The sequence below is a fragment of the Lacerta agilis genome, chromosome 5 (genome assembly GCF_009819535.1).
Source record: "Lacerta agilis isolate rLacAgi1 chromosome 5, rLacAgi1.pri, whole genome shotgun sequence".
NCBI classification, from domain to species: domain Eukaryota; kingdom Metazoa; phylum Chordata; class Lepidosauria; order Squamata; family Lacertidae; genus Lacerta; species Lacerta agilis.
The window spans coordinates 2,543,138-2,686,978 of NC_046316.1; the positions used below are offsets into that span (position 1 = coordinate 2,543,138).

The 143,841-nt window shown below is 43.6% G+C and overlaps 4 protein-coding genes across 12 annotated transcripts; 1 reads left to right on the top strand and 3 right to left on the bottom strand.

Moving 5' to 3' along the window:
• Positions 1 to 4,499: 4,499 nt before the first annotated feature.
• LOC117046443 lies at positions 4,500 to 14,336 on the bottom strand. The gene is made up of 5 exons (XM_033148279.1): positions 14,245 to 14,336; positions 11,742 to 11,897; positions 9,178 to 9,415; positions 7,538 to 7,617; positions 4,500 to 5,441 (listed from the first exon to the last, which is right to left on the bottom strand). The coding sequence occupies exons 1-5, from the start codon at positions 14,324 to 14,326 to the stop codon at positions 5,305 to 5,307; spliced, it is 693 nt and encodes a 230-aa protein (XP_033004170.1). The 5' UTR covers positions 14,327 to 14,336; the 3' UTR covers positions 4,500 to 5,304.
• A 6,481-nt stretch (positions 14,337 to 20,817) lies between these two features.
• On the bottom strand, positions 20,818 to 31,452 carry UPK3A (uroplakin 3A). Its single transcript, XM_033148077.1, has 6 exons — positions 31,213 to 31,452; positions 27,758 to 27,916; positions 27,145 to 27,424; positions 23,175 to 23,257; positions 22,160 to 22,292; positions 20,818 to 21,035 (listed from the first exon to the last, which is right to left on the bottom strand). Exons 1-6 carry the CDS (start codon positions 31,265 to 31,267, stop codon positions 20,921 to 20,923), a joined length of 825 nt encoding a protein of 274 aa, XP_033003968.1. The 5' UTR covers positions 31,268 to 31,452; the 3' UTR covers positions 20,818 to 20,920.
• A 17,900-nt stretch (positions 31,453 to 49,352) lies between these two features.
• KIAA0930 (KIAA0930 ortholog) lies at positions 49,353 to 106,428 on the top strand. Of its 4 annotated transcripts, XM_033148280.1 has the most exons (10): positions 49,355 to 49,562; positions 86,925 to 87,073; positions 91,981 to 92,088; positions 96,414 to 96,491; positions 96,589 to 96,690; positions 98,832 to 98,972; positions 101,061 to 101,255; positions 101,830 to 101,992; positions 103,183 to 103,338; positions 105,907 to 106,428. In XM_033148280.1, exons 1-10 carry the CDS (start codon positions 49,415 to 49,417, stop codon positions 105,945 to 105,947), a joined length of 1,281 nt encoding a protein of 426 aa, XP_033004171.1. In that variant the 5' UTR covers positions 49,355 to 49,414; the 3' UTR covers positions 105,948 to 106,428. The 4 variants fall into 4 exon arrangements, with proteins under 4 accessions (XP_033004175.1, XP_033004172.1, XP_033004174.1 ...); XM_033148284.1 differs by lacking the exon at positions 101,061 to 101,255 and having other exon boundaries at positions 49,353 to 49,562; XM_033148281.1 differs by lacking the exon at positions 96,589 to 96,690 and having other exon boundaries at positions 49,353 to 49,562.
• Positions 106,429 to 118,964: 12,536 nt separating this feature from the next.
• On the bottom strand, positions 118,965 to 134,889 carry NUP50 (nucleoporin 50). Of its 6 annotated transcripts, none has more exons than XM_033148285.1 (10): positions 134,827 to 134,889; positions 133,315 to 133,389; positions 132,549 to 132,742; positions 130,587 to 130,667; positions 127,310 to 127,393; positions 125,154 to 125,343; positions 123,034 to 123,684; positions 120,877 to 120,955; positions 120,028 to 120,146; positions 118,965 to 119,347 (listed from the first exon to the last, which is right to left on the bottom strand). In XM_033148285.1, exons 4-10 carry the CDS (start codon positions 130,653 to 130,655, stop codon positions 119,145 to 119,147), a joined length of 1,395 nt encoding a protein of 464 aa, XP_033004176.1. In that variant the 5' UTR covers positions 130,656 to 130,667; positions 132,549 to 132,742; positions 133,315 to 133,389; positions 134,827 to 134,889; the 3' UTR covers positions 118,965 to 119,144. The 6 variants fall into 6 exon arrangements, with proteins under 6 accessions (XP_033004176.1, XP_033004177.1, XP_033004181.1 ...); XM_033148286.1 differs by having other exon boundaries at positions 132,539 to 132,742; XM_033148290.1 differs by having other exon boundaries at positions 123,613 to 123,684; positions 134,827 to 134,888.
• Positions 134,890 to 143,841: the final 8,952 nt, after the last annotated feature.

Here is a 143,841-nt window from a genome sequence, read left to right on the forward strand (position 1 = left end):
ACAGTAGTTAGGCCATCCCTGTCCAGATAGGGGCGTAGCTGGGCCACCAGCCAAAGCTGATGGAAGGCACTCTGGGCCACTGAGGCCACCTGAGCCTCAAGCGACAGCAAAGGATCCAGATGTACCCCCAAGGTGTGAACCTGCTCCTTCGAAGGAAGTGTAACCCCATCAAGAGTGGTCCAGGGAACCACCCAGTGTCTCAAGTCTTATCTGGATTGAGCTTCAGTTTGTTGGCTCTTATCCAGTCCATAACTGAGGCAAGATATTGTTGTGTATTTTGGGGGGACCCCCTAAACCTAGACATTAATAAATGGTAGGATTTTGATTATTTGGGATATGAAGGGAGAAAACAAGCTGCAGAGGAATTCCTGGGTGAGCCTATGCAAAATGACCTGGCCAAGCTAGGGCCATTGAGAGAACCTTCCTTGCCCTAAGGTGTGAACAGAGACTGGAGATTTGGAAGGTTGCCAGGGTCACTGGGTGTGAGGTGACAGAAGGAGAGGCTTAGAATCATAGAATTGTGGAGGTGGAAGGGACCCAAGGGTCATCTAGTCCAACCCCCTGCAATGCAGAAATCTCAGCTAAAGCATCCATGACAGATGGCCATCCAACCTCTGCTTAAAAACCTCCAAGGAAGGAGAGTTAACAACCTCCCGAGGGGGAGACAAGATCCACTGTCAAACAGCTCTTACTGTCAGAAAGTTTTTCTGTATGTTTAGTCAGAATCTCCTTTGGTTCCGTATGTTTAGTCAGAAGCCATGGGTTCAAGTCCTACCCTCTAGAGCAGGAGAAAACAAGCATGTACCCCCTTCCCACGTGACAGCCCTTAAGGTGTTTGGAGATGGTTGTCGTATCTCCTCTCAGTCTCCTCTTTTCCAGGCTAAACATACCCAGCTCCTTCAACCGTTCCTTATAAGGCTTGGTTTCCACAGCAAGTGTTGCTAGGAAGAAGAAGTGGGAAGAAAGACTGGGATCTAGACTCCCTCCATACAGACTGAAGGTGTAAACAGGTGAAGAAACCGTATTTCTTAAAGCTACGACATTGTCCTGAACACACCATTAACATGTTTTATAATGAAGAATGTTCAGTAAAAGGACAACTGGGGGGGGGGGGCTTTACTTTGTGATATATTCTACTTACATTCGTGCCAGACTGAAGCCCAGACCTACTGAGAAAGCCACTCCCCTTCCCCGGGGTGATGGAGTTGTGGGCAGGCATCCGGGACCTCACTGTGACTTGGCAGGGGGCGGAGGGATTAGGACTCCCAGCCACATCACGCCCCCTGGCTGACCAATCGGGTTAGCAGGGGGGCGTGGTCAATGCTGTTTAAACTGTGGTGCAGCTGGGGGGGATGTGTGACCTCCATTCACCTTCTTGTCGCCCGCCCGCCCTCTTCTTTATGTGTTGCTTGACTACGGCCTTGCTATGACTAATATCGGTTGCCTGGTTGTGGGGGCCAGGTAGGAATTTTTCCACTTGGCAAATTGGCACCAGCCATTTGGTTTTTGCCTGCCTTTTAGCAATCGTCACAACTTTGTAAGGCTAGGCGTTGGGTAAGCCTTGTCATGGGAGGGGCGGTTGTTGTCTCCAGCTGCCCCTCCACATTAAGGGTATCCCATTAAAGGGATCTGGGGGGGGGGTGGATCCTGTCCGAAGCCTGGGCATGGGCTAGGGCCATGCCATGAATCCATCGGTGACCCTGGGGGTGCTCTTAATTGATTAATATCATAGGATTCCCCCTATCGGTGGTTGACCCTTCAGAGACTTCCTGCAGACGGGCAGGAGAGTCAGGATATAGTCTGGCTTCATCCAAATGCCTAAGCCAAACCGCTCACATCTGTAACCAATAATGTTGTAGCCTAATTTATCCCAATTAACCCAATATATTTGTGTCTGTGTGTTTATTTCGGAGGGAACTGTGGGGCCCGGGGCCTCGCTACACAACCAAACAACAAAGAAAGGGAAAGAAGAAAACAAACAAAGAAAAGGTGAGTCGGTAGGAAGAGAAAGTGGAGGGAAGAAAACAGAATTGTTGGACGGTTCATAACCTTTGCCATTGAAACAAATCAACAAATGTCTTTCAAATTGAAGTCTTGTGTTTCAGGAGTCTCTCTTCAGTATATAAACACTTTTCCTCACACAGTGAGCTCTGCTATGACTTTACTTGAGGGGTTCTCAACTTTCTATACGAGGACCCACTTGAGTTGAGGCAGCTGAAAATTACTAAAAAAAAAAAAATCCTTCCAGTACTGACACCCACCCCAGCCATAAAATAGGGGCACACTTCAGCATAATTGGCCGGCAGTTAAAAGACATCATTTTCTGTCTCTTCAGAATTAAGTCCCCTTGAGTGCAATAGAACTTAATTTTTCTGGTAAATGGCTGTAGCAGAGGGTCAGCTTTTTTGAGTCCATGGCTCCCTTGACCAACTATATTCTTTCTGTGACACCCCTGTGGGCATCAGGAGCCCAGTTAGGCCACCTTTCCTGTAATAGAGCCCTGGGGTGTTTTGGGAAAGCAATAGAATTGGCAGCTGTAACTGTACTTGCCTTCTCCGCTTTCCTCGCCTCCATCTATGATCTGTAGTCCATGTTGTTGTTGTTCAGTCGTTCAGTCGTGTCCGACTCTTTGTGACACCATGGACCAGAGCACGCCAGGCACGCCTATCCTCCACTGCCTCTCGCAGCTTGGCCAAACTCATGCCAGTCGCTTCGAGAACACTGTCCAACCATCTCATCCTCTGTCGTCCCCTTCTCCTTGTGCCCAACATCAGGGTCTTTTCTAGGGAGTCTTCTCTTCTCATGAGGTGGCCAAAGTACTGGAGCCTCAACTTCAGGATCTGTCCTTCCAGTGAGCACTCAGGGCTGATTTCTTTGAGAATGGATAACTTTGATCTTTTTGCAGTCCATGGGTCTCTCAAGAGTCTCCTCCAGCACCATAATGCAAAAGCATCAATTCTTTGGCGATCAGCCTTCTTTATGGTCCAGCTCTCACTTCCGTACATTACTACTGGGAAAACCATAGCTTTAACTATACGGACCTTTGTTGGCAAGGTAATGTCTTTGCTTTTTAAGATGCTGTCTAGGTTTGTCATTGCTGTAGTCCATAGCACAAAGCAAAACAAAATGTATTTCCCTGCCGCTACTTATTTTTGCCACATTATTTGTCCATATTTTGGGCTTACTCTAGGTGGCGCTATCTGCCAGTTTCCCGCTTTGCTTATACAGTAATTACCGGTAATAACAGGAATGGCACCACAATCATAAAGGGGAAAAGGTTTTTTTTAACCTTAACCAAACAAAATTTTCACTGCTGCTATTACTGTATTTATTTCTCCCATATTCCAAGTACAGTGGTAGCTTGGTTCTCAAACTTAATCCGCTCCAGAAGTCCGTTCAACTTCCAAAGCATTCTAAGACCAAGGCGCGCTTTCCCATAGAAAAGTTACAGGTAGGTAGCCGTGTTGGTCTGCCACAGTCAAAACAAAATAAAATAAAATAAAAAATCCTTCCAGTAGCACCTTAGAGACCAACTAAGTTTGTTCTTGGTATGAGCTTTCGTGTGCATGCACACTTCTGGAAGGATTTCTTTTATTTTTCCCATAGAAAGTAATGCAAAATGGATTAATCCGTTCAAGACTTTTAAAAAGTACAAGCAGTGTCAGGAGGAGATCAGATCTCCCTATTCTTAAAAAAAAAAAAAACCCTTCAATAGCAGTCAAGGACCAAGGGGCAAATAAAGTGGGACAGTGCTTCTGGGGGAGAAGTTTAATCATTTCTAGTGCCATGTTCCCAATTAAAATCGCACCATCAGGTTGTTTGCCCTATAGCGGAAAACACACATGCATAAATAAATGATTCTATGAAATAGCAGCTTGGGGGGTGACATAGTGATCTGACCTCCCCCCCCTCCACAGTTCTGCTTCCATTTTGTTTAAAAATGCAGATCCCCAATGTCACACTGAGTTTGGCTTTTAGCTGTAGAATCTCCTCCTTATTCTAGCTGCCTGTCTAGCTGCAGTGAGCTGCACTTGGTGATGAGATAATACTAAGGACGATACCTTATGTCTTGAGAGGAACAATGGAAATATCATCACCTGATTTTGCTCAATATGGTCCTTCTTTTGGGAGGCCAGAAGCATTTTGTATACAATGTGAGTGAACAATCAAGAAGTAAGGTGCACTCTCCTGTCTTGCTACATCACAATAAGTTGTTCACATGTTTAAGGGATTAGAAAAGGAGGGGTTCAAACATCTGGGAGCAGATCAGTAGGGTCTAAATAGGGCTGTCACCCCAATCGCCCAAACTACACTTAGCCAGTAGGATGACTCAAACTGCAATCCTAAACTGTACCTATTTGGCTTGGAATAAGCCTGATTGGGCTCCATAGGGCTTACTTCTGAATGGATATGCATAGATTTTGCAATATAAACCCTGCAGTTTTTTTTCTCACGGTGTTACAGGTTTAAGTCGTTTGTTTGTTTGTTTGTTTGTTTGTTTGTTTGTTTGTTTGAAACCAGCATGCATTGTAGCATACAATCACAAACTAAAAGACAAAGAAGACACAAAGATTAACAATTTATCATTTCTTCAATTTGGACACAAAAGTCTTTTTGTGTGTGTCATTTTGTATTACATGACATTGGAGCATTTAGGACTGTACAACGTTTGATCATTTTTATTTTATAGTAACAGAGCACAGAAAGTAGACCAAGCCCACCCAAAAGCCGTCTATCAGCCTTTGGGTTTTGCAGGTGTTTTCCTTTTTTTAGGCAGGCAGGAATAATGAAGAACAAAGCATTAAAATTTGCATATGCACCTTTGTAGAAGTTGGTCCAGTTAAAGGTGGCACTTTAAGAGTTTTCCCTCCTCTTAATTCTCTGGAACTTCCATTCCCCACACTAAAGACATTGAAATTGTTATTATGATTCAGACTCATGTAAGCAGCATTTCATACATTGTGCAGCAACAACAACAAAGGTTTGTCACCGATGAACATACAGGGAACCACAATCTCATTTTCAGATATACAGACTTTAAAAACATACTGTGGGAAGAGGCCACATAAACAGCATAAATTCTGTAGTCATTGTAGGATAAATTCTACAAAAAAAGAAAAAAGAAACACCCCAAAACATTTTTAGGATACTCTCGTTCTTCAGAATGCTTGTTTTTTTGACTGAAAACTTGTTACTAAAGTACCGGAACATTCTTTGATTCTCTGGAAAAATCCTGCAGTTGATTCATATCTGTTGTTGCCGCTGTTCCAGAAGAAAGGAAGTGCTGAGTTTGCCTGACTCTCGCTATTTCTTATTTGAAAGAGCTACTGCTACAATTAAGGCAACCACCAGCACAGCCCCGCCAACCGAGACCAGAATGGTGATTACTATCATTCCTCCAGCTCGCTCAAACATCACATCAGCAGTTTCATAGTTTGACACTGGAATGCAAAAGGAAAACAGGTTCAAGAATTAAAGCAGAGGTCAGTAAAAAAAATTCAGCAGGGGGCCGGTCCACTGTCCCTCAGATCTTGTGGGGGGGCAGACTATATATATATGTATATATTTGGGGGGGGGGGGGAATAAGGAACGAATTCCTATGCCCCACAAAGAACCCAGAGATGCATTTTAAATAAAAGGACACATTCATAGAATCATAGAATCAGAGTTGGAAGAGACCACAAGGGCCATCCAGTCCAACCCCCTGCCAAGCAGGAAACACCATCCAAGCATTCCTGACAGATGACTGTCAAGCCTCCGCTTAAAGCCCTCCAAAGAAGGAGACTCCACCACACTCCTTGGCAGCAAATCCCACTGTCGGACAGCTCTTACTGTTAGGAAGTTCTTCCTAATGTTTAGGTGGAATCTTCTTTCTTGTAGTTTGAATCCATTGCTCCGTGTCCGCTTCTCCAGAGCAGCATAAAACAACCTTTCTCCCTCCTCTATATGACATCCTTTGATATATTTGAACATGGCTATCATATCACCCCTTAACCTTCTCTTCTCCAGGCTAAACATACCCAGCTCCCTAAGCCGTTCCTCATAAGGCATCGTTTCCAAGCCTTTGACCATTTTGGTTGCCCTCTTCTGGACACGTTCCAGCTTGTCAGTATCCTTCTTGAACTGTGGTGCCCAGAACTGGACACAGTATTCCAGGTGAGGTCTGACCAGAGCAGAATATAGTGGTACTATTACCTCCCTTGATCTAGACGCTATACTCCTATTGATGCAGCCCAGAATTGCATTGGCTTTTTTAGCTGCTGCATCACACTGTTGACTCATGTCAAGTTTGTGGTCTACCAAGACTCCTAGATCCTTTTCACATGTACTGCTCTCAAGCCAGGTGTCACCCATCCTGTATTTGTGCCTTTCATTTTTTTTGCCCAAGTGTAGTACTTTACATTTCTCCTTGTTAAAATTCATCTTGTTTGCTTTGGCCCAGTTGTCTAATCTGTTAAGGTCATTTTGAAGTGTGATCCTGTCCTCTGGGGTATTAGCCACCCCTCCCAATTTGGTGTCATCTGCAAACTGGATAAGGATGCCCTCAAGCCCATCATCCAAGTCATTGATGAAGATGTTGAATAAGACTGGGCCCAAGACAGAACCCTGTGGCACCCCACTAGTCACTTCTTTCCAGGATTCTACTCGTGTAAAAACGTGCTGATTCCCGGACCGTCTGAGGGCCAGATTTAAAAGGCGATTGGGCCAGATCGGGCCCCCAGGCCTTAGTTTGCCTACCCATGAATTAAAGCAATCAAGACAAATTTGCAAAAGGGCAAAGTCCATTTTATATCCCTACTAAGGAAGTACTTTATACTTACGGTATGTAAAACAACTAAAAATATTGCACTGAGGTATTCAGGCAGGACTTGTATAACATGAGTATACACAATAGAAAATTCTTTCCAGTAGCACCTTAGAGACCAACTGAGTTTGTTCTTGGTATGAGCTTTCGTGTGCATGCACACTTCTTCAGACACAACATGTTCCTATTGTATCAAGGTGGCAGACTGTCAGTGTGGTCCCACATAACTAACTGAACACTCCTTCCTTACAGAAAGAACATTCCTTCCACGTAGAGAACTGAAGGTCAGGAGGAGGAATACCAACTTCTCCATATCAGAAAAAAACTAACCACAGCGAAGTTGTTCCTGTGTTAGTTTCTTGGGGGGTGGGGGTGGGGGAAGCAAAGTGTATTGTGGCATAGACTAACACTTTTTATTCTGGCCTACGTGTGCACCTGTGAAGTGGACTCTAGTGTATGGAACCTAATGTCATAATGAAAGTGGTTGGGCTTTAAGGTTCCGCTTCTTCGCAACTCACAAGTGTATCTATTTTTATTTTCACACAGTGGGTGGCATCCGTACATCCATGGCCACTTAGGTTATGCAGCAGTGGAAAACCCAGATTCAAAATATTTCACATACCAAGCAGGTGAATATTTTCTGCTGCCATGTCTGTCCTTAACTGCACAGTTATCTTTTAACTGGGCAATGTGTTACATTCTAAGATTTGTCTGTTAATTTCGGAAACTCACCATTTTTGGTCTGTATTGCTGTTGACCAATCTGTATGAGCTCTTATTGTGGACTTGCCATCCAAGAAAAAGAAGTTCACCCTAGAAAATAGAGATTAAGAGGCCAGGGAAAATTCATACACACTTTAAAATATCAAGCATGAAAATAGAACTGGAGACAATCTCACTGTAGTCTTTGTCCCATGTTTTAACATGTTAAATAGGAACGCTTGACCCACCATCCTGAATCCATAGTCTTAGCTTCTATTACTAAAATTTGATGGGGTTTTTTTTTTAAAAGAATACTGGTACTATGTACTTTTGCTTTTATCTTGGAAAATAAATGCAGGTGGTGTGCAAATAATGGCAATAATTAAAAGTGTGCAAACATAATTAAGTTATTGATAATAACCAAAATCACTTACCTGGTTCAACCTGTCTCTTCTACTATTTTATACTGAAAAAAACTTACTTTTTTATATAAAACTCTCTCAAGATCCATTGTAAATGTTATATTTTGTTCTGTTTTGTTGGTATGTAACAAAACGTTTTGTAATTGATTCCGCACGTTTTGGATAATCAGAAAACCAATAAAAATTTAATACTGAAAGAATAATAATATAGTAATTTTCTTTTTTTAAAAAAAATGCCCCAAAAAGGATACTGGAGGAAACAGGACAATGCCACTCCTCTGAGGTCTATTGCCAGAGGCAGTGGCTTCAAGTTTGGGTTTGCTAAACCAACACTGATGCATTGCCAGCCACATTCATACATAATAGGACAAAATTATCATTTGTATGATGCTAAAGGTAAAGGGACCATTAGGTCCAGTCGCGGACGACTCTGGGGTTGTGGCGCTCATCTTGCTTTACTGGCCGAGGGAGCTGGTGTACAGCTTCCGGGTCATGTGGCCAGCATGACTAAGCTGCTTCTGGCGAACCAGAGCAGTGCACGGAAACGCCGTTTATCTTCCCACCTAGCTAAACCCAAAAATCTATTATTAATAGGTAAACAAAGGATGAGGAGTTTCTCCTACTCCACAAGCATTCTAATGGAACAATAAAGCTTTTTACACCATTCCTGGAAACCCTGGTAGAAGGCAGCCTAATTTTATTTAAGTGGTCAACCTGTGTTGGACTATGCCACTCCAGATTGTACTAAAATTCTCCATAAAAAAAAGATTTATTCCATATATATATATATATATATATATATATATATATATATATATAACTAGATACCAGGGGAGCCTAGCTTTTGTCCCATCTTCATGCTAATTCTCCATGTGTATATATGAAGGAGAATTCAGACATATGGACCCCCCTCCGTATTCTCAAATGGTACGGATCCCATTCACTGAGAACTAGAATATCGTGTGCCTGTCCTGAGAGCATTCCAAAGGCATTCCATGTGACCGGTTTTTCTCCTGTTGATTGTAAACTATTTTAAACACAAGCTTGATGTTTGCAGTGTCCTATTTTCCATTTAAGAATGCTACAACCTCAGTTCCTCCCCTGCCTAGATGCAGCCCAGCGTACACCAGCAACCATCTGAAAAGTACAAATGTTCAGCCTCTAAAATTAGTGCATAGTCTGTAAATAAAATATACATTATTTTTAAAAAGTCAGAGGTGCATGTATTTCAATCAGTGTCCATAGTTACCTATAAAATGTGGATGGCTTAAGGGCTTGATTGCAGAAGGGGCCTTTAGTTTGACGGCAAAATTCTGATCCCACCTGGTAGCCTACGATAGTCATGAGCTGATATTGGCTGTCATCTAAATCCAGAACCACAAGGTCCCTGGCTGCTTCACAGGAGACACTCTTGAATTCACCGGCAAAATAAAGAGTGGCTTGAGGTGTTTTGCGGAGATTTTCAATCTGTTCAGTATCTGTCACACCTTCAAAAGATGAAGAATAGCCCATAATATGATAATCACAGATATATTTCATCAGTACAGCACAAAGAGTCATTTCAGCATGTAGAAACAGAAAACGTTACAGCTCTTCTGAGATGGCACCTGTTCAGATGGCAGGTGAGGGATTGCATCTTGGATATGCGACCAAGAATAAACTTTCTATGCATGCATAAAAAGCTAGTCCAGCCTCCTTCTTGACATGCTGGATTTCTCTATTTGAGGGGCCTCTCTCTTTCCTTTTTCAAAAATGGATCATTGAAAAATGAGACTCCTTCTCCTTGGAAGTCTGCATTGGTAGAAATGAGAAAGAATACCACCCTCCAAATTTTTGTTCCCAAAATTGGGACATCAGGAGGGACGCGCCTTCTTCTGTTCCAGCACTCTGGCACTTGTTAGCAGGATCACAGCAGAGGTGGCACAACCCTGCTGACTTGCACCAAAGTGAGCATCTTTTGGTCCAGCACTCTGGACTCACACCAGATGAAAAAAACAGGACCTTCCGGGATCCAAACAGAAGCTGGGATTGGCTTCTGTGATCTGGTATGTCCCGCTTAAAATGGGACACTTGAGGGACAGGCACTAGCAATCATGAGCTCCAAATTCTTGTCATCCAAAGTAGTGTCAGGTAAAGACATTTCAAGGATTATATAAAGACAAGAAAGTAGAGAGAAGACTAGACTCATCATTCTGCTAAATTCTTCAGCTTAATGGAGGGGAGGGGGAATGATTGTGTGCACATCTCTGTGTCCATATATATATGTAAATCCAAGCAAACAGAACAAAATGGCCCAAGAGTTTTGTTGTTGTTCAGTCGTTCAGTCGTGTCCAGCTTTCGTGACCCCATGCACCAGAGCACGCCAGGCACCCCTATCCTTCACTGCCTCCCGCAGTTTGGTCAAACTCATGCTAGTCGCTTCGAGAACACTGTCCAACCATCTCATCCTCTGTCGTCCCCTTCTCCTTGTGCCCTCCATCTTTCCCAACATCAGGGTCTTTTCCAGGGAGTCTTCTCTTCTCATGAGGTGGCCAAAGTACTGGAGCCTCAACTTCAGGATCTGAATTCTTCTCCCAAGAGTTTAGGGGGACTAAAACATGATCCAGAACCTATTCATTTTCCTGAATATGTGACCACCTTTCTTTATATTACAGGCCAGTCCTATTTGTTGTGCTCCCCACCCTCCCAGTTTGTACTGATATGCTGGTTTCCGCTTTGGGTGCCTTTGGGTCAAAACACAAAATAAGCCATAGCAAAACATAACATCCTTGGGGAGCCCCATCCAGTAGCAAAGAGCCCATCATTTCCCCAGTTTCCATTGCTCAAACTCGGCTAAATGACAAAATTGCATTCTCATTTACAGTTTTAATATTGTGAGATCGACAGATAAGGAACCATAAAAATATTTTGTATTTTTCTTTCCTCAAGCACTCTTATATTGCATATCCAGATAAGGAAAAGAAGAAAAGATTACAGCACTCAGTCGCTAATTCTCTACGTTATGAAGGAGTCCCTGAAAAATGGTCCAAATATTCTTTTGTCCATTTCAAAGCAAGAGGGATTGGGACTGGAAAGTCCAGCTGAGGTGTACATTAATGGAAATGGAATGAAGCATAACGTGGAACAGAAATGCTGTAGTTTTTATCTTCAGTTCTTGATCAGCAAGTTTTGCTTGTCTGTGTGGTGCCACCAGACTGATGTACGGAGGATAAGGAAAACATCGGGGGGGGCCTCTCCCCAGGTCACATCTGCTGGTGACTCTTGTTATTTTAACCTTTCTCAGGCTGGATTGCAGTTTTAAAACCTGGTTTTGAAAATCGTATCCTGAGCACTTGGGATATAAATGGATATGAATGTTAATGTTTTCCCCCTATGTTTCAGGCACTCGGCATTTAAATGCCCTTCAGGAGGGTTTCATGGGAGCTATGTGGAAATAAGTTTTTAAAATTCACACAGCCGCAGGTTCATCACTTCTGGAAGACAGCCACAACAGACCATCCCCTCAGCTACTGACTTCTGCTCAAAGTAGAATGCTGAGGTTTGTCCTCTGGAGAAACTTGTGAGACTTTTAATAGAAGGAAAACAATTATTAGACCAAGGGTGGCTACCCTTTGGCCTTCCAAATGTTGTTGAACTATAATGCCCATCATTCCTGCCTACTGGGACTGATAGGAAGTGGAGCCCAACAAGTTCTAGAGGGCCACAGTTTCTCCACATCTGGATTAGAGTAACGAAATCTCTCAGACAGGATCCTGCTCATTCCTGCACTGCTGCATCAAATGTTACATGCACACACATACATAAATCCCATACCTGGCAAAGTGGACGAGTCAGGAAGTTGAGCTACAGCTACTCTCACTGTGGCTGGAGAAAACTTTGCGGCAGTAACACACTTTGGGACATTGACAAGGAAGTAGGTGCTCATGTAGCTTGTTAAAAGCATGCTGTTGTTAGGGAAAAAATCCAATGCTGAAAAACAAAATGAAAAGTAACATCATGGTATTGTTCCATGGGATGGCTAATTTCTCACAAACTCTGTCAATTGAATAAAGTGCACTTTTCAAAGTGCCTTTGCTTCAATCACAGCCCCAAACTTGCAGATAGCCATCGCTAAGGGCAAAGACATAAACAGACATTTATTGTTATGTTCATAGCAGCATCCTACTTTTCAACCAGCTCCATCCCCACCCAGTCAGAAGGGGGGCAAGAATTATTGTGAAACTTTCTGTGGTACTGCTTCTGAAAGTCCAAAGTTCACAGCACTGACATAGGCTGCTCCTATTCAGAAGCTGTTGTGCAAAAAGCTTGATGGCAGCTGCTGCAGAATGCCACACCATGTGCCAAATTTTCTCCACACACACCCAACAATATTCAATAGCTGAATGTGTTGTGCTGTTTCAAATCGCAGGCGCAGGCCCAGTGAGATGCTGAAATGGGCTGGTTCATGCATGCAGGCCCATCGCTTCATGAGCACAGCCCTGAATCATGACAGCTGTGTGTGAATGAACCATCGGCCAGGTTTCAGCTTCTTTCAAATGCAGGGCTTTTTGGTAGAACCAGCTCAGTTTAGCTGCCATTCTCAATTGATGAGAAACTGCACACACATGGTTCTAAGTAATAAAAGAAGACTAATTCCTTCAGCTGAGTTGCCTTCTCTAAGTGGTTTTAATTTTTTTCTCTATGAAAGAATTATGCTCCCTAGTGAAAAAGAACTCATTTAATACTCAAAGAGAGCTAGAAGGATTATACCCTCCAAAAAGATAGATAGATAGATAGATAGATAGATAGATAGATAGATAGATAGATAGAGAGATAGAAGCACAAATGGGGATGGAGTTTCAAAGAACTGGAAGTCTTCAGTGTATGTTTTTCCGCCAGAGGCCACATTCTCTTCCAGAGAGGCTTCTGGAGGCCACATGCTGATGGTAGGCAGGGCCAGGGGCAAAAGTGACCACTGAATGTGAATGTTGCCATACTCCAAGGAGACCTTCCAGGCAGGCAAAAACACTGAAGCAGAGTTTGAAGCAGAGTCATTGAGGGGTGAGGCCTTGTGAGAGAGGGGGTGGCTGAGGAGGGATACAAGCCAGGGAGAGTCCCACGGGCCAGAGAGACAGAGCTGAGGTGCTGGCGTAAGGCAAAGAAACATCAAACTTTAGTCTGCACAGGTGGAGAGCCAGTCAAAAAGGCAGTAACCCTACTTTGGACACAGAGAAGAAGGAAGCAGAACTGCTTTTCACCCTATCAGTTTATCATAATAATCCATCTCTATTCAAAAGTGTTTTTTAATCTCAGCAAACAACCTAAAAACAATAACCTGAAAAACTCATTAGCTGCCCATCAGCATGTTTGCCCTTTACCTATCAGGCACACCCACTGCTTCCTTTCTGAAGGGATCATTACAGCAGCGTAACATGTTTTGCATACAGCATTGCAAGAATAATGGGAATATGATGATGTTAACATTGCAGATTCTCTGATGTAGTTCTACAAACAGCGGCAGGGAACATAAAGCTTATTTGGTTTCTTCTCTAGCAGCTTCATATGAAATGTATTTTATGTTGCTCTATTTATATCTCTGAATATATATCACAAACAAAATTATTTCTCCAATATCGTTTTAACATACGGATGTCCTTTCTAGCTTTCTACTCGTGTCAAGAGGCTTTCTAGTCATTTGTCATTTCTCGGCGAGAATCAGCCTTGAAGGTTTCATTTCTTTCTCAGACATATACAATGCAACTCCACTGAATTATTAGTTGTGATTCTTTGTTTTCTGAAGTGCCACTTGGAACTGTACATAAAAGTAAATTTCCTTATGACAAGGATTGATTTATTGTAAGGTTCCCAAGAAAATTTTTTGAAGCAATGTTATTATGCTTTTAACATCTGCGTGAGAAGCAGGAATTCAGCTCTTTGGGGGCATCCAGTTGTAATAATGGGGAAAGCTTAAGTATCTGAATGGTTTACTTGTCGCACAGCTTTTAAAGGTACAAGGGAAGAAAAAAACATTAACTAGCAACCTTAATTTCTTGCAGTGGAAGAGAAAGTCTGAAAGTATCAGCAGAATCAGGTCATGATGAGAAAAAGATTATGGATTAAATATTTTGCCAGCAAATCATATGCGTAGAACACAAATTGTTATTTAATATGAACAGTTATTTGCCATAAAACATCATCCAAACATATGGAACTTCATCAATATTAAATTTATGTGCTGAGATGACAGTGGGCTTTATGTTCCTGTCCATCCAGACCAAGCTCTACACTTCAACGCTTTGGCAACCTATTCCTGCTCAAGCAAGAAGGTAATACTTACTGATTTTTTCCAGGTCTTCCAGTAGAACAGCCCATCCAGATCCCAAACTGCCAAGCAAACACAAGAGCAAACTCAGCTTCATGTTGTACAGCTAGCACCCAAGACTTAACTAAGTGGGCAACTGAAAGGACAGTTGATCCAACTGCAAGTTTTCTGCTTTGGCTGGGGGGTGGTGGTGGTGTGGATGGGCAGCCCATTCTTTTGCAAGCATGAAATGGGCCAGAAAAACAAGGAAAACAAGATAATCAGGTGCTGCACAAGCAAGACAGGGGAGCGAGGTGTGCTGGGCACTTATGCAACAACACAGTCCTTAAGGTATTGGGAACGGCATACTGGCTTATAAAAGGACTTACAGGAATGTAAAAAAAAAAGAATTAATTAAAAAAAATACGAGAACTGGGCTGAAACAATATAGTTTTCTTTTTATATTCCTAATAGACAGCAGTCATGAAATTAGAAGACGCCTGCTTCTTGGGAGAAAAGCAATGACAAACCTAGACAGCATCTTAAAAAGCAAAGACATCACCTTGCCGACAAAGGTCCGTATACCGGTAGTTAAACTACATTAAAGTAGTAATGTATGGAAGTGAGAGCTGGACCATAAAGAAGGCTGATCGCCGGAGAATTGATGCTTTTGAATTATGGTGCTGGAGGAGACTCTTGAGAGTCCCATGGACTGCAAGAAGATCAAACCTGTCCATTCTCAAAGAAATCAGCCCTGAGTGCTCACTAGAAGGACAGATCCTGAAGTTGAGGCTCCAGTACTTTGGCCACCTCATGAGAAGAGAAGACTCCCTAGAAAAGACCCTGATGTTGGGAAAGATGGAGGCCACAAGGAGAAGGGGACGACAGAGGATGAGATGGTTGGACAGTGTTCTCGAAGTGACTGGCATGAGTTTGGCCAAACTGCGGGAGGCAGTGAAGGATAGGGGTGCCTGGTGTGCTCTGGTCCATGGGGTCACGAAGAGTCGGACACGACTGAACGACTGAACAACAACAACAATGGAGTCCATTCTTTCAGAAGAATATCAGAAGCATACCCATGGTAATATTTAACATTTACATACAGCTTCAGAGATTTTTTTAAAAAACTTGTTAGCGTGCGAGATGTTCCAAAGTCATCTGTCTGTGCCCGGAGTTAATGTTGTTAATGTGGGGTAGACTGTGGAAAATAAATAACATATGCATTATGTGATCAAGGTAACTTGAGAGACCACCTTACATAAGAAGCCTGCGCTACAGCAACTCAGAGGAGGGCTGTGGCTGCCCCTGTTTTTTGGGGCATCATAATTTTGAGATACAACAGGCACCCACTATTTGTAGTTTATGGAAACAACTGAAGACATTTTTGTTTCAATGAAACAAAACCAAATCACCACAAACTGGCTAATAGATACAAAAGGGGATTTACTAGAAAATAACTGATTAAAGTTTGACTCATAATCTTTCAAACAAGCAAAAACATATGACAAGGGCATGGGCAAAACAATATTAGTGCTGTCAAGACCATGGAATAAATTATATGCACAAGGAACGTAACCATGTCTGAATAACTGTGGCTAAGTATGGAACAATATTCTGGTGCCAACAAGGTGCAAAACAGTTTGTAAATGAACCAAGCGGGGAGTTCTTTAGTGGGTCCGAGGTAAACACCACCCTGATGAAGTGAACGTGGATGGAAAAAGGACGGAATAAGATGGACTGCTCTCCAGTAGGTCCTTATGTAGACACCCTCATGACGGAATAAAACCAGGTGGGCCTGTGAATACCCTAGTTTCTTATTTTGTGTTAACTATTCTGTCTGATTAGCCTTGAACTGATGAAGCTTTGTGGTGACACCTGTTGCAAATCCGGAGGACAGGTCTTTGGTTATTTGCCCACCCTCCATCTTATTCCGTCCTTTTCCCATCCATACTTCCATCCATATTGTTCCATACTTAGCCACGTGTTGAATGGTTCAGTTATTCAGACATTGTTAAGTTCCTTGTGCATATAATTTATTCCATGGTCTTGACAGTACTAATATTGTTTTGCACATGGCCTTGTAATATGTTTTTGCTTGTTTGAATGATTATGAGTCAATATTTATTTAGTTATTTTCTAGTAAATCCCCTTTTGTATCCACTAGCCAGTTTGTGGTGATTTGGTTTTGTTTCGTTGTTATATCATTATCACCACTGTGATACTTTGCATAGTTTGTCGACATTTTTGTTTCAACAAGCTTTTCCAGCTGGATGGAAAACTCACCTACGTACTCATCTCCGCCTTCGGTGTTCATTTTCTATTGTTTTAAAACTGATCCTTCGTTTTCTCTGTATTTCTTTTGTTTTTGTTTTTTTAAAGAAAATTTATTGGATTTTCCAAATTAAACCAATTGCAAATACCCACACCCCCCACAAATCAACACAATACACCCAATTACACACAAAACAACACAATTACTTAAAATCCTTCTCATCTTTAGAATCCTAAACTTGGGACTTCCTCACGTCCTCTCTTATGCGTTCATTTCTGTTCTTCTTCAATAACTTTGTAACCTTGTTAAATCTAATTTCTTACAACTAATCTTACTCTTATAATTATAATCAACATATCTTAAATCATACAACTTATTCTAGTCAAATAAAACATCACATTTCAAATCTTAACTTCTTATAACCTTTCTTCTCTTAACTCAGTATAACTGTTGCTCTTATTACTTCTGATTCCAACATCAAAAAATGTCTCTGTATTTCTTTTGAACCTATTTTAGTTATTTTTGTTGTAAATCACTTTGAGACTTATGTAAAAAGCAATTAATAAACTAATAAAATTATTATCATCATTTCCATTTTTTTAAAAAAAGTTTCTTTAAACTTTCTACTGTAAATGTACCCTTCCATGCAAAAACAGCATATGTGGTAGTCTTTGGGAATTGGGTAGATCTGCAGGTATGTATTTTTTCAGTTGTATGTGGGCCCGTCCTCACTTCCACTTGTCCTGTGCCTAGAAAGCATGGGGCTGAGCAGTTTTCTCCTTGCCCTGCTCCCAGGGGTGAAGTGTGGGGGAGCCAGGGGGGCAGTGACCCCGGGCACACAATATGGGGGGCGCAAACCAGCCCCCCCTGAGATCCCCGTAGCGCCCTGCCTGGCTGGGGCAGAGAGGGTTGGGTGAGCTCAGAGGAGGTACTTCACCCTCTATGCCCCACGACTGCCTGCCTGTCAGAGGTGAGGGCTGGATGAGTGCGGAGGCTGAAGAACACCCTTTGCGCCCCACCCCTGACCTGGAAAACCAACTATTCTCAGGGGGAACCCACTGTTTAGCTCTAAATTGGAAGAAACCGCAACCCACAGAAAACCCAACAAGCCATTTGCTTCGACTGAGTGCTAAAGAGCAATTTTTCCCGGGGGGGGGGGAGAGGAAGTGTGGCTAAGCCCCTGGCTCAACAATAGTGATAATGGGTTCTTCCAAATAGTAGCAACTCCTCCCAAGAACAAAGCATGGCTCTCATAGAAGTACTGCTCTTTGTTGCAGATGGGTTAGAACTTGTCCCCAGTTTTGCCACAGCAGTAACTTGTCGCATCTCTACTAGGCACCTAAGAATGCCATGTGTCCTAGTATGACCTAGTTATTTATACCCCTCTCGGCTTCACAGCCTTCTCCAACCTGGAAATGGTTCGGGGAGCCTAGGATTCTGAGTCGGAACCCATCTGTTTTAAATGTGCTTGAAATGTAGATTCTTTTGCTCTGGTTTCTGGCAGCGGAAAGGTCAGTCTTGTCCCTTCACCACTGTCCCTGCCTTTCATTCTGTTTTCAAAGTTGATGACCTCTACAAACAGGTTCAGCTACATGCTTTGGTGACCTATAATCTTTAACTACATCATGTTTGATTACAAGGTGGTTCTTGCCCATGTTCCGGAGCATTCTCATCTCAATGGCATGAGGAGCATGCAAACTGGCTGGAGAAAGCTAGTGGTAATCAAATAAAGAGAAACTTGTTTACCATGGGGGGGCGGGTTCCGTTTGGGCTCAGTGTGGGCCAGATCCTTATCTGTTCCCACCTTGTGAGCCAACGTTGACAGGTGGGGGGACAACCCACCTGGCTAGTCAACTGACATGATTATAACACCCTCCCCCCATGTAAAATAAGGCCACACCTTCTCTAGAGCCCGTTTCGAGGCAATGCCTTCAGCAGTGCTGTATGGCAAATTTATGAAGGTCCCAATGCATGCGCATCTCTGCCCCTGCATGTCTAACAAGGTAGAATCCGTTACTCACATCCTTTTATTTTGCGAATTCCATAGCGAAGAACGTGCTCAATTTATTTTACCCCTTTTAACAAGGTTTTACCCCTTTTAACAAAGTTTACACCCTTGCAACACTATTTGGAATTCTTCCCCAAAATTTTACGAAAATATCTTCTGGAGGATTCTTCAAGTCCAGTATCATATGATGTGGCTTTAGCTAAATTCTGCACTTTAGCTATTGAGAAGCGTAAATCTCTTTTATTGAACAACACATTGTAAAGTTCCTTTGTGTAATTGTTTTATCTCTGGTGATGTTGTTGTCGATTTTTCTCTGTTTGGATTTGTGATTTTCTGTGCTGCTGGCTTTTGCCATAATAAAACTGACTGACTGACAATAAGGCCACAACCATCTAGCAAGAGTTCAAGCCTAGCCCTTCCCTTGTCCTGCTGTGTTAGTTTTCAGTTTTCAACATGCCTTTGTCATGCAGTCCTCAACCTGCCGTCCGAATAGCAAGGTCCTTTCCACAGCCCCCTGGGCAGGACCCAGGATAATATCAAAATGGCCACAAGGGGGGAAAGCTCTGTGAATGGCAAACACAGCTGAGAGGAGAAGAGGGACCCATTGCAGCATGCAGAGTTTTTGACTTCTTCAAGGCAAGTTGTGGGCAGGAAACACAGCGCGTTCCTCTAGATTGTTTATTCTCAAAAAATTACACACATTTCTGTTCATTTAACTCAGAAGGGTAACATACCACAAAGAACCAAGTTACATTTCTTCTCATAATGAACAACATAGGATCGAATACTTAACCAGAGCTATAGGCTGCACACCTGAAAGGAGGAAATGTAAAGCTTCCCGTTTTAAACTGTTCACAGTTCCCCATGACACCTGACGGCTGTGGGTTGCTTAAACTATGGTTAATGTGAACAAGCCCAAAGATCCCAGCATGTTTATTAAGCCAGAGTTTCCTGCAATGGTGAACCATGTGAGTCTAAGTCTAACTTATAATGGGAAAGACAGATACTGTACATCTGAAATAGGCTATTGGGCAGGTATAAGTGCAAATGGCTTCATCTGCAGTCTGAAACAAGACACAAGGAAGAAAAGTGACGGGGGACTGGGCAAGTTACAACTAAGGAACGCCGTCAAACTCAGTTCAAGATGCGTTTTACCCATTCTTCAGCTCCCGGCTTCATAGCTTGTATCCTCGTGCTCCAGAACTTCAAAGTACCTTTCAGTTTTTACCACAACACTCTTGAATCATGTAGTCAGCCAACATCATTTTTTAAAAAAAAGCTTAAGCTTAAGGTATCTGGATTGAGATTTTTAGTTACATTATCACTTTACAAATAAAGAGATCAATAACCCTACACCAGCTGTTGGCTGCACCACCTGGGACTGGTGGGAGCTGGAATCCAGGTAGAGATGGAGGCCACAAGCTCCCCATCCCTCAGCCAAGCCAACAAAAAACTTTTTGGGGGTGCCCTTCATCAGGTCTGATGTAGATTAGACTGACAACAGGGCCAGCAAAAATCATAAACAGCAACTCTTGCTGCGTGAAAACACCACAGATTGTGTTATCAGAGGAGTATCGCGTCAGAACAAGGTCAAGAATGGTTCCTCCAAGGCCCTATTGTTCCAAGCGCACGACGATTTTCAGTAATGTCATGATGTACGTTAAATGAGCATTCTGGAATGTGGTTTCCCATGCAATTCTATGTACAAATGTTGCTCAGTTTCACCCAAAGACAGAGCTTAAGCAGCCACAACAATTTTCAGATTTGTAACCCGTTTCCTCTGCCATTCCCCTCCCTGCCCCCGGCCACAATTACTCGAATATTCTCTTCTTTTAAATTGGAACTTAAATACAGCATCAATTATGATATTTCAGAAGTTAAATTTGTACTGTACTACAATCAATTTTCACAAATCAAATGATTGCTTTATAAAAACCACACATGCTAAATAGCCCAGACTATATCACTTAAATCAGAGTAGCCAGTATGGGGGGGGGGGTCTTCCAGATATTTAGAACTACAACTCCCATAATCCCTGGCCATGTTGGCTGGGGCTGATGGGAGTTGTAGTCAGAAATACTGGAAAACATCATATGGGCTACCCCCAACTTCAGTAACAGGACTGGTAGCCCATTGCTCAAAGTTAAGAAGTCATTCAAGCAATTAATGTTAGAATATTATTTTGGACTATCCACCCAGAAAAGGTCCCTTTTTAAACTTAAAAAAGTCATATATTTAAGTTCATCGCTGCTTGAGAGTTGGAGATAAGTTCATGAATATTCCTGTTCTATGCATGGGACTAGTCACATGGGGTCACAGTCTTTTTTTTAAAGATGTGCAGTTTTGTAACCAGACTTCGTATCCAAGCATCTGGGAGCATTGAAAGGACACCCACAGCTGGTTGGCCACCTTTTCTGACTTGAAGACTTTATTTAGTGGGTGGAAGAAGCTTCTAGTTCTGACTCAGAAGTTTCTAGCACTCTTGGAGCAGTCTGTTGGGTTGTTTGGGATTCATATCTCATCTCAGTGGGAGTCTCTTCCGATGCCCTGGGGAAGAGAGAGAGAGAGAAGGGAGGAGGGGTTCACGCCATGCAACCCCTTGACCACTAGCTCACTTACATTTTAAACCAACTTCACTGAAAAGCATAATGTGAAGCAAGATGAACACTGCAGTCATTTAATGCATGTGCAAACCAGCCCTATTTACCCTAACTGATTAGGACAAGTTCATGATAGCTCAAGTGGACACTTAAGCAACTGAAGCAGAAAGCCAGCCCAGTCACCTTCCAGAGCTGCTCTCTTAATGGTGCTATAAGCAGGGGCGTAGCGAGGGGGCGGGCCGCCCCGGGTTCCATAATGGAGGGGGTGACAAATTATCAATGAACAATTTTTTGGGAAAAAAATTTTTTTGAATTTTTTTTTGAAAATTTGTTTGAATTTTTTTTTGAATTTTTTTTTAAATGCCTGCTCCGAAGGTTTTATCTTACTATACTAGGGATTATATAGCTATATATGAAATTTCTTGCATATCGGTTAATATCTTGACCCTCCTCCACCAAAATAGCTGTTCACACTTGGCTGTTTTCCTATGTCACGAAGGCTGAAATTTCAGTTCAGAGAACACTTACTGTTCCCAACCCTAACCTTGTGGAAAGCCATCTAATTGGACTTTAATTTGATTTTGAGATGTTTTTAGGAGGTAATTTAATTATTGTTTGATTTTATACCAATGTTATGTATCTGATGTTAGCCACCCTGAGCCCGACTTTGGCCGGAGAGGGTGGGATATAAATAAAAGTTTTTTATTATTATTACTTGTTATTATTCCTTTGTAAGAAAATATGAAATAACGTAAAACCATTTTTGCGGGGGGGGGGATCAATGGGGGGGGGTTTGACACGAATTTTTCCGCACCGGGTACCACCTGACCTTCCCATGCCTGGGGGGGGGGGTCACAATTTTTTTTTTGCCCCCGGGTACCAATTTACCTTGCTACGCCCCTGGAAGCCTACATCTAGGGCACTATTTTTCTGCAGCAAAAGCCCTCATGCCCACCTTATGGGTTTCCTTCCCATGTGCATGAAGCTCTGAAGGGGTTCTGTTGGGAGATGTTGATTAGATCTGAACCTTAATAATGGGTAGAGACAAAGCAGAGCACAAAAGAAACTCACGTCACAGTCAGAAGAGCAGCAGCAAGAAATCCAGCCACTAGGGTGAACGTCAGCACACTCAGGATGGAAGTTATGACTATCATTCCACCACTTCTGCGACCTGGCCAGGTATCAATGGTAGAGGACGGTTTCACTAGGAGAGGAAATGGAGTGTTGTCAGCCTCCTGCACAACCTAGCTATTTAGATGGGACCATGAAGTAGGGTTGCCATATTTCAAACAGTGAGAATCCAGACAGAAGTTGTTGATTTTCCCGGACATTTAGCCGATTTCTGCCTGGAAGCTGCTTCTGACTTCAGTATTCCAGGCATGTCCACGAAATTGCAGGCGTATGGCAACCCTACAATGAAAGAGCACTTGGGCAAGCAGTAGTTTGTTGCTTTCAACAGGAGGATTCAGTATAACAACCCTGGACGGCCAAACAAGAAATGCCACTCCCATGAAACATACTGTTGCACGCCACCCCAATCTCTGAGCAGTGCCAGATTCCAGGGGTTGCAGGTGCTTACCCAGGGTTCGTGTTTCCATTTGGAATGAGGGACAGAAGAGACTGTGGAGTCTTTATGATGTATGGTTTATTTACACATATGTACAACCTGAACCTACGATTGAGGGGTTCACAGCATCACCACCCCAGAAGGGTCTTGTTTCTTCCTTAGCTACAGCCTTGGATTCAAACAGAAATCAGGCATTGCTTTCAAGTTTTGTTCTGACTCTTTCTCTAGCTTGCTGCTTTACTTCTAGATCACATTTCTGCCAAACTGTGCTCTCAACTCTGGCTTTTGTCCTTCTCACTTTCTGTGAGTTCCATTTGCCATCTCCCACAGAGCCCCTTCCTTTGTTCCCCTGAATGGCTCATCACCCAGGCTATCACCTCAGCAGGAAGCTGGCCTGCCTATCCCAAGAATTAGAAGCCTTGGTTAAAGTTTAATACTCACTGGATCCAGGGATTAGAGGGGTCTCAGCATACAGCTTGCTCCCGCCCCCCCAACCCCCCTCCTCATATTAATACTTACACTTTCTGGTTTTGATTGGTTGCGACCAGAGAGTTTGGTCTTTCATGACACCTGCTGTACTGTCTACAAGGACGTATTTAAACCTGGTAGCGAGAATGCGGAAAAGGCTTTACTGTTCCGATAACAGAAGACAACATCTTAATGCACCAAAACCCTGGCCTCTTACCTGCAGAATCCTCAGCGGAGGTTACAGTTCAGGCATAAGCAATAACCTATTAAGGCACTTGGCGAGCTGCTAGACTTATTATTAAGGCCTGGCTTGAGAATCTGGATCTCTGCTTGAAAGAGATCTTGAGATGGTTCCTCCCAGGCTTTCTTGCCTTCCCCACCCCCTGCCACCCTCCTTGCCCCAGCCACCTTCGCCCAGAAAACACACCTGAGTCCCTGCTGAGCAAAGGGAGCAAGTGGAGAAGACAGCCTAGGCATCCTTCCTCCTGTCTTCTGCTTTAGAGCAATGCCCTTCCATGACTGCTTTGCAGGAGTTTGTGGCAGAGACACAAATTCCGACACTTTGGTCTCTGCTGAATATTTAATCTAGGGATTAGTATACTAAGCATGTGGACAGTGGAAGAGGGAAGTCTCCTGAACCCGCTTCCTGAGTGCAACTCCATTTTTTAAAAAAAGGCTTCTAAAAGCAGAGCGTTTCTGCTGGGTGCCGTAGCCCTCCCTACGTTTTGCAAGGAGTATTCTGAATGAAGCCAACCTATGTACAAAATCTGCTTTGGAGTCTTGGCCTCTACACATGTTTTGGTGATCTACCTCAGGCTATCGCAGGTGACTCAGAGGGCTGCCAAGGGACGGCAGTGAGTGAGGCTCCAGAGTCGTTGGGAAGAGACTCGCTGCAGTCACGGCTAAATGCAGGTCAGCTGGCTCATTTAAAATTTCTACACTGTGGACTTCCGGCTGGCGACGCCATAGCGGGTGGTCGGGGCTGCTTCGGCTGCGAGGCGCCCGATCCATCCCGGGGGTTAGGAGCCCCGCAACCGCAAAGCGGGGCTCCGGTTGGGGTGCGGGAAGAGCGTCCCGCACCCTGGGCTCCCCGGCTGCGCCCACGGAGGCTCCGAACCCTTCCCTTGCCCCCCCTGTAAAGGGGGAGTGGGGGTGAAGGGACAACGGAGCCGGGCTTACGGGGATATGCCCCAACCGGGATGCAAATGCGGCGACAAAGCCCGCGGTGAGCGTCTTAGTTCTACCTTTGAAGAATGGAGCCAAAGGAACCCGGTGGTCGTGAGTAATTAATTTGACCAGAAACTGAGCTTTTGGAACGATCCGGGGGGAAGGAGAAAGGCAGCCTGCCTTCTTCCCTTCGAGTTAAAGAAGCTAACCAATTTGAGTAACTGCTGCTACAGAACTGTTTCAATGTACTTAAAATTGATACATGAGACTGGCAAACTTTTTTCTTGGGAAGTAAATTAGTGGAAAATATCTCCATTTAAAGTTGCGGTATCTGCGCTCCAGTTTAGGAAAATGGCGACGAACAGAGAGGCAGGAGTAGAAATCTGATACCCACTTCCTCCCCCTCTACCAGTATGCTGGGCTTCGTCCTTGAACTGGTACTGAACTCTGGACTAACGGACGAACAGAGGCTCACTGCTTTGAAGGTGGAACTGCTGTACAGGAAAGTCAAAGTCTTGTGTGGGGGTCTGAAAGAGAACCAATTGCCCACAGAGGAGGCTTTTAAAACTTTTAACACTTTGGAAGAAAGTCTTGCCAAAGAGCTGAGAGGATGTCTGGAAAGATGGAGAGAAATGAGTGAGCTACTTCGGAGAAGAAACTCGCCTTTTGGGGGTGGCAGTCCCAAGGCGACGGTAAGATTTGTTATATCCAGTCCCCGAGGTGTGAGCTCGGGGGCTAGGGACAGAGAATTATGGTTTTTACAAGAAGAAAAGGAATGCTACAAAGAACCGGAGAAGCTGAGAGACGACGAGATGGACATCCTGGAGCTCGTGGCAAGGAGAGTTTTGGACTGTGCCTGGATCTGTGGACGCTTGGAGAGGGAAGCTACAGGGAAATTCAGTGTTGATGCCACCAGGAGAAGAATAATGGACAGAGGGGGTGTGGGGTGAAACACTAAGTAAAACTTGAAGTAGCCTGTCATGGAATTTTGAAATAGGAGGGTGAATACTGTCAACAATCTTTCTGTTTTATTTTTTGTTTGAATATGAAAGGAGATATTTTGAGTTACTATGTTATTAGCAGCAGTTTAAAGGATAGAAGAGATAGATATGATATAAATGATTGGTGAAGATTTTAATGGAAGAAGAATTATGATGAGATATTACTACGATGATGCATTGTTAGTTAAATGTTGAATATATAATTGTGTGTAACTATATAATTGAATTTGAATTTCAGGAGAAATGGTTATAAAATAGATTAAGGATATGAACTCGAAGGAGAAAGGGCAGGGGAAGTCAATGGTCAAGATATGGAAATAGAAATTTTCTTTTTAAAGAAAAGATGCAACAAGAAAACTTGACACTGTTTGTATTTGTTTTATCAGTGTATTTGTTTTGTATTTGTTTAATTGTAGGTGTGGGTGTGGGTATATGCTGTTATAAGAAAAAGGTCAATAAATTCCTATATAAAATTTCTACACTGTTTTGAGTATTTAAAAGCAGCTTCGAAACCAAATAGAAAATTCTTTCCAGTAGCACCTTAGAGACCAACTGAGTTTGTTCTTGGTATGAGCTTTCGTGTGCATGCACACTTCTTCAGATGCACAGAAACGGAAGTCACCAGATCCTTAAATATAGTGAGGGAGTGGGGAGGGGTATTACTCAGAAGGGTGGTGGGAATGGGTGATCAGGAATCACAAGACAGAGAAACCAGTAGGAGAACACTTCAATCTCCCAGGACATTCTATGAAAGATTTCAAAGTAGCTGTCTTAATACAAAGAAATTTCAGAAATAGACTGGAAAGAAAAGTGGCTGAATTGCAACTAATCACCAAACTTAAAACCATGGAGAAACCTGGTCTGAACAAAGACATTGGATTCTTATCTCATTATACATAACAAAGCCATCTTTAGCCATCTCACCCCTTGCCTTTCCCTGCAAGACTAATTGCAGCCGTTAAGAGTCGTCAACAGGTTTTCCACACCTATCAGCTGATCACCCATTCCCACCACCCTTCTGAGTAATACCCCTCCCCACTCCCCCACTATATTTAAGGATCTGGTGACTTCTGTTTCAGTGTATCTGAAGAAGTGTGCATGCACACGAAAGCTCATACCAAGAACAAACTCAGTTGGTCTCTAAGGTGCTACTGGAAAGAATTTTCTATTTTGTTTTGACTATGGCAGACCAACACGGCTACCCACCTGTAACTAAAAGCAGCTTGTACAAACAAAGCAGCAGCAGGGACAATACTGCTGACTTGGGTGCAAAAGAGGTTTGCAAAGGAGAGGGGGGGCCTTTTTTGTGGTGGTGCCCCAGCTTTGGAATTCCCTCCCCAGGGAGGCACCGATGTTCCTCAATCTTTTCAGCATTAGGCCAAGACATTGGTTTTATGACCTCTGTTTTGCTTGTTCATTACCTTGTTTATACTGCTGCACTTAATAGATTAGATATATTGAATTTTTACTGATACAAACTGCCCTGGAATCTCTTGAGTGAAGGGTGATTTAGAATACCGTACTTTAAAAAAAAAACCAAATTAAAAGAAGCAGAAGCGAGACAATTAAGAATAAAAGCCACCAAAAGTCTCAGCAAATGTGTTCTAATTGGCTTCCTGAAAAAGCTCATTTTCCAAGCTGGGCACTACACTGAGGGGTCTCAACCTCCCCCTCCAACCATCAACCACCCAATTTCACTTTGTGGGAATACCTGGAAGAGGACTTGGATGCTGATCTTAATTCCAGGAAGACTTATAATTATGCCACCATTCAATTGGATAGAGGTTGTTCTGTCCCTTTCAGATTAGCCTGAGCACTTATGTTTTAAAAACTTTCTTGGGAGAAATCCATACCTGTAGGCTGTATCTTGGGAGAGAGGTGGATTACAAGCGTCTAGAAAATTTGGGTCATACAAACAAGTGGCATCATCGCCAACTCTGACCAGATACTGAGTCATGATGGCAGGTGCTTTGGTGGCGTCCACAACATCAGGCAGCTTGGGAAGCGACGCACAGTTTGGAACATTAAACACCGCAGCTTTGTAAGGCCCCCTTTGTCCTCCACTGCTTTGTTGGAAAGTAGCATCGAGAGGTTTACTGCTATTGTCCATCACAAAGGAACCTGAAGTACTTGCTGCGGCAGAAATGGGCACATGCAAAAAGTTTACATGACAGTTTGTACATGGCACTCACAAGCACTATCTGCTTATTTAAGTAACTGCTAGGCAGTGTTTTTTCTTGTGTCGCTGCAGGAGAGTGGCCAGTGGCCATTTGCCAAAATGACTGTCTACCCATCCCCGCTCCCCATTCCAAACTTTGCCATCCAAGTGGAAATTGATATCTGTAATTGCTTCCGTACAGGAGCCTGTGACAGGGACAGGTTTACTCCAGTTCCAAACAATATAATATCTGCTTTTGGGGACCCCCCCCCCTTAAACAAGGAGAGACACAATAAGCACTCACTTACCGGAGTCCATCATGACATACAGGTATACTTCATAGGCTGCTCCTTTCAGCATGGAGCCATCAAAGACACAGAAGGGCTTCTCCAAAGCAACTGTTGTGAGGGTGGGATTGTTTGTGGCAAATTTGGGGTTTGCAATTTGTGGTCCCAGAGTCTGGCCTTCTAGAGTAAGAAGAAAAATTACTTGCTATTATCTTTGCAACAGTCAATCAAAATTCACTCAGCCTCCCAGGTTCAAGCAAGAAGCTATTGTCCTCTTTGAACTTAGGGAGAGGGGTTCATATACAGTCTCGTAATGTTGGCATGTGTCTGTCTTGAAGCTTTCTGTTCCATTCTTTAGCTCAAGCATGCACCCCACTTCTACTTTAAAACCATATATTTTTATGGTGGCAGTGCTGCTATGGCAACCCACATCAGAACAGACAGTGACTCAGCAGTAGGTCCTGACCCACCAGTTGAAGACCCATGCCATAGGCACCAGTATTCACATGTTGTTGTTGTTCAGTCGTATCTGACTCTTTGTGACCCCATGGACCAGAACACGCCAGGCACGCCTATCCTTCACTGCCTCCCGCAGTTTGGCCAAACTCATGCTAGTCGCTTCAAGAACACTGTCCAACCATCTTGTCCTCTGTCGTCCCCTTCTCCTTGTGCCCTCCATCTTTTCCAACATCAGGGTCTTTTCTAGGGAGTCTTCTCTTCTCATGAGGTGGCCAAAGTACTGGAGCCTCAACTTCAGGATCTGTCCTTCTAGTGAGCACTCAGGGCTGATTTCTTTGAGAATGGATAAGTTTGATCTTCTTGCAGTCCATGGGACTCTCAAGAGTCTCCTCCAGCACCATAATTCAAAAGCATCCATTCTTCGGCGATCAGCCTTCTTTATGGTCCAGCTCTCACTTCCGTACATTACTACTGGGAAAACCATAGCTTTAACTATACGGACCTTTGTCGGCAAGGTGATGTCTCTGCTTTTTAAGTATTCACATAGCCTGATGCTATCAAGACTAAGGGAATGACACCATGAGGATGCATTTTACCACAGCCTAAGTAGCACAGGGGCTCAGTTAGAAGCAAGGAGATTCTTCACTCAGGTCTTACCTCTATAGGAACTTCTCAGTTTCTACCTGTTGCTGGTGCCCTGTTTGTGGAATGCTCTCCCAAGAGACGCACACCTGCGCACTCACTCACCATGGTCTTTTGAGGAACCAGGTGAAGACCTTTATTTTTTCACAGGCTGTTTAATTTACAATGGATGTGGTTATTTGCTTGCTTTCTTAGACTCTTAGACTAGCTGGTTTTATGTCATTTAAAAATTATGTTTTGCTGGTTTACTAGTTTTGTTTTTTCTTTATAATACTAATCTGCTTTAAAGGATTTATGTAAGGATTACAAAACGTATGTGAAGTGATTTGTATATTCACAGGCACTATCATCTGTGCTAAGTTTCTTTCTGCCCTTAACACAGAAAAGTGTGGTTCTCCTTTCCACTTCCACAAACAGCAAGCTAACTACATCCTACAGGTGAAACTCGAAAAATTAGAGTATCGTGGAAAGGTTAATTTCTTTCAGTCATTTAACTTAGAAGGTCAAACTAATATATGAGATAGTAGTCTTGGTAAGCTCAAAAGGTACTAAAGTAGATACAATATACTTGGGTAAGCCAATATCTGTTTAAATTTCATTACTCTTCCTTCCGCATGGTTTATTAATTAACACATAGATGTTAAAAGAGTCATTTTTCATGGCTGTGTGTTGCTGACAATTGAAGTCTTGCATCACTAATGATATTTGCCCGTGGCTTCAAACGATGTAACACCAACTCTCAAACATCTGTGGATGGCAACAACTAAAGAGCTTTCTCCCCTGCTCCCTCCCAAACACGTTGCTGGGGGGAAATATTTGAAGGGGAGTGAAAAATGAGGCACAGATTTTTGTGTGAAATGGCTTGTGAGTTTGGGTCCTGGGACCACTTGCAAATCCCTAGGCTCAATCTGTTTGTTATGCTCACCTATTTGGTGGACCTTGGAATTCTAATAAAATCAAAGTAGATCCTACAAATCTAAAGCCTGCCCACCTCTGCAATAAAAACATAGATAGGGCTTGTGTGCCGGTCATTATTATAGGCAAAATCTTTAGGATGAGCAGACCCTGTCAATGTTCTACACCAGGGGTGGCCAACTTCTAAGAGACTGCGATCTACTCAAACAGTTAAAAACTGGCAGTGATCTACCCCTGTTTTGGGGGTTCAGATCCCAGTTCTTGAGTTTCTTTAGGGAAGAGGAAAGCGACAGTGAGCTTTTTCTAGGAAGGAAAGCCCTGTTTTTGGTGGTTCAGGTCATTTTAGGGGTGCAGGGCAAAGATGTTGAGGTTTTTTTAGGGGAGACAAAGTTATTTAGCTTCTTTGGGGGAGCCACTGATCTACCAGTGATCTACCACAGATGCCAAGTGATCTACTGGTAGATCACGATCTACCTGTTGGACATGCCTGTACTATAAAATACAGCACTGTCATTGGATATGTAATAATTGCACTCACCTGCAGGGGGTGTCCTATTGGCTTGGCTTCAACTAGGGCCAGGGCCTTCTCAGTACTGGTCCCGACTTGGTGGAACGGTCTGTCACAAGAGACCTGGGCCCTGCGGGATTTGGCATCTTTCCGCCGGGCCTGCAAGACGGAGCTGTTCCACCGGGCCTTTAGGTTGGTTTCAGTTTAACCCTGATGTTTCATTCTTTTGGTGTGATTGGTGGGCTACTTAAAAATGATGCTGCACTCTAAATTAAATTTTAAATTGTATTTTAATCTGTATTTTAATGAATTGTTTTATGTTTTTGTTGTGATTTTATTGGTGTTAGCTGCCCTGAGCCCGGTTTGGCAGGGAAGGGCGGGGTATAAAATTATTATTATTATTATTATTATTATTATTATTATTATTATTATTATTATTATTATTATTATTGAAGGAAATAATAAATAGAGTGAGAAAAGGAGGAGAACAAACTCCTAAGAAATGGGGGCCGAAGACATACAGCAGCACTAAACACATACAGTGCAGCAGAGAGATTAACACTGACTAAGTTGCCCTATTATGGCCCCCCTTTAAGGCGCCTGATGGTCTGGGACCCTTGTAGTGAGGAGCAATCAAGGTACCTGGGTTACTTCTTTACACAAAGGGGAAATTGTCCGTTCCAGACATGCACACTTGAAAGCAAGTTCCATTGAACTGAATGGGCTTGCTTCCAGTGCAGTATATACTTAAGATTACATTAGAGTGTCGTGTCTGAAAAGTATTTCCTAAAAATAAAGAAGGAATAGTCTTCCACTTTGAATCCCAGAAAAAGAAAATTTCTCCCGCAGGGAAGAGTTTCCATGAAGAACCTATCAGCCCAGTTGTGTAGCATAAATAGTATTAGGGAACAGGTTAAAGCAAGCAGCAGCACTCCTGATACGAATGACTTACCTATGCACAGCTGCCACAAACAGCAAGAAATCAGCCGCAACCAGAAGGCCCACATAATAAGACAGTAGAGGAAGCCCCTGCTACCTGCAGCCCCAACTCACAAATGCCAGCTCCACAGCTCGCAGCACTAAATATATCAATGGTTCTACACCTTCCACTAATTGCTCTATTCCACCAATCAGCGGCTCACATTCTGCTCCCTTTCAAGCTCGCTTGCAGGCACCCTTTCTCATCCCTGCCCCAAACACACATTTATCATCTGCATCTAATATGTTGGGGGGGGGGGGGAGAGAGAGAGCGGTGCCTGCCTCACACAGTAAACGCAGACTGGAACTTGCTCGTAGTTTTCTCACAGGAAGCAGCAGCTTATTCTGAAGTTAAAGGTAAAACGTCTTTCATAGGATGTTTTGCAATAAGAAAGGAAAGTATGTGTGTCTTTAATGTATTGCATGCCTGAATTCCACCTGTAATAACAATAGCACATTGTTAGAAACTTTATTAGAGTGGCCAAGAGACTGAGCGTTGGATTAGCACTGGCCTTCCCCAACCTGGTGCTCTCCGGCCCACGGCAACCATGACCACCAGCCGTGTTGGCAGGGGCTGATGATGGCAGCTGCAGTCCAAAAACACCCTGGAGCTCACCAGATTGATTGAGGAAGGCTGAATTAGAAAGGCACAAGTTATCTTTGGTCAAATCTCTAGCCCTCATCCTCCCACCCTAATGTGAGGTTGAAAATCCTGACCTACCCTAGAGGCTTGTTGAAGGGATAGCGGCAATAGAGTATATGTTCAGCACTTGAAGCATTCTGAAGCTCAATATAAACGCTAAATATTTTTTATGACCACACTACTGCTAGTACTGGAGAAATGCTTTCACAGGTGCCTGGCAGGCATGAATTTAGTAGGTTAGGCTTGCTTCTCTCATTCCAGTATCTCTGTGCTGGGAATTTCTTGTTCTGTTCCTAGTTGGTCATGGATTTTATTTGCTTGCTTGTTTTTATTCCATTGATTACAATGTTGATAGTGCAGAAGTTGGATTTTTGAAATGTTTGCTGTACAGGGACTAGATGTTTGAATCAGTGGGAGCCTTGCTTGAAGTAATAGAAAAGTGCACTTCCTGGCTGCAAGAATCACCGGCATACCAAAATCTAGATACACTGAGGGCTCAGCTACACTGGCAAAGAAAAAGTGCTTTATATGCGTTGTTTATGCATTCTAACACTGTGACACCAGATGGCACTGTGGAGTTCTGTTTTTGCCAACCCGAGTTCTCATACAAAGTTTAAAACTTGTTTAACTGAAACGCTTCTTTGTTGTGTCTAGATCCAGCCTGAGTAAGAGTTGTGTGTGTCTCCCCCCCCCTTCCTTATTTACACTTGAGCAGCATGATGTGGAATGAAAAAAGATTAAGTAGGCTATGGGAGCTGAAAGATTTAATTTTATTTTGAGCACGTCAGTTGAGACCAAATAAGAAACCAAAATACTTCTATGTAATTCAAGGCATGCGCCTCCAAGGCAAGCTTATTCCTTATTTTATAATTTCTTAGAAGAAAATAATGACTCCAGATTAGTGTTGCCTAGTAGGTGACATGGATTTGAAAGATCCCGATTCAAATTTCTCCTTTGCTATTCAGCTTAGCAGAAGTGGATGGTTGCTCTATTGCAGCCCCTCTGTGCAATAATTGGGATAATAACACTAGGACCTGCCACGCAGGGTTGTTGTAAGAAAACAAATATTGCAGAGATTAGATAACCTTTATGTTTTTAAATGTAGGAAACACAGGCCTGATTCTTAGATGGTATAACATGGCACATCGTACAAATTTGTACAAATAAGATTATTAATTTAGGAATCCCTTGTTGTTGCTAACCTGCTATGACAAGAATCCTGATTGGGGGAGACTGCTAAACATGTTCAAACTAGTATGTTTAGTCATTCACACTGAAAGTCCAGGGACATTTGGGGCAGCCTTTCCTGTGAGCCCCCCTCCCCACTGAATATCTCATGTAATCTCACATATATGTCAACTCACACATATGAGTTGTGAGCAGTTCAGTGCTGAGTAATCAAGTAATGTGTGTGCATATGTCAATGTCCCCTTAGGAAACGAGAATGCCATTCATGCTGTGGTGTAGTGGTTAAGAGCGGTAGACTCGTAATCTGGGGAACCGGGTTCGTGTCTCCACTCCTCCACATGCAGCTGCTGGGTGACCTTGGGCTAGTCACACTTCTCTGAAGTCTCTCAGCCCCACTCACCTCACAGAGTGTTTGTTGTGGGAGAGGAAGGGAAAGGAGAATGTGAGCCGCTTTGAGACTCCTTTGGGTAGTGAAAAGCGGGATATCAAATCCAAACTCTTCTTCTTCTCTTCTTCTGTGCACACTGCTTTTGTGAGGAGAGGATCATAGGAAGTGGGCTCTGGCCCATTAAAAATATGCCACAGTAAACTGACACTCTTCTTCCTTCATACTGTGTTGCTGTGTTTACTGTGTTGTTCTATTAATTTGTGGCATCATTTTCTCTATTAACCTTGTGAGCATCAGCAGAGAAAGGCATATTGAGACATGGCGCTAAGGGATAAACTGACTGGGAAACTACATAAATGAAGAACAAAGAGATGTGGGCTTGACTTTGTTGCATATGCTATTGACCACCGGTGACTCATGGCAAATTATGGACAGATACTTTTATTTTACATCTCTTAGTAAAAAGGTAAAGGACCCCTGACAGTTAATTCCAGTTGCGAACGACTCTGGGGTTGCGGCGCTCATCTCACTTTATTGGCCGAGGGAGCCAACATTTGTCCGCAGACAGTTTTTCCGGGTCATGTGGCCAGCATGACTAAGCCACTTCTGGTGAAACCAGAGCAGCACACAGAAACGCCATTTACCTTCCCGCCAGAGTGGTACCTATATATCTACTTGCACTTTGACGTGCTTTCAAACTGCTAGGTTGGCAGGAGCAGGGACCGAGCAACGGGAGCTCACCCCGTCGTGGGGATTCGAACCGCCAACCTTCTGATCAGCAAGCCCTAGGCTCTGTGGTTTAGACCACAGCGACACCCACATCCCACTTCTCTTAGTAGAGAAGTTAAATAAAACATTTCTCGGTTTAACTTTAAAACTATAGTTTTTCCTATAATTCTTGTATGAATTTGTTCTTCCATGGGTGTAAGGGTGTGGCAGGAGAGTTTGTTGAAGGGTATTGTTCTGTATAATATCTGTAAAAGATAAATGAACAGTTTCGTTTTTTAAAAAACAAACAAAGGCAACTGTTTGCCAAATAAATACCCCTATTATTAGAATTTGTGGTTAGTGTTTAATCAGAAAAGCAATCCTGGGCATACAGTACATGAAACTGGAATGCCACTAATCATGTTCTGAACTATTTGAAAATCTCCATTAATAGCTTGAGAACATTGCAGTTCAGATTCAGTTTTTGATACCAACCTGTCTTCTTGGCTGGCATCAATTCACAGCAGTTTCTCATAAATGTGTTGTACTCTGGAAAGCGAGGCTTTGCATCCTCTAGCGATAAACTTGCAAGATAAGCAGGGTGTGTGGGGGGATCTGGTGACTTTCAGGTACATTATCTAGCACAAATCACATTTACTTTGCAGTCTGACACAATACAGCTGTCATTGTTAATGTCCCACAGGACTTGCTCCTTTGGCAGGTTCTCTGCCTTTATTGGATACTTATATCACACACACTCATGAAAGGAACACCTTCCCTGAATGTGAGAGAACACACAGTATTTATACAGACATTCCAGGGGGCTGAGTCCTTAACATTTTTCTTTCCTTTTTTAAAACTTGTCCTCCACAGTTCCAGTTCTACCAGTTAAGCAAGAGTGGGGGGGGGGGGGGAGAAAGACCCTTGCATTATTTCTTACTTTGCATTCTAAAGATGTTTTCTCACACTCACACAAACCACGGTTGAGACCAAGCTTCCCCACCACTTATGTCCATGCCAGGATAACCTTCACCTTATGAGTTTCAGAATACCAGCCTGTGATTTTAAGCAAAAGTGTTTTCCTCTCAAAAGCTGGATGTGTATCTTGAAATCTCCAAATGTGCCTGGATGATAGCAGGTGTGGCTTCTCCCAGCCATTCCTGTCCCCTACACAGAATTTAGGGGAATGGCAAGAGTTGAGGAAGGAACTTGTTGCTGATGTGCAATTTGGTGACAGTACATGGACTGCTTTAAGATTCATTTCCCATTGCTGTTAGATTACTAACCCACGGGTGGCGCTGTGGTCTAAACCACTGAGCCTCTTGGGCTTGCCGGTCGGAAGGTTGGCAGTTCGAATCCCCGTGACAGGGTGAGCTCCCGTTGCTCCATCCCAGCTCCTGCCAACCTAGCAGTTCAAAAGCATACCACTGCAAGTAGATAAATAGGTACCGCTGCGGCAGGAAGGTAAACGGCATTTCCGTGTGCTCTGGCACTCACCACAGTCTTCCGTGAACCAGTAGTCATGCTGGCGACATGACCCAGAAAGCTGTCTGTGGACAAACTCTGGCTCCCTTGGCCTGAAATGAGATGAGCGCTACAACCCCATAGTCGCCTTTGACTGGACTTAACCATCCAGGGGTACTTTACATTTTACTGTTTCATATACAGTCGTACCTCGGTTTAAGTAACCCTCTGGTTACGTAAACTTTGGGATGCGCACACGGCAAACCCGGAAGTATTTCACTGGGTTTCGCCACTCACGCAGGTTCAGAAGCAGTCCTCAGGTTGCGGAAACCTCGGGATCCGACCAGACCTCTGGAACGGATCCCATCCGCAACCAGAGGTACCACTGTACTGTAGTACCAACAATCCCTGCCCCAAGGCACCGATCCCAGCAACTCTTCCCAGTAGGTCTTGCCCCAATGTTGCAGTTGCGAGGAGTGACTGAAGGCCCCCGCCTTCCCACTGCTCCCTAAGACTCCTCCCCTGGTTCCTTCCCCAGCAGCCTAAGGCTCCTTTGGTCTGCCCTCTTCATTTCTTTGCATGTTCTCGGGGGGGGGGGGGAGCAGGTTGCAGCAGGAGGCAGAGGCTCCCTGGCTTCCTCAGCAGCCTGCCTTATCACCCCACTCTGCTTCTGTGTTTGAGTCTCTTCCTGCTCCCTAAACCTTGTTGCCCCTTCTGACACCTCCTCCTCCCAGTTTGCTGCCTCTTCTCCCTCTCACCACTCACTGTCACCCCACCAATCCCCTGGCTCTGAGCCCTCTTCCCCTGGGGGTTTCCTAGGGGTTTCCCACCTGGTGCCTCCCACCACTCCTCTGTATCCAGCCCATCCAAGACAATGAGGTACTGGGGGGCTTATGAAACGGTGGGATTTGAATAGGTAGCATGAGGAAGGTGTTCTGGAAAGCAGCCTGAGGCATAAGGGGCATTATGGTTAGGCAGTCAAGATGTACAAAGTTCACTAGAATAACTGGGGGGGGGGCTTTGTGCATAGGCACTATTCCGTGGCCCCGTTTTAATATATGATAATCGAATTTAACCTACTTGGTTTGTTCTATACATGCTGAATACACACACACACACAAATTCAAATCCAGATTTTGGATCTTTTTGGACACTTAGTAACTATGGTTGTAGAAAGACAAATGAAGTATCAAAGCATATAATATACAGATTTATTCAAAACTGGTGATTTAGTCAACCCCCTGACAAAATAAGGCAACTTTGTCAGAAGAAAGGTGTGGAGGAACCGAGGAGGCCAGTGACTATGGTTGTTATAGGTGAATGACTGGCTGGTTGAACTGGCTCAGCATCTGAGGTGTTCTGCGATGTTTATGCACATTTCAGATCCTCAGAAGTGAAATAATCTTCAGCACATAAGTCCTGGGGACAGGAGAGGCTGGGCCAGTAAGTTGTTAGGTGGCACATGTACTGTAAATAGTGTGTGTTTTTATGAGAGTGGCCTGTATAAGTATTGTGGGTATACATTAGAATTTTGTATGATAGGTATGAGAATGGGGAAACACACAACACATACCAGTCTGCAAATGTACACAGTTCTCCATACTATTATTATTCTCCATTAGATTATTTAATTTCTATGACACTTCATACATTAAAAAGATCTCTAAGCAGTGTACAGAAAACTGAAGCAGCAGACAACTTAAACAAAATATTACAAAAATACAGTTATATATAAAACTTCCTTCTAACACACACCCTCCAGGTTCTCACCTGGGGGCCAAACAAACTCTCAGCTCACCCACAAGAGTGGCTGGTCCTTCCTGGGGCTGTTCACATCTGTGTCCCATTCAGCTGTACTCGCCACACAAAGTTCCAGGTGTGGCAGCTGGTTTGTTGAGTTTCTAAGGTGGTCCAGAAGATGTGAAAATAGCCCCCCTCCACTCATAGCTCTTTCTTCACCCTCTGCCCTCTCCCCCTCCTCCAGCTGGAAGGTGATATGGACCAACCAATTACCTCCACAATGGACAATTTAGGGACAGTTTGCATAATAATCAGGACCAATGTTTCCATGGTCTGTACCACATCACATCACACAGTGAGAGATTGCCCCTTTTACATTTCACACGCAAGCTTTCTCACTCAGTTCTAAAAACTGGACTTTTGAAATTAAACCTGATTTTTTGTGTGTTGGTTATTGCCCAGTTTAATATTTTTGATGTGAGTGTTTTTTTCCTGTTTTTCATCCTAATAAGCAGAGTAATAATTATTGATATATTGTATGCCTGGCTAAAGACTGCTGGAATTAGTTCATTGGTTTAATTACCGGTATGTTTTACAAGCACTTTATGCAAGTATTTAATTGCATTCCTGCAAATATGCTGTTAATTATATTCAGCTTCTTAATGTGATGATGAAATTTGTTGATGCCATAATGAACTTTATTAAATCCCATGGCATACATGTGCCACAGTTAACTGTAGCCAGTTCCTCTACGAAAAATAGCTGTAAACTGAATTATATTGGTTTCCTGAGCCTGTTAATGGATCCTTCCCTGCCCTCCTCTCTGATGAATGGCCAGGTTGTTCGCTTAGTTACCTGCATTTATGAAGAGACAGGAGCTCCCTTGCCCCATTTATTATAGCTAAGGTATGAAATGTCCTTTCTTATACACAAAATTATGAGTTCATATATTGAGGAGCAGCCTTCTAATCCACAGTACCTCCTATTATTCTGTATCCCCATTTCTCTTGGGTTTTTATGTCCCAAAAGGGATGTAGTGGGGGAGGAGAAGGAAGAAAACCCATTCCAAGCTTAAACCAAGTGTGGGAGTGGCCGGGGGGGGGGATATAAAGAAATGGCATTTGTGGGCAGTGATTATTTCATATCAAAGATGAGGAGATTATTTGATGTGTTCCCCATTGCTGCTTCCTTTGACATTAGAGTTGTTCTTTCCCCTCAAGAATTCACTTATATTCTTGCTTACAATGTCAACAAGCATTTCTCCTGGCTTCGGAAATATTCGGGAGCAGCTGGTTTTAGGTAAGAGAAGTGCTCTTTGTTCTGATTTTGGCATTAGGAAGCGAGAAGTGCTATGTTGAATGAAAATTGCAAGTCAGTGGTGCCCTCTAGTGAAATCCACATGAATCCATATGCAACTGATAGAATCAAGCTTCCACTGAATGAATGATTATGAGAAAGAGCTTTGGATTTATCTGGTGAAATTGATATTCATATGATACATTTCAGGAGCGAGGACTTAAAAAGTTTGTACAAATCTGGTTACAGGTAGGTAGCCGTGTTGGTCTGCCATAGTCAAAACAAAATAAAAAATAAAATAAATTCCTTCCAGTAGCACCTTAGAGACCAAATAAGTTTGTTCTTGGTATGAGCTTTCGTGTGCATGCACATGAAAGCTTATACCAAGAACAAACTTAGTTGGTCTCTAAGGTGCTACTGGAAGGAATTTTTAAATTATTTTTTATTTTGTTTGTACAGATCTGGACTTTGTTTTGGGTCCTGCTCCAGTTAGTGTTCTTGAGCTTCAGGGTTGCCATATTTTGAAGAGCAAAAAAGAAGACACATTTGCCAACTTCTGCTTTTAACTACGGATCGCTATGACGACTCAATGGTACAAGGCACCATCCAGCCATCTTAGGGACTCCACTCCAGATTTGTGTAGAGTATATTCTTTAGCCTTTTCTTCTCTCAAAGACATCCCGAAGGCAGTGGAGATTTTGGGTCCGTTTTCCAGGTGGATGAGCCCCACCTGCCCCTCACTTCCCTCTACAGCATGGGCAGAAATCACGTTCTTGACCACTGGACCCACTATGGCTCTTGTCTGCTTAATTCGCCAGAGTCTGTCTTCACTAACACTTTAGAATCATTCCTTCATTATATTGGTGTCCCTACATTTCTTCCAACAATCACAACTCATAGCCAGGGTGTTACCGCATTATATTCTCACGATAGGAGAGCATACCTTAGCATACCTCACAGTCCTATCGTTTCAAATATGTCATGTATAATGGGATAAGAATCTAATGTCTCTATTCAGACCACGTCTCTCCATGGTTTTAAGTTTGGTTGCAATTCAGCAACTTCTCTTTCCAGTCTATTTCTGAAATTCTTTTGTAATAAGACAGCTACTTTGAGATCTTTGAGAGACCTGGTCTGAATAGAGACATTGGATTCTTATCTCATTATACATGATAAAGCTATTCTTAGCTATCTCGCCCCTTGCTTTTTCCTGTAAGACCAATAGCAGTCGTTAACAGTCGTCAACAGGTTTTCCACACCTATCAGCCAATCACCCATTCCCACCACCCTTCTGAGTAATACCCCTCTCCACTCTCTCACTATATACTGTATAAGGGTCTGGTGACTTCTGTTTCAGTGTATCTGAAGAAGTGTGCATGCACACGAATGCTCATACCAAGAACAAACTTGGTTGGTCTCTAAGGTGCTACTGGAAGGATTTTATTTTTTTTAAGATAAAGAAGAGTTCTTACCAAGTCTTTTATTCAATATTCACAGAGAGCGGCTTTGAAATGTGTCTCTCTTGCAGTAATGGCGTTGCTCTAAGTAAAGCCCCCACCCCCTCCGTCTCTGTATTGTACACCATCCCTGTGTTGGCTGATCTGTGCTTTCTGCCTCTGAGCTTTCTGTTCTCCTACTTTCAATGCCCGCCGGGTTCTGGGAGAGGGGGGATCTGGAATGCTTTCCAAAGACACTGAGTCTGTCAGCTGTCTCTCCCCTGGTGCTCCTCTCCCAGCTTCTCCCCTCTGCAGTCTCTGAGCTATGACCTTCTGCAAACCACTGCTGTAAATCGATACTGTTTCCCTCTTCCCTGACAATGTGTGATGCTGCTGTTTAAATCTCCTTAGCCACACGCCCGATGTTAGGATATTCGTACAGACCGAGCTGCAAAAGCAGCAGCAAGGGTGGTATGACGTGTGCTTTTCCCATGAGAAAGCCAGCTGTCTTATCTGCTTTCTCAACCATGTGATGTTACTGTATATCTTTACTTTCACTTTCACTTCTGGCTCAAGAGAGAGATGTTGAACATGTTTTAATGCACAGCTCTGCCTTACTGAGCTGGCAAGCAGAGACATACTCTGCATCTAACTACAATAAATAATTTAGCCTCATCAATGGCTTGTGTGTGTTGTTCTTCCTGCTGGGGAACAATCACATATGAATGTGCCACCGGACTCTTGTAGCCGGGAATGTGGACAAAGGTTGTGTTCCTGTTTCGGGCAGTCTCGCAACTTGTCCCGGGCAGGACATATCCTAACACCCACAAGGCTTCCCTTGTGGTACATACTGGGCCTGTATGATTGTGTTACAAGTGATCACACACTTGCATGGCAGCAAATGATTAGATTTTGCCTAATTTACTTGTTTCACCAAAGCACTGGAAGATTCCACTTGAAGTTGAAAGGGGTTGTTTGGAATTCAGGATAAAGGGCACTATAGAAGCTTGATTTATAATTCATGTTCTTTGGGCTTTGCTCTCACTTTTGGAGTTTACCAAATTCATGTGCTTGCACCATGGTGTCTCTGGCAGTGCTTCTGGGGTGTAGGTTGTTTAAAAATCAAGGATTTGTTATGAGAATGCTAAATGAAAGGGTTTTCCAAAATAGCAAAATGATTCCTCCCTTTGTTTTGTTACATATTCAGATATGGCCTTAGTGCGTCCTATTTAACTACCGGTAATCATGATACCATAGAAGTATAATTGTGTGATTCTGTCTCTCATGCCACAGCAACCGGTTAGTGCTGATACTCCAGAACAAGAAGTTCTTCTATCACAGCAAGATCTGAGCCTGGGCTTAAGGAGAATTAAGGAGGGTTGGAAGAAAAGTGCCTGAAGCCACAGAGGATAAAAAACTTGTTGTTGTTGTTCAGTCGTTCAGTCGTGTCCGACTCTTCGTGACCCCATGGACCAGAGCACGCCAGGCACGCCTATCCTTCAATGCCTCTCGCAGTTTGGCCAAACTCATGTTAGTAGCTTCGAGAACACTGTCCAACCATCTCATCCTCTGTCGTCCCCTTCTCCTTGTGCCCTCCATCTTTCCCAACATCAGGGTCTTTTCTAGGGAGTCTTCTCATGAGGTGGCCAAAGTACTGGAGCCTCAACTTCAGGATCTGTCCTTCCAGTGAGCACTCAGGGCTGATTTCCTTCAGAATGGATAGGTTTGATCTTCTTGCAGTCCATGGGACTCTCAAGAGTCTCCTCCAGCACCATAATTCAAAAGCATCAATTCTTCGGCGATCAGCCTTCTTTATGGTGCAGCTCTCACTTCCGTACATAGCTTTAACTATACGGGAAAACCATAGCTTTAACTATACGGACCTTTGTCGGCAAGGTGATGTCTTTGCTTTTTAAGATGCTGTCTAGGTTTGTCATTGCTTTTCTCCCAAGAAGCATAAAAAACTTAGGGAAGTTTTTAATGTTTGGTGTTTTATTGTGTTTTTAATGTTCTGTTGGGAGCCACCCAGAGTGGCTGGGGAAACCCAGCCAAATGGGCAGGGTATGTATAAATTAATATAAGAATAAACCATGCCGTGTGGTTTGCCTCTCCTTTAGATGTAAAAATTAACCTCTTCGTCCCTTGTAGATACTCCCATCACATCTGTGTGGGCACACAGGACTCATGTGTTCTAGGATTCTTTTGTAACGGGACAAATTAATTTGGCTTCTGGTTTGCTGGAGAATAGAGTGACTCCTGCAAATACCAAGGTTTGCCCTCCCTCCTCCTATAGAGTTCACAAAACCGTCTCAGTCACCATTAAGTACCGGTAATCATTCTGAAATGTCCCAGTACTTGTAGCAATGGCTCCACTGAGCTCTTGGAGATCTCTTTTCTTTAGGAGCCAACTAATTCCTTGGCAACCTTATTCTATAAAGAGTTCAAAATTGAATGAGTGCCTCTATGAACAGATTTCACTGTACCTTAGCTCCTAAAGGCTGGCAATTCAGAGAGCCATCCTTCTGTTCACTCTCTTGCAGCCCTTATTAATATTCAACAGCATTCTGTGCCACCCTATTGAATAATTCACTTCCTTGCTTCTAAGCCATCGCAGTGTTAATTTCTCTACAATTACTTAAAACAGATATGGCTGGATTTCAGCTATGGAAAAATGGTTCCTTTATAAGACTGGTGGCTGGAGGCATCCGTACCATATCTGCCATTTTTCAGGAAACCAAGCCTTATGAGGAATGGTTGAAGGAGCTGGCTGCATATGTTTAGCCTGCAAAAGAGCAGACTGAGACAAGATATGATAGCCAACTTCATATATCTCAAGGGCTGTCACGTGGAAGATGGAGCAAGCTAGTTTTCTCCTGCTCTGGAGGGTAGGACTCAAACCCATGGCTTCAAGTTATAAGAAATGAGATTCTGGCTAAACATCAGGAAAAACTATCTGAAAGTAAGAGCTGTTCAACAGTGGAACGGTCTCCCTCGGGAGGTTGTGGACTCTCCTTCCTTGGAGGTTTTAAAACAGAGGCTGGATGATGGCCATCTGTCAGGGATGCTTTAGATGAGATTCCTGCATTGCAGAGGGTTGGACTAGATGACCCTTGGGGGTCTCTTCCAGCTCTGCAATTCTATGATTTGTTGAAAGCCACTTTCCCACTCCCTCCCCATTTTGGAAGCCCAGAGGTAGAGATGGTTGTATGTGCCCCTTCACACAGGACATTTGTTACATGCACACCTGAGATGCTTTAAGGGTACCTCTAAAAATGTAACATGTGGATGTGGCCAATGTACCTTTTCTATATTTACCCTTCTCAGAATTGGCTGTGGTTACACTGAATGTGCATTCTGCAGCAAACCCAGATTTGCATTGTGGCAGAAATAGACCCAAGGCTGCTCTGAGCTATCCGTTCCCAAAACAAAATCACCTTCCCAGAATGCTTTTTGGTGAATAGGGACTCAAAGGAATTGTGAAGAACTGATAAATATGGTTGTGTGTTTACTCTTTCGCAGAAATTATACAGAAGGGTCTGCACAGAAACGGATTAAGAAGCCAAGATAACTGCTGAAATGGGCAGGTGCCTCAGCCACATTCTTGGGTTAAGGTAAATGGCCCAGGAAGGATCTCTCCCATCCCCAAGTCAAGGATAAGGGACAATCCAGGGGCTTGTCCACCCTAGACTTTACTGTGAGTTGAAGCTGCTTGAGTCCATTTGATGTTGCCCTCAAGCAATGGATTCTAATTTCCCCAAAAAGAAACATCCAAACCCAATTCGCTGTTGCCAGGCTACCAGGAGCACTGCTGTGGTTTGCATTCTCTTCCCTAATTAAAATACTGCTCCTCATCCATGCTGCCTGCCTCTTCTGGCTCTTTCTTTCAGTTAAGGTGGAACCAGAAAAATATATGTGATCTGTGGAAGGTTTGGCGGAATTCAGAGTTTGCTTGTTTGTAAAGTAGGAGAAGGAGGACCTTCTGTCTCCTGAATGGTTGTGTTTGGGAGAAACATTTTCTGGGGGGAGCTGCAGGATTCCCAAGCTTGAGTTTTTCTACCTGTTGCTCACTCAACACCCCAGTGTGGTGTAGTGGTTAAGAGCGGTAGACTCATAATCTGGTGAACCGGGTTCGCATCTCCACTCCTCCACATGCAGCTGCTGGGTGACCTTGGGGCTAGTCACACTTCTCTGAAGTCTCTCAGCCCCACTCACCTCACAGAGTGTTTGTTGTGGGGGAGGAAGGGAAAGGAGAATGTTAGCCGCTTTGAGACTCCTTCGGGTAGTGATAAAGCAGGATATCAAATCCAAACTCTTCTTCTTCTTTCTCTAGAATTTTCCACCCAGTGAGGACTGTGGAAGGACCCACAGAGAAGACTGAAGCTTCTCGATCCCTTAGTCTGCTGCGCTCATTATTGTCTTTTCTGACCAGTACCAGCTGTCTAAGGTCTCAGACAGATGCCTTTCCTAACCCACAACCCAAAATCATTTGAGAAGGATGCCAGATGACTGATGCTACGACCTTATGCATGCAAAGCATTAACTCTGCTATGGGCCCTACAGAGCCACTGTTGTGCCTTGGCAAAGAAATGGGAGTTGTGAACCTGGAATTCCCTGCTTATGATCTTCTTCTCACCCCTCTTCCATGAACTCAATTAAGGGGCTTTGACAGGCCACCTCTGCTGCACAGCAATGATGACATTCCCCAGAGAGCTGCTCCAAAAAGTGGACATGAAGTGCTTGGTCATTCTAAACTCCTATATACAATTATTAGACTCCAACATTCTGCACAGAAATATTAGCAGTTCCAGACAGGAAATTAATTTCTTCTTTTCATTTCCCGCAATAAAGTAGCCAGATGCACTAGGCGTGCTTTGGCATACGTAAGTCTGACATTTTCTTCTAAACAATGGTGGGGATGAAATAAAAGGCTGAGAAACATCTTCCCCATTACTTGCTAGACAAGCTCATTGGGTGTAAGTTAGCCAGCTCCATTATAATCAATGGGAATTTCCCCATTGACTTTAATGGGAGACAGATTGTTTCATCCATATTTCTGATTTGCAATTACTTTCAGAGATTTTCCAGAGGAGAAAATAAATAATTGTATCAAACTGGGTTAGTGACATTATAACATGGATGAAAAAGTCACGCGCCTTGACTCTTGGAAAGTTTCCAGCAAAGTTTCCAATTGTTAAGAAACTCCAAACATCACAGAACGCCTATTGCCAAAACAGGTCAGCTTAGGATAGGACATTTGAAATTACATGTATTCAAAACTGATAGTTCATAGAGATTTGGATCCTTCCTAATTTTTGTAAATAATTTCTTTAATTATACACCCGGCTTTCCAATCCCTACTTTTTGTCGTTAGAATGACAAATTCTGCTTACAAATTATATGTTTTCATTTTAAATATAGTATACCCTTCTGCCCATACATGCCATGTTTCTTATTTAATCTGATTCACTGGCTCATTATTCTAAAATAATAGAGGAGTCTCCTTCCCATACAAGAAACCACAAGGATGATGGAGGACTGTTTCCCTCTGCGCTGAACAGTCCTCTCTCCACACCTGAGGCACATCCATCCTACAATCATCAGAACTGGTTTAACAGACAGCCCCTTTCCCTGTGAACTCTGGGAGGGAAAGTAGTTCTGTAAGGAAAGGGATGCTACAAATCTACAACAGAATGTAACTTATGGCTACAACCCTGTGCAGAAATGTTTGAGAGTTAAGGTGCTATAAATACTGGCATAAGGTGTGTGATATAGATAGTGCCCTTCTGAGTCCTTCATCCTTCCTTCTTCCTTTTCTACTATACCGGTTTGTGTGCGTAATAGCTTCTGGTTGGGATCATACTGAGAGGCATATTTTGTGAAACATCACCTGGTTTTAGTTACAGGTAGGTAGCCGTGTTGGTCTGCCGTAGTCGAAACAAAATAAAAAATAAAAAAAAATTCCTTCCAGTAGCACCTTAGAGACCAACTAAGTTTGGTCTTCAGATATCTGAAGAAGTGTGCATGCACACAAAAGCTCATACCAAGAACAAACTTAGTTGGTCTCTAAGGTGCTACTGGAAGGATTTTTTTTTTATTTTTTATTTTGTATCACCTGGTTTTGTTAAATTGTGACAAATGAACCATTGCAATAGTGAAAATCATCATGCTTCCCTCCCGCCCCACATCATGGAAGCACCAGTTCACACTGTTGTTTATATTTTGTAAGGGGAATGCTCTTTCTATCTCCCAGCGTGATGATCCGGGTAGCTATTTGAGAGTCTCCCTTGGAGACACACCAAAGCCTGAGCCTATGCACCTTCCAGAAATGTGCAACCCATTAAAAATAACAACTTGAGGTTGGGTAGTTAGCGCATGGACTGTGGAACTCACTCCCACGAGGAGGCAGTAGTGATGGCCACCAACTTGGATGACTTTATGAGAAATTTTGTGGGAGGAGAAGTCTATTGAAGGCCATGGGGGGGTTATGCTCTGCCCTCCACAGCGGGAGGCAGCAAATGCTTCCGACCGAATGCCAGTTGCTGGGAACCACAGGAGGGATGCCTTCTCTTGCGCTGGAGTCCTGCTTGCTGGTTTCCCCCACAGGCATCTCCTTGGCTATAATGATAATAAGTTTATTATTTATACCCCTCCCCCGATCTGGCTGGGTTTCCCCAGCAACTCTGACTGGCTGCTGTGATGCTGGACCAGAAGGGCTCTTATTGCGTCCTTATGCTCAAGGCAAGGTGTGCTTCAATCATTATAGTTTTAGGAGATGGTGGGGCTCAACGTGACAGCTTTCCTAGGTGGAATTCATACGATACAAAGGCTTGGGGGGGCATGCACTTTCTCTGTGAAAACCTGTTAAGATGTGCCAGACCAGGGGTCAGCAAACTTTTTCAGCAGGGGGCCGGTCCACTGTCCCTCAGACCTTGTGGGGGGCCGGACTATATTTTGGAAAAAAAATGAACTAATTCCTATGCCCCGCAAATAACCCAGAGATGCATTTTAAATGAAAGGACACATTCTACTCATGTAAAAACGCACTGATTCCCAGACCGTCCACAGGCCGCATTTTGAAGGCGATTGGGCCAGATGCGGCCCCCGGGCCTTAGTTTGGGGACCCCTGTGCAGAGTCCAGAGCAACCGGGAGGAGAGTGTGGACGAGCCCTTTGGGTTGATCCGTGTTCCTCCGAGGGTGTGGCGGCACACCACACTGGTGGGGCAGGAGAGGAAGGCAAGTGCGGAGGCAAGATTCAAGGACCACCAGTACAATACAGTATTCTGCGAATGATTCGTGTTCTCACGTAGCTGCATTGTTTTTTTTTAATATACCGGTACTTTCCTGATATCCCACGATCGCCTTATAAAGTGCGGTGTTCTGTTTTACAAATCAAGCACGGACGGGGGTTATTTCTTTTTGTTTCTAAGGTATCTCTTATAGATAAAATAATAATAATAATGGCACGAGCAATTTTTTTCTACTGGAAGTGCGGCCCAGAGAAGAAAGTGCAGACAGACACAGGGGAGGAGACAGGGATCAAAACTGGGGGGGGGGGGCATGGTCGTTCAGGTTGTGACATTTCAGCACGGAAAGGCGAATGAAACCAAAATTTTAGGGAAATTATATATAATTATAGCAGTGCTTTATTACGGTAGTTATTACAATTATTTGCTTGAATTTTTTTTAAAATTTTTTATTCTAGTTACATGTCTTTTACCAGGGGTGGCCAACTCCCAAGAGACTGTGATCTACTTTCAGCAGTGATCTACCCCCGTTTTGGGGTTCAGCTCAAAGTTGTTGACCTTTTTTGGGGATGAGGAATGCCCCGTTTTTTAGGGGTTCAGTTCGTTTTTAGATTACTGACCATATTATGTAAACAGCAAACAAAAACAGCTTCAAACAAGAGAAAAACTCCCCCCCCCCCGCAAACAGAAAGCCCCCAAATGGCTGAAAAACTCATGTTTCCTAGGATCCTCAGCCATCGCAACTCACCACGCAAGGGGGAACTGTTCCCAAAGCTCCTTTGCAACAATCAGCCGGCGCAACACACACACACACACACACACACACACACACACACGGTGGGCAGAGTTCAATTGTTATTTAGATTTTGGGAGGGGGAGAAAGACCGGTAGTTGAGCTTTTTTGGAGAGCTTTTTCCCCCCCCTTTTAGGCTGCCTATAACCATTGAATTATTCCAGTTACAGGTGGGTAGCCGTGTTGGTCTGCCATAGTCAAAACAAAATCGAAAATTCTTTCTAGTAGCACCTTAGAGACCAACTGAGTTTATTCCTGGTATGAGCTTTCGTGTGCATGCACACTTCTTCAATTGAATTATTGTTACAGGTGGGTAGCCCTGTTGGTCTGCCATAGTCAAAACAAAATAAAATAAAAAATTATTCTTTCCAGTAGCACCTTAGAGACCAACTGAGTTTGTTCTCTAAGGTGCTACTGGAAAGAATTTTTTATTTCATTTTATTATTATTATTTTTTGCTTCTAGGGGGGGGGGCAGGTGCCCCCTCCTGCCCCCCCTTGGGTACGCCCATGGGAAGAGAGCTGGGAGGCCAGCGGGGAAGGTATCCCCGCCTTTCTCCCTCTGTGGAGGTCTCCTCTCCGGGTGTCTGTCTTCCCCTCCTCCTCCTCCTCCTCCTCCTCCTCGTGTGTCGCGATGACTTCAGCCGCTCGGCTCCCCCCGCCTTGCACCAGCTCGGCGCGCCCATTGGCTGCCAGACCCGGCGGCGGCGTCTCCTCCTCCTCCCTCCGTCCCTCCGTCCCTCCCGGCCTCGCCGCGTGTTGCAGCAGGAAGCAGCGCTCTGTCGGGGGGGGGGGGGGGCGCCTGGCGGCGAGCAGCGCCTCAGCTGATCCGGGGAGGCGGAAGTGGCTCCCAGCCAGCCAGCCCTGGACGGCGCCGGACTTTGCCTCGGGAAACGCGCCGCCTTCTCTCCGGCCGCTGCTGAGAAGGGAAGCCCGCCTGCGCGGCGCAGGACTTGATCCTGGGGACACGCTCCCTCTATATACACCGCTTGGGGGGGGGGCCGTGGGAGAAAAGCCCAGCCCGGCTCTCTTGGATTCCCACCGGGTCCCCATCTTGCGCGCCTTTCACGTTGCCCTCTATTATTCTCCCGCGGAAGGGAGGGAATATAATATATATATATATATATATATATATATTAAAAAATATATAAAAAAGATTCCTCCCCGACATCGAAAGAGGGGAGGAGGAAGGAAGAGGAAGGGGGAAGTCCTGCCGCAGCAGGCAGGCTCTCCCTTCCCCGGCAGACTGCGATGAACTCATCTTGGGGGGCGTCGGCATGGCATCCTTCAAGCCCTTCGGCCAGGCTGGGCCGAGAGAAGACGAGGAGAATGGAGGCGACTTGGACCGATCCCTCCAGCAGATGCTTCGGGCGATAGTGGAGGAGAGGAACCGCGTCAACATCCGCCAGGAAATCAGCGGGCTGGGTGAGTGGCTGGGCTGGGCTGGGCTGGGGGGCTTCCCTGGGAGGAAGAGGAGGAGGAGGAGGACGGACGCCGCCGACGCCGCGGCAGCTTCCTCGGCACAGGGCAGCTCTCTGCCCCGATGCGCTTCCGCAGCGGTGCGTGTTGCTGATGCTGAAGCAGAATAAACGCAGCGCTTAGCTTTGGCTGGAAGAGGCATGCCAACAGGGCCAAAGGCGACCTGGGGTAGCCACAGAAACCTGGCAGCTGACCCTTCTTCATGCCATGGAGATAAAAAGGAAGGGGGGGGGGAGTTCATATGTTGCATTTTTCTGAGCTGGCGAGGCTGCTGTCAAAGGCACAGAACTAAGACATGGCTCTCTCTTTGTTGTTATAAAAGCGGCAGCCCAGTTTTTGGCTACTTTATAGATCCATAGCTTTTAGGGTGTGAACCAGATGCAAAGGAGGCCTACTTAATTTCTAGGAAAAAAGACATGCCAGTACCCAGGTCTGTGGTCTGCAAGCCCTTCCGCCAAATCCCTGATAAAATTGAGCTCTTTGTCGATATTTAGTGGGGAAGGAAATATACTCTGCACTTGCTCAAGGACACATTGGTTCCTGTCCCTCCTTCATATGTTTCAAGGGTTAAAATATGCCGGAGGTGGGGCCCAGGAGCATATAAACCCCACAAGAGAATACAAGACTCCTTGTACTTTTTCCACCCTAAAAAAGATTTTTATTTACCTAAACAAGAAAAATGTAATTTTAGGAAATAGTTTCATGACAAACTGCCCCTCCCCTCATGTTCACTTCAGGGATTCCTGCTCAGTTGATAAGCAGGTGCTGAAAGCAGGGTGGGAATTCATAAACCGTGTCTGCTGGTGATTTGTGAATGTAACAGTGGCATGCATGTATTATTCTGTTAGCTAACCCACGTTACATGCTCTTATGTAGGCAATCTTGAGGTATGAGAAACAGCATGCTAAGCAGTTCTTAGAAATACTCTGCCTATCAAAATATGGTTACTAGGCCCCAAAATCCACATGTTTGGGGTTTCTGTATATTACTTCAATGTATAGTTGATGCCTGTTGCTCCTTTGACAATGCCAAAAACTGCAGTGGAGCAGTACGTGACTGTCTTGAGGTTGCTTGTCTAGATTTGACAGAGTTTGTCTTATCTTATCTGTTGTTAAATTGCTCAGGAGACTGTTGTAAATGGCCACTAGTCCAATTGCTTGTGGCAAAAGAGAATTGTCTCCCCACAGAGAGGCCTTTGCAAGTGGTAAGTGAGATTCTGGGTTCTGTTTTCCCTTCAGTCTGTGTTTGCAACATGGAAGGCTAGCAGAGATATGCCTGTCTGAGCTATTAAACGTTTTTGTTGGGCTATTTAGTAGTCTGAGATAGATGGTGGGAGAAGACAGCTAGATAGCAGGAAAGGGATGGAGAGTGCATTTCTGGTGGCTCACTGGAAAGCACTGCAGCATCATAGTTTAACTGGAATCCACATGGCTTGGTTCTTCGTCTTTCCCCACCTCTTTTACTGACACACTTGCTCAGATAGCCAGCATAGAGCTAGTCGCCTGTTTCCAACTCCTTTTCTTCATTGTCTCTCTCTCTCTCTTATCTCTGACTCATGGCCGTAATTTATGGTGCATGGATCCTATTGTCAGAACAGGAGCCACAGGAGCATTTTGTATGTGCGGACTCTGCCTAACAGCTGAGATCTCACATCACATGGAAACAATCCATAGCCATCTGCGAGGGAATTTGATAAAGCAGCATTGATTTTATTTCTCTGGGAGAAAACAAACTGGAAAACAAAACTGAAGCTTTATGCTGAGAGAATAAAGCTGGCTGTGTACTTCTGTATCTAGAAAGCCATGTAAACAAGAGTGTTCTTTTTCTCTCCCCACATCCCGCCCCCCCAAAAGAAATTGGACCTTGACTGCTTCCTGTGTTGATCCAACACCTGCTGTGTGTTCTGAGGTCAATGTCTGGATAGGATCTGGCCTAATCTCTGTGTAAATAGGTTAAGAACTTTAAAAGTAATCTGTTTTCTGTTGCTTCTAATATCCTTTGAAGACTTGGTCAAACCTTCAAGCAGGTTTGCCTTGCTTACACTCCTAGGAATACATTCCTGTAGAACAGCTGAGTTATTTTGTCCTGCCTCCCCCCCTCCCCCGGAATCCTAAAATTTATTTGAGGGCTCATCAGGGTTTCCCTTTCCCAGTGAAAACATCAGTAATGGTACACAACGTAGCCTGTTTGCCTATGTGCAGTCACAAGTTCCTTGGGTTCTATGAGGCTCTCGGTTCACAGAAGGTCAAGATGAGGTCCAACAGGCCCACGTGAAAGAAGTGGACATCCTAGGGCACTTTCTAAAATCCTCCATACTAGCATTCAAGGGTTCTGGGGCACAGGCATGTGGGTTCCCCAGTAGAATAGTTGGTGTGGAAAGTGTTCGCTGAAGGTTGAAAGTGTAGAAAAGCAATTTGTGGTGGATATCTCTGCAATGAACTTTTATTTGAATCAAGTGAGTGAATTTTCTGTGACATTGCCTTTTGGTTGTAATGCCATTGTAGCTGCTTTATTGCAACAAATCAGGGATTCAGAGTGGCCAGCCCCTAGCAGAGTTTAAGTGACTGGGAGCGGCCGCCGAGACCACATAACACCAGTCCAGAAAGACCTACATTGGCTCCCAGTACGTTTCCAAGCACAATTCAGAGTGTTGGTGCTGACCTTTAAAGCCCCAAATGACCTCAGCCCAGTACAGTGGTGCCCCGCTAGACGAAAATAATTCGTCCCGCGAAAATTTTCGTCTAGCGGGGTTTTCGTCTTGCGGAGCGGCAATGGGAGCCGCGCTCCGCAAAACGAAAAAAAAAAAAGACGAAATTTTTTCGTCTTGCGAGGCAGCCCCATAGACTTTTTCGTCTAGCGGGGCAGCCTCCCGCTAGACGAATGCTTTCGTCTAGCAAGTTTTTCGTCTAGCGAAGCATTCGTCTAGCGGGGTACCACTGTATACCTGAAGGAGTGTCTCAGTGTCGTCCTGCCCGGACACTGAGGTCCAGTGCCGAGGGCCTTCTGGTGGTTCCTTCCCTGCGAGGTGAGGTTACAGGGAACCAGGCAGAGGGCCTTCTTGGTAGTGGCTCCTGCCCTGTCGAATGCCCTCCTATTAGATGTCAAGGAAATAAACAACTATCTGACTTTTATAAGACAAGATGTCTTGGACTGACCAGCAGTTCTTACACAGCACCTGAATCCTGTCCCAGTGTTTGATAATGCAGCAGTTCTCTGGTTATTGTCGGACTGAGTCATATGTTGTTGTTGGGTGTGTGTGAAATCACAAGCTTATTAAATGGTTTGATGTTCTTTTGTTTAGCTTTTCTTCCCACCTCCGTCTCCACCTGAATCAGACCCTCCCTGCTCTGAGTGACTTCATAGTGTCTGTCAGGGTCTAAGTGCAAATAGAGGCTAAAGATTCTCTTTGCTTCTTGTTCATACTAGACACATCATTAGAAAATAGTAAGCTTGAGAAAATCTCTATGGCCCAATCCATCTCTTTAGAAGCCTATTGTGAAATAACTGCCAAGGAAGGCAATGTGGGTAGCTTGGGATTCTGAATGTAATAGTGTTCTCTGTCAAAGTGACTTAGGTTACGTATTCATTTTTGCTCTTGCAGTTTTTCCAGTGCAAATATGTATGAACTTGCATGTGACCACATCTGTAAAATGTTTGCAGTCACAAGGTAAAATAATGAAGCTGTATCTAAGTATAGGCCAGTCATCAGTTTTGACCAGTCCCTTTCACTTCAGGAATGTTGCCCGCTATTTATATTTCTACTCCATGTACCATACACCGTATTTTTCACTCCATAAGACGCACCCAGTTTTTAGAGGAGGAAAGGGGAAAAGCCCTGCTTTTTTGAGGATCAGCTGAAAGTGGTGCAGCTTTTTTTTCAAAGAGGAAAAGCCCCGTTTTTATGGGGTTCAACTCACAGTTCTGCAGCTTCTAGTCCTACAGCCATTTCTACAGTTTTCAGACAGATAATCTAATCATCCAGTCACATGTTGCTGGGGAAACAAACAGCCTCCCTCTGCATTCAACAATGGAGACCTGGGCAAGGGGGCGTGGCTGGAAAGGGAGCCTTATCTCTTTCCCAGATCACTTGCTGAACAGCTGTTCTGTGGCTTCCTTTCAACACCTCCTTCTCTCTTTGTAAAAAAAAAAAGAGCATGATCTGCTTTTGGCCCCTAGGCAATTCAGCCCCAGGGACCATGCATTCACTCCATAAGATGCACAGACATTTCCCCTTACTTTTTCGGAGGAAAAAAGTGCGTCTTATGGAGTGGAAAATACGGTATCTATTTTTCTATAGGTTCAGTCTTATGTTTTTAATGTAGTGTAAATAAATCTAGCCAAGATTTCATTTCCTCCTTATGTTAACACATAAAGAGTCATGTTGTAGCTCCATTTCCAGCCATTTCAGCAATAAACTGCATGCTCCCACCTACTGGAGCTGTTTATTTTAATTACATCAGGAGATCTGATCCTCAGTCTGTGACATCACAGATGGCTATGTGGGGTCATTGTAATAGTGAAAAAGTATGTTAAAATATCAGGTGTCCATATAGCATCACCTCACATAAGCAGGGCAATTTTGTTCTGCTTTTAAAACAGAAAGGGAGAAATCCTGCACTGAGCAATTTGAAAACTGTGACCTGTATAAATTATAGAAATTAAGCATATTTGCATAGGGCTAATTAAAGGTAAAGGGACCCCTGACCATTAGGTCCAGTCGTGTCTGACTCTGGGGTTGTGGCGCTCATCTGGTGTTACTGGCCGAGGGAGCTGGCGTACAGCTTCTGGGTCATGTGGCCAGCATGACAAAGCCGCAGCGCACGGAAACGCCGTTTACCTTCCTGCCGGAGCGGTACCTATTTATCTACTTGCATTTTGACGTGCTTTCGAACTGCTAGGTTGGCAGGAGCTGGGACCGAGCAATGGGAGCTCACCCTATTGCGGGGATTCGAACCGCCGACCTTCCAATCGGCAAGTCCTAGGCTCTGTGATTTAACCCACAGTGCCACCCGCGTCCCATAAGGGCTAATTACTTTGCCTAATTTGTGGCCAAACGGCATGTTACATTAATCAGAGTTCAAAAACAAACAAACATACACGGTTACTTTTATTTTTTTTAGAAAAAGCAGCTGGCGGGCCCTGAAAGTGCCATTCATGACAAACAGTGGAATAGCAGCAGGGCCGCGATGTAAATTGGGAATATGGTGCTGGTTCAGTGACTCACCAGTCGCCATTTTATTCAGAATAAAAGTAGTTTGACCCTATTCTTTTCTTGCTGGTTATGAAAAGGGCAAAGAACCGTGCACCTAAAAATGATTCTTGCTGTGCAACTTTGTAATTTCCATGGAAAATTAATGGATGCCCCTTGACAATGTGGGATGCAGTGAGGTGCAATAATGGATTCCCTCTTCTATTGCAAGAGTGGTTGATGTTTTTGGCAAATGTGCCAGATTTAAACAACAGTGTGAGTCAGTGCCAGTCCAGTACCTATTACAGTATACATGCCAAACCCTGTGCTTTGGTATATATGTCAGAAAAGTCTTGCTGGATCAGGCCAAGGATCAACTGGGTCACCCCCACTCACACCGATCAGCTATGGCTCTTTGTCTCCAGTATGTTGTTGGGTTGCCCTCCCCCCATGCCTGAGCGTGGATCGTGCCAACTTTGGCTGACAGAATCCGGCAACATCTGGATGGCCTCAGGTTCCCTGTCTCTAGTTCAGAGGGATATTTATTGCTGCCTCTGAACATGCAGCGTTTGTGTCACTATTATTATTAAATGGCGCACATGACAACACATTTATGCTAGTTGCATCGTTGTTGTGTTACATGGGTCCCAGGAAACATATGAAAAGCACATTTCAATTAAGAAGAGGAAGAAGAAGAGTTTGGATTTGATATTCCGCTTTATCACTACCCGAAGGAGTCTCAAAGCGGCTCACATTCTCCTTTCCCTTCCTCCCCCACAACAAACACTCTGTGAGGTGAGTGGGGCTGAGAGACTTCAGAGAAGTGTGACTAGCCCAAGGTCACCCAGCAGCTGCATGTGGAGGAGCAGAGATGCGAACCCGGTTCACCAGATTACGAGTCTACCGCTCTTAACCACTACACCACACTGGCTTGATATATCTAAGAATCTCAAAGAAGAGAAAGAAGTTAAATTATGTAGTTTTCCCCCCTTTTCATTTGTAAGGGGGGGCATGTGTTTTTGTAACTAATGTAACACACTAAACCATCATCCATTTTAGTGTCCTAAGCTCGTCTGATTTTGTTCCTAACATAAAATTTATTGCGATTTCTCCAAATGAGAAACCAAAACTATCAATTCAATAAAGGGCAATTAACCTAGACTCTGTTTTCCTGAGAGATTTTTTAAACTGTACTTGGGGGTGGGGAATTAGAGAAATTCTGAATCATGCTTTGCATGCCATGCTTCTAGTTGTTTTATTCATGTGTAGAGTGCTATTTTGAGAAACTTTGGCCAGATACTGAACTTTGGAAATTTATCTTTAGAATGATATAGAACATGGTTAACTATATGTGAAAATGAACAATGGGACAGTAGATTGACATGCTGCTCATGGAATTCCCCAATTATCTTATAACAAATTACAAAATACAAATGTGTTTTGGATAATGTTGGATTAAAATCCCAGCAATGGAAATAGAGCAAGTGTACAGTAAAGACACTCTCTGTAAGTTCTAGGGTGGGGAGGGCATCCTTGTGCTGGCCTTTGAACCCAGCAGGCGTAGCCATCAAGAAGGATGAGAAGGTGTCTCTGCTGACCTGGTGACTGACTTGGTTGACTCCTGACTAAGGATGGCAAGGGTGGAAAAGAAGCAGCAGCAAAGCGGCATGCTACTGTGCATTAGATTGAGGTGCACTCACCCACCTGGAAATATTGCTTCTGAAGGCCCAGGGGAAAGGGCCTGGTCTTAGAGAGTTCTCTAGCGTGCATCAGAACACAGTGACCTCTTAAAGCACCCTTGTACCTCTCCAGGTGGCAGTACAGGACGGGGTTTTACAAGAGACAGCGAAGAAGAGGGACTGTCTTTGGAAAAGAGAGCGAGAATACGTTGTTGTTTTTTAATATTTTTATTAAAGATTTTCTTGATTTACAGAGGTAATGCAATGTCTCTCTCATATTTTTCCATATAACATTTTCACAAATCGGTTGTTGTTGAGACATTAGGGAGAGAAGGGGGAGAGAGGTGGGTGGGATGGGGAGATGGGTGGGGTAGGGTGACGATGTTTCTGTTTCACTTAATATGTGTAGGGTTTGGTGTCAGCGTTGTTTGTGTAGGTTCTCTGTTCGCTTGTGCTCCTTTGGTGGTGAGAGAGGTCGGGGTTGGCGTGGGGCGCGATTGTTCTTTTGTGGTTGGCTGTGGTGTTCTTTGGTCTCCTGTGTGAGTGGGGTGGGTGGGTGTTTTTGGTCAGGTTAGCCATATTGATTTGTATGCTGTCGGTAGATTTTTGTCATTATCTTGTTGGGCTGTATGTGTGATGAAGGGGGACTGTGTGTCTTCTTCCGTTTGTCCCCGTGTCAGTTACTGGTTACTGGTTAGTTTTTCTAAAAGGGCTGTTTCCCATACTACTTGGTACCATTGGTCCATGCTTATTCCAGTGTCTGGTTATGACGTTTCCAGGTCTTTCCAGTGTCTGGTTATGACGTTTCTGTCTGCTGAGAGTAGATGTGTTATGAGTTCTTTGTGGTGTAAGTGGGCATTATTGTCTTGGAAGATGTTTAGTAAGACCAATTCTGGGGTGGTTTCTAGCACTTGCTTGGTTATCTTGCATATTTCTCGTGTGGTTGTTGTCCAGAATAGTTGGATTTTGGGGCACTCCCACCAGCGAGAATACGTTGTTTTCCCTTGGTGAGTGGCTGTCTAGCCCAAGTCAGCTTTAAGGCTAAAAAAGCTCAAGGAGGGAGAGCAGGAGAGTCCCAGAGGTTCTTCATCAGCAGTTGGCACCTGGGCAGCAGACTGAGCAGGTGTGCAAGTCTCCCTGGGCACAGTCTTCCCCACTATGGGCGGATGGAGTGTACTTCTGTTTGAATTCTTGCAATCCTTTCTATATATATATATAAGCATGTGCAAATGTGTGCCCTCTTTTTTTCCTCGTGGCCACCCACCTATTTCTTTGTCATCTGTGTCACACCTAGCACAGTAATCTGTGATTATCTCCATTAGATACTTCTCCAGTAGAAATGGTAATACATAATTCCTTCATGCTTTGCATAATTCATGCCAGATTTGTATAGGATTTATCCTTTGCGTGAGACACTGTTGCTTAACCTTAACTTCAACAATAAAAGTTGTGGGGTGTTTTTTGTGCGTGAGTTTGTGTGGAACACACTGGGTGGGTGGCTTGTTTTCACTCAGAGCACAATTTCCTTGCTAGGGCTCAGCCCTGGAATAAGTTGAGGTGGTGTCTGGTCACAGGTATTGACTGGTCACAGTAGCCAGAATTCATGCCTGTGGGCCAATGGGGAGGATTTCCAAGGGTTGTAATTGGTAAAGAGGCTTGAACCTTGCAATGTTCAGTTGCAGAAAAATGAGAAGCACTGGCTCTTTAAGGAATAACAATCTATCTGAGTAATGATGTTTTTTGTGTCTGGAATTGACATACACTTCCTTGTTTGCTGCAAAGCCACATCATCCTTCCACATGAGGTTGGGTCATTGTGACCCAACCTGAGTCCAGCCTACTTCAGATAATTGTGAGGGTCAGTTCCTTTCTTTCCTTCTCAACCAGTGGGCCCTTCAACAAAATGTTGCAGTATCCCTGACATGTAGGGCTGTTTGGATCCCTAGTCAAGGCTAACAACTTGCACCCCCCCCATTGCTAAATTCAGTTTTCAAAAACAGATGTATTGTAGAAAAAAATGAAAAGTACAAACCTTGAAATTGCTAAATTTATTTTAAATTGCAAGAATATATAATGCAACAGCCTTTGATTCTCTTTCTCAAATGCAAAAGAAAATCCAGATCTCACTTCCCATTCCTTTTCCTTTGCAAATTTCCCCACCAACTACGGTATTTCAAGTCGAGCCCTGATGCTTGGGCATGTTCAATGGATATAGTTGCCAAGCCAGCAACTAGTCTCTTCTGCAACATTGTTGAGCGTATGTAAGTTTTTATAAGTTTGAGCATTGAGAAATTGCGTTCGCTGCTTGCCACTGACATGGGAAGAAGTGTGAGAATGATCCTTAGAGTAGCAGAAACATTAGGCACGTTATCCAGGAGTTTTTATTGTAGTATGAAGAGAAGTTATCCTTGTAGCTGCATAGAAGTTTGGAAGTCTTTAAACTATTGTTATAAGCAGGGTGGATTTGATTTAAATCACTAGTCAGTAAGGCTCAGGGTGGATTTAAATAAAAAAAATCTGATTTAAATAAAAAAAAATCCGATTTAAATTTTTTAAAAATCGGGTTTTTTTTTTATTTAAATCCACCCTGAGCCTTACTGACTAGTGATTTAAATTGTGATTTAAATCAAATCTACCCTGGTTTTAAGTTCACAGCACATATCTTCAGCATCAATATTTTTGCAGTGGTGGTTTTTCCAAATTCTCATAGGCATTAAGTACATCTTCAGTAGATTTTTTTGTTGATACTGTATATATCAGGCATGTCCAACAGGTAGATCATGATCTACCGGTAGATCACTGGATGTCTGTGGTAGATCACCAGTAGATTAGTGGCTTCCTCCAAAGAAGCTAAAAACTTTGGCTCCCCTAAAAAAAGCTCAACATCTTTGCCCTGCACCCCTAAAATGACCTGAACCACCAAAAATAGGACTTTCCTTCCTAAAAAAAAAAGCTCAACATGGCTTTTCTCTTCCCTAAAGAAGCTCAACAACTTTTACATGAACCCCCCAAAACAGGGCATTCCTTCCTAAAAAATGCTCAACAACTTTGACCTGAACCCCCCAAAAGAGGGTAGATCACTGCCAGTTTTTAACTCTGTGAGTAGATCACAGTCTCTTGGAAGTTGGCCACCCCTGACACTGACTGGCAGCAGCTCTCAGGGGTTTGAAGGCAGGGGTCTCTCCCACCCCCCTACCAGGAGATGCCATTGGGAATTAAAGCTGGGGACTTCTACTTGCAACACAACTGTAATAGCACTGAGCTACAGCCCTCCTACTTGTGGGGCAGACTCAGTGCGACCCTGTATATGACTGATCAGAAGTAAGTCTCTTTTGAATTCTGTGAGACACCTTCCTAGGCTAGGGGCTCTGTCTCGCTCACCCCATAGTCAGTTTGGTTGTTGGCTTCCACAGTTTCTCCCGGCTTTGCAGGCCCCGATGCAGCTCCTTGCAAAGGGCACAAGGGAGCCTAGGCATGCCTCTAAGAACGGGAGAAACGTCAAGAAGGTCAAGAACTTGCTCCATTGTGATGAGGTCATGAAGCTATCTTGTTAATTATACTGTGCATCTTGCCCGCCTGAAGACATGACTGAACAGGGGATACCTCAAATCTAAATAGTTAAATACTACAGCAGGGTCATATGGTAGAATCACCGCATATCAAATACAGGCTTTAATTTTTGGCCAGATTTGTTTTTTAAATGATTAATAGCCTTTCATTTGGGCCTCTTTCACCTCCAATCACCCACAAGATTCTTCATAAAATTCTTCTCAAACAGGTTGAGTAAGCATGTTGAGATTTTTGTCATTTATTGTGCTACCCTGTTGACTTAAGAGTATGACTGGAAAGACTATGAAAGGAAGAGCTGGACATAGCAGGGAAGAACGTGGTTTTTAGGTTTCATGCATCCTGCAACATGTGTCTCCACTGGAGCTGTGGTTGTGGGGACAAACCGAGAAGAACTGTTCGTCTTCGTCGCATTCATCTGCTTTGCTCTTTTTGTTCAATCTGTGAACTTTGACTTCTTTCTTGTAACGGTGAGCAACACGCTTCATGTATTTAATCATCTTGGAGGTGTTGACCACCAGCCTGTAGAGCATTTTGTCCATGTTGGTATATTCCCCATTCACTTTGGTAGCAGCTGAAAATGCAGGTGCCTGGACAATTTCCCTACAGGGCTGAGAAAAATGGAAAAGAAAAAAAAAACAGGGAGTAATACTTTGCATCAAAAGCAATTTACAAGTTAAATAGTGTTGCCATCTCATTCACTGACCATGCTGTTATGCCTTTCAAGAGGAATTTGATGTCTGAAATCCCAGTACTCCTGGTCTTAGATTGCTGTCCTGGATTTGACCCTGTGGCATAAAAAATAACACCTGCTCCTCCTTCCCTTTGGCTTTATGGTAGTATGCCCATTGGTCCTCTCTCTGCTATTCTGGGAAAGCTGAGCTTATTAGATGGCAAGATCACTTGATTCTTTGAAATATAGGTAGGTATAAGTGGGTAAAAGTATACGTTAGGCACATTTTTAGCCAGCTCACTGTAGTTAGAGTCCCAGGTGGTTCAGTTGTTCATAATTTAGTTTTTTGTGTACAAAGCACACATTGGGCACATCTACACACCAGACTATACATGGTTTTGTCCTTGCAAAGAATTAGTGAAATCACAGTTCTGTGAGTGCTAAGGATCTCTAACGGAATTGTCAGCTCCAACTACAACTCCCAGGATTCTGTAGAGGAAATTGATGTTAAATAAAAGGAGTACATTTATAGTGTGGCTGTGCTCACCTTGTCCTGACATGTGTTACTTAGAAAGTACTTCTGACTGGGAAGGAGGAGGGGATCAGCATTAAGACCCATGGTTTGTTTGTTTTTTACATATATTTTTCTATTAAATTAGAATCTGAGTTAATGGTCAGAAATTAAAGCTAGAGAGCCAGACAATGTTCTAATTGAGAATATCTTACCGTTGTGGGTTTCGCCAGTCTCAGTTTCTGTTTCAGTTTGATGAACAGGTAGTAGACAACTAAACCACTCACTATGAGGAATGCTACTTTACAACCTGCATATATAACTTCTAGAGACTCTTTGGAGAGTCCCAAGCCAGTAAAACAATGGCATGCTTGAAACATCGAATCACGAAAACAGTTAGATTGCTCTTTAGTCGCCAGTAGTTCCAGATCCTGTGGAGTCATTTCCCAAGCAACTCTTGCCCAAGCTGGTCGTTCACAAAAGCCAATAACATCTTGAAACAACAAGACTGTCCAAAGGAGAGAAACCTGACAAGCACCTTGAGAAAACATTCTGTGAAATTTTCAGCAAGAAATGTCTTCTGCTAATTGATGTTCCCTGTGTAGGAACTGTAGCAAATACAGTAACTGTTTAAGTTCATACTCGTTGTCTAAAAAAAGATTTAAATAAATCAAATAAATCTTTCCATCATGACCAAGCTTTCAGCCTGAGCACTGGAGAGATTTGAATGCAGGCAACATAATCAACCCATCAGCTGGGGAAGGGTTCTGTGATGTCATAAAGGGGGGTCCTGATCTTTATATATGAAAGCTTCTATGATGTCATTATGATTGCAAGATTTTTCTCAGTAGCACTTTTCTCAGTGAGAGGCAAACTGGTTGTGCCTCCCTAATAATAATAATAATAATAATAATAATAATAATAATTTATACCCTGCCCATCTGGCTGGGTCTCCCCGGCCACTCTGGGTGGCCTCCAACAAATATTAAAATACAATACAAAATCACAAATTAAAAACTTCCCTAAACAGGGCTGCCTTCAGGTATTTTCTAAATGGCAGGAAATCTGCCTAAATCTGCCTCTGCTGTGTGTGTGTGTTTAAAAGTAAAAAGATAAGAGACTCAGTCATCTGTGGATGCCCCTCCTCAATAATTTAGGAAGCATTAAAGTGGGTTCGGTCATCCCTCCCTCTAGTTCATTGTCATCTATATATCATACAGGTAGCCAAATAGGGAATTATAATGTTGTCACTTTTGGAATCTCTCTTCAACATATCCACTAAACTACTCTATGGACTATCTGTTTCATGTATACGTATGTATACAACAATTCTAATGTATGAATTACTTCAAAACTGATAAAAAGTAAAAGATTATCAGAAATTTGTACGGTATAACCAAAACTAATCTGTATAACACCCTGTCCCTCAATGGAGAGCACTTCTCCCCTCTGAGATCTGTACCCTCAGCAACTGCCTAGTTGGCCTTGCTGAACAAAGGTTAGCTTAAAAGGCAGGAATCCCTAATTCCAAGTGTTTGCCACCTGGAACATTTTAATAGTTCAATATTTCAGTTTGCAGCCAAGCCAATGGATTTGGCAGAGGGGGTGGTGAGAGGGGGCGAACTAAGTCAACCTACTTCTGCTGTGCATTTAACAGTGGCTTATGAGCATAGCCCCCCCCCCCGGCCACCTGCAATAGGGGTATAATGATCGACTACATTGCAGGGTTGTTGTGCATTATTTTCTCAGACCAACCTGCAGTCTGAGGATAAAAGCAATGGATAGCTGTAGCCCATCTCTCAACCTGTGATGGGGGCCAGTATCTCTGGACAACACCGGAAGCTTGTTTTTTGGAGCCTGACCAATGTATGAGCTACACAGCAGCAGGGCTTTCGTAAGACGCTCTTTCCTAACCTGCAGTTTGGGGGATAATGGACTGTATTTGCTGTGAAAATTTGCATTGGCACTTATATTTTTAAACTTCTCCTGCTAAAGAAGAGCTGAAATTAGAGTAGGAGCTCTTGTCTTTACTGCTGCTTTTGGGGCTTTTGGAGGGTGGATTTGCTGTTGCCCAATTGTGCCTATAGTAAAATACAGGATTTCTTGAATCATTTTCTGTTCCAGACACTGCTTGACACTGTGAATCAGGAAGTGACCTGTCCTGACATTGGTGCTTTCTTCATAATGTGTCTCTGCCCCCCCCATTTCAATTGGCATCCCCCCATCTGAGCCACTGAACATCCTGCACTTTTGAATTACTATGGGGCAGTTCCAACCCCCCCCCCCGTTTTTTCCTGCAGTTTGTGGTATCCTGCCCACCTCCTGCTGTGACCCCTTTGTCTGCTGATGCCTCTCTCAGGTATGAATGGTGTCATTTGAGTTACATAAGTGTGAACCTGTTATACTTTTGGTATGTGGAATTGATGTGGGAACTCTTTAGTGTAGTCGGTTCCTATGTCAAACGACAAATGGATGGTGATATTTAAATCTCTTTCATTACTGTAATGAGGAATAAAAAAAATAAGATATTAAAGGTGGCAGCTCTTTCTATCAATGCGTAGCTACCTTGCACTTTCTTCAACATCCACAGCCCGACTTTGGTAATATGCACATTTATGTAAACGTAATAGGCTTTAATTGATGAAAAAGCAGGTCACTAAAATTCTCTATTCGATTGTTGGACCTATTAATTTGTATGTCAAATATATATTTTGATAACTGTTGAAAAACAACACTACTGTTGCATTTACTGAAACAGAGTTTGGATTTCTGAAACTGTACAAAGGGGAGGGAGGGGCGATCCAGCCTGGAAAGAGGATTGTGTCGTCTGCTTTGTTTCTTAGTCTTGCAGCTTGCTGAAAAGGGAATGTGAGCAGGAAGTTAATACAGCAAAGGTTTCCGCTTGCTTGTCAATAGGTGTTTGTGTAGAAGCCCCTGGGGGCAGAATTGTGGCGTAAAGGCACCCTATGCCTTGTTCCAGTGTTCTGACAGGAGGACATGATTCTAACTCACTCCCCTTGCTCAGGATGATGTCACCAGAGGTCTTGGCTGCGCATTGAGGCGTTGTCCTTGCCATGTGCATCCTGCTGTTGCTCAGAGCTCTAACTGGCTGTATCTTAGTATCGGTTCTTTCTCTGTTGTATTTTTCCTCGATAGCATCAGCCGGTAGTTTCAGGCTCTGCATTCTTGTCTTTGATTTAAAGCGAAGCTTAGAAATGTGCACAATTAGAGTCTCTCTCTCTCTCTCATATCCTCTGGCACCTATAGAAAAGGACCCTGGTACATATTGTTTGAATCCCCGCGACGGGGTGAGCTCCTGTTGCTCAGTCCCTGCTCCTGCCCACCTAGCAGTTCGAAAGCACGTCAACGTGCAAGTAGATAAATAGGTACCGCTCCGGCAGGAAGTTAAACAGCATTTCCGTGCGCTGCTCTGGTTCTCCAAAAGCGGCTTAGTCATGCTGGCCACATGACCCAGAAGCTGTACGCCGGCTCCTTGGCCATTAATGCGAGATGAGCGCTGCAACCCCAGAGCCGGACACGACTGGACCTAATGGTCAGGGGTCCCTTTACCTTTTGCCTTTACATATTCTGCCACTTAGAGGAAGCAAACCCTGCATGCTGAGCTTAACAATAAGCAACATACCTCTTTAAATTCCTTATTGATGAATATTCGGCTGCCATTCACTTCTAAGTGTTGCTCATATTTTTCAGGTTGGGGTGCGTGTGTTTAATTACTGTCAGTTGTACACAGGAAGTCACAGAGGGGTGAGCAATCTGTTCTTAGTACAGTGGTGCCCCGCTAGACGAATGCCTCACTAGACAAAAAACTCGCTAGACGAACGGCATTCGTCTAGTGGAAGCTGCCCCGCAAGACGAAAAAGTCTATGGGGCTGCTTCGCAAGACGAAAAATTTTCGTCTTTTCTTTTTCGTTTAGCGGAGCGCGGCTGTCATTGCCGCTTCGCTAGACGAAAAAAACCGCAATACGGAAAAATTCGTAGAATGAATTATTTCGTCTTGCGGGGCACCACTGTATTTAACTCCCATTTTATCAGTAAGGAGAACTTGTGGTTTGCTTATTCTGCTTGTGTTAATTCCCCTTAAGGAAAACAAGAGCTAAAATTTGGGGTGAACTATTCAGAGGGCCAACACATCTCAGTGAGATGTAACCCTATAGCTCTTCATATGTTGTTTTCGGAGTTTAGAATTGTTTTAAACAGTGAACAGGCTTTAATTTTTTAAAAAATGAAACTACCTTACACTGCCAGACCTTGATCTGTCCCATTGCCTGTGGTAGTCCAAAGTCTCAGCCAGAGCCTTTGACTAAGGATGCCAGGGGTTCTAAGCATGTGCTCTGCTTTTGTTTGTTGTGCTGCAGTTAAGGAAGGCGTCCATGACAGTGCCATTTTTTGTGTGGGGACCCAGATCTCTTCCTGGCAGTAGAATGTGTTTTCTCTTCTATAAATGCAAGATGCCAGAGGTCCAAAGAAAAGCCCACATATAACTTTGGCTGCATTTCAGTACTTTTTTAAAAAAAAAATGCAGTCAGTTCTGTGGTAGAACTCCCTGGGCTGCATTTGGAGGAACTCCAGAATTTAAATGATCATGATTTAGATCTCACTTCTATTATTAGTGATGGAAAAGTGCTGAGTAGGGCTTCCAGGGATACCTTGTTTCAGAATTAGTAAGCCTCCATTGGGCTGCTGCCAAACCCCTACAGGCAGGTCCGCTTTAGAGGAATTGATTTAAGGGGACTGCAGAGCATTTGCAAATCCAGTTGAAGGGCATGGCAGCTTTGGGTGCTCAACAGCTCTGAAGATCAATAACGGAGCCAGCAACTGAAATGTGCAAGATCGGTCATAAACATGTTCTTCTGGATGCTTTGTAAGAATATGTTTCAACACAGTAGCAGTGTTCGGACGGAATATGAAACCATGGTTTAGTACAGTTAAGAACTACGCTAGCAGTCCCTGGGCTCCTCTGCAGAGTTAATCTTAACTCTGGTTTGTAAAAATGAGCCACCTTCATTAACTGCAGTTGGAAGTTGGCTTGCTTTCACTACCCATACTTAAGTTTAACCACAGTTTGTCTGAGTTTGGGTGACATGACAAACTGTGGTTAATCAAACATGGGAGCCCAAGCTTCTGAATTCCTCTTTGTGACCATGTGGAGGAGGAGAGGAGCACACAAACGCACGTAGGTGGATAGCCCAAGTAGGTAGGTCTTAGGCCTGTAGGCACATTTTGATTTTTGAATATATGCCATGGTTGCCACCTCTTCTGGTCAGTAGTCAACCCCTTGCCCAGGATCTGGCCCCTGCAAGAGTGAGAAAGAGAGAAAGTTGTATGTGCAGGCCTCACTTTTCTGAGGGATCTGGATAAAGGCCCATTCCACTTGAAATAATCTGAGCCATTTAAATCTCATGTCTGAATCAGCCCAATATGCAGATGATTTCTTAGCATTGCAAGCTGTCATGTACCAGGCTTCTCTTTGCCTGGGTAGAGGTATCTTAAACTTTTGTGGTGTCTTAAGGTTATGTGAAGCACAGATTCATAGAGCTGGTGGACGATGGTTTGAGTTTTCCAGAAAAAAATCATTGACCTAAATTGACCACCTTGATATATCCTATAAAAGTGCAGTTTATAAATATTTCCAGTGCATTTTTTTTTCTGGGGATACTCAGGATATGCAGGACTGGCACCCCACCCCCCCAGAAGAAAAGCACTGAGTATTTCAATAAATAACACATACATAAATATATGATTTGTCATGTCTGACATGATAAGTAACAAAACTTTTTAATAAGTTGGTGAAGTGAACCATGCTAATTTTATGTGCTGTGTAAATGTCTTGAAATGTTTTCCCAATAGTGAAAAGTTTTTGAACTGTAATGCTTAATTGGGGGCTGAATCAGTAAAATACGCTTCATGTAGCTTAAATGTCACAAAATATTGAATCCAATTCAAAGCTTTGCCTGGAATTTTTTTTTTTTTTTCTGAAATACTTTTACGCTGTTGAAAATTTCAAACAGTGTAAGCAATGTCTTAAATGTCTTAAGATATTGAAGGTATTAACACACCAATTTTATATTTCCTAAATATTTATGCATTTGCACCTATTATATATACAGCCAAAATGCATCTTAAAAACTTGACTGGTATGCCCAATCTGCGGGCAAGAGGGTGTGTGGGTCACTCTGGTTCTTTTTTGTTCTACTTACTTTTCGCAACAGGGTTCTGCTGGCCATTGGGCAATGAATTTCTAGTGCCACCATCCTCACCTCTTTAAACCCAGGGCGGAGCAAGGGGGCGTTGGGGCGGGCCGCCCGGGTGCCACCCTGGAGGGGGTGACACTCGGCGCTACCCCCGTGACTCCCAAGCCGCGGCGGCGCTGCGGTAGCTGGTAAGGTTGCTGTTCGCACGGCAGCCCGGATGGACTGCGCTTCACAGCGCGCATGCATCATGACATCACGATGCATGATGCATGCGCGCTGCGGAGTGACACCCCGCCCCGGGGGGTGCCCCCGCATTTACCGCTCCGGGTGGCCAAGCGGCTCCGTTCGCCAGTGTTTAAACCAACAAGTATTCCCAAGGCACTTGCCCTGTCAGGGCTTGGCATGGCAGATACAATAATGGCCTTCGTGATTTGACAGAGAAGAGTGATCTAGAATGGCTGCAATTTTGTCAAGGTGATTGCTTCAGCTCTATGCTGCAGTGCTTTGTCTACCAGCTTGCTTTTAGATGCTTTCATCTTCCTGAACCCTGTTTGCTGGCATGCTTCTGAGCCACCATCGGAGATAGTTCCCCTTCCCATGGTTGGAGATGCTTCCTCTTCCCCTTTCCATGTGCATGCAGTTTGTTGAAACAGGAAGCGTGTAATTAAAACGCATTGCCAAGAAAAGCCTAAAAACTAGAAATTTTCCTGATCAGAACAACAGAAACTCAACCATCTTGGTATGACATATCTTCTTTTTGTGCAAAGGTTTCACTGACAGTGACCACTATGGCAAGGGGTTGGCAGTTCTGTGTCGTTCTTTCTTCTCTGCCACACTTTTGCCGGAGGGGACCATTGCCAGTGGAATCCAAGCAGGAGCCCTAACACGTTCTCTGCACCTGACAAAAATTCAACTTGGCACTTTGAAAACATGGTGTTTACAAAGCAAAAAAACAGCCCCTTTTGCTCAAGAGTTCCCAGTCTAGATTTTAGATTGGGAAGGGCATAGGCCAAGGAAAGAGAGAAGTGGCAGTTGTACATACTGTACAGCTAATCCATTTTTTGGAGTAAGATTCTGTGTGATCACGAAGTAACTGGGCAATACTATGAGTTGCTATGACTTTATTCAATTGTATTAATTGTTTTGATGAGTTTGTTGCTGCTGTTTGCTTTGTATGCTTTTTTAAAAATACTATTGTTTTTTAATACTATTTAATACTATTGTGATTACTCTGAGCTCAACATTTGTCACTGGAAAAGCAGAATGCAAATATTAAATTAACTCAACATACATAGGTTAGTTTCAGTTGAAGATCAGTATAAATCCTTTTGATTTTATTGTTGGCCTATTATGAGGTAGAAGGTGAAGCCTATTTCTGGTGTGTCTGTAACTGCTTGCTCTGCTAGATCTGTGAATATGTTTTTTGATTATCCCTATCCTCTCTTGTTCATCTATTAGATTATAGCAATTCGCTTTGGCAGTTGAGCCTCTTGATAATCTAGTGAGATTTGTGGTAAAGTGCTCATTTGAGAATGGAGCAGATGCTGGGAAGGTGTTGAAATAATGGGGATTTGCACCCCTGGCCCTGGGAGTCCTCATAAGGAAGCTGGTCCTGGAGGAAGAACTGTGAGGGAGAGACTCCATCAGGCAAGGCCTCCTTCCACCTGCCTTGCTCCACCCTCCAGTCTCTGCTTCTCAATTTGTATTGTATTATTTTATGCACTGTGGATTGCCATTGTGTTATTCAGTGTAGTTTAGAAATTATTTATTGTAATTGTTAAGAGTGGATTTCTGTTTAATTTTTATATGCTGATATCATTATTCTATGCTATTCTAATGATTGTGGAATGTTACTTTATTTGATGTAGGTTGCTTATTTTAAAGTTCTGTTTTATTATCACATTTTTGTATTGCATTAGATGGTTATAAGGGGTACATTCTTTGTTTCTTCAGCTTTTATTCTTGGGTATTGTAAGATAGAAAGACGGTACAGTGGTACCTCCACTTACGAGCAACTCGACTTCCACATTTTTCGACTTCCGAATGACCTCTGGAAGCAAAAAAAATGGCCGCCGCTTCCAAAATTTTCGACTTCCGAAGTGAAAGCGGCGGCACGATAACTCGACTTACGAAGATTTCAATGGGCTTTTTTTGACGTACGAAATTTTTTCCCCGTTCCGAGATGGCGGCTTCGACTTGCGAAGATTTCGACTTACGAGCGCGCCTGCGGAACGGATTAACTTCGTAAGTCGAGGTACCACTGTATACAAATTAAAAGTGATGATGATGATGATGAGCAGGCTGTGGCAATGAAAGAGAACTGGAAACTGTTTGAAGAAGGTACAGAGTTATGATCACTGCACCTCAAAACAGATACAGTGGTACCTCGACTTAACGAGCAACTTGACTTCCACATTTTTCGACTTCCGAATGACCTCCGGAAACGAAAAAATGGCCGCCGCTTCCGAAATTTTCGACTTCCGAAGTGAAAGCGGCGGCACGATAACTCGACTTACGAAGATTTCAATGGGCTTTTTTTGACGTACGAAATTTTTTTCCCCGTTCCGAGATGGCGGCTTCGACTTGCGAAGATTTCGACTTACGAGCGCGCCTGCGGAACGGATTAACTTCGTAAGTCGAGGTACCACTGTATACAAATTAAAAGTGATGATGATGATGATGAGCAGGCTGTGGCAATGAAAGAGAACTGGGAAACTGTTTGAAGAAGGTACAGAGTTATGATCACTGCACCTCAAAACAGATACAGTGGTACCTCGACTTAACGAGCAACTTGACTTCCACATTTTTCGACTTCCGAATGACCTCCGGAAACGAAAAAATGGCCGCCGCTTCCGAAATTTTCGACTTTACGAAGTCGACTTTGTAAGTCGAGGTACCACTGTAGTGTAGACCTACGATTCTATGACACGGAGGGTTTTCTCCTTCAGAATACTGGAATTCATGGTCATCTGATTAACCAGCTTGGCAGGAAGTTCAGGACAGACAAAAGGAATCGCCTCAGTTTATGAACTACTATGCCGCAAGATGGCTTAGAAGGTGGCTAGGTTTGATGGCTTTAAAGGGAAATTAGACAAATTCATTAGACAAAAGTCTGTCATTGACTATTAGCTGTGCTTGATGGTGGCTGTATGCAGCTTCCAGGTTTCAGAGACGATAGGCCACTTGATTTCAGTTGCTGCAAGTGTGTAGAATTTTAGATTATGAAGAAGGGATTACTGCCACCTTTCCCACTTTTCAGTTCTGGCCTAGTTTTCCCTTGTGTCTGGGTTGTATAGCCTCAGGCCAAAGTAGTGTAGAATGGTTTTTAAAGTCTTTTTAAAAATATTATGATCAAACTAGATATTGTCTGTTCTAACTGGAATTACAATCTCTCTCCCCACCCCACCACCCCAATCAAGCAGTTTAGGATCCAGAATACAGCTTGTAGATCCAGTGGTTTCCCCCCTGCATTATTATTTATGTATTTCAAATATTTACATCCACCCCCCATGAATATATTAAAAGCAAAAGACACAATATAAACCTAAAGCAAAACAAACAATACCTTATATTATTATCATGGATACAGTCCAAATGGCAGCAGGAACAGATGAAGTGCATAGACCCCCCCACCTCCTGCCCAAAGGTCTGGCTATTCAGATGATGATATGGTGAAAAGCACTAGCTTCAGCTAGTGAGACAAATCAGAACTGGCCATGATAATTCTTGCGCTAGATCCATTCACATTGGATTATTGCGGATTCTAAGAGGGAGAAACAGTTTCTAGTGATTGGAAATTATTTCCCCATCCTTGAGCAGGCACTCTCCTCCTGCTCATCAGCCGAGGGACAGTTGGGAGTGTACCCCCTTGCAGAGGAGAAATCGGAGCCCACTATCTGCCCCCTGAAGTTCCTGTGAAGGCCCTGCCCTGCCCTGCCCCACACCTGGTGTCATATATGATGTCGTGTATGAAGTCAGGTGTATGTGACTTTCCCCAACAACCTCTTGGGCCAAGGTTGATCAAGAACCAGAGGTCCCTTGTCCTTGCAGTCGCCTTTTAAAGATGCTTTGGAAATTGCTGCTGTGCAAAATGTACCTTGAGTGGAGCTGGAGATCAGAGAATATCCAGTAGTTCATCTGATGCCGCCTCAAACTGGTTGGCTGTCCTTTTCCAGGCTCGGTTTAAAGTGCTTTTAAAGTTATGCTAACCTTTTAAAACCCCTGAATGATCCTCAGCTAGGACAACTCCCGATTCCTCTTTCCACACGTGAAGCTGGCTGATTCCTAAGCTTAGTCTCAGAGGCCCTGCTCTTTGTCAATCCCTTTGGGCAGTGGCCCCAGCAACCTGCAATTCCTTCCCCAAGAAGATGTGTTGGACTCCTGCTCTTGTTTTCAGCTGAGCTTTAAAAACTCTCCAATTAAAGCAAACTTTTAATCTTTAGTCGTTTGTCTTAGTCTGCTGCTGCTTCTCATTTCTTTTTCCTTTGTAATTGCATGTACCAAATTTAGTGATTATTTAAACATTATTTGGGTCTTGTAAGATGCTGTGGATATGATTGTTTATAGAAAAGTGGGATACGAATTGTATAAATAAAATAGGCAAGGGCAACGATTCCCTTTTTCGTTCTCAGATGGTTTCTAAGCTGTCTGCAATGCAGGACCTGCCTTAGGCATCCCTTTAAGTGATTCTCTTTGTATCTCAGCATTTTAATCTTATAACCAAAGATTTTGAGCAAACATGTAATTACGAGTACAAAGGCTTCTGGTTGAGAAAGAGATTCAACATGCTGGATGCCCTTTTAATTGGAAATATTCTTAATTGCTTTGAGAGGGAAAGAAAGGAAATAAGAGGTGTACTGGTGTGCTAAGCTAAGCAAGGTTTAGCTGAGCAACTTGTCTGAACCAGGAATCGCGGTTAGGTTCTCTCTCTACTCACTGAACCACAGGGCTATTGCCAAGATCAGCTCATGGTTAGTGAGAGGAGAGAGATTGACCCAGAGCTGTAGCTATGGGGGAGGAGGGGCTAGCCAGGATTTTGCCCCAGGTGAAGCCTCCAGAGGCGCACCATTGGGTGTGTGGGTGTGCCAAACTGGGTCTTTCACCCATGGGAAATAAAGACTAGTTTTGCCCCCTGCTTAACCACATTGGACAACATCACTGAACCAAACATTGGCTTCGCTCAGTGCATTGCAGCAGTTAAAGGTACCAAGGAAGAAAAAGAAGAAGAAGAAGAAGAAGAAAGAAGAAGAAGAAGAAGAGTTTGGATTTGATATCCCACTTTATCACTACCCAAAGGAGTCTCCAAGCGGCTAACATTCTCCTTTCCCTTCCTCCTCCCCCTCTGTGAGGTGAGTGGGGCTGAGAGACTTCAGAGAAGTGTGACTGTGTGAGGGGCAATGTTGTCTGGGAGCTCACAGTCTCATTAGGCCAAGTTTTGGCTTAGTGCGCCTTGCAAACCAGATCAGTACGGTATTTAGATCACATTGGGAACAAAGAATAGTTCAGCTTTACTTTAGCTTGCTTATGGAGCAGGTTCAATGGATTGTGGATATTTTAAGGTTGGCATTTTAAAGAGTGTTGTATGGCATTTAATTGGTGGGTGAAATTAAACTGTTTCCAGGAAGCTTGTAGAAAGCAAAAGAAAGATTCCTAGATGAATGAATGACTTCCTATCTTTCCCCTTTTTCTTTCACCACTTACCTTAGATGGGAGCTTGAAAGGGGGAAAGTTGTAAATGTATTTGGGGTGAGAGCAGCTCCTGAAACTTACTCCCCCCTGGGGTACCAAACTTGAATAAAATAGGGGGGCAGGTAAGCCCCACCCTGCATAGTCAATCCCAAGATGTAGTGCATACGTACCATCTGAATGGTAATGTCCCAGCCCCCTCAAATATTTTATTGGGGAGCTAAAGAGACCTTAAAGCTATGGTTTAAGCTATGGTTAAAGCTATGGTTTTCCCAGTAGTAATGTACGGAAGTGAGAGCTGGACCATCAGAAGGCTGATTGCCGAAGAATTGATGCTTTTGAATTATGGTGCTGGAGGAGACTCTTGAGAGTCCCATGGACTGCAAGAAGATCTAACCTATCCATTCTCAAGGAAATCAGCCCGAGTGCTCACTGGAAGGACAGATCCTGAAGTTGAGGCTCCAGTACTTTGGCCATCTCATGAGAAGAGAAGACTCCCTGGAAAAGACCCTGATGTTGGGAAAGATGGAGGGCACAAGGAGAAGGGGACGACAGAGGATGAGATGGTTGGACAGTGTTCTTGAAGCTACTAACATGAGTGTGGGCCAAACTGCGGGAGGCAGTGAAGGATAGGCGTGCCTGGCGTGCTCTGGTCCATGGGGTCACGAGAGTCAGACACGACTGAACGACTGAACAACAACAACAAAAAAGAGATCTTAGCCCCTAAGAGTTGGCTCCTATTCACCCCCCTTTATATCTGTGGATTATAAATGAACCTTTATCTGCTGAAGAACCTCTGCATGTTGCAAAGGATTCTGGGCAGCGCTCCAGGTTGCAGGCAGCTCACGCTGGGAGTCATTGCTGCAGTGTATAAACAGAGCGTAAACATGGCCATCGCTCCTGTGCTGCACTGCAGAGGCAGATCGGTGGTAGTGGTTTACCTGTTGCTGCACCACTACTGACCTTCAGATAAAGCAACCACGGCTAATACTGCAAAGGCTTTCTCAGTCTGAGAACCACAAGTTGAGACACAGTTGTGTAGATGTGAAGTGGACACCAACTGCAACGGCCAAAAGCAAGTTTGAAGGTGTACAACGAGGCTGGGGAAGCCGATACGGTTGTGCAACTGCTCCCATTGTTGGTCACCATTGGTCATGGTGGTGGAAAGCTGATGGGGTTTGCAGTCCTCCAACCACTAGAGGGCAACAGGCGCCCCTCCTGCTGTAGAATTAGCACAGCAGACATGTCTTAGACCAGATTCCCCAAAGCTAAGATGCCTAAAGCTAATGTATTGCCATGGTGTTTTGCATTTGGTTGCCTCGTATGCCTGACGAAAGGGTCTGCACCTCTATTTCAGGAGTGTCTGTGCTGCTTAAATAATGCTGACTAGGTTTCTTGGCCTGTTCTTGAAATGTGAATTCTGTGCTGCGGGTTTCTTGCACATCTCTCACTATGCCCTAAGGCTGTCCTGGATTTTCTTATTTTAAGCCTTGTCAGTTAGTATCTTTAGACACTAAAGGAGATGCTGGAGGGAGTTTCCTCAGCATCTCTCTTCACAAAGGCAAAGGAGGTTATTGGAGCCAGGTGCCTGTGGTCCTATACTGGAGGGTGGGTCAGACTTAGGCAGGAGCAGGCCTGGATTCAAATATCTCTCAGCCATGAAGGACACTTGAGTGAGGCCTCTTCTGTCTCTCTCTCTCTCTCTCTCTCCAATTGGGGAGAGGATTCATCCTATTTGCACAGCCCATAATTCCTTGGAGAAAGGGCAGGATACAGTTGTGATTACTTGTAACCTGATCCACCTGCCTATCATGTTAGAGATTTGAACCACTCGCAGTTCCCATCACTCCTTTTGAAAAAGGAGGTGGAGTGGAAAACATGCGCAAAAGGGAAAGGGGACTGAAGCACATTCTCTCTTGAAGAAAGAGTAGAACATCTAGGGCTTTTTAGTTTAGGGGAAAAAAGGAGCACAGGAGGACAAGATAGAGGCATACAAAATGATGTGTGGTGTGGAGAAAGTAGGTAGAAGTTTCTCTCCCTCCCTCAGAAAACCAGGGTGATCCAGTGAAATGAGCTGGCAAGTAAACCCACGGGACAGGAAATGGTTTCTTCGCAGCTGCATGTTTGCAGCCCGTTGGGGGAAGGTACATAAAGAGGTGGAGGGAGAGCTGCCCCTGTTGCTGCAGCTGCTCCAGAGAGCGCAGACCTGGGAATAGATGCTTAGATGCTCGGCTGGTGTGCATGGGAATTCGGAGCCATAGAAACGACTGTGCTATCTTTGACAATACTGTAAAGGGTTAACTCTCTGCCATGTGTATTCCTTGTCTGGGATGCACCCTTGACACAAGAGCTAAAGTTGTTGCTTCTACCCCATGGTAAGTTGCCAGGTTTTTACTTCCTGTAAATAATAATAATAATAATAATAATAATAATAATAATAATAATAATAATAAATATTTATTATTTGTACCCTGCCTATCTGGCTGGATTTCCCCAGCCACTCTGGGCAGCTTCCAACAAAATCAAATACATGCTACAATTGCAACAACAATGTGGTCATTGCTAACTTGGTGGAGCAAACGCATGGGTATTGGGTCTGTGTGGCAGAGCAAGCTTCCTACTTGTAGTAAGTACCTCTCTGTGTATATAGACACAATAGCAGATGTGTGTGTATGATAAATGTATTCATGGCTTTGGTTTTAAATTCTTTGTTTGGCGTTTTGTTGTTATTATTCCTGCTGAGCATGTATCTGAGCAAGGCACTCAGAGGAGCATAGATAACTTCAGCCCATGTGTAGCGGTCAAAATTTTAGATTTGGATTCCTCCTCTGCAGCAATTGGATCCACAATCTTTGACTCCATTGTCCCACTTTTCCGCCTGACAACTTATTAGCTGTATGAGTAACGAGTTTGGCGTGAGGTGTAGGAGTGTGTTTGCCAGTGACTCACTCACTGCAGACGGGCAAAAAATTGGGTTGGCATGTGAAGCAGTGAAGAAATAGAGCAGGTCAGTCCACTTAAAGGGCATTGGGATGAGATCTGGCAGCCGAGTGGAAACATGAAGTGTGGGAGCCTCTTCCGAATTGAAAGGCCTATTTGTGTTCTGTTTAATGAGAGAATGAGGCATTTCTTGAATTACTGTTCTCCTATGAATGCACATGTGCATTTTAAAACCCACATTTACAATTTTTTCTCAGATTTATTTAATGTGTTACTTTGAGCAGCATCTTTGGGCTGGGTAGAATATCCTGGTTTGATTTTCAGGCTAGAAATGGTGCTTTCTCTGACCTGGGGGAGAGGGAGGGAGGAGGGTAAAGCAACTCTTCCCCATAACATTTAATTATGAGAATATTCATCTTTCCCCTAAAATGTTTGCTGCTGTTGCTGTTTTCCTGTCATTGCCACTCGCACTTCTGCTTGCTGGTTTTCTTTCTTTCTGGATCACTGACAGATACACTTGGCCAACTGGGGATCATGTAAGCAAATGGTATCTACACAGCCAATGATGATGTCACTGTGGCAAAGGAAATTTGGAGAAAAAGAGACAACATGGACTCCTAGAGTCATAGAATTGTAGTGTTGGAAGGGACCCCGATGGTCATCTAATCCACCCCCCCCCCTGCATTGCAGGAATCTCAAGATGACAGGTGGCCATCGAACCTCTGCTTGAAAACCTCCAATGGAGAGGCCACAACCTTCTGAGGCAGCCTGTTCCACTGTTAAACATTAGTGGGGTAATGCGACTTGTTTGTGATATTTCCTAAGATTAGTGAGTTCTTTCCAGCTCGGCCTGTGTGTCAGTAAGAGGATCAAGAATAAACTCTGTAGTAGTGGATTGCTAATCTAATATTTTCGTTAAAATCTTTTATGCTATTTTCCCCTGTAAATGCTAAAGGGTTTAGCAGTTTGAGGTTTATAATTTCATTCCAAACCCTTGAGCCTACAAACACTTTTGATGTGTGCAGGAGGATATCTGGGGCTGGGTGTTTTTTTATTATTATGTTTAGCTGAATAAGGATAATACCAGAGTGCTGCATGCATACAGCTTCTGGTAAGCGTGGGTTTCACCTAGTGCTGTGCCAATGTTTTCTCACTGGAGTTCTCAATCCCCCCCTGTTTGTTTGTGAGTAACTAACTGTTTGAGAGGGAAGGAAAGTCAGGTGGGAGGGAAACAGAATGGAATGGCTAAAACACTGAACAGGCTGGATTCTCTGGCCTCAGCGTCTCCAGGGGAAGGAGTGAGGTCTCAATGCAGGTAGCTAAAATTGAGAGAACAAACTTATTTTACCTCACAAGAATATTTGCTATTAACACGCTCCTCAGACTCCACCCTCAAGGTGCCGTGTGGTTTGTGTGTCCCAATCACATCCTGCCAGGCTCCGTCTTCTAACTTCTAGCTTCCTAACTAACTCTAGCTTCCAAGATCCTCCTCCTAAATCTTCCACTGAGGTCAAAAGAGCTCATTCCTTTTCAAGCACCATTGAAGTAAATGGGGAAGAAGCAAGTCTGAAGCCCTGTAACTTTGAAAGGAAACCTCATGGAATCAACTTGCAGTGGGATACCTGCAAGTAAGCATGCCTAGGGCTGGCATGCAACTTTCCCATCTGAACAGTTGCTGGACTGATACAGCTCTTACCTGTGGCTTCTAGAAGCTATCAGCATGTGACTGGCCAGCTAAACCAGGTGAGCTGGTGATTCCCCCTGTGTGCAAAGACAGGCTCTGGTGGATTTAGTGGACATGACCAGTAATGGTCCACTGGTCAAGAAGGCAGTTACTGCACATGCTGTAGAGGGCAGTGAGGGGCAGGTGGGGCTCATCTACCTGGGAAGGTAGCCCATCTAGGAGAAGGAAAACTTTGGTCCTAAACCTCCAGTGCCTTGAGGGACATCCTTGGGAGAAGAAAAGGCTAATGAGTAAATCCTACACAAATTCAGAGTGGGGTACCTAAGATGGTTGGATGGTGTCTTGTACACCTTCTTCCAGCAACTCTGCAGCCAAGCTGGTGCCTAACATATTGCTCTGGTTTCCTTTGGAGTACATCATTGAGGCCGAGAGGGGAATATTGGTGTCTGGGCAGCCCAGTCTTGTGCACCATGGATGTTGCTAATGTAGCAGTTTGATCTCACCCTTAGAGGCGCACTCCATTGTCTCACGAGGCAGACGGATGCCAAAAACATGAAGGGCTTGGTACATAGTGCCCATGTGCGTAGAGTGTCTCACAGATTCTGTACAATTAATGTTCAAAGTGTAGAGCAGGCAGGGAAGAGCCTTATTTGTAAATGTTCAGGGGAATATGTGTGTTCAGATCGGTGTGAGAAAATGAATACCGCAATTACGCAAGAGTATCTCTGTTTTCAAGTGTGAAATTTTGGAGGATTTTATATGAGATGAGTGGCGTTTGACTTGCCTTGCCTAACCCACATATCTGTTGGTCTGCTCTCTTATGCTACAGTTCACTTAACTGGTCTATTACATCCTTGAAGCTAATGTGAATGTACAAATAATTGCTTGCCATGGTTCATGGAGTATCACAGCAATGCCCTGAAGAGGTTAAACTGGGAGTTCAACAGAGATACTAAAGCCCAAGTAATAATTGCTACTGATTTCTTCCATGCCTGCATCTGCTCAATTTTTAACACATCTCCTGCCTCCTTTATACTGGACAATCTGCATAAATAAAGCTTCTATGCTGAAGCATCTTTCTCTGAGAGTCCACCACCTTCCGGGGAAAACATACAAACTGGCCACAGAAGCTCTATGGCTGTATTAAACCTGTTTTATATACACTGGTTCAGAATGCTTGACATGGGTAAGAAACTACTAATTAGGTATTATTTAAGTAGAATAGCATTAATAAAGTACACACATGCTGCAAACTTCAAAGCCTCTGCAACCACTGGCCACAACAACTCTGTCTTCAGTTGACGCAAGCCATTCATAATCCACTGGCTCAGAGACCAAGATGTTATAGAAAGTTTATGGGTCTTTCCAGCTGTTAGCATCCAAGACATAGGGCCCTGTGGGTCTGCATGCTACAGATGGAAAGGAGTTTGGCCAGCACAAATTGTACTAGGTCAGCTGTTTGGACATAGTGTTTGTATAAGATTGGTACGTGAATAGCACAATGTGTGTGTGTGTGTGTGTGTGTTGTTGTTGTTGTTGTTGTCGTTCAGTCGTGTCCGACTCTTCGTGACCCCATGGACCAGAGCACGCCAGGCACCCCTATCCTCCACTGCCTCTCACAGTTTGGCCAAACTCATGCCAGTCGCTTCGAGAACACTGTCATCTCATCCTCTGTCGTCCCCTTCTCCTTGTGCCCTACATCTTTCCCAACATCAGGGTCTTTTCCAGGGAGTCTTCTCTTCTCATGAGGTGGCCAAAGTACTGGAGCCTCAACTTCAGGATCTGTCCTTCCAGTGAGCACTCAGGGCTGATTTTTTTAAGGATGGATAGGTTTGATCTTCTTGCAGTCCATGGGACTCTCAAGAGTCTCCTCCAGCACCATATTCAAATGTGTGTGTAGAGAAAATAATTTAATGGAAATGAACGCAAAAGCTGTTGCACATAAGACACCACACATTTACAAACTCTTGTTCTGATCAGCTATGGAGACAACATAAGCAAAACATTCCAAATGTTTGAAATGGGTTACATAACGTTGTGCTGTAATGAAGCCGTATTCTAGAGAGCCAACACATTTCTTTCCCTTCCCATTCTCTGGAGAACCTGTACTGGTCATCCTACAACAAAGGCCATTCTGCAGCATGCATGCAACATCCAGTCAATTTAGCAGGTAACGGCGAGTTTATTCTGCACTAGAATAAAGAGCAGTTTGTAGCACTGCCCAGACTATCTCCCCCCCCCCCCCTGACTTCTGTTGCCATTGCTAGGAAACTACAGTAACGAGATTTTTCAAAAGGCTGTTTGGGGCTCAATGCTCATTACTTTACAAGTTATCCGAATTCTTTAACGTAACACTCTGCGGAGTGTTAATAACTTCGAAAGAGACTGGAAACAATTTAAATTGTATTGGAATAATGGAATAGAACGTTGGTAATCTTTTTCCTTTATTGAAAATCAGTTTGACAATTTCCATCGTGTAGAAACAGAAAACTACTGTTTCCCCTCTTACAGTGCTTCTGTTTCTTGTTCATAGTGGTTGATGTTTAGTGTAATATTTCTTAAAAACCAATACAGTATACAGCTGCTGGAGACCCTGGCTGGAAGGGGGAGATTCTTTCGTGGTGCATGAGAGAGAGAGCTGAAGCAGTGTTGTGCTTTAAGAGACAGTGTTACAAATCAAGAATGAGTGGAGTTCACATCCCTCCTCTGCCCTGAACTCTCTAGGACAGTGTTTTTCAACCTTTTTGGGCAAAGGCACCCTTGTTTCATGAAAAAAATCACGAGGCACACCACCATTAGAAAATGTTAAAAAAAATTAACTCTGTGCCTATATTGACTATATATAAAGTAATTTTTCAATTTTTCCCACGGCACACCAGGCAACATCTGGAACAGTGGTTGAAAAACACTGCTCTAGGAAGCCTTTGGAGACCCTCGGCTCAGCTAAAGAAGGAGAAATGTGTTGCCTTTGGTTTTTTTCCCAATTTCTCATTTTACAGTGTTGAGTGCACTTCACTCTCATTTCTGCATAAAGTATATGCACATTTCTCCTAAAAGACACATTTTCAAACCCAATTAACTAATACAGTATTTTTTTACAAGCCACTGTCTCTAGTGTAATGGGTTTTTGCACAGTAACTGCACATCTTTGTACACACTTGTGTCGGCATCACAAAATACAAAGAAGTGCGAATTCCAAAGGATAGCTGTGCTTCAGTCACAGATGGGTTCAGGAAATGTAAATTGGGTGGGTTCACATTAAAACGTGAAGCAAAATTAATTTCTCCTCTAGATTTATCCCCAGTATATGCAGAGACACAGAAATAATGTAGGGATAACCAATACAGAATTGTGGGGTTGTTGTAAAGATTACAACAAGATAATACATGTGGAGAGGAATTAAACTGGATAATAAACCTTTTGATTTTTATTTATTTTGTTTATTAAATTTGTGTACCGCACTATACCCGCAGGTCTCAGCGTGGTTACAACATTAAATCACAATATAAAAACACAAAATACATAATAAAAACAAAAACAACTACAATCCAATATGCACCCCCCAACCCCCCACATTTGAAAAGGCATTGGATGTTGCTTAGCCAAACGCCTGGTTAAAGAGGAACGCTTTTGCCTGGCGCCTAAAGGCGTATAATGAAGGTGCCAGGCGAACCTCCTTGGGGAGAGCATTTCACAAACACGGAACAACCTCACATTGTAAGAATTATACAAAATAAGGGATGGATAAGTCAGTGCTTTTAGCAAACTCCTTTATCCGTATGGTGGTTGCATTTACTGGGATGCATTTACTTTTCTGATGTATTGTGATATTATTAACATTAGCCACGTAGCACATGGAAGTTAAACCCACAACCTTTTCATCATATTAAACGAGGCCAGAAACCTCCGTCACCATGAACTGATAAATGCCATTGGATAAAAGAATTGGTGGAAGCCGTGCCCTCAGGCCTTCAAATCTCTAGGGAGTAGTGTCATACAGGACACAGGCACTGGTAACCTTGCACATTACCTCAGCCAAGCTACTCATTAGCACAGAATAAAATAACAGCAATGTTTATCTAGAGGTGATTATATGGAAATAAATATCTGTTTCTATACACAGAAGACGGTTTGTGAGTAGGTGGATTGCTCCCTTCATGTACCTTCTGTCTCTAAAACACACCACAGAAGTTGCCAAAATCTCAATCATAGAAAAGTTTATCTGACACTGGCTCAGACACAATACTAAGTCATGGTGGTTCATCATTATTAGAACTATCAGTGGTGAGTCTCAGGAGAGTTTTTCATCTGAAATCATGATTTAACCCTCATTTGCAAGTCAATGACACATCACCCGCGTGGAGTAAATAAAACACACGGACACATGATTTTAAGTTAATGGGTAAAATAACTTAACTAGAACTTATTGGGATCACCCAGTACTCAAAGTGGTTAGTAATAGATGCAGAAAAAATACGTTTTCATCGAATGCGTAGTTAGATTATTTACTGCTAAGACATATCACTAGTTTGGATGGCTTTCCAAGTGGGTAAGGAATATGCACAGGAGATATGTCTTAAGGTCTGTTAGCTATGATTAACTGCATGTTCAGAGGAACAGAAAGCTGCCTTGTACTGAATGAGACCCCTGATCCATGTGGCTCAGAAGTTGCTCTCTGGGGTTTCAGGCAAGAATCTCTTCCAGTCCTACCTGGAGATGCCAGGAATTGAACCTGGGACCTTCTGCATGCAAAGCAGATGCTCTCCCATTGAGCATATGGCCCATAGAGTCAGCATACCTGAGTGTCGAATGCAAGGGACACAAGGCAGGAGAGGTGGCTGCTTTCATGCCTTGTTTCTGATCTTCCCAGAAGCTTCTGGGTGGCGCTGTTGGAAACAGTTTGGAAGGCATGAACCTTCGTATCTGCAGGGCAGCTCTTAAACTTAACTCTCTCCCTTTGGGAGAAGGATGTCAGGAGGAAAGGAAGGAAGCTGCTTTGTGGTGTGTTTATCCATCTAGGTAAGTATTGTCAAGGATACAGTATTTCATATTACAGTCTCATGAGTTCAAAATCATGCACAGGTGATTCTGCTCTTTGCAAGGGCTCAAGAAGAAGATGACCAGAAATGGGTTATATGTGCTGCAAGATTGATCATGAGTAAGTAAAACGGAAGTACAGGTTGGCCCAAAGGCCTTGTAATTTGTTTTTGTTGTAAATTTGCTACGCTTAGTGAAGGGTGCCTTTTCCAACCTGTGTGTGCTTTCTCTACTGTGGGGAGGATACACTGCTTGTCATATTAATAGTGATGTTGCAGTATGAGGGCAATGAGGCACCTCAGGAACTAGCAAGCAGTTGGGTTTGGAATTAATGAAGGAGAAGGTAAAATAAAAGGCTTATAAATCAGTTGATGGAAAAGCAGATCCTCCTTCTAGCCAGCTTGGGGGTGGGGCAAGGCAGATGCAAAGCAAAATGAAGGCAGTCTGAGCAAGTACAAACCGTGGCAACCGCAGAATATTCCCCCATTCCTTTGCCCAGCAAACAAGCCAAATCTGGACACTTGCAGAAGTTGGGGATGTGCCAGCCGATCCATTCTGACCTATCACTGGCAGTGTGATTTCAGTTCCTGCCGTTGGCTGTAATCGGTTTTATGCTACATGGACTGAATTCGTGGTTGATTTTTCTCAGGTACCAAGTTCAGGATTTGCTGCAGACTTGAGTCCTGACATTAGCACCACAAACCTTTAAGAATATTACAGAAGTGGAGAATAGTCTGCAAAACATACCTTTATTTAGGTTACCAGAAGAATTATGCTGTAGAATTCTTGAGTTGAAAGGGACCTTGATGGTCATCTAGTCTAACCCCTGCATACAGAAATCTCAACACCTGAACCTGAACACTTTTTTTTTTTTTTAAAAAGCCCTGCAACCTACTGGATTTTTTCAACTAAGTTTTACACTGAAATCAATGAGCATGACTTAAGTTAGGTCCCTCGATTTCAGTAGGTCATCTGAGTAAAACTTAGATGAATAACACTAAGTCTGGATCAGCTGAACAAAGCCATTTTATTCAGTCCTAGTAAAAATGTATCAGGGAGAGATGCTTCAGAATAGATCTATACAGATTGTTTCTCCAGTTTAAAGGAGGAAGGAAAGGTGTTAAAGGTGGGCAGGTGCAGGCATCGGAAGAATCAATAGCAATTATTGCTTGGGCTTTAGCATCTTGGTTGAACTCTCAGTTTAACCTCTTCAGGGCATTGCTGTGATTCTCCATGAACCATGGCAAGCAATTATTCTGTACATTTGCATTAGCTTTAGGGACATAATAGGCCAGTTCAGAGCATGTGTAGGTTGGATGTATTCAGCGCAGCAGAATTTTTTAATCAGTTCATCTGTCCATTTCAGGTATCCTTCAATTTTAAATCCAGAAAAATTGATTTCAAGCAGTCTCAGTAAAGATGTGAAGTTGATATAGAATCATAGAATTTTAGAATTGGAGGGGACCGAGAGGGTCATCTTGTCCAACCTCCTGCAATCTCAATTGAAGCATCCATGACAGATGGCCATCCAACCTCTGCTTAAAAACCTCAATGGAAGGAGAACCCACAACCTCCCAAGAGAATCCATTCCCCTGTTGAGCAGCTCTTACCATCAGAACGTTCTTCCTGATGTTTAGTCGGAACCTCCTTTCTTGTAACTTGAAGTCATTGGTTCAAGTCCTTCCCTCCAGAGCAGGAGAAAACAAGCCTGCTCCATCTTCCATGTGACAGCCCTTGAGATGTTTGAAGAAGGCTCTCATATGTCATGCCAGTCTCCTCTTTTCCAGGCTAAACATGCCCAACTCCCTCAAGTGTTCCTCAAGGGTCTGGTCAAGGTCACCCAGTGAACCTTGTGGCTGAGTGGAGATTTGAACCTGGATGTCCCTGGTCTATGCTCAGGTGTCCCCCACCCCACCCCGCAGATGCAACTATAGTGATTTGCAGTGCCATGATCTACTTATGTAAGAAATGTGAAAAAGGTCAGGTTCTTATTCAGCCATCTGAAGCACCATGAGATTGTTTTTTGAGGGAGGCAGGTTTTATTTTATGACAAGCTGCTGGGTGTCTATATTTTATAGTTAGCCTCTCTTGGCAGCTTCTCTTTATTGAGTTAGTAAAGCATAGTGGCTTTTGGTTAAGAAGTTCCCATTTCAGATCTCACCTCTTCTGCCTTAAATTTGTGATGTCGTCTGACTTGGCTCCCCATCTGTGGCATATGGGATAATGGTGACTTAATAATAATAATAATAATAATAATAATAATAATTTTATTTATACCCCGCCCTTCCCAGCCAGAGAACCGGGCTCAGGGCGGCTAACATCAATTAAAATCACAACAAAAAACATAAAAACGATCAATTTAAAATAACAGATTAAAATACATTGCAGGGGTGTGGAAAATATTCTTTAAAAGATGTACATGAAGAACTTTGAGCACCCAGAAGCAGCACTATATAAAATTGCATTGTAAATGCTGAATCTTTTAAAATTTTGGATGATTAAAGTTTGCTTAATTAAAGTGGTCCTCCTTGAAAGGTCCTCCTGCGTACAGAGAACTGGTATGTAGGTTTTCACACACCCCGCTAGGAAACAGCTTTCAGATCCTCACCCTGAAGGAAGACCTTTGTCACTTGAGTTTTATGGCTGTGCCTTTGCCTAGGAGTAGAGGCAAAGTGACTGTGCTCCTGCTCTTTCAAAATCGGTGTTTTTGCTCACGAGATTGTCCTCGTTCACCCTACAAATGATCTTGTTTTTATTTCTGCTAGAAGTGCTCCCGTTGGCAGCAGGGACTGGGTGTACAGCTTCCCTTTCCTCTCCCCCACGCCGTTTTGGGTCCCTGTAGGGTAATTAAGAGGGGACCTTTTCAAGATAGTAGCATATTTCATGCAGGCTAACGCAGGAGTGGTAATTAAATGATTTGCTTTTTGTGTGGGGTCTTGCCAAGACTCTCTTGGCAGTGAGCTGCAAGCCTCTGTCACCAGCTGACAAGTCTCATCAATAACCTGTAGAAAATAGTGATAAAAGCTGTGCTTCGCACGATCTGCACAAGGTGCCTTTCTAATGATGCCTGACTTTTCTGTTCTCTCCCCCTTATGATATCTGAGCAAACAGAGATAGTGTACATTTTTTTCCAGGATGAAGTCTTCCTTCTGGTAGTGCTGGAGCTGAGTGATGGTCACCGTTGCAAACACAACGGGACCTCAATAAGCCAACAGTCCGAAAACACCCTGTCCTGGGGGGGAAACACCTCCAGTCATCTCAGTGTGAGGAAGCAGCTGTGCTTCTCCTTTCCACTTCCCCCCCTCTGAAATCAGCATGCTTATTTATGGCAGCTGAAGCGGAGGGTGGGAAAAGCAAGGAAGCTGCCTGCTCAAGTTGCCTATAAGCTGAAAGTGATTGCCTCGTATTAATGACAACGACTAATAATGGTTGATCATGAATCTAAATTATTGCTTGGGGCAAGCAGGGACACCGCTGTAAAAATGGGTTCCTAAATGTCATTGCTGTTCCTTTTTTGCTGCTGAGATTCCCTCCCCCAAAGGCCCAGCACAAAGTGCAGTTCAATACTTGGTCCTCTTGGCAAGTTTTCTCTCCTTCTCTCACTCCCTGGGGTTGGGGAGAGCCAGCTGCAGCTGCAGCTCACCTAAGGGCAGGTTGGCAAGGGAGATATTTGCTTCAAACCGGATAGGATCCTGCTGGGAAACAAATGGAAAAAATTGGCCAGCTTTTGGTGTTTTAAAAAACTGCTGCAATGTGGGTTCGGCGGTTCTTAATTGTCTTCGTGATTGTGATTGTAAGCTGTTGGTTTTAAATACAGTAATCCTGCAACTTATGCAGCGGTTACATTCCAGGGATCGTGCCTAAAGCCCAAATTGTTTCTAGCCAAAACCCATTGGGTTCAGTGGTGGTTGGGATTTTCCAGAGACCTTTTTCCTGGAAACCCACCTCCTTTCCACTTATTTTTATTTTTTATTTATCACACGTGTAAAGCTGAAGGCACACAAGTTAAATGCATGAAAGTTGTGGGCCTACTGCGTTGTGTTTTAATGTTGTAACCTGTCCTGGGACCTTGGTGAAGGGCAGACAAGGAATAAATCAAACCAACCAACCAATATGGATCTCTTTTCTAAAAGGTTGTTTCAAAGATGACCGCATTGTGTTCTGGACTTGGATGTTTTCCACTTACTTTATGGAGAAATGGGCCCCCCGGCAAGATGACATGCTCTTCTATGTCCGAAGGAAACTGTCATACGTTGGTGGAGACGATACAGATGGGAAGAAGGTAAGCTGGGTAATGGAATCTTACGCCCAAGAGGCACATTTTCCTTCAAGTTAAGTGCAATTTGTGTTTTGGCATTGCCTGCATTCTGAGCAATGCTGTGTGTGTCGAGAGATGCCGTAACGCTTGGATAGACTCTTGGGATGTGTGTGATTTGCTGGCTTATAAAAATTAAAGATATTTTTACATGAAGTATTTGGCCATCATGATCTTAGGCAATGAAATGGGAAAGAATACTACAATTATGTGTCCTGGGGTGCTTTCCCACGTTATAGCACTTAGAACCCGGAGGCCATTTGTATGACAGTCGGTGCTTGCGATCATGTGGTGGGCATTAGCTCATGTTATAAAATTCCAGAGGAAATGAAACATACCCACTTAACAACCGCTCATCTCATTTCCCTGAATATAAAGATTGCGATGCTGGCCACAAGTACCCTTAAATCAACCTGATTTGGAGCTATTTTGTGATGCACGAAAAATCCCCTTGGAAGTCAGAAGACAAATGCATTTTGTTTCTAGATTGGACATTATGAAATGTAAAGATTGTAACCTGATGTTGTTGTTTTTAAAAAGTGATTGTATGATACAGCTCATGGGTAGCAAACATTTCTCAGCCAGAGACTTGCGTTCCCTCACAGGCAATCTTCTGGGGGATGGATGGCAGTGATGGGCAGGGGCAGAAGTGGGTTGGGCTATGGGTAACAGGTGCTACACCCACCTTGATACAGCAGGGCACATTCCAACTGTGAATAGTCCAGTGTTTCTACACTCTCTCTCGCTCTCTCTCCTCCATCCAGGCAAACAAGAACCATTGTTGCAGTTCAGGGACACATTCCAGCCAGGCAAAAACACTTGTGGAGAGTACAGAGCAAGACGAGAGGGGGCCTGGTCTTGGGAGAGTCTCGAGGGCTAACTAGAGAGACTAGGAGGACCACAGTCCATCCCTGGGCTTCATATTTCCCAGCCCTAGACTTAAGGGCTGCAATAAAGACTTCAGGGCTTTGCTCATGTTCATTCTTATACAGAACACCATTCCATTTGCGAGAGAGCAGCAAATCACACATATGCTGTATCAAAACACATTGACACAATGTGAGGAACTGTCACTGTGAGAGAGGAATTATTTCTGCGTATATTTATGTACTTGTGTACAGTCGTACCTTGGTTTTCGAACAGATTAGTTCTCGAACGTTTTGGCTCCCGGACATCGCAAACTGTTCTGGTTAGCAAACTATTTTTGGAAGCCGAACGTCCGATGGGGCTTCCGCGGCTTCTGATTGGCTGCAGGAGCTTCCAAGCTGCGATTTGGCTTCCGAACGTTTTGGAAGTCGGACGGACTTCCAGAACGGATTCCGTTCGACTTCCAAGGTACAACTATATTTGAAACTTCCTGGTTCCTGAGAATTTGCTCAGAGTCAAGGCTATACCACAGTGGATTTCAAAATGTGTTCTGGAGAGCTCTTGGGATTCATCAGAAGCCTTTTGAGGTGGGGTGCATTCATGAGGAGCATTCATGAGAAGCTTTTTCTCTGACAAAGAGCTTGCCTAGTACTGGCACCTTTCCCCTGCCATATACAGCTACCAGAGAATCTTGGTTGGGTCAGGGCACATGCTTGGTTTATGTGCCCCAAGGCCGTGTGTGAAGTGCACAGGAATTCCTCAGCATGCACCTCTAAGCAACAGAAGGTGGAAAAAAGCTTTGAAGAACAGGGCTATACATTCCTCTCTTTCTAGGATATTTGTTATCCTAAATCTGGACTAATCTGTTTCTCTTAGAAATGCAGGAGAGGAAATAAAATGGCTCTTCTAGGCATCTGTCAGTATCTCTAACTCATCTGCCCAGGTGAAGAGGTGGCAGCATCAATGTGCTGGGGGAAATGAGGCAAGCCAGGGAGTGGGAGAGATGGAGTGAAGAGCTATCGAGCGAAGCAGGAAATGGGGAAGGCTGGAGGGGAAGAGAAGTGGGGAAATATACATGAGTCATTCCCTCCTTTACCTCGGTATCACTAATGCCACTTCTAGCAGCCTATTCTTTCCTTCTCATAGGTTAAAAGCTTGATTTAGTGATAGATTACAGGTTGATGAAATGTCTCTTCCTTTTTATGAGTCTCATTTAAGGCAGAGTGCAACCAGATGTTTATATGATAATGTATATTGATTTGACATAAAATGCGACCTGAAAGCTGGAAGCACTGTACAGTATAGAGTAAATCTTCTCACCAGTGCAGAGGTGGTTGTGGGAGGAGGAGGAGGAGGATGCAAAAATGTCCATTTCCGACAGAATGATTGGTTCCTGTCATGGCAAAAATGTGGATCTGTGCATGCTTGTGTTTGCTCATTGTGGCATAGGTAGCTGTGGCAATTTTGTTTTCAACGAGAGAAGAGAAAGTGGCAGCTTGATATGCCATCAATTTGTGGTCTTTAAGTTGGAGAAAATGAGAAATGACAGTGAAATGCAGTCGCTGCTGGGATGTTGAATTCAACTCCAAACAAAGATGTATTGTTAACATGGAAAGCATATTTCTTTCCCTTGGCAAGTGGCACCTTCTTTTGCCCATCTCTCTGCCCAGATCCTCTTCCCCTTCTCATACTCCACACTGCACCTGCAAAAAACAAAACAAACAAACAAACAAACTACAAACATTCTTATTTTTGCATAAACTGTCCACAAAATAAATGTTATTGATTTAGAATAATTTTATAAACTACTTAATCAGACACAGCCCTGAGTTGTGTTTATGTAAAATATAATAAAATAATTATCAGTGCTGTATGAATAAAACCACACTGCCTTTTTGTATGCATTTTGCTTTTGTTTTTTAATTATTTCTCTCAAATGGGAAGTCACCTGCCTCGGCAACAGTGCCCATTCCCTGCAGAGAGCTGAAATTTCAACATTCATGTGGCTAGTCCCTGTCTCCTCTCCCTTTCCTCTTCCTTCAGTCTTTGCCTCTGAACTGATTCTCAGCACACACACTGCCTTGGGCACTACTCTCTGAATCTTGGCTTCACTAAGGACTGCTTTGTGCCTGACCTCTCTGATGTGGAAATCTTGTGTCTCCTTGAAAGTCATGCACTGTCTGCCCACCTCATGTGATCCTTCTATGGTCCACTCATCCAGCAGCCTTTCTCAGAAGCATTATCCTGTTTTCTACTGATGTCCTCCTCCCAGTGTAAAATCTGGAAGCCCCTAGTCATGAACCAGCACATGGGCGGTGGATACAGATTCAGTCGTTCTCACTCAAGGAATGAGGCAGTTGAGCAGCTCGGCAACTGTATCCATGACTGAGCAGTCCTATTTAGGATCCACTTTGCTCACCCTGAGGGATGCAGGTGGCGCTGTGGGTTAAACCACAGAGCCTAGGGCTTGTCGATCAGAAGGTCGGCAGTTCGAATCCCTGCTACGGGGTGAGCTCCTGTTGCTCGGTCCCTGTTCCTGCCCACCTAGCAGTTCAAAAGCACAAAGTGCAAGTAGATAAATAGGTACCACTCCAGCGGGAAGGTAAATGGTGTTTCCGTGCGCTGCTCTGGTTTGCCAGAAGCGGCTTAGTCATGCTGGCCACATGACCCGGAAGCTGTACGCCGGCTCCCTCTGCCAATAAAGAGAGATGAGCGTCGCAACCCCAGCGGTCCTTTTACCTTTACCTGCTCACCCTGAATAGGGGCAAGGGCTAGAAAAGGCGCCCTGAACATAATCTGCCTCCATTTTTCCCTGACTGGATTACTGCGCCCAGTGGGGTCACCACTCAGCGATCATAAAAGACAATTGAGCTTTGGAACATGGACGATATGGACTTTGTTGGATAACACAGATAATGAGCGTTCTGAACACAGAACTGCCATCATCACAAGAGACATTTTAACATTGATATTGCAGCGCTTCAAGAAACTCGGAAGAGCAGAAGAGGGACAACTGAATGAAGAAAAAGGAGGCTACAGATTCTTATGGAAAGGTCCACCTGAACAAGAACATTGAATACATGAAGTAGGCTTTGCTATCAAAAACGATCTTGTGAAGCTCTTGTCAGAAGTCCCTACCGGCATTAATGAGCGACTTTCAACCCTTTGAATAAAACTCACCCAAAACCAAGAGGCTACTGTTCTAAGCGCTTATGCACCAACACTGGGTGCCAATGAAGACATTAAAGAAAAAAATTATTCTCAGCTGGATGCCACCCTGATTGTCATGCAAGAGTTGGGCGAGATTTCGATCTGTGGCCTGGGACTATTGGGAAAGAAGGAACTGGCAACAGCAACCAGAACAGAATCTTACTTTTGGCTATACATGCAATTCTTCCTGAAATTGAAAAAAAGTTCTTTTTAAGTGCTGACTCAAATATTGCACATACAATTGACGTAGGGGGCCAACTCCTCCCAGTCTGTTCAATAACCTCCATAGCCTCCTGTTGAGAAATATCTGGTGCTGCATTCTGGAATTGCAAAAACAGCTTACCGGTATTTATTGCAATTCTTTGGGTTTACTGTGCATAAACTGTGAAATGAGTGGAACTTTTCTAGGCAGCATTGGGCTATAACACCTCTCATATTAAACTTTAAAGGGGGGGAAGGAGAGAGTTTGGGAGCTGGTTGAGTTAAAATCCAAAGGGAGAAGTATTTGGAGGTCATAATGGTTACCTTGAATTAGAGTAGTGGTGGCACCATTGCTTCTTATCACTGCTCCTCTCAGTCACAGAAAAGAATTGCAAAAGACTTGTGATAATCTGAGGTTCAAACCCAATTTTTGGAAGTTAACAACCTTGAATGACCACTGCTTTGAGTAATCTCCCTGCCCTTCTCCTTTGCTTGTGTTTCTTGACTGTGAGCTGCCTTTGCTTTTAATAAATTTGTAGCCACTCAAATATGAGTTTTCCCATTACTTAAAGACACCTTTTGGTTTCCCCCCTCAGCAGGTTGAAGTGGAAGTGTACCGCAGGGATTCTAAAAAGCTGCCTGGCCTGGGAGATCCAGATATCGACTGGGAGGAAAGTGTCTGCTTGAATCTTATCCTTCAAAAGGTAGCCTCACCTTTCTGTTTCTCCAGGCTTTGCTTGTATTATTATAGTAAGGCCCTTCCCTTTATGGAACACAGTTACTTTGTCTGTGTGTGGTTGTGATGGGAAGGCAGTTTCATTGGCCCCGTGCCCTTTGCTTCATATGGATATAGGAATTTCACCTGTCCAAAATTGCCTGTGTTTACCTGGTCAAGGGCGAAGGCTGTAGAGCATTTCCTTTGCATGCAAAAGGCTCAATCCCTGGCATCTCCAGATAGGGGTGGGAATGTCTCCAGCCTGAGACACTGGAGAGCCACTGCCAGTCAGTGTTGACAATATTGAGCTCAATGGTATAAGGCTGCATCCAAGGTGGTCCTTCCATATATGAGCTCTTCATGGAGTGCTGGGGCTTATGTGTCGCTTGTGAATTGATGATCACCTGTGTGGTAGCCCCGTGTTGCTGGATGGAGGCATCTGAGGGATCAGTCAAAGGCCAATGGTGCCTACCATTTCCAGATGCAGCTTTGTATCCTAGCTGGGTGTAAGGCAAGACCAGTATTTTGGGGGTTATTTTGAAGAAGCATCGTCCTTCTCCTTAGTGCAAATAGGATAACGTAATGGAAGCTGTCCAATGGGCACAACAAGGGGAAAAGAGAGAACTTCTTAAAGTGCCTTGTTGGGGTGATAATGGAATCATAGAATTGGAAGAGACCACAAGGGCCATCCAGTCCAACCCCCTGCCATTATAGAATAGTAGGGTTGGAAAGAACAGTACCCTGAAGGTCATCTTGTCCAAGCCCCTGCAATACAGGGATATTCCTCAAGTTTGGAAAGAAAATCAGCTCTGTCCCGGAATTTGCATTCAGAGGTAGCAACTTGATTTTCTCAGGGGATTGGTGCTTCTCAAATACTGAAGGGTAAAGAGAGAGGACCCAGAAGTTGATTGTGCCACTTACCTTCCATTATTCAGTCGCGTGGCAGGGTAGAGGCACAAGAACCAGTCTCTTGGATTTTGTGAAATAATCATTCCCCTGCCTAGTCGTGTCTGGGCTCTGCTCTTCTCATATCCACAATCACTAACACACATCCATCACAGAAACCTCAGAGGTCCAGTTTTACTCCATCCTGTGTGTGCCCTTTTTATGTAGCTTTTGCTAATGCCTTGTCTATTTTTTTTAGCGTTGTAAGTGTCTAGTAACTGTCCAAACCACAAAAAAGAAAGTGTTCAGGTATCCTCTTAAATCAGGGGTGGTGAACTTCTGGCTTTTCCAATGTTGGACTTCATCCCTCATCATCCTCAGCCTTTATGACCGATTCTCAGGTTTGGTAGGAGTCCAGCAACACCTGGTTCTAAATAATACATATGCTAGTGTTGCAAAAATTAGGTTCAACCCCAGAAGGGAGTCCACGAACCCGGGGGAGAGCCTTAGTAGGGCTCCCCTCCTCTCAAGAGCACTTGTGAATAAAATAGAGACAATACAGAATCTCCCAAGGCAAGGCGGTAGCCCTTTATTAGAACTGCTGCAGCAGGGTGTTTTTGCAAGCAAAAGACCTCGAACAAAGGCGTGCAAGCTCCTATATAGATTTTTGAAATTGCCCCCCTCCAGCTCAAGACCACCCCTCCATACATTAGAATTACATCACAAATTGGGAGGGTCTGGTAGCAATCATCTGAGCATCTTGGACCCTGCCCCCATGCCTCTTGCCCTCCACCAAAAACCCATCAAGTGAAACAAAAGATATTTACATTTCCCTATATCCCAGCCAAGTTAATCACACCTTTTTGTCTGACACTCAGATATCAGGATGCCAGAGATTATCACTCAGGCAGAGGGCTGCTGAGTAGCTGGAGGGGCAACCCCCCCCCTTTGTTCCTGAGACAAAGAAATACTTGGTCAGTTGGGAGTGAGGCCTGTCTTCCTGTGCTGTTTTTCAGACATGTGGCCTTATTTGTTTTGGTACATTAATAGCAATTATTATATATAAATAAAATACCTTAAAATTCTTACAACACTAGGAAGATGGAAACTACTTACTTGCGGGTTCATTCCATAGCAGTAATAAAGTGTATAAATGCCTGCAATGGCATTGGCAGGTGGGATCACATGGGGCTGCCCCACAGAATTGGCTCTCTTCATCCTGGGATTGTCCAAACACTGGGAAAGGTCCATCTGATCAGCCCGAGTCACTCTGGCTATGTTCCTATATAATGCTAAGCCATCATTGGTCTTAAAACAAGGTTTGTTCAGCAAACCATGAGTTTTCTCACTGATGAGCCCTGACTCCCCTCCCCCATAGTGTGTTTTGTTTTCCATTTGTTCTTCGGTTGTGCCTTTGTAGCTTGGCGTTTGGAGATAAGGTGGCCCAACAAACCTAAGCACGACTGTTGGAGACTGGTTTTCCAAATCTTAACGTTCTCGTTTAACCATGGTTAATTGGGCCACCTTGGTCACTTCTTTCCACGCTGGTTGTGTTCATACATAATGCTAAGCCATTGTTGGTTTTAAACCATGATTTAATATTTTCATTTCTGGAAGACCCTGACCTCAAACCTCACAGGTACTGTTCTTAATGCATGCCAATGCAAAATGTATGTCTGTGAAATTTACTGAAATCATACATTGGCTGTGCACCAGTGGACAACCATTCTGGATTATATCAGCTATAGATGAAAACAATTGCTGGTGAGACTACTATGTTGGAATATGCACGGTTCTAGGTTGAGCTGGCGCCTGTCATTTCTGATCTAGAGGACAATTGTCTCCTGTTGTTTCAGGTTAGCAGCTCCTGCCTTAGCTGTTGCACAGTATGTTGGAGTACAGAGACTGATCTTTGTTTCCACTTAATCGTCAGTCTAGACTTCTCTGCAGTTTATTACTCATTGAACATGCTAGACATCATGTACAGCCTGGGAGTTTTCTTGCTAAAAATTTGGAATCTTGACTTTTTTTAAAAAAAAAAAAAAAAAAGAGAGAGAAATGATTCAGTTTTTAAAGCTGTTATATTGTTGATGTACATTTGGTCTTAATCTGTGGTTTTAGCTGACTTGAGCACTCTTTAAGGAAAGATTGGATTCAAATTCCATAAAATAGATGTTGGGTCATTCTAGAACATTTGTCATGTGCTGTGTTCCCCCTTTTTAGCCCAACAATATTAAATTGTTAGATCAGTCAATTAAAAAAGCAGGAGCTAAAAGTTAATGGTTCACCTCCTTGTTATTGAGTCTGTTTTCATTCTGGTGTACTGCTACAATAGACAATTAAAAAGTAAAAATAAAAAAATACATAAGTAAAATAAGCTATCTTACCCTTCTGTATATTGAGAGTATGACAGAATGCAAACGTATCATCGAAAAGCAGGTAACTTCTCAACTACAAAGTTTTGAAGATGGTGTCTGCCTTTAAAAAAAATAAAATCCCTCTGCCCCCCCCCCCAGGTTTCAAATGTGTGGATGTAGCTTTCTGTTCCCCTTTCAGGCTGCTTTTGCCCTTGGAGAAGTCTTCCTCTTTCTGTTGGCCTTTGTTCTCTGACCTGCTATATTTATTGTCACAGAGTAGGGATATTAAAGTTGCGATGGTGAAACCTCTGCAGGTAGAAGTGTCTGTGGTCTGCCATTGGCCAGGGGTGCCAACTCCCTGGGGCCTGAGCACCCACAAAAATCTCCATGAAGGGACTGAGCACCCACAGATTTCAGTGCCAGGGCCATGGACGCTGCATTGCACCCACGGCCCCGGGCACCCATGATTGCGGGGCCAAGCTGGCACTCCTGCCATTGGCTGAGCTGCTCTGATCTTAGGAAGGTAAGCCGAAAGGTCTGGCAAAGGAGGAGTAGAGGAAAGAGGAAACGAGAGGAGACAGGGGCTGGGAAAGGCTGCAGATCAAGGAACGTTGGGGAAAGGGGGTTGTTGTGGGAAGGGATTGAATGAGGGAAAGAAAGCGTCAGCAAGAAGAGGAGGAAGACTTGTGGAAACAATGGGCAAAGTAGAAATTGTGCACCTGGCAAGGAGCTGCAGAGGTGAGGAATTGTATGTTGGTTTGAAATATCTGGTTGCATGATCCTCATTTGATAAAAGTGCTGTTTTTGAGCTAGGCTGTGTGTGTCCTAGGAGGAGGGTATCTGCAGAGCAGTTAGACACTGACTGGGGAAGGAACTTGCCTTTAAAAAGCAGACCAGAGTACGGTATTTATGAATCAGAGAGAGGAAATGGAAACTGGAAGGTCACATTTTCTCCTCTAGTTGCTGATGGCGGGGAGGAAAGCTTAATGAAAAAAGCTGTTAAGGCTGTCATTCTGCTTTGGTTGTGTACAACCATTAATGCTTCTTTCCCAACGCCTTGGTGTTGTTTCAGCTGGATTACATAGTGACTTGTGCGGTGTGTACTCGTTCAGACGGAGGGGATATCCACATTCATAAAAAGAAATCCCAGGTGAGAAGTGCAGCCTTGATCTCAGCCCGTTTCCTGTTATGTACATGCCAATATCCGTGCAGCAAGCGAATAACATCTTTCAAATGGTTTCTTCCAGCAAGTCTTTGCATCTCCAAGTAAGCACCCTATGGATAGCAAAGGGGAGGAATCGAAGATCAGCTATCCAAACATATTTTTTATGATTGACAACTTTGAAGAGGTAGGTCACTCACAAGAACAGATGCCATTTCTTGCGCTTGTCCCTACTAGTCTGCGTACAGAATTGGTAATGGCTTCTGAAAACTACAAACAAGTCCAACCGGAGGCAGTCAAAACTTCCAAACAGAAGGCTAAGCTCCAAAAATTTTTTACTCCCTCCCAATGAACGCAAAAATGATACCTTAAATGAAAAGGAGCTGCTTTTCTTAGCCTCCCTTGAGCAGATTCAACAGTCCCAGGATGTGTTAATAGCTAGGTTACAAACCATTAAAAAATCCTTACTCCTCCAAGCCTTTTCTGCCCCTTTGGAATTTAATTATGCTACTAACACAACAAAGCCCTTATCCAACCAAGACTGGACACAGTGCCGGTTCCTGTCCCCCGAAGAAGTGGGTTCTCCTACCCCCCCCCCTTAATACCTCAAACAACAACACACCAGGTAGAACTTGCCACGCCAATGAGTAGGAACGGTTCAATCTTTGTGGACGCCTCGGGATCCTTAGATGACATTCAGGTAGAGGATTGAAAGACAGATACAGCGAGGGGACACCATGCTAGGGAAACTCTTGCGCTTGTCTTGGATTTCAAATAGTTGTGGCAGCTCCAGCCAACAGTGCTGTGTTTACTTAACGTAACTGCACTGCATGGGAGCATCTGGGACACACCTGAGTTTGTCTCCTCTACTTGTATTCCTTTTACTTACAAAGCTTGGAGCAGATTATGTGGGGCTCCTGACGGTCTCCCCTCTGAGCCTAAGCCGGCTTTTGGCTTACCTGTTGGTACAGGGGACCTGTAAACATAGAGGAACCTTACCTACACATGTTAATCACTTGCAGACAGACATATGCAAAATACTGTAAAGCAAGTTCAACGCCCAAAGGAAAGACTTGGAAAAAGCTCAGTAACTGTTTTACCTTGTTAAATAAACTGCATGTCAAAATTTTGCAGTATCTTATCAAATAAACCACAGAGCCTAGGGTTTGCCGATCAGAAGGTTGGTGGTTCGTATCCCCGCGACGGGGTGAGCTCCCGTTGCTCGGTCCCTGCTCCTGCCAACCTAGCAGTTCGAAAGCACGTCAAAGTGCAAGTAGATAAATAGGTACCACTCTGGCAGGAAGGTAAACGGCATTTCCGTGCGCTGCTCTGGTTCGCCAGAAGCAGCTTAGTCATGCTGGCCACATGACCCGGAAACTGTACGCCAGCTCCCTCGGCCAGTAACGCAAGATGAGCGCCGCAACCCCAGAGTTGTCTGCAACTGGACTTAACGGTCAGGGTCCCTTTACCTTTATCAAATATTGCCAAAGGCTTAGAGATTGTCCTTTTCCTTAGCCACTCTGAAGGTTGGCCCTGGGCAAAACTGGAGGTTGTTAATCCACCATATCCAGCCCCCTGACCTGCTCTTGCTGGCAGAAGAGAAGCTCCCTTGTACTCTTCTGCCCCCCCCCTCCTTTTTCGCTATTTCTCTCCCATTGGAAATGAAAGGCCAGCTCCTAAATTTCAAGCCAGCTCCTAAATTTCAAGCCAGCTCCTAAATTTCCACTGGACTTGGGGGTCTTTTGGGGGACCAAGAAGGCTCAGCTGATGTTGGAGCTGTGACATGGTGGTGATGGGAAGGGGAGACCTGATGTGTGGTCTCTCTCTCCCTCTCTCCCTGTGCCTCCCATGATGGCGTTGTGTTCCTCACTGGACAGTAGACCTTAAGTCAGCAGAATTGGGAGGGAAGCACTTTCTGATGATTCCCCCCACCCCATGCCCCATTTTGGAAGAGCAGAGATGGCTTCAGTGGGGAAGGGGAGATAAATGATAAACCTTCAATTTCTCTCCCCCCTCCACCCCCACTCCTGGGATTATATTGTATTAAGTTATGCTGTGTGAGCATTTTGGGCAATTTCATGTTTAATGCTCTCCCCCCCAACTGCCCTTCTCGCTCAAAAAAATAAAATAGGATACATTTTAACTGCTACCAGTTTTAGTGCTCCCAGGCCAATCACTTGGAATTTGCTTTCCGGCATCGTGTGCCTTGAAAAGTACATTTGAGTTTTGCAACCTATGTAAAATAGGCGGCAGCAAATGAAGTTTTAGCTATCTAGAGCTACTGTTTTTCCCTCCTACTAAGTGTAAGTTTTTTGGATGTTCATTTAGGTGTTCAGCGATATGACTGTAGGAGAAGGTGAGATGGTCTGTGTGGAGCTGGTTGCCAGTGACAAAAGCAACACCTTCCAAGGAGTTATCTTCCAGGGATCGATCCGCTACGAAGCCCTCAAGAAGGTCTATGACAATAGGGTGAGAGCCCTGCAGAAATGTAGAAAACTATTTGTTGTTGTTGTTCAGTTGTTCAGTCGTGTCCGACTCTTCGTGCCCTCATGGACCAGAGCACGCCAGGCACCCCTATCCTCCACTGCCTCCCGCAGTTTGGCCAAACTCATGCCAGTCGCTTCGAGAACACTGCCCAACCATCTCAATAGAAAACTATAGGAAAATAAAATAATGGAGATTGATTTGGACTGACAAAGAAAAGTGTGACACATGATTGAAGCATTTAGGATCCACAATGGGGTGATGGGAAGCCGCTATAGAAATTGTGTATAAGGAAAGAAACTAAGCACGTGGGAATATGTATTTTTCCTTTTCTGAATGTATGCTTTTTTAAAAAATTCAATAAAGCATTAAAAAAAAAGACAATAGGGTGAGAGCCCTTTTGGTGATGGTCACCTGCCTAGCTAGGTTGATATCTAACAGGTGACCGCGCTGGGTATTCCTGTCAAAACAAAATAAAAAATTCCTTCCAGTAGCACCTTAGAAACCAACAAAGTTTGTTCTTGGTATGAGCTTTCGTGTGCATGCACACTTCTTCAGATACACACTTCAGATACACACTTCAGATATACACTTCTTCAGATACACACTGGTGTATCTGAAGAAGTGTGCATGCACACGAAAGCTCATACCAAGAACAAACTTAGTTGGTCTCTAAGGTGCTACTGGAAGGAATTTTTTAATTTTTAATTTTGTTTTGACTATGGCAAACCAACACAGCTACCTACCTGTAAATGGGTATTCCTGTGTTTGCCTCATTTTTGCCTAAAGCGACTTATTGCCTGTTTTTTACAACAACATGGGGGATAGGTTTACCCTGGTCCCTTCCTCGCTTTACCTTGTCGTACTGTATTGCTACAGCTCACTGGGAGAAAAGTGCTTATGTGGGCAGGGAGCAGAGAGGGTTCAGTCCCAGTTTACTCTTAAGCTTCTTGAATCGTAAAACCAGACTTTCTTAAGTAGCCATAAACTGTTACTAGGAGAAGCAAAAGGCACTTGAGTTCTCTTGGAAATGGGAAAGGTGTTCGGGTGTAGAAAGCTCTCAGTCGAAATGCAGACTGTTGTACCAGCTTCCTGCAAAAAGATGTGTTCTGTGCATTTCAATAACTTTCTAGATGATCCTGTTTTAGCCATGTGTCTAAATGGTTGTGCATAAAGAAACCAGGCTGTCTGGAGAATTCCATAGTCTGAGCTCTGTCACGGATAAGGACCTCACACCAGTTGCCACCCACCTAATATCTGAAGGTGGAAGCTCCTGGAGCAAGATCACCAAAGACTACCTTTAATGAACAAACAGCTTTGTATGAAAGAAGGAAGTCCTTTAGATACAGTGCTGCCACTTTTTTTTTAAGAGTTTGGTAGCTAAAATCAGCACTTCAAATTGCATCCAAGACCTAAGTGGAAGCCAGTTAAGAGTTTCTAGTGCGAACAAAATATGCTCAGATATGCAAGTCCTGGTCCACAACCTGATTGGTACATTCTGAGCCAGCTGAAGTTTCCAAATGTTTTCAAGGGTTAGCCCACATTTAGTTACAGTTATTGAAACTGACCAAGGCCAGAACATGGATAAGACTCAAAAGGGTATCTCTGCCCATAGAAGGCTGCAGTAGGTATACTGGCCTAAACTAGTGGAAAGTGCTTCACAAATAGAAAACAACAGTAAATGCAGACTTTAGAAACAGCAGACACACAAAAATGATCAAAATATAGATCAATATATTTTTAAGCAAATGTAGATAATAAAAATACTTGTCTGGGTAAACAGAACTCTCTTTAGCAGGTGTCAATAAGAGTATGATTGTCCCTGCCAAATATTAATAGGCAGGAAGTTCCAGAGAAGAGGAGCTTCCACACTAAAATATGAAGTTCTTAAAAGCACGGAATGGACATTAAGGGACAGTTTTAGAAGTGCCAGTTTCACAGATCTAAATAATTTTTAACACCTGAGATAACAAAATGCCTCAACCTGGCACCTGAATGACAGCAATGTAGGCATCGACCTTCCCTGGGCTGGGAATCCCATAACCAATCTTACATTTTTACTGTTCATTCTAGGTAAGCGTTGCAGCAAAAATGGCACAAAGGATGTCCTTTGGCTTTTACAAATTCAATAATATGGAATTTGTGCGAATGAAAGGGCCACAAGGAAAAGGACACGCGGAAATGGCCGTGAGTCGCGTTTCAACTGGTGACACGTCTCCCTATGGGACAGAGGAAGATTCAAACCCAGGTTCACCTCTGCATGAGAGAGTGAGTTAACTTCTCCAATCTTGGACTCTGGAGAACTCCATTTGTTGAGGAGCCAGAAGTGTATCTTTGCTGTTCAAATCTACCTACCTCAGTTGGGCAGGATGTCTGCGTCAAATAAAAACCGAAACAGTAGAATTCATCTTGCAGCTTTGGAAGCCAGTTTGGCTCTAAAGTGAAACTGTCAGAAAACCTTTCAATATCTCCTTCTCTGTTAAAGTTAGAAGATCTAAGTAAAATTGCCTTTGAAGTCCAGGTATGTCTTCTATATTGCCAGCTGGCAATTACTGTATTAAACTACTGGATATTGGTTAACTTGGCATTAAAAGGTCAGCTGTCCCTAAATGGTCACTGTCCATAAATGGTGGTTTGTTCATGTGTGTTTGTTCAGTAGCCAGAAGAATGCGTTTTCAAAACAGTGTTCAGGAAGCAGTTTTTATATCCACCAGACTGCAATTCAGAGCAGACAACCATTGAATGAGATTTAAAATAAAATACAATCTCAATCAAAACATAGAGCAGTCAATATTATCTCGTAACCTTCCTTCCCAATTTATTTCTGATTTTCTACTTTCAGCTCACTTCATTCAGCACACCTCCAACTCCGGAACGTAACAACCGCCCTTCTTTCTTCTCCCCATCCCTCAAAAGGAAGGTGCCGCGGAATCGAATTGCTGAAATGAAGAAATCACATTCTGCCAATGACAGCGAAGAGTTCTTTAGGGATGATGACAGTGGAGGTGAGAGAAGCGTGACCTTGAGGCATGGCTGGGCTGAAGGGGTGGCTGCTGCTGGTCTACTGATGTCACTAAGTCAGACTTGGATTCTCTCAGCCCAACTGTGTGACACACAAAAATGAGAAAAGATGGACTAAGGTAGTAGTCCCATTGAGAACTAGAGTTCATGCCTTTGCAAACTAAACTTTTAGATGTATTTGCTTATTATCGTCACTTTGACCCATGGAGCCACCTAGTTGTTATCTGATTGTGGTATTCGCAACTGTGGAAAACACTACATTGTGGTGCGAGGTTATCTTGTGAGATTAGCAGGACTGGACAGTAAATCTGCCTGAGGTTGATACACATGCAGGACAATGAGGTGACATTACCGTTTCAGATTGAAGGCGGTGGAAATTGCATTTTTGAATGTTCCCTTATTTAAAAAGCTCTTTGCAAGTAGAAAACTAGCACAATGGGGGAGGGCAAGACTAGAACCTTTTCTCCCAGGTGTTGCTAGTTTTCTACTTGCAGGGAGCTTTTTAAGTGAGGGAACCTTCAGAAATGGCTTCCCACCCCTGAAATGCAAAATGTGTTGGTCCAGCTTACCATTGCAGAATTCTATCAACTCATTTTCTGTTGGTTTGTAGATCAGGTCTAAGGTGATGCAGAACAAGGTATTCTGTGTAGTGGGAAGGACATTTGACTAACTGGCTTAGGATTTTGAGGAAGATGGTGAAGATGGACTTGCTTAGAAAGACATTTGCCATCCTACATTGTAAATAAATAAATCAGTGATAAAGGACATGCATTTAATTCAGAAAAGGTTCCACATTCTGCTCATGATGTCTCCAGCAACTGAATCACAGGGAACTGAGCTGGGTAAGACCCTTGCCTGAAACCCTTCAAGAGTTTCCAAGTCAGAGAAGGTTGTATTGAGTTGAATAATAGGCTGATTTGTATACAAACCCCACACAGCTCTTAGCTATCACTGCTGAATGGGCCCTCTCATGTTCGGAGGCAGGCTGCCTGTGATTACCGGGTGCCTGGCTGCGATATTCATCCCTTGCCTTGTGAGCTTCCCAGGGCAGTGTTGGTCAATGGGGAGCTGCCCTTGAAGGGCCTTCTGGTCTGGATTCAGCAAGGCAGTGGTCGTGTTTGCTGGGGGCAGTAACGTTTTGCTTACTTCCTGCAGCTTTGTTGTATCTTGGCAGATCTGCACAATGCAACAAACCTACGCTCGCGGTCTCTGTCTGGAACGGGAAGGTCTCTGGTGGGCTCGTGGCTGAAGCTAAACAGAACAGATGAAAACTTCCTTCTCTATGCACATCTAACCTACGTCACATTGCCATTGCATCGGATCTTAACAGGTGAGGAAAGCCTCGTCCGCATTTCAGAAGCAGCCTCTCCTGCACGCGCCTTGCTGGAATGAGAGGCAGGTGTGGAGGAACGTCTCCCATTCTGCATATGTGCAGGAGACCTTCCCAGTGGAGTGTGCCCTTTCTGTCCAAGTGACAGTTCTCTCAAAAGCATGAATTAACTCCAAAAGGGAGCACAGCTGGGTAAGTTTTCAATAATATAACAATGTGAAGACACCGCAAACAATTGGAGCTGCTGCTTATCGGTCTGTCAAATGGTGAAGAGAATTCAGCCATTGTCTATTAAGTACTGAAGGGAGCTTCTTCTCTGCTGTTCCTTCCTGGACCTCCAGGAGAGTTTGAGCAGTCCACATAGGAGAGCCTCTGCTACGGCTTCTCACAGCAGTAGTGTTAACCCGCATTCATGGAATTAGGGACATTGGCATTGGATCCATACTGAGCTAGTTGCACTTAGATCCTGTTGAAATCAGTGTGAAAAACAAAATCGAAAATTCTTTCTAGTAGCACCTTAGAGACCAACTGAGTTTGTTCCTGGTATGAGCTTTCGTGTGCATGCACACTTCTTCAGATACACTGAAACAGAAGTCACCAGATCCTTAAATATAGTGGGGGAGTGGGGAGGGGTATTACTCAGAAGGGTGGTGGGAATGGGTGATAGGCTGATAAGTGTGGAAAACCTGTTGACGACTCTAAACGGCTGCAGTTAGTCTTGCAGGGAAATGCAAGGGGTGAGATGGCTAAAGATGGCTTTGTTATGTATAATGAGATAAGAATCCAATGTCTTTGTTCAAACCAGGTTCCTCCATGGTTTTAAGTTTGGTGATTAGTTGCAATTCAGCCACTTCTCTTTCCAGTCTATTTCTGAAATTTCTTTGTATTAAGACAGCTACTTTGAGATCTTTTATAGAATGTCCTGGGAGATTGAAGTGTTCTCCTACTGGTTTCTCTGTCTTGTGATTCCTGATATCAGATTTATGTCCATTTAGACTGGAAAGAGAAGTGGCTGAATTGCAACTAATCACCAAACTTAAAACCATGGAGGAACCTGGTTTGAACAAAGACATTGGATTCTTATCTCATTATACATAACAAAGCCATCTTTAGCCATCTCACCCCTTGCATTTCCCTGCAAGACTAACTGCAGCCGTTTAGAGTCGTCAACAGGTTTTCCACACTTATCAGCCTATCACCCATTCCCACCACCCTTCTGAGTAATACCCCTCCCCACTCCCCCACTATATTTAAGGATCTGGTGACTTCTGTTTCAGTGTATCTGAAGAAGTGTGCATGCACACGAAAGCTCATACCAAGAACAAACTCAGTTGGTCTCTAAGGTGCTACTGGAAAGAATTTTCGATTTTGTTTTGACTATGGCAGACCAACACGGCTACCCACCTGTCAGTGTGAAAAGTTAGTTATAATTCAAATTCCATTGCACTTCGATGCAATTAATTTAGGGTTGCACCCAATATTGCAGAGTTCCACTCTTGCAATAGAGGTTCGTTTTCCTTTCCTCTCCTGCACAACCTCAAAACCTGCTTTGGAGGATCCTCCAACCCTTGTGAGCAGAATCTGAAGGTGTACAGGGGAGAGAAGTCTCATTGTGCAAGCAGCACAGCACGGCTGGATACAGCCCACAGCCAGGGGCGTAGTGAGGGGGGGCGGGGGGCATGCCGCCCCAGGCAGCGCCCTGGGGTGGGGGTGACACTTGGGGTGGGGGGCACCGCTCCCTGCGATTGGCGGCGCCATGATTGCTGGCTTAGCCAGCTGCTGGCGCCTGCTTTCCTTTCTTTTCTCCCCACTGCCGGGGTGGAGCTGCCGGGGCGGCCAACGAGGAGATGGGGTGGCACGCTTGTCACAAGGGTGGCACCCCCCCAATCCTCGCTAGCCCCCCTCGTGCCTGTGGGCAGCTCCGCCCGGCAGCAGGGAAAGAAGCCCTTTAAAGAAAAGAAAAGCCAAGGCAAGCAGACTGCTTGCCTTTGCTTTGCTTTTTTTTTAAAGGGCTTTTTTCCCACTGCCGGGGCTGGAGCCGCAGTGATGTCACGATGCCCCACCCCCAGGGGTGCCTCCGGTCGCCGCCTCAGGTACCGAGGAGCCATCCTACGCCCCTGCCCACAGCCAGCATCCAACTCACAATGTCTCCTGTTTTGATAGTTCAAAGCAATACCCCATTTTCAACCTCTGCCAATAGCCATTGTGCTTTGGACTGCGTGTCTACAAAGGTTTCACCTGCAGAAGCAGCAGCACAAATATTTGTGTGTGCATTTCAAAGTTCAACTTTAGTGACAGTGTGGAAGCACTTTATCCATTTGGGGCTATGTTTTGTCTACCCCCCAATTTCAGCTGAAAGGAAATAATGTTCCCCTCCAGGTTCTTTTTTTTAAACATGTGGTTTGCATGTGGTTTAAAATGTGAGGGTTCTAGCTTAGGTGGAAGCACCCCAATGATTTCAAGATCTCTGCGAACGAGGCCCAAGCATCTTTACTCATTGAGATATTATATATAGCAAAAGAACTGTGACCCGGAATCACGATCCTGTCATCTTTTCTGTTTGCTTAGATATTCTGGAGGTGCGGCAGAAACCGATTCTGATGACATAGCAGAGAGCTGGGCACTGCCTTGGAAGCCATGCAGCCAAGTGCCTAAAAGCCAACAACTACAGTGCTCTTCTGTCACAGCAGCACCACCTAGTGTCAGGAACTTAACACTGAAAAAAGGGATGTTTTTGGGAATTACCAGCCAGCCATTCAAAAAGTGCCTCTTCCTCCCTCCCTCTGCTATACATACTATATACTCCCTTCAGGAAAACAAAAAGACTACATCTCTTTATAGTTATGACTGGCAGAAATAACTTGACCAATAAAGAAGACAAAGGGGGAAATAAAGAACAAAAAGGAACCCCAACAACACAAAAGTTGGGGCTGTGTTTAAAACTATGCTTTATGAACCATTTGTTACAGTGTTTACTTCATAACTGAAAACCAACCAACCTGTACAGAATGTATTAACCTTTATATATTTCGAGAGAAATGTCCATAGGATTTCATACTGATGTACCAATGAACTTCAATGAACTTCTGAGAGATGGTTGAGAACACTCCTTTGTTGCATCGTCAAACAACTTTGTGTATGTGTTTTGAAGTTGTTAGGGTAGCAGAATAGTATAACAGCAAAGGGAAGTTAGGGACTTAGATGGAGCAGACCAAACGGAACTTGAAGTCTTGGTCTTTCTTTACGCTTCCCATGAGTGATATAGTTTTAAGGCTCACATACTGATTCCGCAATGGCATCTTCAGCTACCAAAGATCAGCGAAAAGTACAGCCAAAAAGGCTTGAAAGAGCGAGATCAACACTTTGAAGAAATGTGCTAAATGTGATTTGGTTTCATTATGGCTATTACTTCTAGGAGCAAATCTGTCTCTAGTAGCATAGAATGTCTGCATTTGAGAAGCAGGAAACCTAAAGACTCTTAAGTACCAAAAAACGCAGCAGACCTCAGCATCATTGGAAATTAAAACTAATTGAAGTGGGCTACTAGAAATCTTTTATACATCAAACTTTTCACTAGTACTATATAACAAAACTAGTTTTCCTGGATCTTGGTTCTGCTAGTTCTGTGATTCGCTGTGCTTTGGTATACAGAAACCTAATTATTTAAAATTCTCTAGGACACTACTGTGACATTTTGTAAAAAGAAAGAAAAAAGGAAATCCCGGCAAGGTCAGAGAGTTGGTATTTGTGGGGTGCTAATTGCAGATCCAAGAATAAGACGCTTACCTGTTTGCTTATAGCAGAGGTTTCACTGCTCTACAAACATACAGGTGAGACTCGAAAAATTAGAATATTGTGGAAAAGTCCATTTATGTAAGCAATTGTTTTCATTAGCTGCTGGAGTTTAATATATGAGATAGACTCATGACATGCAAAGCGAGATATGTCAAGTCTTTGCTTGTTATAATTGTGATGATTATGGCATGCAGCTGATGAAAACCCCAAAGCTGAAATTGTTAATTTGGGGTTCTCATCAGCTGTACACCATAATCATCATAATTCTAACAAACAAAGGCTTGACATATCTCACTGTGCATGTCATGAGTCTATCTCATATATTAGTTTCACCTTTTAAGTTGAATTACTGAAAGAAATGAACCTTTCCATGATATTTTAATTTTTCGAGTTTCACCTGTAGGTACTGTTCTGAGGTGAGTTCTTCAAAAAGGTTCTTAAGCTTGAGTTTAAAAGATCTGCCCACGGAGAGCATCTGTTGGTTGGTGCTTGTCTTGTCATAAATATCCTCTCTCCCACCCCCACCCCCTTCTCAATCCCCAAATAACTTTTGCATTTGAAGTGTTTGTGGCACAACAAGACCACGCCCATGTCTGCTAATTTCTTTTCTTTTTTTAAATGATGGACAGCCTGAATGACTCACATGGGGAAGGGTGACTGTTCCAGCGGGCCATTTCCTGCTGTGTGGTCATCATTCCAGTTGTGGTGCTGGGAACGAGCCTGACTCTCCCCATAAGTGAAAAAATCATCTGGAAGTGCTCTTTGGAATGGCTGCCTTCATCCTGAAATTCAGCTCGCTCAAACTCCAGTTCTTGAAACGGCTCCTTTAAATGTAAATCTCATTAACTGTCCTTTTTCACTGCCCTACCTTTTTAAATAATGCATTATAGCCAAGACGTGAATTAACAAGTCTGATTGGCAACTATAAAGGGTGGGAAGAAAAAAAAAGGTGTGTGTGTTGTGCGGGGATGGGTGTGTTTCTCTTTATTTAAAAAATTGAGTTCAGTTTCCATTCTAAAGCAAATGCAACAAATATATAGAGTATTCCTTTGGCAGAGAGCAGTCAGGAATGTAAACAAGCAAGTGCCACTCAGATTCGTGGGATTTTGCTCTCTGTACGGAGATTAATACCATGGAACACAAACCCTGGACTACTATTTTTCTTCCTTCGACGACTTTGTCGTGAGCTTTACCGATGGCATTAAGTAGTTCAGCCTACCAAATGCAGCTATTTCTTTATATCATGGATTGTTCCCCTTGCAGTTATAATTGAGTATTTGTTGTGGAATCCCTCTTCCTGCTGAAGGCTTTGCTTCTTTCGCTCCCATTCCTGCACTGAGCCACTTCGCTTGCAGCCTTGCATGGTGCACCTGTTCATGGACTGCAGGTGAAACACGGGCTGTTTGGATGTTCTGACATGTTAAGGGGAACAGGAATGACCAAAACCTTTCCTGCACACACAAAAAGCCAGTGTGTCGGGGGCAGAAGTTAGCCATCTTCTGAATTACTCTGTACGTGGCACGGTTTTATTGGAGACATTAAGACACAAAGTTCTCTGCCTGCTGTCTGAAGCGGTATATACCCAAGAAACAAATTGTGTGTGGCTGCTGATTGTATATCTTAGCTCTTAAAACTGGTGCTTCCTTAAAACAGCAGTTGCAAACAAGTGACAAAAATTGCTATAAAATAAACTTACAACCACTGCGGATTTTTTAAAAACACACACACACACACACACAAAAACGTCCACCATGCTGGAACAAAGTACACTTGCACATTACAGCAAACAAGGTGCTGCTGCCAAAAATGGCCTCTGTGACTTGTACTACTTTTCCTGCTGCGACTCAAGTTCTGAATTTCCCTGCCCCTCATCCTAGGTCAGTGAAATGACATGTTATGTGGAAGAGGTGAGAATATGAAATGGGAATACCTTAAAAACCCCTGCCAAATCAAGAGTGCAGTTAGTTAATGAGGGCAAAACAATAGGTCCACATTCATTTCCAAACTTGCAGTGCAGTCCTATATGCATGTTTCCCACTGTAGGTCGTAGCCTTAAGATAATGTAATTCAGAGGCAGCCTGTTGACTTTAATGCAAGTCCCACTGAACACATCAAAAGGGGGGGGGATTCTTTAGACTGGGGGGGGGAATGCAACTTAATTGTCTTAATTGTTCATTTATTTATTTTTACTGTTCTTCATTAAACTGATCAGAGATGCATATAATCTGTATCTCTTTCAGGCTGGCATTGTACATGTAATTCTTCAGCAAAATGGCTACCTACAGTTCTTACTATATGCACCTTTGAAATTCAAATCACCGAAAGATTAAAAGGGGAAGAGATCATCTCACTCCTAGAGGCATGTTTAAATTTTCCAAGTTTTGTAGATTAATGTCAGTTTTTGCTTAGAGCTGGGTTACTCCTCTGCCAGCTATTGCCATGCCATACCTCAGAAAGTAAAGGCTAGACCCACATAATGCTGCTGGCGAGGCCTGTTCTGGTCCTTCTAAAGTGGCATAAAGAGCTTGATACATAGAAAAATATAGATGCTTCCAGGCCCCCATATTTCTCCTTTCAATTAAGCTGCCTGTTCTGGGGTGCCCTGGCCTTCCTCAGCAGCTTATTGGAATCCCTCCGTGAGGTTGTCCGTATGGGTGGGCAACTTCTCTGGAACGGGGAGTGCAACAGGCTTGGCCAAGCCCCTTTCAAACTGGCACCCTATGACATTTCCCCCAAATCTACTGAAATGCCCAGGGCTTCTGTGGCTGATACTGAGGCCTTTCTGTGTGTCAGGTTCATGCAGCAGTGGGGATACAGTACAACCACCTCTTGCAGGGGTTGTGATTAGGTATAAATGTTGGGCTGTTGCCAGCCTGTTTTGTGCCTTTTAAAATCCACCTCTGTTACGTAAATTTCAAATAGCTCTGCGATTACATGTGAACATACCTGGAACGTGCAGCTGTACATAGCTGGGTTTGAAGGACTTTAACGACACAAAAAAATCCCCTCCACCCTAAATCTATGCTGCACTCTCTCGAGAAGTGTTTTGTGGGCTGAGTCACTCAATGCTCCTGTTTGGAGAACAGCTGAGGCTGCTTTGCCAAGTCATTGCTGTACCGCTGTTCCTTCATAGGCAATGGCTGTGGGCTGGAGGCTACACCTGTTTCCTTGTACTGGTTTACATCATCTGTAGGGCCAGGCAGGACGTCCGTCAGGGTCTCTTCGTACTTCATTCACACTATGTAAGGGTTTTGGATTCAAAAGGAAGCAAAAAAAAAAAACAAAAAAAAATCTGCCATGGCTGGTTGTATGCTAATTTATTGCATTTATTTGTCACTTTATAGAACAGTATCTCAAAGCAACTTAGCAGCTACATAAAATACCTAACGGCAAAACCACATCAGGCCAGTGACCCATTTAGATGAGCATCCTGTTCTCACAATGGCCAATCCTATACTTGTGGGAAGCATGCAAGCAGGACTGGAGCACAAGAGCATCTCCTGCCCTTTCCAGCAACTGGTCTTCAGAAACATTTTGCTACCTACCCTGGAGGCAGAATATCACCTTTGTGGCTAATAGCCATTAACAGTCATTATCTCCACTAATTTTTCTAATCCCCTTTTAAAGCCATCCAAAGGGGGGGGGCGGTTGGCAGAGCCTTCCTGGATGTTGTTGTTGTTGTTCAGTCGTTCAGTCGTGTCCGACTCTTCGTGACCCCATGGACCAGAGCACGCCAGGCACCCCTATCCTCCACTGCCTCCCGCAGTTTGGCCAAACTCATGCCAGCCGCTTCGAGAACACTGTCCAACCATCTCATGCTTTTGACCAAATTGAACCTCAGAACTGTAGGAACTCTTGATAAAGATTTGTACTGTTACTTGCCGATTGCCAGTGTTTTTACGTCAACAGATGCAGCTGAAAACCGACTGCTTCAGTTTGTCAGGCTACAGAAACGCCTTGAAGGTAACAGGTTCCCTGCCCCTGCTGTAAATACTGGCACAAACCACATTTGCCTGTACCAGGGGCAAGTCTGTCTAGTTAGACACAGCCTTAATTTTTATTTACTACCAAACATCAGCTAAACCACTTCATAATCCACATCTCAATGTTTCAGCTTCCCCCCCCCCCTCACTGCTGCCTTCAGACAGTGTGGTCTGCTTTTTCTAAGTGCTAGATCAATTTTTATGGTTAATGTTAAATACCTTAAATGAACTACTCCGTTACCACAGGGCCTTATTCACCCAGGCATGTTCAGTACTTTGTACGCTGGAATACCAAATGGTGGTTTTCCTGTCTGTCCACCCGAACTGCAACTTTAGTATACCCTCCTATGAGTAAGAGGGCAGTCTCTTTAGAGCAACGGTGTAAATTTAAGCACTCCAGCTAAACCTGCTGCTGAGTAAGCTCACTTGCTACCTTCAGCGGTTAGTGCGTAGGCAGAAGAAACTCTTGCACTCAGATTTGTCAGTAAGAGAAATGAATTCAGGTCATAATGAGATGCCAGAAATGTGTATGAGCAAAATGTGTGTGGATTCTGGGGGTTTGTTGATTATAAGGCACACTAGTGTCATTTCAACAGAGACCAGTGACCGGTGAGAGCTAGGCTGCAGTCTGTTAGGCGGCAGAAGATGGGTATTGCCTTCCGTTGACTCAGTTCCCCCAGCACTAGGGCTTCGCTTTCTACCACGGAGGTGTTTGTGAAAGCCATTTAGGGAAAGCGGTACACTTAGGGCTAAGGTGGCTTCCTGGTGACTCCAACAATGCAGAACTAAACCTACTCCTACCTTTATAGCCCACTTGTGGGATCTGTTTCTTGATCACATTGGGGATGGAGCTTTTTAAATGTTGATTCTTACCACTGTATTAGAATATCCTGTATTGGAATCAATGGCAGGTAATTTCATTCATACAGGATGGCCTCCTCGCATCACTACACAGACACAGCGAATGCTCTTAGTAATCCTTAGGGCAATAACTGAGTAACAAGCATTCTTGATTGCTATCACATGGGATGCACACAGTAGCCTTCCCAGTGGTTCTTTATTGAAAGCAGCCTTTGGCCCTAAACCTAGTTTTGTGAATCTCTTTGACCTTCGCCTCGTTGTGGCTGCCTTAGGATCCCTGCCGCATGAAGCTAGCCTTCCCTCCCATCAAGGGTGATGGCCAGGATTTACCTTAACTACAAACAGTGCATTCCTTACCTTTCTTAAGTATGAACAGATGACATTCATTTGCACACCTGAAGCAGGGCAAATGTTGATTCTAGCATCTAACAGAATGCTAAGAACTGTTCTTTTATGCAAAGATATATTCAAGCTGCTAGTCAACATGGAAATACCTTTCAGTACATTGAACTTGAACGTCACTTGCCAATTTCTTGCTTATTATTTAAAACCTACATTTCCATTGAGAAATTGACTCCCAGAACAGTTCACAATAATTCAAATCCCAAGCAAAATGCAATTCAAATAGCTACAATAAACACCAATATGAAAACCATGACAGTACAAAAACCAATACCTCCTGCGGTCAGTTCCAGAAACCACAATTTAACATTCTAAACACTACTGGTCTAGGTAGAGAGATCTTAAGAACTTTCTTAGGATGTTAATCTGTTGCTGTTGGATCCTGCTTTCTCTTTCAGGCTGCAGCTCTATACACACACGTACTACAAAGCACCATAGTGCATCGTGGGACTTACTCCTGTATAGACATGCATTAGATTACACCATCCAATTACATTTCTGGAATGAGTGTTGATTTTGTGACTGATTTTGGACACTGCCCCAGGGAGGGACATGAGGCCCCGTGACTCAGTAGAGCAAAGGTGGGGAACAATTGTGGCCCCCCAAAGAGGCTGTTGGACTCGTCAGCCCCAGCCAGCATTACCAGTGGTCAAAGATGATGGGAGCTTGAGTTCCTGTTTGGCTGCACTATTTGTGACTTTTACATGAGTCCACATGGAATCAGATGGGAACCAAGCCTTGGCCTGTTTTATCAATGGAATGCCATCTAGAATGGCTATTAGGAATGTTTGTCTCATCATATCACCATCAAAGTCATAGAAACCAGTTTCTCTCTAGTATTGCCCACACAATTATATGTAGATCAAACAATTATAGCGCTTTCCTGGGCCCCAAAGTGCACATTATCCCATTGAGATGAAATATGATGTAACTTTTTTGACCATAGTGGTTTAGAATCTGCCCAAAAAATTAGCTGCCCGTAGCCAGTGCTCATTCACCATTGAATTTATTACACTTCAGGCAACAGCAACTGAAAGTGTAGTGGAGTAAACTGCCTATACTCATACTCTTTAAATAGTATTTTGTACACTAATTGTAATTACAGTGAGAGGCCAAGTTAAAGAGACTGAAATGACCACTGTGGCCCTCCTGCTTCACATACTTTATGTATGATCAGATATACATGTTGCATGGTTTCTGCCTCAGTCAGCTTTGTGCTATAATTTTTTTTTTACAGCTATGTAGCTGAGCCCACTAAGCAAGGAAAATGCAACAGGAACACTTTTGTACACGAGGAAAAAACAAATATTACATACGCCTATGATGAACAGTGACTGCCAATAAATGATTCTTAAAAATGTTGTGCTAAGTGTGTGTGTATGCTGATTTGTGAGAAAATATTCAGAAGTCCATAGTCTTGCCTACAGTATGGGCCATGGATTCTATGTTGTTCTGTGATGGATTCTACCATGATGCTGACTGCAATCATAAAAACTGAACTGTGGACATTCAACATCTTGATCATGCTGGAATGGCAAGCAGTAAATTTTACTACTACATCCAAAGTAGCAAAAACATTGGAATCAAAAAATTTCACAACTAGCTCTGCATCTGCAAGTTTTGGCCCCTGCATTTCTTGGGCAGCTACATCAACCTGGCAAATCTTTCAAAATTGGGAGGTTGAGTATTTGGCATTGAAAAGAAGCAGGTAACTAGTGACACCACACCTTTTTGGTGTGCCAAGGTAGCATTTAAGTCCCAACAAATGAGAGGAAAGCTAAAATGCCATATACAACAAGGGCAAAAAAAGCATTCATAAGGATGGTACACGTAACCCGAGGTTCCACCGTATGTAGATCTTGGGTAAGAAGCACCTATCTGATTGGTCCCAATTGGTTGTTTCTCAAACACAAACACTTCCCGCAATTTAAGGCTATGCCTTAGACCAGTCGTGCCCAACCTCAGGACCTTTATTATTTTGAATACAACACCTATCACCCCTGACCATTAGGCATGCTGGTTGGGGCTGATGGAAGTTGGAGTCCAAGGCACTGGGTTGGCAAAGGCTGGCTTAGTTCTGGCTAGAGTACATTATCCCTAGGACAGTATGCTTGTGGGTCTTCACCTCCTGCAACATGAAATTCCAAGTTGTCATATATTGTATATGCATCAATATTAGACAAATATATGGTAAAAACATCACTTTAGAATGCCATATTCTGAAATATATAAAATTAAGTTAAATGGGAGTGGGTTATTCCAACTTGCACTTTTTTTGCTTCTGCTAGTGACAGAGTGAGCTGTGTCCCTGCCTGACCCCTGCAAATCACTAGATGACAAATAGATTATCTATACTCTTTTCAAACTTCTCCAGAGCCCCAGAAACCGTTTTTTCTTTAAATTAAAGCAGAACTGTAGTGCATCATGTGAACTATGCAATACCACAATGCAGGAAATCACCAGTGCATGCTGTGGCTAGACATGGTAATTTAGCAATTCTCAGCACCATTAGTAGAAGATCTATTAAATAATTGAATCCATCTATTACTAAAAATCCTGCTTCATACTCCAGCAATACCACCCCCCTGCAAAAGAAGTCAAGGAACTACATTTGCTTCAAAACAGTCTTGTAAGATGAAATACTTTGGTAAGAGTCTTCACTGCCCTCCTCATTATCAAGGCAATAACACTCCTGATCTTTCTGCAGCATCTTCTGCAAAGGAGGAAACCTAGAACTTAAACCAAGTGCCCCAAAGTGGACACTCCCAAGGTCACCCAGTCACTTAACTGCAATTCCCTCAGGCTTACCTCCAGAGTAAGCGGGTCCAGCCCACGTGCGGCAGAGCAAATGACACCTCCGCTCACAGCAGCGTGAGATCCATTTCTCAAACGTTAGGTCATTGAGACACTTAACATATGAAGCTGCCTTTGACCACGACTGACCATATCCCCACACCGGCTATCCAGCTTCTCTCCAAGGCCAAAGACAGAGTTCTCTGCTGCTGCAGTCTTTCCTAAACTGGAGGGGCAATGGACTGAACGTGGGTCCCACTGTGCTCTACGACCAAGTTGCCACCCCAGACCATTTCATCTTTAACTGACTGCACTGACCCTGCCCACCTTCGCCACCAAGCCCAGGAGGTAGAATGCAAACATGTACAGATCGGAGTTCACACATCCCATTTGTTTATTCACATTTCCATGGATTTTCATACATTTCCTTAGAAGGAACTACAGCTAGCAAATGGACATGTGAAAAATGATAAAAGGCAAGTCCCAATTCTTGTTTAGCCTTTCAGATGGCGTCCTATGAGATGGGGAACAAACAAAAATGTTGACAGTCAAGTGGAAAGAAAGGTTCATGTCAATTGTTCAGATAGCTGTTCATTAAGCTTTTATACATGGTTTCCATGCATTGTGAAATTTACCCAATGTTTACATTTGTGGTGTATACAGTTTAGCAACTTCTGCTAAAAATAACTTAAGGCATTAGACAGAACAGTTGTCAAATTACATTATGTTGCAAAGGGAGTTAAAGCAAGATGCAATACAGTACTTATTGCTCCTTATATATAGTGACGTATTTTCAGTTTACAAACTACTTGTAGCAGATTGAGAACAGAGCAAAAGTAGCCAAATATTCTCCACACCCCTTCTATACAGGATTTTGATGACAAACCTTTTGAAGAATGAAAAAATTAGAGAAATAGCACACTCCCCAAACAATCTGAGGTTTGCCCTAGTTCTCCCTTGAGTGGTAAGCCTGCATCTGGACTGAGCGGCAGACGGGGGCCCATGTAACTAAACACTCTTTCCTACAAAATAATTCCTTCCGCACAGAATTCTGAATGTCAGGGAGAAGGAGGCTAGGCTACAACCATTCTACCCAACGTGAATCCAATCGAGAGAACCCCTGCCTGCAGTCTGAAGAGATGCAGGTCAGACACCAGTGACCAGCTCAGTGGCAGCTAGGCCTTTAATCCTGTCATTCCAAGAGAAAACTATGAACGGGCAAAGAAGCAGTATCTAATAAATCAGTAGATGGACTTCTTTAGACTCTCTACTTCTGTCAAAATGTAAAAATGATTTTGCAAGTTTGGTTGGCAATCTTGCAAACAGGAAACAGTCACTTAAATCCTACAGCAATAAAGTCAGACTACAAACACTGTCTACAAGGCGACAAGTGATCAGACTGCAAATTAAGACACTGTCTCATTGTTATGCAGCAAGTATCAATAGACTGAAAAGATTTTTAAATATAATTATTTAAAGCTACAATTTTGTGCAAAAGAAAAATGATCGTCCAGTTTTATACAGCCTTTTAAACTTACTCTGAGAGTAAAACCAACACCAAAAAATGAGATCTTACCTTTCACAGCAGGAGCAAGCCAACATGATCAACATCAGAATCCTACAAAATGAAGTCTATGCACATTCTCCTTCTTTCTTAGCAAGCCAATTTTGATCCACTTAGCAATTCAGATTGTTATTCTTGTAATAATTTTGATTACTGAAAGCGATGGGCCAATCACAAAGTCAACACTTACATTTAGGATTTTAAAGTCTGCTGGTTTATGCATTTGTTTTGTATATCTGTGACTGCCTTCTCCAGCCTGGTGCTCTCCAGGTTTGGACTACAGCTCATATGAGCGAGCTCCAACACCTACTAGATGGGGCTGCAGTCCAAGAATCTGGCAGTGGGCAGGTTGCAGAAGGCTGATGGAGCTTTCCCCAAGAGGGTGTGTGAAGGGTAGTGCCTGGTAAGCATCATGTCACAACCCACACAGGATGGCCAAGGTGCACCCACAGCAGGGATCTTCACATTTTCACGCAGCAGGCCTGCGTTCAAAAAGGTGCAGGAAATTCCAATGCATTTCTGGAATGCCTTCCTTAGCAGCCGTGTAAAATAATCCCATTTTATGCTTGCTCTAAGAAAGAAGTAACTGACTACTTTCCATAACACCACCACTTTCAAGCAACGCCTTTTGACCAGCTCTTGCAAACATTTAATGGACATTATAATTATTCTTTCATGCTGCTTTTAACTTCGAAAAGCAACATGTGCACTCCGGATTTCTTACAGAAGCAGCATCACGTAAGACATAGCAAAAAAAAAAAAGTAATGGGAGCAAACTGCATGTCAATGAATTGCTATTTCTTATTCTACTCGGTAACTGAAGAATTGTTACATATACACAGTTGCACTTTAGGAATCAGACAAGTGCAAAATACACAGCATACCTGTAATATTAACAGTCTCTCAATGTTAGAATTATGTTAGAGAAGGGTGTGGGAACAGGCTATCTGCTTTCTAGAAAAAGAGCAAGCTATTTGCCCAGACACAGGGGCGTAAACAAAGCTCACCGAGGATTTTTAAGACACTATTTCTCAAAGACAAGAGCACACAATATTACTGAAGCTCTTGGCCATTCAACCTGAGCCTCTAACAGTAAGACTGGACTCCATATGCATGTTCCCATTTATAATATTAACATGCAGGTTAGCATTTCTGATTGTTCACCATCCTAAATGCTAAAGAGAACAATCCAGTGTGAAGCTCATTAGCCCTAACCTCACAAACATAAATGGTAACTCCCATTTATTTTAATGGGGATTAGGTCAGATTACTCCTTGCTGGATTGTACCCCAAGATATTTCAGTGTGGGGTGCTGAACTCTTGAAATACTCTCACACTTACTTTTTAGGAAGTCCAACACTTAAAACTTGATGCAAAAAAGGCACCAATTCCTAATTAATATGGGTCCTGCTTCCACAGCATCCCAGCTCCCTTCCAGTTTTAAGGTACGACTAGAACTTTAAAGACTCAGATGTTTCAGAACCTATGATAACCAATATTTGTGGACTGGTTATGTGAGGTTTTACTAGCTACCGCTACATTAGTAAGACAACTATTTAATTAGCATGGTATTCACGGTCTGACTGCTGATCCCATTAAATGCACACTCGCGCACACCCAAAATAGTGTGGGCACAATTCACAGCTCTCTTGCACAAGCCCCTTGACATTAAAGGGGACTGTACAGAATTTTCAAGCCTGAAGATAGGGCTTTGGCAAGAGTACAATGGAAGAAAGTCCATTAAATATCTCAACACAAGATGCTCCGGGTTTGATAAAATCCAAGAGACAAGGCTGGATTGAAAAATATATAGCCATGCTACCTTTTCCCTCAGTCATTTCTCTAGGTAATGAGAAAAGAAGAACCTGCAACTTTGGCCTTAAAAATCAGGGCACTGATTTTTAACAGCTGTTACTCAAACACAATAACTATACTGTTCAGTTTAAAACATTTGTTCCTTCAACATAATTTGAACTATGATTTCACATTTAGTAGAGGATTTCAATTCCAACTTGGATGCAAGATAAAGAAGTTTGTCAAATTTCTTTCCACCCACACAATATTCTTCCTACACAATTTCCGGTGTAGTATTTTACACCATTTGAGTATAAACCAGTTTTATTCTGTATAATAAAAATGTTTATTTTTTGATATGCAAGTTTTCTTCAAATGTGGTTCATGCATTAGATATATCCAAATTAGAAGGGAGGAAGAATTGACTCTTGTGCCAAGTTAAAAGCTTTTATTGGCCATCTTAGTTTCTTTCCCTCACCAAAGCTCTTCCGAGTTCCTAAATAGTCCTTAGAATGTCAGAAGTGGTTTAAAAAGTTACTAGCAGAGTCAAGAGAGGGGAAATGAGCAGCAGCAGTTTGGCAAGTTTCCTCTGTAACTTTCAACAGCCCAGATTTTTAGACCTCCTTCTTCTCCAGTAAAATTTTGTGCAACTCATCTGCATCCTGACTTGTTTTGACCCTTATCAATATAGGAACAGGGACGGCAGCATTCTTCTCATCAATGGGTGGATTTGGAACACAGACGATGAGCACGTTGTTCTTCCCTGTTCTGGAGCATGGCATCTTAGGAGGAACCAAAATGTTCAGCAGTATGTTGCCTGCAACAGAGTGGAGGTTGGGAAAAGACCAAAATAAATACAAAACATGAACGTTTAGGTAGTAGTATGGTGACAAGGTATGTGAAAATCAGGAGTTACTGATCTACCTAGCCAACCACAGGCTGTTCCACCTGGCAGTGGTTCTCTCAAGGTCTCAGCCACAGCTGATTGCTACAAGAGATGTTTTTATCTGGAAAAAGCTTGTGCTCTGTTACTGACTTACAAGCCCTCCCTTATTTCCTCAACTCATTTCCTCATCACATTAGCTACTATTCCTAAACACAGGTAAGATCTCATTGTGTTAATACTTAGCAATTAAAAAAGAAAAACAAATTCTTGAGATCCAGTGGCCAAACACTACATGGTTGATAAGCCAAACTTGCAATGATGGCTGTCAGTGCTGGTTTGCATCAAGATTCCAAACACAAATAATTTGTGAAGTCATCCAACTATGTGCTAGCAAATGCATACATCCAACTTGCGAAACACATCACAGCCACTGCTAGATATGCCCATTGTTTACTTATGTGTAAAATTCTACACAGCTGTAGGCATGAGAGCAAAAAAGGACTATCATAAATAACTTAATTATTTGAAAGAAGGCAGAAGCCTTCGACTTAGCAGTGGCTTGGACGTTTACTGAGCTAATAATCATAATAATCCTAATAATAACAACGTACCTAAGTTGGTATCTGCGCGTACTAATAGCTGAATCTTCTGATTTCCTGCATGTTTTAAGTGTAGCGTTCCTATACCTTTTTCTTTAAATTCATTATCTTTCTTGTAAAAAACTTTGCACCTGAAAAAAAGAATCATAGGCAAGATTCATTTTACAGAACGTGCATGAATGTGAAAGGGGAATAAAAGCCTCCAAATAGCTTGTATGTGGTAAACACCAGCATGCAAACAAATAATACATTTAAACTCAGCCTTGAACTAACTAGGCTAATAGTTATAATGGCCAGGATTTAAAGAACCAAGAGCTCAAGGGGGATTCAGATTTACTCTGAGAAACAGCAGCCCCCCAGCTGCACATAAAACTGCCTTTAAACTTTAGAGAGATTTAAAAACAGCTGCTGACAAAAAGACTGCAGGTCTTTGGATGAGCAGTTCTTTGAGTCACTCTGTGCCAAAATACAGGCAACCTGTAACTAGTACCCCCTGGAATTATCAAAGTTTATATAAAGAGATACAAAATAGCTTAGGCAAAAGAAATTTCATTTACAGTGGTACCTCAGGTTAAGTACTTAATTCGTTCTGGAGGTCCATTCTTAACCTGAAGCGTACTTAACCTGAAGCTAATGGGACCTCCTGCTGCCGCTGCGCCACCAAAACACAATTTCTGTTCTTAAGCAGAGTTCTTAACCTGAAATGTACTTAACCAGAGGTACCACTGTACTTTGCAGTTGTAATGCACAATAAACTGCTAAAGGCTTTTACTCACACACACAAAATTAGGGGAGAAAGCATACTGAACTCTCTACAGTAAGAGCATGATCATGGTAATAGTATCAAAGAACACAACTCACTTCTTTGAGTAGAAGGCATCATCTTCCTTTATTTCATTCACTACTGCTTTTGGTGGCTCCTCATCTTCTTCATCACCCCCTGTAGAAAGAATGCTTTCAGGTAAGTGTTATGTATATCCAAGACAAGACACTGCAGTACATAAAATTCTTTTGATGTTAGAAAAAAACATGGGGATATTAGAGATCAGTTACAGCTACCTGGTTCACATGGCATAGTAAACCAAACTATGGCTTCACAAGGAGAAAGTCACAAGTGCTTTACTTTTCCTCTGCTTCTCCACAACCACGGCTTGGCTTAGCGTTGCATCCAAACCTTGGGCTCATGGCTGGCCTTGCCCCAGACAGCTGTGACCTGAAAACCAAGGTTTGTTTGTGGCTTACCACTCACCATTGCTTGTTGGGGGAAAACAAGCCATGAGCTCAAGGTTCAGCCATAACAATAAGCCAAACCACAGCTCAGCTTCTGGTAGCATGTGAGCAAGATCACAGTATGTCTAAAAAGGTAGGTGGACTGTCAGTTTGAAACTAACTGATAGGGCCATCGGTATAAAATGTATTTCCAAATAATCTTCAATGTGCTAGAGAAAGAAGTTATAGATATTAGAATATATTTTAAGCTGTGCTGATTAGCACTAACACTGCTGCATTTCCCACTCAACTTCTACCAGAGCCGTCTTAAGGGGATCTGCCGCCCTGGCGTGGCTATCCCTCCGGCGCCCCCGCCATGCCGCCTCTCCGCCGCCTCCCTCCCGCGCTTGCCGCCCCTTGGGAGGGGGGTGGGCGAGCGGGGGATGAGGGGCGTGGCGCTGGAGCGGCGCGGGGCTCTGCGCGCCCTTCCAGCGCTTCCGGGACGGGAAGCGAGGGCGGCCGGCTCGCGCTCCCGCGCGCAGCCGGGCGGCGCGGCTGGGCAGCTTGTGCCCCATCGGGTGGGCGGCTGGCTCGCGCTCCCGCGCGCAGCCGGGCAGCTCGCGCTCCCGCGCGCAGCCGGCCGCCCACCCGATGGGGCACAAGCTGCCCAGCCGCGCCGCCCGGCTGCGCCGCGCCATCCGGATGCGCGCGGGAGCGCGAGCCGGCCGCCCTCGCCTCCCGTCCCGGAAGCGCTGGAAGGGCGCGCAGAGCTGTGCTCCTGTGCTCTGCTGGGCAGCCAGAGGGCGTGCCGTGGCCGGCCAGCTCCCTTGCCGGGAGTCAGAGGGCGCTGCCGGCAGGCGCTGCCAGCAGGCGCTGCCAGCGAGGCTGGAGGACGGAGGCGCCCTCCAGGCCATTGCGCCCTGGCGCGCCGCGCCACCAGCCCCAATGGATGAGACGGCTCTGACTTCTACTTCAACCCTTACATTTATAAGCCTTGAACATTAAAAAATGGCTTATAAGCTTTCTACATTTCTTAAAGAACACTCTTGATTAAAATTACCTACTTGAACTGTAACTGTTAAAGCTTATTTTATTTTTTCCTAATTGCCATAAAGAACAAAAAGTGGTGTGTGTGCGTGCACACACAAACACACACACACACCTAGATTATTTGTAATAAATAACACACCAGCCCTGGGTTAAACAACTATCTGACTTTTAGAAAACATCTGAAGGCAGGCCTGCTTAGGGAAGTTTTTAATGTCTGATGTTTTATTGTATTTTTATTATTTTGTTGGAGACCACCTGGAGTGGCTGGGTATAAATAAATTAATCATCATCAACATCAATTATTATTATAGGGGGTATAATTATCATGTGACAGGGGAGTGGATGTGCCCTTACCCTTTCTCTATCCCCCCACCCCTGCTTAACCCAATCTGTAGTTAAGGTTATTTAAATGGAAGGGGAACCAAAGCAGGGCTTATAATAATTTCACCTACAAACATTGGTTATGGAAGTTTCAAAGTAGAAAAAAGCAGTGCAGATTGCTGGTGAAGTGCCGAATTCTGTTCAAAGCCACCCAATGCTAAAAGGCATTCCTGCAGGGATCCCTAAGTTTTAGCTGGTCTGGGTAGCCAGCTATTATTTGTAACTCTCAGTGACACCCTCTATCCTTGAGTCCTCTGGCATGAGAAACAGATTTCTAGGGGGTCCAATTCTGCATAAGATCAGCAGGAAGCTCACCAGATTTCAATGAAACATAGGACTAAATCCCATTTCTCAACTTCTAAAACAATAAATGTTTACCTTTATCTTCACTGCCACCACTTTCTGTCTGAATATCTAGAGGTTTGCTGGAAAATGAAGAAACAACCTTGGCTTGGCTTGTATCTTTTCCAAATAAACTTGCACTTCCTGGAGAGAATGAGAAACTCGGTAATGCACCAGAATTCAGACCAGAGTTGTCTACGCTCTTGCTAAAAGTAAAGGAGACAGTTGACGTAGACCCTAGTTTTGGTTCCGTTTTCTTTTCCATTTCTGTTTTCTTTCCTGCTGCATTCTCAGATTTGTTGCTACTGAAGAAAAACGTTGAACTCTGCTGAAGATTCGGACTCCCAAATGCAGAACCAGGCTGAGTTCCAACTGTCTTGTTACTGTCACTTTCAGAGCCGCTGTCACTACTCATTCCGTGTTGCTCTATCTCAGCTAAATATTTCTCATAGTCTCGGAAAATCGGCGACAGGTCACAGAGCGGATTGGCATTTACATGTTTTACTATCCAGTCACGCACCGAACAATTTAGAGCAGCTAACTGTTTATGATAAGCATCAGGGCTGCATGCTTTGCTCTCAGTGAATCCAGAGGACAATGGCTGCTGGCTCTCACCATTTGCTTCCACACTTACAGCCTTCTTCTCAATTACAGTATTATTCACTGAACCACTGGACACCACAGAACCTATTAGAAAGAAGAGCATTTTATGAACTTTCTTTTCAATGATGTATGCATACATAACCCAAAGTCTCATTGCCAACCGGCCAGAGTCAGTTCAGGCTCCATTAGCAAATAGGTGAAATTAAGATATTTTGCCCCACTTAGTACTTTTAATGGGTCATTTGATATAAATGTATAGATTTTATATGTTAAAGAAGTAGTTGTTCAAGAAGACGAAGAAATTATCATTCATTTATTACAGTATGTATGATAGCAGAGCAAGCATGGAAAAAGTCAAGAGATACCAAAGGGGAAAGACTGACTCATATGGAACTTGGACATTGCACAAATGGTCTAAATGAGCAATTTATTCAGGGTAGGACAGACCAGGCCTCTTCTTAACTTATTGAAATGAAAAAATGAATGACACTATAAATCCTTACGTGCTCCTAGGCAACATATAACAAGAAATATATATATATATATATATATATATATATATATATATATATATATATATATATATATATATATGCTCCATACTATAATGTGCTATTACAATAATATATTATGAAGAAGAGGAGGAGGAGGAGTTTGGATTTGATATCCCGCTTTATCACTACCTGAAGGAGTCTCAAAGCAGCTAACATTCTCCTTTCCCTTCCTCCCCCACAACAAACACTCTGTGAGGTGAGTGGGGCTGAGAGACTTCAGAGAAGTGTGACTAGCCCAAGGTCACCCAGCAGCTGCATGTGGAGGAGCGGAGACGCGAACCTGGTTCACCAGATTATGAGTCTACCGCTCTTAACCACCACACCATGCTAGAAAATCAAGCTAACACTGCTGGGTGTTCATTATCTCAATTTACTTCCGTGTATTATTGGCAGTAGCCCTATATATTATAATTTAACTTAATAATGGTAAAATATAAATAATGAGTATCTGTGTGTATAATAAAATATATACAATATATCCAGATATAGATGCCTATGAACACTTAACTACTTTCTAACACAACCTAAATAGCCTTGGGGACAGAAACAAAAATAATATGTAGTAATTGGTATGTTCATATATGTGCAGATCTCGGTGTGTGTGTGTGGGGGGGGGAAATAGTGTGACTTTAAACAGTGTGATAAATGAACAATAGGTAAATAATCAGCTTATGTAAGTTATTTATATACTGAACAACCAGAATGTTTGGCTCATATTTAACCATTTTCCATTTATATTTTGTGTATTACTTTTAAATGCCAAAAAACCCTTTTAAAATGAAGTCAGTGACAGCCAGTCATGCATAGATATTTGATCATTTCCCCCCAAAAGCTTTTTGAAGCACACAAGGCCAAGTGGATCATCACCTCCATCTCTATGCTTGTTGATATGAGGGCTGGATGTGACGCATACTTACACAAACCTTTCAGCTCCCTTAGTATCATTCAAAACATTTTTACAAGTATCGTCTGATGAGAAAATTTTACTGGTGAACTTACTAAATGTAGTTGTTGTTTCAGCAGCTGTCTTTAAATTGGTGAACGATGAACTATTTGCAATGCTGCCGCCACCATTGGAGAGTCCCCCTAAAGGCTTTGTTCCGGTGCCATTGCCAAAGCCAGAAAATCCTCCACCTCCAGACGGTAAAACGAAACCTTTAAAACCTTTAAAAGCTCCACCACTCTCAGACTGAAAGAGATGTAAAACAGTTCTCACTTTTCAGCTGTCCCATCAGTACAAAGTCCCATCAGTATGATTATGTTAATGTTCACACATACAAAATCTTTGCTTCCCTTATTCAAGGTAAAAACTCTACAGCAGTGTTCCCAACCTTGGGCCTCCAGCTGTTTTTGGCCTACAACTCCCATCATCCCTGACCACTGGCCTTGCTAGTTAGGGATGATGGGAGCTGTAGTCCAAAAACAGCTGGGGGCCCAAGGTTGGGGAACATTGCTCTACAGGACACATTATATTTGGTCCCTTTCTGATTCTCACACACACATTCATCAAATGATGAAATATATCATTCCAGACAACACTGGAAACTAAGTATGGAATGTTCTTATCACCAAACATTAAGTATATTTTCAATGATGCTAGTTCAGACATTTGACTTGTCTTTAACCCATGGGTACCAATGAAGTGTACATGTATGTTTGATCATTTATGTTGATCCATTGGGTATGTTGAGCTGGGTATGTTTAGCCTGGAGAAGAGAAGGTTAAGGGGTGATATGATAGCCATGTTCAAATATATAAAAGGATGTCATACAGAGGAGGGAGAAAGGTTGTTTTCTGCTGCTCCAGAGAAACGGACATGGGGCAATGGATTCAAACTACAAGAAAGAAGATTCCACCTAAACATTAGGAAGAACTTCCTGACAGTAAGAGCTGTTGGATAGTGGAATTTGCTGCCAAGGAGTGTGGTGGAGTCTCCTTCTTCGGAGGTCTTTAAGCGGAGGCTTGACAGTCATCTATCAGGAATGCTTTGATAGTGTTTCCTGCTTGGCAGGGGGTTGCACTGGATGGCCCTTGTGGTCTCTTCCAACTCTAGGATTCTATGATTCATTGTGAAATTAGATTCACTATCACAAGGCAAATGGTATCTTCTGATTAAAAAAAACCCAACCCATGTGGACAAAACATGAGCGCTCAGAGTAATCACTCACTCCTGAGCCAGCTGAGGATATAGAGCGCAATCAACAGTAAAACACACATTAACAAACAAAGGCTTGGCATAGCTTGCAAGGTGAGACCTTAATCATGAGTCCTGGTTCACATGACAAACTAAGCCAGACTAAGCCAAACTAAGACCATGGAGGAAGAAATGGCTACTGGCTCCTTTTTGGGAGCCTGTACTTTGTGAGATCCTGATAAGTCACAGTTTGGCTTGCTGTGTCATGTGAATGTAATCAGTATGAAATTCGCCAGCAACAAAATCACTTTTAATAGACATCAGAAAACTGCAAACATCTGCAACTCCAAAAACATTGGCTTTTTGCTTCTGATTTTCAAAAAAAAAAAAAATGAACAAATCCCTGGAGATCTGTTTAGAAGAATATGACTGAAGAAGATAAAGATTTCAAACTAGCCAGAAGTTTAAATAATAATAATACTAAAAGCAAACCTATTTTCAAACAGACGGTGCATGTATTTGGGCAGTGGGATGTGACAGGGGACAGGATCAAAAACATTTACCAGTTGTTGTTTTTTACACACTACAGCTTCCATCATGAACAGGGATGCAAAATCCAAGCAAGCAATGGCTACTAGCACTTTAGAAAATGTGGCATGGCAACTGGGTTGCTGCGCAGAGGACAGAAGATTTATCTCTCTGTCTGGCTCCTAGAAAAAGGGTGGTGAAAGAAATATGGGAAGTATTCTATCACTCTTGTCTTCCTCCAATTGTTTTCAACATTCTGCTCTCCTTTGGGGCCATTTCACACAATATGAATTTCCTAGGTGCAGTTCCCTTCAAACAGGAAGTGTTAACTATTCCGTCAAAACAACCTTCAGCCATTTCAATACTTGGCTGAATTTGTGCACCATTATTTACAGTACTTTCTACATAAGCAACAATTACCTGTGCATCTTTGGCAATACAAATGGTTGGACCAAGAACCAGACATTTATTATAAATTAGTGCATTTATGTACCTCAAACCCCACATTTCTACGCTTTGCCTTCTTAATTGCTCTGTTCTTCAAAACCTCTTCACTGGCCACTGAGAATGTTCCCACCTGCAAGGAATATTATATTCTTAGAACAAGAAGTGTGCATGCACACGAAAGCTCATACCAAGAACAAACTTAGTTGGTCTCTAAGGTGCTACTGGAAGGAATTTTTTAATTTTTAATTTTGTTTTGACTATGGCAGACCAACACGGCTACCTACTGTACCTGTAATTCAAAATACACATTCACTTTTAACACTATAAGGCTCAACATTTTATAATAAGCAAATAGACATTGTATATTCAGTTTTAATAATGACATTTTACAAAAACTACTTGTGAATCTTTTGTTGATATAGGATATATCACTTGACTGCTACAAAAATATTTAGACTCAGTAAACCTTGCTTTATCAAGAAACATAGCAAGTCAAATAATTACCCTTTTATAACATAATTTTTTGTAAATACGGTGTGACTTAACAGGTTTCTGTTTGAATATAGCATTTAAAATATATTGTGGGCTTCAATGCTATTTTTCTTAATGAATTTTTTCATTGCAACTACTATGGGATATTAGGAAAACTTGTGAAATAAGTAAAACTAAGTAAAATTGATGCGTTAAGTAAGAAAGAACATGCTAAATTGGATTCGAACTGATTTAGGGTGTCAGAAATGTTTTCTAGAAAACCCATATCACTACTAACATAACAAAGGCAAAAGTGAATACATTCTTTCAAAATATATTTTTACTGATTTTCCAATATCGTTCCAATATCAGCCTCATTGTAACAATACCAATTTTGTCCAATTAATACAATTATTAAAGCCAATTATTCAAATGTCAAATTATACAATTTAATTAAAATGGCTCCCTCGCATGCTACAGCTGAGGACTTCATTCTTCTTTTCATTTTTTCTCCGTTACATTTAAAAAAAATAATTTCCACTACATTCCATTCAGATACAGTCGTACCTCGTGTTGCATTCGCAGCGGGTTATGAATGCGCCGAATCCGGAAATGTTTACTTCCGGGTTTTGCCCCGCGCGCATGCGCAGAAGCGTTCTGCGCTGTTCGCACATGCACAGAAGTGCAATATCGCCGCTTGGGTTGCGGACTTTCGGGGTGCAAATAGCACCCCGGAACGGATCATGTCCACAACCCGAGGTACCACTGAAAATAATCCATTATATAAAAGCTACAATCTTGTGATTTCTATTCGTGTTGGGTAGAACAGATAATTTATGAAGTTTCAAGTGAGGAACTTTAGCTATTATCCTTATTTTTTCCTGTGTGTGGCAGTTTTTCATGATGTTTTCCCATGCATATATGGTGTTATATTTTTCATTCCATCAACTGTTGATGGTTATCACAGTTTCCAGATGTCACTGCATCGCTTTATCCCGTGATTCAGCTTCCAGTAAACAAGCCGTCTTCCCTATTTTTCCAGCCTAGGAAGAACGGTCTGAATCCAGACTGCAGATAGTTAATCCAAAAACTTCTATTCCCACAGCTGGTAGACTCCTTTCCCCCCTGCCGCTGATTTATGGCCAATTATCCTTAAGTCCAGTCGTGGGTGACTCTGGGGTTGCGGTGCTCATCTCGCTCTGTAGGCCGAGGGAGCCAGCATTTGTCCTCAGACAGCTTCCGGGTCATGTGGCCAGCATGATTAAACTGCTTCTGGCGAACCAGAGCAGCGCACGGAAACGCCGTTTACCTTCCCGCCATAGCGGTACCTATTAATCTACTTGCACTTTGACGTGCTTTCGAACTGCTAGGTGGGCAGGCGCTGGGACTGAGCAATGGGAGCTCACCCTGTCGCGGGGATTTGAACCGCCAACCTTTTAATCAGCAACCCCTAGGCTCTGTGGTTTAGACCACAGCGTCAACTGCGTCCCTTGCACATGCCTGTAGTTTGCTCCAATTAAAGTCCAATTAACAGAATAACCTGTGCTTCCAGGAACGGGATCACATTCCATGGGGAAGCGAGTGCCAGACCACCAGGCAAACTGCAGGTGAGAGCTTGGTCCCTCTTCTAACCAAAGAGGAAAACAGATAATGAAATCCCCCCATCGTTATCTGATTATCTTCATCTGTCTCTCTTCCAGAGTGTTGGGAGAAATTCCATTCCTGGAGCACCAGAAACAGGAAGCCAAAACTGAATACATTCATGAAGTTATTATGTTGCTGATACAACATATGACATAATTCATGTACAGTTAAGGTCAAAGGAAAAAATCTGAACTGATTTTAATGGCATTAGGTTTCACTTATGGCTTTTAAGATGATTGCAAGCTTTCCAATCCAATAAAACAGATGTATGGAAATGTAGCTAGTAGCTGCTAAGGAAGACTAAAAACAGCTCTGGTTATTGGCATTTGGAATGATTTCAGGATGTGCATTGTATTTGCAAAGATGTGAAAAGGTTTAATGATGCTCTGAGATGGGCCATTACTGAAAAGCCTAGCACCACAAACACCCTAGGACTTCTAAGCTTTTTCTGTTGAACTCATTTGACGAAGCACTAGAATAACAGCCTTGATTTTCACTACACAAAATGTAATCTTGACACTGCAACCCTTAGGCAAAACACATTTGTTGCATGTTAACTGACAAAACCATCCAGGGCGTGCCCAAGACATTTTGGCACCTGAGGGCAAACTATGAAATGGTGCCCCACCCCACCAGGGAAGGAGGAGTGAATGCAGATCTACATCAGGAACAACAGGGTGAGTGAAGATCTACACCGGGAACCAGGAGAGGAATCAAATCAACCTTACTTGAGGGCTGAAGTGGGAATCAAAGGATGTAAGGGGGGAGGGGGAGAAGGCCCCAGAAGGCAGCTCCTGCAATTTCCTCCCTAGGGTGAGAGGGAGAAAAGCAGTGTCTCCTATCTGCTGAGATGTTGCTGTAGATGGCACTGCAGGGTGGGGGGTGGGAGAGCTGCCAAGGAGGCAGCAGATCCGCGTCCAAGAGGTGTGCTGCAGCCATTGCAGCCTGTGGATCACTTGCCTCATGAATGAGCCAGCCCCGATACTAGCGATATGAATGTGATTGCAATTAATTGTTGCCCATAGATCTATGAAAGTTACAAGGGAGAATCTGCTTACCTGGTGTAATCTGTTGTTTTTATGTTTAGCTAGTGATACAGTGCCAACATAGTAATAAAATGCAATCATTTAGTTTTCCATGATCTTCCTATTGATTCTGTTAGCAACTATTTCAATTTTATTTCTAATAAAAGCATCCAGCCTTCCTACCTCCTCACTTTCTTCTTCTTGATCCCAGTTCCTGTCAGTCAGCTCCTTTTCTGCTACTCTCTTAGCCATTGTACAGCACTACTGTATTAGAACAATAAAACAAAAGAGTAATCAGCCATGCGTCATATCTTGTGGTTTTTAAATAGGTGGCAAGCAACTTGCAATGAGCAGCCTGCATTACCAGACACTAGGTAAAAATTCAGTGACGTGATGGAGTTTAAGAAAACTAAAATGCAATAAATGGTTCATTATGTAATGTCTTAGTGTTAAAATTAAATACAGTGGTGCCCCCGCTAGACAAATGCCTCGCTAGACAAAAAACCCGCTAGACAAAAGGCATTCGCTAGCGGAAGGCTGCCCCGCAAGATGAAATTGTCAATGGGGCCGCCTCGCAAGACAGGAAAAAAAAAATTTCGTCGCGCGAAACCGCTACTTGCATTGGTGCTGTGCTAGATGAAAAATTGCTAGACGAAGAAACTCGCAGAAACGAATTATTTCGTCTAGCGAGGCACCACTGTAAGTCACAAAAAGAGTAATCAGATTCTGACAAATGTAAACCATTTCATCCATAAAATAATGTAGCTTTATATATTATTCTCCAGTTGCCAGTCTGTTTCCTTATCTGGTGAACCTACACAGGCACCAACATTTCCAACAGAAATAGTTTCTTTAAGAGTTTCAATATAGAATTAAAACAAATTTACAGTTTCAGTCACTTGGTACTTTTGATGGTAAATGAAAACATCACATTGTTGGAAGACTACTTCCTCCTGTACATAGTATTTGGGTTTGGAAAAGGGATGTTTGTGGCACATCTGGAGACACATAGTGGTCCAGCTATGAATGCATTAGATTTATGCTCCCACTTGTACCCCGGTTCAGCATATTAGAAGCAAAATGCACAACAAGTCATTGGGAGGAGGTAGCTACTGCATATGTACTCTATTTTATGCTTACATGGTACTATTCACAAATTAGATTTTGCTTCTTAGACTCTTCTTGATCTAGTTCAACACTAGGAAGGGGTCATCCCACATTCATCCCATATAGAATAATAATGTTGGTATCACCCAGGAATATTTTTCATTATTTTTATGGACTGAATTATTAACACCTACAACATATTTACAGTGGTACCTCTGGTTACGAACGGGATCCGTTTCGGAGCCCCGTTCGTAACCTGAAAAGGTCTGCAACCTTAGCGCCGCGTCTGTGCATGTGCGTGACGCGATTCGGCCACATCTGCGCATGCGCGAATTGCCGAATCCGGGAGTAACCCGTCCCAGTACTTCCGGGATCGCGCGTTCGTAACCTGCGACGAACGCAACACGCAGCGTTCATAACACGCGGTACAACTGTACTCTTATCTTTCCTGCTTATCAGATACTAAGGAAACTAAATTCCAGGTGCTATGAAGATTAAAATTTCCCCACTAAAACAAAGGGCTGCATTCAACTAAATTGTTGCACTAGCAGAAGGCAGCATAATGATACTGGTAGCGCAATGGGGCTTTCCCACTCTCCTGCCACAGTGTACCCTTCCCAAAGATGCTCTGGAGGATCAGGAAAATCCCCATAGCAGCATGCAGGGGGAAGAGAGAGGAGATCCATCAGGTAAGAAGATATACTTGTGCTGACAATACCATCTCTTTAGCACTGTGTTACATACAACCCCAAGTTTTGTGGCACCTTATCATGGCATAAACTTTGGTGAATTAAACACCCACTTCTTCAACTACATAAAGGTCTTGAACAGCCAACTGTTTGAGATGCCTCAACAACATCTTCAAATTAGGACTTCATGAAATCTGCTTTAAGTCAGCAAAAGCCTATACAAGTAGCTGTCTACTTTTTGTGGGCCTTCTCCTGTGCCTCCCACTTGTCAAAACATTCAAGCACCATGAATTCATGTTTACTTATAGTACATAATCATTATAAGCTTCCCACTTGTACCACCACAAACCAGAAGTTCCTGATCTATCTCTTAATGCTTTCACAATGCTGGAAGATGAAGCTATGTTTCAAAAGAAGGCAAGCAGCAGCTCCTATATGTGGTTGATGATGTCATAATGCAGTGGCGCAAAGAGGAGAGCATCCTCTAGCTTCTGGGATAGTAGCAAGAGTTGTTATTCATAGTCTGTTTTCCCAACAAAAGCCCTGTAAGATAGGTTGGTATAAACAGAAAATTGAGAAAAAGCTACTTGCCCAAAGCAACACTGTATAATCATGTCTGAAAAGAGACATGAGCTCACATCTCTTAGATGCAAACCAAACACTCTAGCTTTCTGACCATTGTGGTGCACATGAAGAGTGCCACAAGGCTTAATCTGAGCCAGAACCTCTTTCCCAACATCAGGCCTCCGATCTGATCAGATGAAGAAATCAAGGCAACAGTACTATTTCTAAACATGCACAAACTATATTTCCCACACTACTAGTAACTGCCCTCACCACATTTAGGATTATGAGGAATATTCTGAAGCTTGAGAGTTGACTGGCCAGCTAGCTGGAGCCCATCTATTTTCTTAACTGGCCCCTCCTCCTGGTGCCTCTAACAGCTGCCTAACTTACAGACATTAAGCAGCTGAAGTGTTTACTGACAACTCTCTTTTCTTTTAGAAATCAAACTCTTGCCCTGCCTAGGACTGACAAAAAGCAGTCACTCTACCTAATTTTTACTCCCACATTCGTTCTAAATCTAGCCCTGTGATCAACCCACTCACACATACCTTTGAAACCCAGGCACCACACAAATTAAGCAGTTCTTATGCAGTATACACACACATCTTCACAGGAGGAATGTGCTGTAGGTGGTAAATAAAAACAAATATGAAGGCAGGACTATGGCAAGCTGCAAGGATTCACTGTTGTCAATATTTAAAAACAGGTCATGCCCCTGTGCTTTTTAAACAGGAACCATAACACTCAGAAGAGTTCAGCGGGAAGAAATGTTTTACTTGCCACTCAACTCCATGTCAAAGAAAGAAAGAAAAGCTTCACCAACTTGAGCTTTCTCTGTGCTTTTGTGCTTAGGCTGCTGCTGACAGAACATAGGCAGCACCAGAAAAAAGGTTGGAGGTGGCAATCCAAGTCCCAAAATCAGAGCCAGTGTGCCATAGGTGCCAGGCAAAAACATTCCTCCTCCCCCAGGCTAATTCCTCCTCTCCTTTGGCTAATTAAACAAGCCTTTTAAACACTGTGTGTGTGGTGTGATGGTTGGGTCATTGTTTTGTTTGTTAATATGTTATGTATCTTTTTTTAAAAAAAAATGGTAAACAGCCCTGTGATTCTCAGACCAAAGGTGGTATAAAATGTAATAAATAATATGAATTAATGATGAGGATAGTGGCCGAGTGTTTGACTTGAGGCCTGGGAGAGGCCAGGGTTCAAATCCTCCATCAGCCATGAGGCCTTTTTTTTGGGGGGGGGGAGATGCGGTCCCTGCCTCCTCCTCTCAACAGGCCTGGTGGGTTGTGCTCTGCCCAGGTCCCTCCATTGGGCACCTTTAGGCGCCAGGCAGGAAACTCCGATCCTGCTCCACGGGGCGTTCGGCTGGTTAACATCCTACGGCTCTTTAAATGGGTTTGCTTTTGCTCCATCGTGTTCTCATTTTATGCTGTCAACCCTCCTGAGATCTAAGGACGAAGAGTCGCTATACAAATTTCATAAATAACAAAAGGGTTGTTTTTCTGCGGGGATCAAATGAGCGGGGGGGGGGGGGTGTGTGGAATAACAAAAAAAAAAGGGTGGCGGGCAAATGCAATAAATGAATACAAACAAATGAACAAACCAGCATGCCGCATTTTCCTCTCTCCTCCTCCCCTGAGGGACGGCGGTTGCTAAGAGCAGACAAAACAGACGGAGCCCCCCCCCCTCGCCCCTTCAGCCTCCATGCCACTGAATGGGCCCCCCCCCCGCCCGCCCCTCACCTTCCTCCTGCGACTCGGCTTCCTCGCGGCTCCTGAGGCGGCGGAAACTGAAGAACGGAGCCGGCCGCGCGCCCTAGAGAGGCAGGCCGGTCTAGGAAACCGCGCGGCGCCTCCCTCCCCCCCCTCCCTCCAGTCCCAGCAAAACCGGAAGGCGCTGTCAGCAGCAGCGCGCGCCTAACGGCTGCCTTGGAAGCGGACTTCCTCCCGCCCGCCCCCCCCGGCCGCGCGCCTTGTGGGGGGGGGAGGACCCGCTGCGGTATCCCGGGTCATTCCCTGTCCCGCTCTAGGAGTACTCGCTGAGGGGGCTGTTACCTGATGGCGCCGCGGGCGGAGAGAAAGAGAAAAGGCGGGAGGCCGGGCGGGCAGGCAGAAAGCGCGGCCTCCACCACCACCACTTCCGCTTCCTGCTGGCTCGCCCGCCCTTGCGCCGCCCACCTGCGAGGGGGGCGGAGTGTTCCTCCGCATGCGCGAGCCTCGGCTCTCCGCCCCGCCCCGCCCCCCCTGCCACAGCGCCGCCAGACACTGCCGCTCTCAGTCGTCTCCTGAAGTTCCGCGCTTCTTTCGAGGACTACTTTTCCTGTTAACTCTGTTCTTGAAGAGGGTTTCCATATATATATTTACTTAACAGATTTTTCATGTTACAGGGAGGTAGCCGTGTTGGTCTGCCATAGTCAAAACAAAATAAAATAAAAAAATTCCTTCCAGTAGCACCTCAGAGACCAACTCAGTTTGTTCTTGGTGTGAGTTTTCGTGTGCATGCACACTTCTTCAGATACGTGAAAATGTAAAGGACATATGAGCTGACATTTTGATGATGATGCATAGAATCTACAAAAAATAGTTTTGCCCATGAGTAGAACGGATTCAGCAATAAACTCCCATCTGAAAACAACCCCCGGAAATAAATGAATTTGTTAAAACATTATTTTTAAAACTTTAGTTAAATGGGCAGAGCAATCCTATAGTTACACTGTGGGAGATACATAAGCAGAATTACTGCTGTATCCAATGCATGCTTAAGCTGGAAGGAGAAGGGAGAAATAATGGGATAATACAAAAATTGTCAGTATAGTTAAAGCTATGGTTTTCCCAGTAGTGATGTATGGAAGTGAGAGCTGGACCATCCAGAAGACTGATTGCCGAAGAATTGATGCTTCTGAATTCTGGTGCTGGAGGAGACTCTTGAGAGTCCCATGGACTGCAAGAAGATCAAACCTATCCATTCTTAAAGAAATCAGGCCTGAGTGCTCACTGGAAGGACAGATCCTGAAGCTGAGGCTCCAGTACTTTGGCCACCTCATGAGAAGAGAAGACTCCTGGAAAAGACCCTGATGTTGGGAAAGTGGAGGGCACAAGGAGAAGGGGACGAGCAGAGGATGAGATGGTTTGACAGTGTTCTCGAAGCTACCAACATGAGTCTAACCAAACTGCGGGAGGCAGTGGAAGACAGGAGTGCCTGCGTGCTCTGGTCCATGGCGTCATGAAGAGTCGGACACAACTAAACAACAACAACAAAAATTGGTCACCCCCCTCCTTCCTGCATAACAAGCAAAACTCACATTGAAGTCAGACACAGTGGTGCCGCCGCTAGACGAAAATAATTCGTTCACCAGTTTTTTTCGTAGAGCGAATTTTTCGTCTAGCGAAGCGGCAATGCAGCGCGGAGGTTTCGCGCTAAAAAGGGGGCAGCCTTCCGCTAGCGAATGCCGTTCGTCTAGCGAGTTTTTCGTCTAGCAAGGCATTCGTCTAGCGGGGCACCACTGTATAAGCAGATATAAGATACATTCTAACTTCATGGATTTTCTGGTTGCAAGGTAATAGGAATGAAGTTAGGCATCACCCGATGATTTTTAACTGATGGCTATATGATCTTCAATGAGGTATAGTTTGCTCTGAGATGAAACATTCATGGTTACTATATTTTACCTGAACGGAGTTGGCAAAAATCTTCTGCAAAGGTTGTCACAGGTAATGAATAGCTAGAGAACATGAAACCATAATGTTTTATTCATAAATTTTATTTTTTTAAAAAAAAATGCAGTTCAGACACTGGTTTACAGTCCACCACTGGCATACAGTGGAATAACATCATATAAACAGAAGCTGGTTACAAGAAATATTAAAAAAAATTACAGGAGTAGATAAAATTAAATCTCATGCTAACATAGAAATAGTTAAGAGAAGAAGAGTTTGGATTTGATATCCCACTTTATCACTCCCCGAAGGGAGTCTCAAAGCGGCTCACATTCTCCTTTTCCCTTCCTCCCCCAGAACAACACTCTGTGAGGTGAGTGGGGCTGAGAGACTTCAAAGAAGTGTGACTAGCCCAAGGTCACCCAGCAGCTGCATGTGGAGGAGCGGAGACGCAAACCCGGTTCACCAGATTACTAGTCCACCACTCTTAACCACTACACCACACTGGCTCATATGCGTCATACTGTGTTGACATGCAAAGTTATTTTTGAGTTGGGAAAAACCACTGCAGTTTTGGAAATCAAATACTGTTGCTTTACATTTGGCTATACCAACTACAATTTTGCCTTTGTTGTTATTTTCCTTGAAACACCCCCCCCACTTTAATATAGCTTTAATATAGTCCATACAAATATTTGTGAATCTGGATGCACTGTGGTGTGTTTGATATGCTTCAGCGATTATTCATCTAACAGTACTTAATCTTACTGTGAGGTTTGGTTGATTCAAATTGTGATTTGATTTTCTTTTTTTTTCAAATTGTGATTTGATTTTCATGGCTTCACCGCTTTTCTAAAAAGTGTGCTGTGGTACATAGCGTATGGCGATGCATGCCAAAGGCAAACCCATCTTCCAGAGTGTCTTCGCAGGCCAGGAGTTTTCATCATCCCTCAAATGTGCTGGTTTAGTTTTATTTAGGAACCTGGAGTTGCATCCACCACCACCTTCCATCTAAATAGAGAATGTAAAGATTATAGCTTGTCTCTGCAGGGAATCAAAGGGACATAAAGGGACATAAAGAGGAATGGAAAAGGTAATCCAGAGCTGCCACTAGAAGGCACATCTATTTACATTGAAAAGGTTACACTCACACTATTTTCATCAGCTATCACAACAGGAACAGCAGAAAACCTTTGGTTTCAATTGGTGGTCTCTGACTCAGGGCAGATTACTCTTCAGGTGCAGCTTCTCCTTGTTCTAAGTCAGAAAATAAGAAGCTCACTCTAAAAAGCCATGCTGAGATTTAATAAATGATACAAAGGTAACATTTTGTGGGCAGTAGTGGTTCAGTACAGATTTTATTTTTCTGAAAGTGCCTTTTTTAAAAAAAAGCACTTTCCCAGTCTGCTGGTTCGTATAGTCAGATCATTTGCAAACAAACTTATGCTGATTGTCCAATTGTTAAGAGTAAAATGGAACTCCACTCCCCCCAATTTAAAAGGTTTTTGCAGATTTGAAGTTATCCTCACCACTCTAGAACTGTGCAAACACACCTACAAACCAGTTGGCTTTGGAGGTTATGCAGTTTTACCTTGATCAGCAAGAGTTTTCTTAAGAGTTTCCTTGAAAATAACTTTTGCACGTTAGTCTGGTCTAGTCTGGTCAGGCTGTATAACTGAATGGGGAAGTGACATTTCATAATGCAGCTGACAATTATAGACTGCACAAATCTGTATTCTGAATGAACTATGAACTTCAGAAGCCCCAAAATCCAATCATTCTGAACAACCATATGATAAATATGTAAAATAATCAAATATGTACTAGAAATCACCCCAGAATTGGCCTTACTAAACATATTCCAAGACATCAATGCCCACTTACACCACAAAGAACTCATAACCCACCTACTCTCAGCAGCCAGAAACTCATAACCAGACACTGGAGAGACCTGTCAGGAGTAAGCATGGACCAATGGTACCAAGTAGTATGGGAAACATCCCTACTAGAAAAATAACCACAAGCTGAAACTGACACGGGGACAAATAGAAGAAGACGCCTTCACCCCGGTATGGTTCCCCTTTATCACACACACAGCCAGGGGCGCCGCTAGGGGGGTGCGGCGGGGGCGGTACGCCCCGGGTGACAGGGGTGACAAGCGGCGGGTGGGGATGACAAGCGCGGCCCCTCCCACCACTCCCCACGCAACGCTGGTACACCCTGGGAGCAGCAGCGCTGCATGGACGGGGGGCTCGCTCAGCCGTGCGCTGTTGCTCCTGGGGTGACGGAGGGACGGCAGCGCTTGGGAATGGCGGGAGGGGCCATTCGGACCGCCGCTTCCACAGCCTCCTTTTGGGCCGCAGAGCTTAAAAGGGGGCTCTTCGGCTTAAAAGGGGGCTGCAGAAGCGGCGGCGGCACTCCCGGAAACGCCCCCGGGCGGGGCGTCGTGACGTCACAAATGTGCCGTCACGACGCCCCGCCCCCGGACGTTTCCTTTGCCGCCCCGGGTACCGCGGAGCCTTACTCCGCCACTGCACACAGCCCAACAAGACAATGACAAAAATCTACTGACAGCATACAAATCAATATGGCTAACCTGATCAAAAACACTTATCCACCCCACTCACACAGGAAACCAAAGACCACCACAGCCAACCACAATGAACAATCACACCTACGCCAATACCGACCTCTCTCACCACCAAAGGAGCACAAGCTGTTGAAGGAGAAAATCCGAGGGCTCACTTGGAGCAAAAAAGAGACTTCAGCCAAAATTCCGGAGCAAAACAGCAGCCTGTAGGCTTGGTCTTTATTGAGAAGGAACTGTCACGACAGGGTCTCCACCCTCCTTCAAGTGAAGCAAGGCAGAGCAACCCCCACCACAAAAGGGCCCCGTCTTTTATTACTTTCCCTCAACCAAGGTACACCCCTAAAATTACATCATAACTGCATCAGGACTACACAACAAAATTGGGAGGGTTCAAGGTGAGAACTTGAGCATATTGACACCTGAATTGCTCTTCCTCTCACCCCTCCCGGACATACATTCCCGAGAACCAAAGTATTCATAGGTCTTCCCGCACCCTGGAAAGAGTCAAGCACAGCCTATTGTCCCAGTTGGCATTGAATCTATTCTTTAAAGCGATGGGTCTTTAGCGAGTGGAACGTCCCATAATCTGGGATCACAAAGGCTGAGATATCCGCCAGGCCGAGCCTGCCATGGTACGTGTCATCATGTCTGCCAGTGTCACCTGAGGGCCATTCCCGCCTTCTGCAGTCCTTCCTCCATAGACAGAGAAACCAGTAGGAGAACAATCTCCCAGGACATTCTATAAAAGATCTCAAAGTAGCTGTCTTAATACAAAGAAATTTCAGAATAGACTGGAAAGAGAAGTGGCTGAATTGCAACTAATCACCAACTTAAAACCATGGAGAAACCTGGTCTGAACAAAGACATTGGATTCTTATCTCATTATACAATAACAAAAGCTATCTTTAGCCATCTCACCCCTTGCCTTTCCCTGCAAGACTAATTGCAGCCGTTAAGAGTCGTCAACAGGTTTCCACACCTATCAGCCAATCACCCATTCCCACCACCCTTCTGAGTAATACCCCTCCCCACTCCCTCACTATATTTAAGGATCTGGTGACTTCTGTTTCAGTGTATCTGAAGAAGTGTGCATGCACACAAAAGCTCATACCAAGAACAAACTCAGTTGGTCTCTAAGGTGCTACTGGAAAGAATTTTCTACTTTGTTTCTTCCTCCATAGTGAAAGAGCAAAAGTGGAACGATACAAATCCCATATACGGCTGAGTGTGTGTGTGTGCATCAAAGGAAACACATAGAACATATAGTAGACCATTCAATCACCAAGTTGCTACATTTTCTGGTAAGATTAGCCAAGCTTGATTGAACTCGGAAGTGTTCTATTAACACCTGATAGGAATTTTAGTGGGGTTGAAGCAGCTCTGCCGTACCTGTGTGGAAACCGCTAGAGGTGCCGTTTGGTAATGTTGATTGGTTGAAGAACAGAGGTTTGTTCAAATAGAAGGTTCAGCAGGTGTTCAGTGGCTCGGTCTACCTGGCTAGAAGAGTATAGCCTTGACGCACCCTTTATCTACGGGGGCCATTGCAACAAATGGTTAAGGGGCGTGTCTTTTCATGTGCGTGTGTTGCGCTTTGGGCGACTCGTGAAGAGAAATTCCTGCCACAAAGCGAACAACAGAGAATTTGCACAAACAACGCTGACACCAAACCCCACATATATTTAAGTAAAATAGAAACATCGTCACCCTACCCCACCCCACCCCACCCACCTCTTCCCCTTTTCTTCCTAATGTCTCAACAAACGAAACTGAAATTTGTAAAAATGTTACATGGGAAAAAATTATGAGAGAGACATTGTGCATACCTTTGTAAATCAAGAAAATATTTAATAAAAATATATTTATTTATTTATTTTTAAAAAAGAAGCCTCTGTAGTCTGAGTCATAACCAGATCCTTCTGGTGTTACAGTTTTAGACTTGCTCCTGTGTGGACTCAGGCCTGGGCTTGATGGTGCAAACGCTACCTGCAGCGTAGTCTCATTCAAGAAGACAGGCAGCCCATGTTTGTTCAAACGCAAACCCAACTGACTTCAGTGTTCCTAACTTCGCAAAGGGCGTATCACAACAAAAGGGGAGATAGTGGCCAACGTTATCCCCACACTTTCTTGATGGTGGTTTTGTACAGTTAGCAGGCAGGGGTTGTTTCTATTTCGCTTCTTCATATTGTTCTCTTCCGCTAAACATGCCCACAATCATTCTTGTGGCAGAATGGTAGCAGCATACCCTCCAAGTGTCCCTGTTTTCCAGGGACAGCCCCCAAATTACAGAAGCCGCCCTGCTTTCTGATTTGATTCCGGATTGTCCAGGTTTCCCCTTTTCCTCTCCAGGAGACTTTGGGGTGCAAACTTTGTGTTCTGCCTCTAATGTGCATTTGAGAAACTCGTTCCTTAGCAAGCCTGCTAGAAAAAATCCTGTTTATCATGAAACAATGCTAAATTGTGCCATACCTACATGCATGTTATACAGGTATAGAAAAATCCTAGCTCGGACAACAGCATAATCTCCTATACAGAAGCAATATTCTTGCACCCCAGGATCCAGGTGCCGTGGGGTCTTCATTGCTTGTGTCATTGCTGGATAAAAATGACATTTTGTTCCGAGATTGTAGTAATTTTGAAAATCAAACTCCATCTGTTCCTAAGTGAAGGAAAGCACTGGGAAACCAAAAAAGAAACTGTTTCATAAGTAGCATCTGTTGCCACCTACAAAACAAGGATTACATTCATAATTTGTCTAAAATAAAAGCAGAAAATGGTCAGTTTCAGCTTTTAAAGCAAAAACAACTTTTGATGCATACAGCTTTTCATTCACAAGATCTGAATGATTTCAAAAGGGTAACAGGTAGAAACTAGAAGAACCAAAATTACACCCCTGCCCCCAAAAAGAAGAAGAACCCATCACCCGCCCCTCCACCCTGGACCCATCCCTCCACCCTCAGGAGATGCCCCCCCGCTCCCCCCACCCTGGACCCATGCATGTGTGGTAGATCCCTTCCATTGTATATATTGGATCATAGATTGCTCCCTACTCCTTGGAAGTTACATTATAAATAAAATGAGGTTCTGCCCATCAGATTTCACTAGATGCTCATAGTCCATATAATTATTTTACATTTCCTACCACAACTCCACAAATTACCACAGGATACTCCAAAGCCTAGGAGCCAATTCCTAGGGGCTGAGGTCCGTTTGCCTACAAAATATTTGAGGGGGGGCTGCCCCTCTAAAGTTGATGGACATTGCTATTCAAATGGTATGTGTACACCATGCCATGTCAATTATGAGGGGTGGGACTTACATGCCCCCCCCCAATATTTTATTCAAGTTGACACCCCTGCTTCAAACCAGCAGTAAAGAGTCATTCAAAAAACTTTAACAGGTTATATGTTTGTGTAGCACATTCATTTGGTGGGGGGGGGGTGGACTTCCATTTTTTCCACTGCATAAGCTAGGATATGTTTGTTCAGGATGTCAATGTCAATTACAACTGGCTAGAAATTATTGGAGGAACCAGAACCTATTGTTATAGGTAAAGGGAAGAGCATAGAACCCCCCCAAGTCCCCCCCAAAACTGGCTATGGGAGGGTCAGGAGAACCTTCACAAAAGCACACAGTGGAGGAGAGTTTCCTGGCTGCCACTCAGTGAAAAATTCGTACTCAGATTGCAGTGTCTACCCAAATCTTGAATGCTCAGATCAGTGAGATTACATGGGCAAAATGCCATTCAAAGGCACAGTGTGTGCTACACATAGAACAAGCAAGCAAAGACATTCATCCAGGAACAATACCCCAGACGCATAACCCAGCTTAGGAGCTAAGTCCTCTTAAAGGTAAAGGATAAAGGGATCCCAGACCATTTGGTCCAGTCGTGAACGACCCTGGGGTTACGGCACTCATGCTTTACTGGCTGAGGGAGCAGACTTTTGTCCACAGACAGTTTTTCCGTGTCATGTTGTGAGCATGATCAAGCCGCTTCTGGAGAACCAGAGCAGCGCATGGAAACGCCGTTTACCTTCCCGCCAGAGCAGTACCTATTTATCTACTTGCACTTTTTGGCATGCTTTCGAACTGCTAGGTTGGCAGGAGCAGGGACCGAGCAATGGGAGCTCACCCCCGTCGCAGGGATTCGAACCGCTGACCTTCTGATCGGAAAGCCCTAGGCTCTGTGTTTACACCACAGTACCACCCACACCCCTTAAGTCCCCCCCAAAAAAAATATTTGAGGGGGCCGGGACCCCCCCAAAAAGTTGATGGGTATCGCCATTCCAATGGTGTGTGCATGCCTTGTCATGTGATTGATTATGTAGGGTGGGGCTTACCGCCCCCTTCCCAATATTTTATTCAAGTTGGCACCCCAGCAACCCCGTTATTAGGAAGTGGGTTGGGGACTAATTTCTCACTCATGCGCAATGATTCCATGTTGAAAACAAACACATTTGCATCCACTGTATTAATGCGCCGAGGGACTTTTTTACGTCACCTTATCACCAACAGGTGGTGGAAGGAGCGAGCAAGATTCTATAGAGTGAGACTGTCCCTGGCTATAGATAAAGTAGTACTGGTTTTAACCCTCTCACTGGTCAGAGCTGGAGGAGCCAATGGGCAGAGGGATAAGGAGAGGGAGGTGGGGGAATAGGTTTAAAATGGAAACTAAAACCAGCTTAGGTTAGATTTCTTTCCAAAACTATAGTTACTTTTTTTTGTAAGTAAAGAAAAGACCTGTATGGCACAGAAAAAGTATTATTTACAACTTTAAAAAGAGATACAATGAATATTCACTTGGGATCTCCATAGTTGACACTTTT

Coding starts and splice junctions, on each gene's coding strand:
- LOC117046443 (XM_033148279.1), bottom strand. CDS start 14,326: ATGAAGCTGAGTTTGCTCTTGTGTTTGCTTGGCAGTTTGGGATCTGGA. Junction 7,618..9,177: donor AAGCCATCCACATTTTATAG/GTAACTATGGAC, acceptor TCTATTTTCTAG/GGTGAACTTCTTTTTCTTGG. Junction 5,442..7,537: donor AGCAATACAGACCAAAAATG/GTGAGTTTCCGA, acceptor TTTGCATTCCAG/TGTCAAACTATGAAACTGCT.
- KIAA0930 (XM_033148280.1), top strand. CDS start 49,415: ATGGCATCCTTCAAGCCCTTCGGCCAGGCTGGGCCGAGAGAAGACGAG. Junction 49,563..86,924: donor CCAGGAAATCAGCGGGCTGG/GTGAGTGGCTGG, acceptor CTTTTCTAAAAG/GTTGTTTCAAAGATGACCGC. Junction 103,339..105,906: donor ATTGCATCGGATCTTAACAG/GTGAGGAAAGCC, acceptor CTGTTTGCTTAG/ATATTCTGGAGGTGCGGCAG.
- NUP50 (XM_033148287.1), bottom strand. CDS start 130,655: ATGGCTAAGAGAGTAGCAGAAAAGGAGCTGACTGACAGGAACTGGGAT. Junction 120,956..123,033: donor TGGTGGCAGTGAAGATAAAG/GTAAACATTTAT, acceptor TTCTTTCTACAG/GGGGTGATGAAGAAGATGAG. Junction 119,348..120,027: donor ACGCGCAGATACCAACTTAG/GTACGTTGTTAT, acceptor ACTCTGTTGCAG/GCAACATACTGCTGAACATT.
- UPK3A (XM_033148077.1), bottom strand. CDS start 31,267: ATGTGGGCCTTCTGGTTGCGGCTGATTTCTTGCTGTTTGTGGCAGCTG. Junction 27,425..27,757: donor GTATGTCATGATGGACTCCG/GTAAGTGAGTGC, acceptor TTTCTGCCGCAG/CAAGTACTTCAGGTTCCTTT. Junction 21,036..22,159: donor GCTGCTCTTCTGACTGTGAC/GTGAGTTTCTTT, acceptor TCTCTTCCCCAG/GGCATCGGAAGAGACTCCCA.